General features: G+C 44.0%; 7 protein-coding genes across 7 annotated transcripts in view; 5 read left to right on the top strand and 2 right to left on the bottom strand.

The window, feature by feature from the left end:
- Window positions 1-3607, top strand: part of LOC118384151 (cyclin-dependent kinase 12-like) — a 17919-nt gene extending 14312 nt beyond the window's left edge. The window contains exon 14 of the mRNA XM_052518691.1: window positions 1699-3607. Coding sequence (XP_052374651.1) covers window positions 1699-2123 — 425 coding nt within the window. The 3' untranslated portion in view covers window positions 2124-3607. The remainder of the gene's footprint in view (window positions 1-1698) is intronic.
- A 43985-nt stretch (window positions 3608-47592) lies between these two features.
- On the bottom strand, window positions 47593-52542 carry LOC118384505 (neurogenic differentiation factor 2-like). Its single transcript, XM_035771098.2, has 2 exons — window positions 52388-52542; window positions 47593-50201 (listed from the first exon to the last, which is right to left on the bottom strand). The coding sequence occupies exon 2, from the start codon at window positions 50192-50194 to the stop codon at window positions 49115-49117; it is 1080 nt and encodes a 359-aa protein (XP_035626991.1). The 5' UTR covers window positions 50195-50201; window positions 52388-52542; the 3' UTR covers window positions 47593-49114.
- An 11900-nt stretch (window positions 52543-64442) lies between these two features.
- On the top strand, window positions 64443-93440 carry LOC118384504 (protein phosphatase 1 regulatory subunit 1B-like). The gene is made up of 5 exons (XM_035771097.2): window positions 64443-64906; window positions 89008-89091; window positions 89207-89282; window positions 90325-90462; window positions 91436-93440. The coding sequence occupies exons 1-5, from the start codon at window positions 64793-64795 to the stop codon at window positions 91570-91572; spliced, it is 549 nt and encodes a 182-aa protein (XP_035626990.1). The 5' UTR covers window positions 64443-64792; the 3' UTR covers window positions 91573-93440.
- A 466-nt stretch (window positions 93441-93906) lies between these two features.
- On the top strand, window positions 93907-107782 carry LOC118384502 (stAR-related lipid transfer protein 3-like). Its single transcript, XM_035771096.1, has 14 exons — window positions 93907-94000; window positions 97009-97253; window positions 98671-98748; window positions 98963-99040; window positions 99165-99218; window positions 99786-99903; window positions 100356-100457; window positions 100669-100817; window positions 101135-101197; window positions 102003-102098; window positions 105027-105106; window positions 105279-105383; window positions 105555-105648; window positions 105757-107782. Exons 2-14 carry the CDS (start codon window positions 97035-97037, stop codon window positions 105859-105861), a joined length of 1341 nt encoding a protein of 446 aa, XP_035626989.1. The 5' UTR covers window positions 93907-94000; window positions 97009-97034; the 3' UTR covers window positions 105862-107782.
- Window positions 107783-110410: 2628 nt separating this feature from the next.
- LOC118384782 (melanoregulin-like) lies at window positions 110411-114582 on the top strand. Its single transcript, XM_035771512.2, has 6 exons — window positions 110411-110975; window positions 111103-111196; window positions 112057-112219; window positions 112731-112821; window positions 112977-113140; window positions 113374-114582. The coding sequence occupies exons 2-6, from the start codon at window positions 111105-111107 to the stop codon at window positions 113593-113595; spliced, it is 732 nt and encodes a 243-aa protein (XP_035627405.1). The 5' UTR covers window positions 110411-110975; window positions 111103-111104; the 3' UTR covers window positions 113596-114582.
- Window positions 114583-122267: 7685 nt separating this feature from the next.
- On the top strand, window positions 122268-125433 carry LOC118384501 (telethonin-like). Its single transcript, XM_035771095.2, has 2 exons — window positions 122268-122665; window positions 123006-125433. Exons 1-2 carry the CDS (start codon window positions 122517-122519, stop codon window positions 123394-123396), a joined length of 540 nt encoding a protein of 179 aa, XP_035626988.1. The 5' UTR covers window positions 122268-122516; the 3' UTR covers window positions 123397-125433.
- Window positions 125434-134147: 8714 nt separating this feature from the next.
- Window positions 134148-136693, bottom strand: LOC118384150 (proline-rich protein 29-like). The gene is made up of 7 exons (XM_052518305.1): window positions 136555-136693; window positions 136448-136453; window positions 135754-135881; window positions 134969-135025; window positions 134876-134907; window positions 134691-134761; window positions 134148-134179 (listed from the first exon to the last, which is right to left on the bottom strand). The coding sequence occupies exons 1-7, from the start codon at window positions 136691-136693 to the stop codon at window positions 134148-134150; spliced, it is 465 nt and encodes a 154-aa protein (XP_052374265.1).
- Between the last annotated feature and the right edge of the window lie 7486 nt (window positions 136694-144179).

Raw genomic sequence — 144179 nt, 5'->3', positions numbered from 1 at the left:
TGCTTACCATAAAGCAGTTGTAAATTCCTTTATAAACGAGCTGATAAGATGAAAGATCTTAACTAAATGGCAAATCGGAAGAAAGATTCCACGGTTACTTTAAATATATTTTGAGGAAGATGAGTTTTATGTTGTCTAGACCCACCTCTTCTCAACAACAGTTACACACCCCTACCCACCTTTTGTCTGTCTCACCTGTCTCCCACTTCAAAGGCTACTTTCACCCACTCAGTCACACATAGGTGGAAACATACCATACATGAAGTTGGCAAGTTCTCAAGATGTCTGACCAGGGAGTGGCTTCGGACGGCCCAGGTCACATGGACTGGGCTTTGGGCACAAGGACTTTTGTCATTGGTGTGAATGTAAACTAAGAGAAGGTTTGTAGTTTTACAGCGTTAGAAAGACAATGGTTCACACTGCACTCTTCCCTTTCACTCCTGCCTCTGTCACCCTGTTTTCTTTTCCCTCTTTCTCTCTCATTTCTCCATTTGTTAAAGCAGGTTTCTTGGATTGTTCTTCCTTCCATAAAAATATATTGATTTAAAACCCGTCTGTAGTGTCAACATTTTTATGAAGAAAGTCTAATAAATTATCAAGCAAAAATAAATGTTTTGAACCTTAGACTTCACCTGCATGTCTTTCATTTAACTTTTATTTAAATCGCACATTTTACATTTTATTTTTGTATGTTGTCTTTTACATTAGACCTTGGAAATCATCCAATGCTAGTAAAGCGTTCTCTGTAGACTGTATCTGTAGTCACCCTGCTGTTGTCACTTAAAGCAACAACCATGTTGCCTAGGAAACAACTGTAGCAGCAGTGTTGCCCGGTAGCCATGACAGCAGACTGAGAAGGCATCTCGCTCTGTCTCAGCTTTATGCACCCCCCCAAACTTCAGGTTTGACCCCTCCCTATCCATAATAACCCATGCTCTTATTGTTGTTGAAATATAACTTGAGTGTCTGTCAGGGTTGAACAAACTCTAAGGAGAGAATCCCCCTCTACTATGTAAAGCGCTTTGGGTGTCTTGAAAAGCGCTATATACGTCCGATCGATTATTATTGTTATGAACCCCCCCATGTCCTGCGTCTTTCTTTTGTTGTTCACATACGTGTGTGTGAATAAATGTTATGTTGATTATTTAGGCCGCTATGAGGTATTTTGATATTCCATCTGTCTCTCAACATTACAACTTGTCTGTCAACATTCAAAAATGTTACTTAATTAAGGATTTTATAACATACCAGTCACCAGGAACCAAAATGGGAGAAATAACACAGGTGGCACACCTCCAGACTAATTTAGAGAATGAACATTTATCATAATCACAATTGTGGTATTTAGTAGCAGTATCAACCCATGACAACTACACGTATTACACATCCAATTAAAACAGTAGCCTATTGAAAATATTTGTTGAGTGGTTGGTGAGCGTCCTGGTAGGAATGGTACATGATCTCCCTCTGCTGGCCAAGGTGGGAAATATAGCTGTACGTTGTCTAGACCCCACTCACAAACACTTACCTGGTTCTCTGGGATGTTTCACTAAAGGGAATTGAATAAAAATGTGTCTGTAGTGTAGATGGCACAAATGTCCAGCTGAAATCTCACTAACTTGAGTGCTTTGTGTTTCTTGTAAATATCTTATTGACTGTAAATATCTTATTGACTGTCTTTTCTCTGACTTCCCTCAGACTGTGCAGTCACCAAGCGGAAGCAGCAGATCGGAACAAATCAGGTCCCCCCATCCTCTGAGCGACGTCCCCCTTCTCCGCCTGGCCCTCCACCCTCAGCCCTCCTCCCCCCTGGCCAGCAGCAGCCCAGCTCTGAACCCCAGCCCGGGCCCGGTCAGGACATCAGTCCAGCGGTGGCAGCCGCCCTGCTGCAGCTCATTTCCCAGCAGGACCCAGAGGCTGGGGCCCCCCAGCGCAGCAGTGACCACTCCCCTGCCGTGGGCACCCCTGTCCGGGGACAGCCACCCCCTGCCTGGACGACTGACTCCCCTAAACCATCTCCTGCCAGAGAGCCTCCTACTAGCATGGAATCTGCTGCCTCTGCTATCCCAGCACAGTTCCCCAAGGACCAGGACCTCCGCTTTGCCCACAGGACCGCTCGCTGATCCTGGGTGGGCCTGTTTAGAGACCTGGGTACAGTGGGCCGACCTACAGGGACAGGAGCCAGGGACACCTACAGTACTGATAATGATGATACTATAGACCAGTCTCTAGGTGAGAACAGAAGAGCAGCTCACCTGAGCAGGTTGTGTATATTGGAAGATGTGAGGTAGATGGCTGCGAGATTGTTAGTCTGGAGGAAAGAGCAGGTCGTTGGGTCAGGATGTTATTGTGAAGATGGACGGTGTTTGGCTAAAGGACAAACTTAGCCCCACTCTAGACAGACAGTCTGGGGTTGGGCCGTGGTGAGGTGCTAGACCTGGAGGTGGGACAAACTTCCACACCCTTCAATCACTAACACTGCCCCTCCTGGACCTCATGACTTGTTGAAGAAGTTGGATCCTAACGAGTTCCACACATGGAATGTGATCAGCTGTGATTTCCTTTTGTTTACTTTGCAACTCAAATGATTGTTATGTCTACTGCAGTGCCCTCTAAAGATGAGGCTATCAGTGGGTTTTGGAGTCTGGTGTCCTCACTCCTCTTCATCGGCAGTTGAATGGGTGGGGGTTGGTGTCTGCTATGTATGACACCGGTGGAACAAAGAACAAGTCTGAAATGTAGAGGTGGTTAACTGGGGGTACAGATGGAAAACATTGGGACTGAGAGTTGGTTAACTACTCAGTCTCATCTCGCTAGCTGGCTCCTGACTTTCGACCTTGTGCCTCCTTTGTGACCTTAGCAACCCCTGAATGATCTTTGCCCGCAGGGAAGTGTTGGGTTGTTTCTCATGTTCTGGAAGGCACATTAACAAGAGAAGGCATGGCTCAAAATTCATTAGCATACCTTGTGTCCTTGGCCAAAGGTACTGTAAAATAAGGTATTCGGATCTCAGTCCTATCTCCCCTTGTCTCTCTCGCTCAATCCATGTATGTCAGCCTCGGTTAGCTTTCCCATGTAGAAATTAACGTGTTCATTCTCAAACGTTCTCTCTCTAGTAAACAGGTACATGTGCCTCTAACCCTAGTACTCCCTCTGCTACACACTGACAGAAAACACAAACTCTGACACTGTGTCATTAACTGCTCTACTATACTCACTAGTCAGTCTTTCATTGACCCTCTGGTCACAGCTAGCAAGCCGGTCGCCCAACCCCGTAGCAACTGGACACCTATAGACCTACACACACACACCTCTCCAAAGCTTTCCCTGACGATCTCTGATAGCCTTGTTATCTTTTGCCTCCCTGCCTAACTCTGTGCAGCAAATATGTTTTTGTGTGATTATTTTCTACTTTAAAGACAAAGTTACATGTTAAAAATATGGTCCATGGTTTTGTTTCCTTTGTTTTGGGAAGGGAGAAATTGAGAAGAGATCTGACTTTGGGTTTCATGTGACCATGTGACTGTAAGAGATGATATTTTGTAATATGTTTTCTCGGTTCAATTTATTAAAGGAAATCATGCGACCAGAAAGTTTTAAAATGTTATTTGCTTTATTCTCTTGTCATGTACACCAAACATCAGCTCTGACAAATTGAAAACCCTAGTCATTGGCTACTCCATTACCCGCAGTATTAGACTTAAAACGAATCATCCAGAGATCATACACTGTTTACCAGGGGGCGGGGCTACCGACGTTAAGGATAATCTGAAGATGGGGCTGGCTAAAGCTAAAACTGGCGAGTGTAGAGATATTGTTAACCACGTCGGCACCAACGATGTTAGGATGAAACAGTCCGAGGTCACCAAGCGCAACATAGCTTCAGCGTGTAAATCAGCTAGAAAGATGTCGGCATCGAGTAATTGTCTCTGGCCCCCTCCCAGTTGGGGGGGAGTGATGAGTTCTACAGCAGAGTCTCACAACTCAATCGCTGGTTGAAAACTGTTTTCTGCCCCTCCCAAAATATAGAATTTGTAGATAATTGGCCCTCTTTCTGGGACTCACCCACAAACAGGACCAAGCCTGGCCTGTTGAGTGACGGACTCCATCCTAGCTGGAGGGGTGCTCTCATCTTATCTACCAACATAGATGGCTCTAACTCCTCTAGCCCCACAATGAAATATGGTGCAGGCCAGGCAGTAGGCTGTTAGCCAGCCTGCCAGCTTAGTGGAGTCTGCCACTAGCACAGTCAGTGTAGTCAGCTCAGCTATCCCCATTGAGACTGTGTCTGTGCTTCGACCTAGATTGGGCAAAACTAAACATGGGGGGTTCGCTTTAGCAATCTCACTAGAATAAAGACCTCCATTCCTGCCATTATTGAAAGAGATTGTGATATTTCACATCTCAAAATATGGCTACTTAATGTTAGATCCCTCACTTCAAAGGCAATGAACTAATCACTGATCATAATATTGATGTGATTGGCCTGACTGAAACATGGCTTAAGCCTGATGAATTTACTGTTAAATGAGGCCTCACCTCCTGGTTATACTAGTGACCATGTCCCCCGTGCATCCCGCAAAGGTGGAGGTGTTGCTAACATTTACGATAGCAAATTTCAATTTACAAAAAAAAAAACGTTTTCGTTTTTTTGGAGCTTCTAGTCATGAAGTCTATGCCGCCTACTCAATCACATTTTATAGATACTGTTCACGGGGCTCCTGGGCCATATACAGTGTTCCTCACTGAGTTCCCTGAATTCCTATTGGACCTTGTCATAGCAGATAATATTCTAATTTTTGGTGATTTTAATATTCACATGGAAAAGTCCACAGACCCACTCCAAAAGGCTTTCGGAGCCATCATCGACTCAGTGGGTTTTGTACAACATGTCTCCGGACCTACTCACTGTCACATTCATACGCTGGACCTAGTTTTGTAAATGTTGTGGATCTTAATAATTTTCCTCATAATCCTGGACTATCGGACCACCATTTTATTACATTTGCAATCGCAACAAATAATCTGCTCAGACCCCAACTAAGGAGCATCAAAAGTTGTGCTATAAATTCTAAGACAACCCAAAGATTACTTGATGCCATTCCAGACTCCCTCTGCCTACCCAAGGATGTCAGAGGACAAAAATCAGTTAACCACCTAACTGAGAAACTCCATTTAACCTTGTGCAATACCCTAGATGCAGTTGCACCCCTAAAAACAAAAAACATTTGTCATAAGAAACTTGCTCCCTGGTACACAGAAAATACCCGAGCTCTGAAGCAAGCTTCCAGAAAATTGGAATGGAAATGGCGCCACACCAAACTGGAAGTCTTCCGACCAGCTTGGAAAGACAGTACCGTGCAGGACAGAAGAGCCCTCACTGCTGCTCGATCATCCTATTTTTCCAACTTAATTGAGGAAAATAAGAACAATCAGAAATGTATTTTTGATACTGTCGCAAAGCTAACTTAAAAAGCAGCATTCCCCAAGAGAGGATGGGTTTCACTTCAGCAGTAATAAATTCATGAACTTTGAGGAAAAGATCATGATCATTAGAAAGCAAATTACGGACTCCTCTTTAAATCTGCGTATTCCTCCAAAGCTCAGTTGTCCTGAGTCTGCACAACTCTGCCAGGACCTAGGATCAAGAGAGACTTGTGTTTCAGTACTATATATCTTGATACAATGATGAAAATAATCATGGCCTCTAAACCTTCAAGCTGCATACTGGACCCTATTCCAACTAAACTACTGAAAGAGCTGCTTCCTGTGCTTGGCCCTCCTATGTTGAACATAATAAACGGCTCTCTATCCACCGGATGTGTACCAAACTCGCTAAAAGTGGCAGTAATAAAGCCTCTCTTGAAAAAGCCAAATCTTGACCCAGAAAATATAAAAAACTATCGGCCTATATCAAATCTTCCATTCCTCTCTAAAAATTTTGAAAAAGCTGTTGCACAGCAACTCACTGCCTTCCTGAAGACAAACAATGTATATGAAATGCTTCAGTCTGGTTTTAGACCCCATCATAGCACTGAGACTGCACTTGTGAAGGTGGTAAATGACCTTTTAATGGCGTCAGACCGAGGCTTTGCATCTGTCCTCGTGCTCCTAGACCTTAGTGCTGCTTTTGATACCATCGATCACCACACTCTTTTGGAGAGATTGGAAACCCAAATTGGTCTTCACGGACAAGTTCTGGCCTGGTTTCAGTGTTCGGTGTTCCTCAATGTTCCGTTTTAGGACCACTATTGTTTTCACTATATATTTTACCTCTTGGGGATGTCATTCGAAAACATAATGTAACTTTCACTGCTATGCGGATGACACACAGCTGTACATTTCAATGAAACATGGTGAAACCCCAAAATTGCCCTAGCTAGAAGCATGTGTTTCAGACATAAGGAAGTGGATGGCTGTAAACTTTCTACTTATAAACACTGACAAAACAGAGATGCTTGTTCTAGGTCCCAAGAAACAAAGAGATCTTCTGTTGAATCCGACAATTAATCTTGATGGTTGTACAGTCGTCTCAAATAAAACTGTGAAGGACCTCTGCGTTACTCTGGACCCTGATCTCTCTTTTGACGACTGTTTCAAGGACAGCTTTTTTCCCATCTACGTAACATTGCAAAAATCAGAAACTTTCTGTCCGAAAATTATGCAGAGAAATTAATCCATGATTTTGTTACTTCTACTGCAATGCTCTACTTTCCAGCTACCCAGATAAAGCACTAAATAAACTTCAGTTATTGCTAAATACAGCTGCTAGAATCCTGACTAGAACCCAAAAAATGTATCATATTACTCCAGTGCTAGCCTCCCTACACTGGCTTCCTGTTAAGGCAAGGGCTGATTTCAAGGTTTTACTGCTAATCTACAAAGCATTACATGGGCTTGCTCCTACCTATCTTTCCGATTAGGTCCTGCCGTACATACCTACCACGTACGCTACGGTCACAAGACGCAGGCCTCCTAATTGTCCCTAGAATTTCTAAGCAAACAGCTGGAGGCAGGGCTTTCTCCTATAGAGCTCCATTTATATGGAATGGTCTGCCTACCCATGTGAGAGACGCAGACTCAGTCTCAGTCTTTACTGAAGACTCATCTCTTTAGTGGGTCATATGATTGAGTGTAGTCTGGCCCAGGAGTGTGAAGGTGAACGGAAAGGCTCTGGAGCAACGAACCGCCCTTGCTGTCTCTGCCTGGCCGGTTCCCCTCTCTCCACTGGGATTCTCTGCATCATTGGCTTACTGGTGCTCTTCCATGCCGTCCCTAGGAGGGGTGCGTCACTTGAGTGGGTTGAGTCACTGACGTGGTCTTCCTGTCTAGGTTGGCACACCCTCTTGGGTTGTGCCGTGGCGGAGATCTTTGTGGGCTATACTCGGCCTTATCTCAGGTAAGTTGGTGGTAGAAGATATCCCTCTAGTGGTGTGGGGGCTGTGCTTTGGCAAAGTGGGTGGGGTTATATCCTGCCTGTTTGGCCCTGTCAAGGGGGGGTCATCGGATGGGGCCACAGTGTCTCTTGACCCCTCCTGTCTCAGCCTCCAGTATTTATGCTGCAGTAGTTCATGTGTCGGGGGGCTAGGGTCAGTCTGTTATATCTGGATAACTTCTCCTGTCTTATCCGGTGTCCTGTGTGAATTTAAGTATGCTCTCTCTAATTCTCTCATTTTTTCTCTCTCTCGGAGGACCTGAGCCCTAGGACCGTGCCTCAGGACTACCTGGCATGATGACTCCTTGCTGTCCCCAGTCCACCTGGCCGTGCTGCTGCTCCAGTTTCAACTGTTCTGCCTGCGGCTATGGAACCCTGACCTGTTCACCGGACGTGCTACCTGTCCCAGACCTGCTGTTTTCAACTCTCGAGAGACAGCAGTAGCGGTAGAGATACTCTTAATGATCGGCTATGAAAAGCCAACTGACATTTACCCTTGAGGTGCTGACTTGCTGCACCCTCAACAACTACTGTGATTATTATTATTTGACCATGGTCATTTATGAACATTTGAACATATTGGTCATGTTCTGTTATAATCTCCACCCGACATAGCCAGAAGAGGACTGGCCACCCCTCCTTGCCTGGTTCCTCTCTAGGTTTCTTCCTAGGTTTTGGCCTTTCTAGGGAGTTTTTCCTAGCCACCGTGCTTCTACACCTGCATTGCTTGCTGTTTGGGGTTTTAGGCTGGGTTTTTGTACAGCACTTTGAGATATCAGCTGATGTAAGAAGGGCTATATAAATACATTTGATTTGATTTGATTAGGAACACCTTCCCAATATTGAATTGTAGCCTTTTTGCCCTCAGAACAGCCTCAATTAGTTGTGGCATGGACTCTACAAGGTGTCGAAAGCATTCCACAGGGATGCTGTCCCATGTTGACTCTCATGCTTCCCACAGTTGTGTAGATGTCTTTTGGGTGGTAGGCCATTCTTGATGCATATGGGAAACTCTTGAGTGTGAAAAACCCAGCAGCGTTGCAGTTCTTGAAACAAACCAATGCACCTGGCACAGACTACCATACCCTGTTAAAGGCACTTAAATCTTTTGTCCCTCTGAATGGCACACATACACAATCCATAGCCCGGTTCCTCTCTCGGTTTCTTCCTAGGTTTTGGCCTTTCTAGGGAGTTTTTCCTAGCCACCGTGCTTTTACACCTGCATTGTTTGCTGTTTGGGGTTTTAGGCTGGGTTTCTGTACAGCACTTTGAGATATCAGCTGATGTACGAAGGGCTATATAAATCAATTTGATTTGATTTGATGTCTCAATTGTCTCAAGGCTTAAAAATCCTTTAACCTGGTTCCCCTTCATCTATACTGATTTAAGTGGATTTAACAACAGACATCAAAAAGGTATCATAGGTTTTTACCTGGATTCACCTGGTCAGTCTATATTATATAGACTCTATAGACTCTATATTATATATTATATAGACTCTATAACATGGAAAGAGCAGGTTGTAGTGGAGCAGGTTGAGAGCTTCAAGTTCCTTGGTGTGGAGCAGGTTGAGAGCTTCAAGTTCCTTGGTGTCCACATCACCAACAAACTAGAATGATCCAAACACACCAAGACAGTCGTGAGGAGGGCACGACAAAGCCTATTCCCCCTCAGGAAACCAAAAAGATGTGGCATGGGTCCTCAGATCCTCAAAAGGTTATACAGCTGCAACATCGAGAGCATCCTGACTGGCTGCATCACTGCCTGGTACGGCAACTGCTCGGCCTCCGACCGCAAGGCACTACAGAGGGTTGTGCGTACGGCCCAGTACATCACTGGGGCTAAGCTGCCTGCCATCCAGGACCTCTACACCAGGCGGTGTCAGAGGAAGGCCCTAAACATTGACAAAGACCCCACCCACCCCAGTCATAGACCGTTCTCTCTACTACCGCATGGCAAGCTGTACTGAAGCCCCAAGTCTAGGACCAAAAGGCTTTTCAACAGCTTTTACCGCCAAACCATAAGACTCCTGAACAGATAATCAAATGGTTACCGGACTATTTGCATTGTGTCGTCCCCCCTTTACATTGCTGCTACTCTCTGTTTACCATATATGCATAGTCACTTTAACAATATATTGTTGTACATACTACCTCAATTGGACATTGGCTACCTGCAATATCTGCATTGCGTCCCACCACCCGCCAACCGCTCTTTTACGCTACTGCTACTCTCTGTTCATCATATATGCATAGTCACTTTAACCATACCTACATGTACATACTACCTCAATCAGCCTGACTAACAGGTGTCTGTCTGTATGTAGCCTCGCTACTGTTACTATTCAGTTTTTACAGGTTTTTTCCCCCCTTACTTAACTATTGTTCACCTAATACCTATTTTTTTAATTAAAAATTGCACTGTTGGTTAGGGCCTGTAAGTAAGCATTTTTCTACACCTGTTGTATTCGGCGCACGTGACAAAGAAACTTTGATTTGATGTTAATGTTTTGTATGCTCAGTGTATTTTGCTTGTTAGAATTCAGAATGGCCACTAGGTGGCACATTGAATCATCTTTCTCTCACTCTCTCTCACACATACACACAGGGCCGCTGGAAAACGTGTGGCTACGCATACACATTCACACAGGGACGCTGGAAAACGTGTGAAAAGGCATACTTTACCACAGGACTTCTCAATCAGGTGTGGCGCTACTATTGATTTAGTTTCATAAAATGTATTGCCGCACATTTTTTAAAAGAGGGGCAAATAACCTATTTTTATTTACCGATTTGACAACTCATGCACAACTTCAGTACTAAACATCGAGTGCTGTTGCGGGCTCTGTGCTTGTCTTGATCAATCAGTCACGGAAATTGCAGTTTCGCGCGGACCAGGCACAAATCTCTCCTTTCTCCCGGTATTTATTTAGAAAGCGCGATGAGCAAAAACTCATACATAAATGTAGCAGCATTAGTGATCTGACATGCTTTATTGGATGGAAACGAGACAATTTTTCAGTCTGATCAACTAGGCTACAAACAGCAGCTGTCCCTCTGGCCAAGGTAAACGAAGCGGTAAAGTTGTGCATTTATAGCCCATTTGTTTGTGAGAATGTGAATGGGATCAAATTTGGTTTATACTGATTTTTTTTTTAAAGTAATCATTTCAAAGATATTACTGAGTTACAGTTCATATAAGGAAATGAGTCAATCTCGAGAAATTCACATGGCTGGGCAGGGGTGCAGCCATGGGTGGGTCTTGGAGGGCATAAGCCCAACCACTTGGCAACCAGGCCCAGCCAATCAGAGTGAGTGGTTGGATGCACTGACAAATTCTCTAAAATTATGTTGGAAGCAGCTTGCAGTAGAGAAATGAACATTCAGTTCTCTGTCAATAGCTCGGGTGGACATTCATGCAGTCAGCATGCCAATTGCACGCCCCTTCAACTTGAGACATCTGTGGCATTTTGTTGTGTGCACATTCTCAAGTGGCCTTTTACTGTCCCCAGCACAAGGTGCACCTGTGTAATGATCATGCTGTTTAATCAGCTTCTTATATGCCACACCTGTCAGGTGGATGGATTATCTTGGCAAAGGAGAAATGCTCAATAACATGGATGTAAACAAATTTGTGCATCACATTTTTGAGAAAAGCTTTTTGTGCAAATGAAAAATGTCTGGGATTTTTTTTATTGCAGTTTCCCATGAAACATGGGACCAACACTTTACATGTTGCGTTTATATTTTTGTTCAGTGTATATTCCAATTTGGCAGACTAGGCTAGACTTTTTCAATCCCAAATTATTAACTGGAATTAATCAATAAACGCAATAGCTGACAATACTGTGAGTAATTGTTTTATTAGACCTACAGTTGCATAGGGCAGGACTATGTGATGCAAACCTGCATGATGCAAATTCAGCCCTGTGAGTTTTACTGTCCAATCATGTTGCTTTCTCTGTGTGTCACAGGAGGTTGGTGGCACCTTAATTGGGGAGAACGGGCTCATGGTAATGGCTGGAGCAGAATGTTATCAAACACATGGTTTCCATGTGATGATTCTATTCACTCGGTTTCAGACATCTATTATGAGCCGTCCTCCCCTCAACAGACATACATTTACATTTACATTTAAGTCATTTAGCAGACGCTCTTATCCAGAGCGACTTACAAATTGGTGCATTCACCTTATGACATCCAGTGGAACAGTCACTTTACAATAGTGCATCTAAATCTTAAAGGGGGGGGGTGTTTATTGCTATATTGTAATTATTTTGCCACTATGGCCTATTTATTGCATTTACCACCCTTATCCTACCTCATTTGCACACACTAAATATACTTTTTCTATTGTATTATTTACTGTATGTTTGTTTATTCCATGTTTAACTCTGCTTTGCTTTCTTGGCCAGGTTGCAGTTGCAAAGGTTCTCAACTAGCCTACCTGGTTAAATAAAGGTGAAATAAAAAAACTGCATTAAAACACAAAATCAGATTTCATGGAATACTTGATATGATTAATCATGTAGTTTACAGTACTGTATTGCTAGCAAGCAAACATTTACAGTTGAAGTCGGAAGTTTACATACACTTAGGTTGGAGTCATTAAAACTTGTTTTTCAACCACTCCACAAATTTCTTGGTAACAAATTATAGTTTTGGCAAGTTGGTTAGGACATCTACTTTATGCATGACACAAGTCATTTTCCCAACAATTGTTTACAGACAGAATATTTCACTTAGTTCACTGTATCACAATTCCAGTGGGTCAGAAGTTTACATACACTAAGTTGACTGCGCTTTTGAACAGCTTGGAAAATTCCAGAAAATTATGTGGCTTTAGAAGCTTCTGATAGCCTAATTGGCATCATTTGAGTCAATTGTACCTGTGGATGTATTTCAAGAACTACCTTCAAACTCAGTGCCTCTTTGCTTGACATCATGGGAAATTCAAAAGAAATCAGCCAAGACCTCCAATTTTTTTTTTTTTTTAGGCCTCCACAAGTGGTTTGTCCTTCCAAACGCCTGGAGGTACCGTGTTCATCTGTACAAACAATAGTACGCAAGTATAAACACCATGGGACCACGCAGGAAGGAGATGCGTTCTGTCTCCTAGAGATTAACGTACTTTGGTGCGAAAAGTGTAAATCAATCCCAGAACAACAGCAAAGGACCTTGTGAAGATGCTGGAGGAAACTGGTACAAAAGTATCTATATCCTCAGTAAACAGAGTCCTATATTGACATGACCCGAAAGGCCGCTCAGCAAGGAAGAAGCCACTGCTCCAAAACCGCCATAAAAAAAGCCAGACTACGGTTTGTAACTACACATAGGGACAAAGATCGTACTTTTTGGAGAAATGTCCTCTGGTCTGATGAAACAAAAATAGAACTGTTTGACCATAATGACCATCGTTATGTTTGAAGGAAAAAGGGGGAGGCTTGCAAGCCAAAGAACACCATCCCAATCGTGAAGCACAGGGGTGGCAGCATCATGTCGTGGGGGTGATTTGTTGCAGGAGGGACTGGTGCACTTCACAAAATTGATGACATCATTGGTAGGAAAATTATGTGGATATATTGAAGCAACATCTCAAGACCTCAGTCAGGAATTTAGAGCTTGGTCGCATATGGGTCTTCCAAATGGACAATGACCCCAAGCATCCTTCCAAAGTTGTGGCAAAATGGCTTAAGGACAACAAAGTCAAGGTATTGGAGTGGCCATCACAAAGCCCTGACCTCAATCCTATAGACAATTTGTGGGCAGAACTGAAAAAGTGTGTGTGAGCACTAAGTTACACCAGCTCTGTCAGGGGGAATGGGCCAAAATTCACACAATATATTGTGGGAGGCTTGTGGAAGGCTACCCAAAACGTTTGACCCAAGTTAAACAATCTGAAGGCAATGCTACCAAATACTAATTGAGTGTATGTAAACTTCTGACCCACTGGGAATGTGATTAAAGAAATAAAAGCTTAAATAAATTATTCTCTCAACTATTATTCTGACATTTCACATTCTTAAAATAAAAAGTGGTGATCCTAACTGACCTAAGACAGCGAATTTTTACTCTGATTAAATGTCAGGAATGGTGAAAAACTGAGTTTAAATGTATTTGGCTGAGGTGTATGTAAACTTCCGACTTCAACTGTACATTGCTTTAAATTGAGATATATCCTCTATTTCAGTTGTGATTACTGGGAGTTCGCTCAAGGTGTTATTCTGTTGTCCACTGACAGAATAAGGTGTTGGATATGCCAGGCTAGCTGCAGCTCAGTGTTAGCCTGGAGCTGGGCCGTTACTCATAGTAGGTTGATGTCCATTCGTGTCCACTGACTGTGACCATGGAGCGGCAGGTGAGCTGGACTGTCTCTGTCCTTGCCTTGCCTTGAATGTGCTGTAGGTCTACCCTGTGGAAGAGATAGCAAGGGGTTAGACAAATCCACAACACATTCAACATAAGTATCGATATCTGAATATTAGGCTCATATAGTTCAAATATTGAAGTAGCCAAATGAAATGTTAGCCAACTGAGAAAAGAGAAGATCCATTAAAACAGTTTTGCTTACATATGAGAGCGGAGGAGGACACACCCTGGTCCTGTTCCGTCTCCTTCGCTTATACTGGGGTGTCTTCTCAGTAGGCCTGGTCTTGTTCACTAACACCAGTCCAACAGAGGGTGCTGCCCATCTTTGTCCTAGGGGAATAAGAAACTGAACCTGCGCGCTCTTCCGAATTTAGGTTGACAACCCGTTGGGACCTCCGTAGTCTAGGGAGGGCAATGTTCGGACCCTGAGGGACAGGGATGGGGTTTAGTCTTCTGGGTGGCACTGGAACATTAGGTTGCAAAGACTGTGTTGAAGATGCCGGCTCCGCATATGCCTCCTGTGGGGGCACTGGGGGCATTCACATGAAAAGAGTCGTTAGACAATTCTGAGACACCAAACCCATTTCGGTAGCAATAAAAAACGGTGCGCAAAAACCTTAAACGTTATCCAGCCTAGACCTACCTATATTTTATCCAGACGGTAACACGGTTTATTTGGTTGTAACCAGACTATTTGTCTTTAAAAAAATATTGTTGTCCTGTCCAGCACTTTATGGGCAGCACGGCCATTAGCACATTTTGATGAGGCGGGAATCGTGAGAAACTATGTTATTTACCGTGACAAAGACAACACTTGAATCGTCAAGAGCACATTACATAAGCAATTGACTGGTGCGTCATTTGGATAGGCCAAAACTGTATCTCATAGACTCCCAACGTAAATGCAAAACGGTACATCATGTACGCAATTAATACCTACAGCATGCTATGGATGCTCAGTCATGAGAGGAAGACCAAAGGCCGAAACTGTAATAGATGGTCTGTCATTTTCTTAACTCCACGGCTTAAACATTTGGTTGCAATTCAAAAGTAGCTGGAAATCGTGAAAGTGTGGATGATACCTGGTTAAAGAGTTTGTCTAACTCAGGGAGGAACATAAGGGAAGCCCGGGGGAAGGTCACTCAATACAAGATACTACATACATGAGGTTATATTGGACTCCAACAAGGCTTCATAAAATGGGTTTTGTCGACAATAATCTGTGCTGGAAATGTACATTTGACACAGGGACATCCTTACAGGCTATATAGGAATGCATAGCTACGTTTCTGGAAGGATATTTTGAAACATTTGGGAGAATGGTCAGAATCAACGATCCCGGTTTCACCGATAATATGTCTCTTAGGTGACAACATAATTACCTAAATGTATCAAATAATGAATTTTCACTGATCACTGTTGGTATCATTACAACTTCTAGATTGATCCTTCTACTTTGGAACAGCCATGCCACTCAATGCTGGAAGTGGCATCTTATGAACAAATGCTTGCTGGAATCACTGGTAGAAGTGAAAACGTTAAGAGAATCCGGACACACTTTCTTGGTCATGTCGTTTCTGGGACTGGGAGGTGACAGTCCAGGTTGAATGTTAATAATGTGCTTGTGAACCCATGTTGTATTGTATCTTATGCAATGCTGAAGTAGTATTAGATTGTGAATGCGTGTTATCCTGGAGGGTGTCTGGATGTCATGCTCAATGTTTTTTTATGGCTTTACAATGTGTTTGTTTGATTTTAAAAAAGGACTAAACTAATAGCTTAAATAACCACAATTTGTTTTTGCTGGACATCATTCTAGCCCATGTAGCCTAATGAACAGGAGGAAGTATAGAATGGGGCAAATGTAGAGGTGGGGCTGAACAGTCTAATGGCAGGCTGTGTGTGTTGGTGTTGAGTTCTTCTCTCGCCCTATTTTGCCCACAGACTAGTTCTACATTTGGCACACGTACAGACACGCTTACCCCCTGCCCCACCAGCCAGACACAGGCCCAGCTGAGCCCTCTGGGTGAGTGATCCTTTATGAGTGGTGATGGTGGGGGGCTCACCTGCCCCAAATGCAGAGTGTGTGACTGAGAGGGTTGTGTGTGTGTGTGTGCATATATATGTCTGTTTGTGCGTTCCCATGCGTGTGTGTGTGTCTGTCCTATAGGGGCTTTATATGATAGTGAAAATGCCCGCGGGGAGCTGCCACAGGAGAAGTACTGGACATGCCAGTGCCAAGTCTTAGAGACAAGAGGAATACATTGAGGAGCGGGGGTAGACAAGGTTTTACCATCAATCAGGGAATGCCCATAAAAGTGGCACCCTGCCATTTTGATTCTCATACTCAGTATGGCCCATCCAGACAACCCATACACTATGTCTGTGCTAAGACCCTCCATTTTGATTGTCGTCATCGGTTTCATCCCACAGCTTGTTCCACACGCTTCTTTTTTATATGGTTCTGGAGGAATAAGAAATATTATAAACTGGGTGGTTCGAGCCCTGAATGCTGATTGGCTGACAGCTGTGGTATATCTGACCATACATCCTGGGTATGACAAAACGTGTATTTTTACTGCTCTAATTATGTTGGTAACCAGTTTATAATAGCAATAAAGCACCTCTGAGGTTTGTGGTAAATGGTCAATATACCACGGGTAAAGGCTGTATCCAGGCACTCCACGTTGCATTGTGCATAAGAACAGCCCTTAGCCGTGGGCCATATTGGCCTTATCACTTAATTCTACCACAAGTAATTTTTTTGTACCCATAGAGCAGTAGACCAAGATACTTTTATATGTTTGTCTGGAATATGGTGTGTGTGTGTGTGTGTATTTTTTGTTGTTGCTTATGCTTGTTGTTCCTCCTGAGTGTTTGCTTGTGTCTGGGCCACAGTTTCCTCCTGCGCCCTGCTAGAGTTTGATGTTTAGTTTGATGACTGAGGCTCTTTGATCCAAGGCTGTGTAAATTCAGTGAGCGGAGACAGACTCCTGCGGCCCCAGAGCTAAGACATAGTTATATATACGCACGCACAGATACGCACACACCACTGGAACACAGAGAAGGGAACAGGCATCGCTGCTAAGCAGGTGTCACGTTCAAAGCCCATATAGAGTTGCATGAACAGCAAAATTGCAACATTTTGTTTATTAATGGCTGAACACTTACAGCGAACCACTCCTCTCATGGCTTAACCTATAGCGTTGAGGAGTCCTTACTTCCTTTTTTCCGGGGGAAACGGAAGTTAGGTTGAAAAATACTGTATCCAAAAATACTGTAACCAGAAACATCTGCTTTCTGCCAACGCCGCTAAGGGCGCTCATGGCTAAGACACAGTTATAAACGTTGGAAAACGTCTGAATTATGAATTCAACTCACGTGGTGAAAATGTAGCACAATGTTTAATTAGCTGTCTCTTCTCACCATCTTTGCAACCAAATTGTGTGTCAGTCGTTCCAGTTATGGAATATTCTACATATTTATTGATGGGCTCTTTGAAAACCCTGTTGACTTTATTCCTCCAGTGATATATGTTTTACTGCTGCAGCAGAGTGCTTTATTGCTGTTTTAAACACCAAATACTAATCCTCCTCAGTTTATAGTTCACAGCCAAAATGGTGCCACAGTTTCTTGTTCGCCGTTTCATCACTAATGAGTAACAGCCACAGAAAGACAGTAACAGAATCCCTAGTCGAACCACTAGACAGAGATGAGAGAAACCGATCAGCGTTCACAGTGTTTGAGGGGGGTTAAGACTGGGGTGAGTCAATAGAAAGCTCCATCGACCAAGTAAAGTCACTGCATAATCCCACATTTCCGGTGGATAAAAGTGACCGTTGTCACCCATGGCTCTGCCACTTTCTATTTCTCACTCAGGTCTGCCTCTTTAAGGGAGCAGGGGCTGCTGGGATGGCAGACTGTTGGGGGGTGGCCCTGCAGGACCATTTGTGCTGAAGCTCATTTGCACAGCGACACTTAATTGGCTACAACAATTAATTAATGTGTTGGAAAGTTGGCACAAAAAGTTCATTTAAGAGGGTTTTAATAAGCAATTAGAGGAAAACCAGGAGAGAAAGGGAATTACCAGACTGGAAAAGAGGAGAGATGGAGGGAGGAGGAGAAATAGAGATGGAGGGGAAAACCTGATCACAAAAGGCAGGTGTATGTTTTGATCAAATATATCGGTCAAGTTCAACTCTCTCTCATGACCGAATGTGAAAAGCATAGTTTTCAATACCTAACAAATTATCTGAGGTCATTATTCTCCTTTCTGACAATGTCGTTACTGTTATTAAGTAGACTTAAGCCTCATGCTATATGTAGTGTGTGCTGCACCCTGACCCCTGACCCCAGACCCAACTTGTCCCGGCGCCAGCCAGGCCCAGTGTAAAATATCACATGACTAATGAGAAGAGGTGGTTGGAATCCTGGGGAAGATGTCCTTGGAAGACGAATGCATTTTCAGCAGAATAATTAACTTAATTAACAAATTCACATGCATATTCATCAGCCTATTAATGTCTGCTCCGCGCTGCTTGATGAGCAATGCGGTAATAACCATTTCATTTGCATACTGCGATCACACTACTCTCTCCCGTCCCCAAAAAAGAGAGAGGGAAGGAAATTCAAAAAACGGGTGAAATAGGACGCACTCATGAACACTCATACTGTCGCTCAAACTTACGTACACTTATACTATACACACAGGTACATGTAGTCAGTACCTACAGTACTCACAACCCCACATTCAAATGTTCAGTTTAACTAGAGCTTCTGCTAGTTGTGTATGCAGTGAATAATGTAGTTCCTGCTGTCTATTAAGTTTCAACAGCTGTGAGTATTGGTATTAGGCTCAATAGGAAAGTGAGATGGGGGTCTACCCTCCCCAGCTGTCTCGATCTTCACTCCCTCTCTCTCTTGCTCTTGTTTCCTGTTTGCATCTATCCATGTTATTAATTCATCTCTAACATACTTGTCTTTTATTTATTTATTTGTTGCTTTTTGAAGTTTCTCTCGTCTGCCTGCCAGTCCGTGTTTGTGGGAGAGTGTTTGTGTGGCTGACTGTGTGAGCACTTGTGACAGTTTTTTTTGTGTGCTTGTGAACGTGTGGAACCTTCTCCTTTTTACAGGATGTGTGTGTGTGTGTGTGTGTGTGCTTACGTTCTATCTGTCTCCATTGGTATTCTGAGTGGCACTGATTCTGTATGTGATGTTGTCACTGATGAACTGTTTGTGTGTATTACCTCAGTCTGTACACGCATCATGGGTTTGCATAGATGTCTGTATATTTCTGTTAATGTCTTTGATGGAACTTGTATTTGGTGGTGTTTGTATTTGGAGATTGCATGTCAAAATACAGCTTGTTCTTTATCTGTGAGCTTGAAAGAATGAGTGTGTGTGGTTTAAAATTGAAAGTGTGTGTGTGTGTGTAGATCTGTAAGTAAGTGTCTGTGTTTTTAGTGTGCCAGGGAGAGTGTGTGTGTGTGTATAGATGTGTATGGGTGGGATCTTAAGTAAGTGTCTGTGTTTTAGTGTGTGCCAGGGAGTGTGTGTGTGTGGTGTGCCAGCTTGTGCTCAGACAGCAGCAGTTTGCGGAGCGAGAATAAAAATTGAGGAGTGATGCCAAGTGAGTCCCAGGAGACAAATTCAGGGGATAGAGAGAGAAGAAAGAGGAAATAACACACACACACACACACACACACACACACACACACACACACACACACACACACACGAGACCCAGAGATGTGCTGTGTCGAACATACAAACAATCTAACACACACAATGCACACAGTCACACCAACACCATATAATTGTACTCATTTACAAACAAACGTTTGAATACTTTCATCAATTCATACACCAACACATCAGCACTGAGAAGGCCAAGTACACACAAACACACTTGCAGTCCATCCTTTCTTTTACCATCCCTCTCTCCCACTCTTTGTCAGAGGGTGGTGACACATTGTGTGCAGTGTGACACGGTGAGGTCTGGTTTGACTTCCAACTACTCCCAGCCTTCACACCTCTGCCCCCTACTGGGCTAGCCGCGTCACAGCACCTGACCTTCTTCCCTCCCCCCACTGCCTGCCAACTGTGTCCAATAGAAATTAATGGTAAATAATGTATTGTTTCATTTTGGAGTCTCTTTTATTATAATTAAGAATACAATATGTTTCTTAACGTTTCTATATGAATGTGGATGCTACCATTATTACTGATAATCCTGAATGAATCGTGAATATTGATGCGTGAGAAAGTTACAGATGCACAAATACCAAAATGCTAACCTCTCCTGTTATTGTAATGGTTAGAGGTTAGCATGTCTTAAGGCTATGATATTTGTGCGTCTAACTTTCTCACTTATCATTATCCAAGATTCATTCAGGAATATCCATAATCATGGTAGCATCCACATTAATGTAGAAGTGTTTAGAAACTATTCTATTCTTATTTACAATAAAAGTGACTCCAAAATGACACAATATATTATTTACCATTCATTTCTATTGGGCACAAAATGATCCGAAACACAACCAAAACAAACAGTCACAAGTTTAATCTAGGCATTGCGTGCTATGAATATGGTACTAAATACTTAACTTTTTATTACTTTAATACACAAGTGAATTTGTCCAAATAATTTGTCCCCTAAAATAGGGGTATAACATACAAAAAGTGTTGTAATATCTAAACGCTTCACCCGATATGGATGACAATACCCTCAAATTAAAGCTGCACTTTAACCTCATAGTCATTGTTTGATTTCCAATCCAAACCTTTGGAGTATAGAGCCAAATGAAGAAAAAATGCTTCACTCTCTCAATACTTACGGAGGACATTGTATATCATACATCACCATAACTGTTGCTGCATACTGCTGTGTAAGCTCACCTCGGTCTCCAGTTGTACATGGAACCCAAAAGGTTGCTGAATGGAAACTGGGGCAGGTAGCCTAGTGGTTAGAGTGTTGGACTAGTAACCGGAAGGTTGCAAGATCAAATCCCCGAGCTGACAAGGTAAAAATCTGTCGTACTGCCCCTGAACAAGGCAGTTAACCCACTGTTCCTAGGCCGCCATTGAAAATAAGAGTGTGTTCTTAATAACCTCTTCATACTCTAGGGGCAGTATTTCATTTTTGGATAAAAAGACGTGCCCGTTTTAAGCGCAATATTTTGTCAGAAAAAGATGCTCGACTATGCATGGAATTGATAGCTTTGGAATGAAAACACTCTGACGTTTCCAGAACTGCAAAGATATTCACTGTGAGTGCCCTAGAACAGAAGCTTCAGGCAAAAACAACATGAAACTGCAACCAGGAAATGAACAGGATTTCTGAGGCTCTGTTTTTCATTATCTCCTTATATGGCTGTGAATGCGACAGGAATGAGCCTGCCCTTTCTATCGTTTCCCCAAGGGGTTTGCAGCATTGTGACGTATTTGCAGGCATATCATTGGAAGATTGACCATAAGAGACTACATTTGCCAAGTGTCCACACGGTGTCCTGCGTGGAAATTGGTGCGCAAAACTCAGCTGCTGGTATTTTTCCATGGGATTCTGAGACGAAAGCAACGAACGGCATTTCAATGAAGAGATATGTGACAAAACACCTTGAGGATTGATTCAAACAACATTTGCCATGTTTCGGTCGATATTATGGAGTTAATTCGGAAAAAAGTTTGACGTTTTGGTCACTGAATTTTCGGTTCGTTTCGGTAGCCAAATGTGATGTACAAAACGGAGCGATTTGTCCTACACAAAGAATCGTTCAGGAAAAACTGGACATCTGCTATGTAACAGAGTCTCCTCATTGAAAACATTCAAAGTTCTTCAAAGGTAAATTATTTTATTTGATTGCTTTTCTGGTTTTTGTGAAAATGTTGTGTGCTAAATGCTACGCTAAATGGTATGCTAGCTATCAATACTCTTACACAAATGATTGATTTTCTATGGTTCAAAAGCATATTTTGAAAATCTGAGATGACAGTGTTGCTAAGAAAAGGCTAAGCTTGAGAACAGGCATATTTATTTCATTTAATTTGCGATTTTTAGAAATCTTTAACGTTGCGTTATGGTAATGAGCCTGAGGGTGTAGTCACGATCCCAGATCCGGGATGGCTAAGATCAAGAGGGTTCTTAACATGAAGACTGAACACGAGGATGTGTAAAACAGGAAGACTGAACACAAGGATGTGTAAAACATGAAGACTGAACACGAGGATGTGTAAAACACGAAGACTGAACACGAGGATGTGTAAAACACGAAGACTGAACACGAGGATGTGTAAAACACGAAGACTGAACACGAGGATGTGTAAAACACGAAGACTGAACACGAGGATGTGTAAAACACGAAGACTGAACACGAGGATGTGTAAAACACGAAGACTGAACACGAGGATGTGTAAAACACGAAGACTGAACACGAGGATGTGTAAAACACGAAGACTGAACACGAGGATGTGTAAAACATGAAGACTGAACACGAGGATGTGTAAAACATGAAGACTGAACACGAGGATGTGTAACCGTACAATCAACCATGTTCCTCTTTAAACAAAAAAAGGGTACAGTAGACTGGTATTTGTTTTTTTATTTGTGAAAAGTTTGAGGTGGGGCTTGCCTTGTAGAAAGTATAGTCGTGTATTGTTGTGCATGAGCACCTACAGTTGTGCTGTGGAGTCGACAAGCACTGCCACCTATACAGTGAAAAGGCTAGAATAGTGTATTAACAGCCTCTCTCCCCTATGCCAAATAACTGACTGCAAGGGTGGGAAAAGTTTGGCTGTGCAGGTAGCCTTGTGGTTAGAGTGTTGGGCCAGTAACCAAAAGGTTGCTGGATCTAATCCCTGAGCTGACAAGGTGAAAAAAAAAACTGTCCTTCTGCCCCTGAGCAAGGCAGTTTACCCATTGTTCCCGGGCGCCGAAGACGTGGATGTCGATTACGGCAGCTCACCGCACCTCTGATTCAGAGCTGGGTTAAATGCAGAAGACACATTTCAGTCGAACAAGCCCTTTCCCGGCTTGTTTAAAAGTCAGATGATGTTGAGCTTATTCCAGGCTGAAAGCTTTCATCTAATGGGTCTACAAACTCTGTACTACTAAAGCTGGGGTCAAGATCATCATCAACATCAACAGCAGGATTAGTAGTCAGTGATTTGACTACTTTGTCCCCATCAATACACACTCAAACAAGGTACTATACACCCACACACCTCATATCAATAGATCATGCATTCTAACCTTCACACGCAATACCCATCCCCGTCAGGCACCAACACCATCCCCAACAGACACCCGTCAGGCACCAACACCATCCCCAACAGACACCTGTCAGGCACCAACTCCATCCCCAACAGACACCTGTCAGGCACCAACTCCATCCCCAACAGACACCTGTCAGGCACCAACACCATCCCCTCCTCACTAATACCTCCTTTTCTCCAATTGAGACTTCAAGCCTTGCAACAGAGAAAACAACACTGACCATGTTTATTCCTAGCTCCAGTATATTGATTTTCTCATCATGGAGACATGGAAAGATTTAGTAGATTTTAGTCCGATTTTAGAAAGCGTCTTACGCTAATTACTGGTGCTGAGCTTGATGTTGATTTGATAGGACACTAAATAGAACATATAGTCACATTGACCTCTGCGGTAGGTAGTGAGCTATTTTTCTAACTGTTAGCTAACGTAACCTAACAAAGCTAACTTTAGCTTGCAAAGTTCACATTGCCATATAGCAGCTGACTAATTACTGACTAATTACATTGAAATGCTTTGGAATGTCTAGCCAGCATATTATGAAAGCTAGCTAGCTAGATTTTGGTTAAGCCAAACAAATGTAGTTTGCTAGCTAACGTTAGTTATCCATGTAAAGTTAACTACGTTACCTCAGCTTGACTTATTTTCTGCTGCTCTGATGCCTTCCTCTTTGAAGTGAAGGGGAAAGTCTATGGAATTAGCATCACCTTTCAACATTCAACGACATCAGTTGAGACAGCCCCATCTGTTTTGAAATCCTCTGGCTGACAGTGCTGGCTACAAACACAGACATTTTCTACTGGATACACATCTATGGGGCGGTATGTCCTGAAATCGCTATAAATTCTGGATATTGTGGTATGCTTATAACTAGGAAATGTAAGCTGTCCCGTTTCTGCTGGTGAAATGAAGAAACGCTCGTATTTGCATGTTGTGAGGAAATTCTACATTTTATGACACATATGATATGTTAGTAACATATTAATGGGCATATATAGTGAAATAAAGCAGCAGTGAAATTTCCCTTTAAGCCAATCACAGTCTCACCAATTGCAGTCTGACCGTGGATCACTAGTGGGGTCATCTGTACATATGCTAGCCTGCCCTGTTGCCTTATGGGTAGATGAATGGGCTCAACTCCAGGAGGTGTGGCTCAGCCAACACTCTGAGTCATCACTCTAATATGGCTGAACTCTATGGAGGTGTGTGTGTGCACGTGTGCGCGTGCAGGCATGTGTGTGTTCTTTGTGTCTATCAAAATCTGTATCAGTCTGTCGATGTCTGAGGATGATGCCTTTCCTTCACATGATGTATATGGTTCTGTCATTTGGGTTTGTGCGATGTGCTGATACTATAAACATGTAAGTGCGTGTGTCCTGGCAGGGCAGTGGCTAGCAGGGCCGGAGTGATTGAGATATAGAGCATTAGCTGGTGTCAGGAGTAAATGAGGGGCCAGATCTGTTTTATAATCAGAGCACAAGCAGCGTGTTAGAGGAATTAGGGCGACAGCTGCTGGGAGCTTTTTATTCCTCTCTCTCTCTCAGCCAGAGACAGGCAGAGCCCAGCTCAGGGACCACCTCTTTACTGGAGCCACCTGTCAACACAACAGAGTGTGTATATATGTGTGTGTGTGTGTGTGTGTGTTCCACTCCCATTTGCATGCACACACTCTACTCATACACGTATGGGTGCACACACATATTAGCAGTTAGAAGCTAGCGCATGTGCATGGACGTACACTCACCATGCCGAAAACACACACATACACCGTCTGTTGGTACACTGACCTCCCTCCAGCTCTTACATTAATGACAGTGCAGGTTTGGTGTGTGTGAACCCATTGGTTAGTTTATGTTTTATGTACAGTATGTGTGAAAGGGCCTGGTTCAATTTAAACATGGTAGTGTAGTGCGTGACCTTGCACATGTCGGTTTACTATGCAGATCAGGCCATAATGCAATGTGAAATTAGCTATGGTTTTGTACCGCTCTATGGGGCAGTCTCAGGGCTTTAGAAATTAATTTGATATTGGCATCATCCCTCCTCGTGCCTTGCTGCCCACTCGCTCTTGTGGAAGCTTTTGTCCGTGTCCAATCAGAGGAAGCATGCAGGAATGCCAATGACAGAACGTAGAGATGCAGTGACCGAGAGAGGCGCCTCAAAGTGACCAGGTGGAACTGTAAGGAGGTACAGTGCCTTGCAAAAGTATTCATCCCCCTTGGCGTTTTTCCTATTATGTTGCATTACAACCTGTAATTTAAATAGATTTTTATTTGGATTTCATGTAATGGACATAAGCCATTTTGCCACAACTTTGGAAGTATACTTGGAGTCATTGTCCATTTGGAAGACCCATTTACGACCAAGCTTTAACTTCCTGACTGATGTCTTGAGATGTTGCTTCAATATTTCCACATAATTTCCCCTCATGATGCCATCTATTTGTGAAGTGCACCAGTCCCTCCTGCAACAAATCACCCCCAGAACATGATGCTGCCACTCCCCGTGCTTCACAGTTGGGATGGTGTTCTTTGGCTTGCAAGCCTCCCTCTTTTTCCTCCAAACATAACGAAGGTCATTTTGACCAAAAAGTTATATTTTTGTTTCATCAGACCAGAGGACATTTCTCCAAAAAGTATGATCTTTGTCCCCATGTGCAGTTGCAAACCGTAGTCTGACTTTTTTTAATGGCAGTTTTGGAGCAGTGGCTTCTTCCTTGCTGAGCGGCCTTTCAGGTTATGTCGATATAGGGCTAGTTTTACTGTGGCTATAGATACTTTTTTTTACCTGTTTCTACCAGCATCTTCACAAGGTCCTTTGCTGTTGTTCTGGGATTGAGTTGCACTTTTCGCACTAAAGTACATTCATCTCTAGGAGACAGAACACATCTCCTTACTAAGCGGTATGACGACTGCGTGGTCCCATAGTATTTATACTTGCGTACTATTTGTACAGATGAACATGGTACCTTCAGGCGTTTCGGAAATTGCTCCAAAGGGTGAACCAGACTTGTGGAGGTCTACAATTTTCTTTCTGGGGTCTTGGCTGATTTCTTTAGATTTTTCCCACAATGTCAAGCAAAGAGGCACTGAGTTTGAAGGTAGGCCTTGAAATACATCCACAGGTAAACCTTCAAATTGACTCAAATGATGTCAATTAGCCTATCAGAAGCTTCTAAAGCCATGACATAATTTTCTGCAATTTTCCAAGCTGCTTAAAGGCACAGTCAACTTAATGTAAACTTCTGACCCATTGGAATTGTGATACAGTGAATTATAAGTGAAATAATCTAACTGTAAACAATTGTTGGAAAAATTACTTGTGTCATGCACAAAGTAGATGTCCTAACTGACTTGCCAAAACTATAGTTTAACAAGAAATCTGTGGAGTGGTTGAAAAATAGTTTTAATGACTTCAACCTAATGTAAATTTCCGACTTCAACTGTATGTATTCACCCCCTTTGCTATGAAGCCCCTAAATGTTGTAACCAATTACCTTCAGAAGTCACATAATTAGTTAGATTGCACACAGGTGGACTTTAAGTGTCACATGATCTGTCACATGATCTCAGTATATATATATATATATATATATATATATATATATATATATATATATATATATATACCTGTTCTGAAAGGCCCCAGAGTCTGCAACACCACTAAGCAAGGGGCACCACCAAGCAAGCGGCAGCATTAAGACCAAGGTGCTCTCCAAACATGTCAGGGACAAAGTTCTGGAGAAGTACAGATCAGGGTGTGCATCCCACGGAGCACCATTTAAATCCATTATTAACAAATGGAAAGAATATGACACCACAACAAACCTGCCAAGAGAGGGCCGCCCACCAAAACTCACAGACTAGGCAAGGAGCACATTAATCAGAGAGGCAACAAAGAGACCAAAGATAACCCTGAAGGAGCTGCAAAGATTCACAGCGGAGATTGGAGTATCTGTCCATAGGACCACTTTAAGCCTTACACTCCACAGAGCTGGCGTTAACAGAAGAGTGGCCAGAAGAAAAGCCATTGCTTAAAGAAAACAGATATGTGGGAGACTCCCCAAACATATGGAAGAAGGTACTCCGGTCAGATGAGACTAAAATGTAGCTTTTTGGTCATTAAGGAAAATGCTATGTCTGGCGCAAACCCAACACTTCTCATCAGCCCGAGAACCACATCCCCACAGTGAAGCATGGTGGTGGCGGCATCATCCTGCGGGGATGTTTTTCATCGGCAGGGACTGGGAAACGGGTCAGAATTGAAGGAAGGATGGATGCCGCTAAATATAGGGGAATTCTTGAGGGAAAACCTGTTTCAGTCTTCCAAAGATTTAAGACTGGGACGAAGGTTCACCTTCCAGCAGGACAATGACCCTAAGCATACTGCTAAAGCAACACTCTGGTGGTTTAAGGGGAAACATTTAAATGTCTTGGAATGGCCTTGTCAAAGCCCAGACATCAATCCAATTGGGAATCTGTGGTATGACTTAAAGATCGCTGTATACCAGCGGAACCCATCCAACTTGAAGGAGCTGGAGCAGTTTTGCCTTGAGGAATGGTGGCTCTACAAAGTATTAACTTTGGGAGGAGTGAATAGTTATGCACGCTCAAGTTCTGTTATTTTGTTTTATTTCTTGTTTGTTTCACAATAAAAAATATTTTGCATTTTCAAAGTGGTAGGCATGTTGTGTAAATCAAATGATACAAACCCCCCAAAAAATCTATTTTAATTCCAGGTTGTAAGGCAATGAAGTCGGGAAAAATGCCAAGGGGGGTGAATACTTTCGCAAGCCACTGTAAACCCTTGGCCCCATGCACACAACCTAACATACCCTAATCTCTCTCTCTCTCTCTCTCTCTCTCTCTCTCTCTCTCTCTCTCTCTCTCTCTCTCTCTCTCTCTCTCTCTCTCTCTCTCTCTCTCTCTCTGCCTCTCTCTCTCTCTGCCCTCTCTCTCTCTCTGCCTCTCTCTCTCTCTCTCTGCCTCTCTCTCTCTCTCTCTCTGCCTCTCTCTCTCTCTGCCTCTCTCTCTCTCTCTGCCTCTCTCTCTCTCTCTCTCTCTGCCTCTCTCTCTCTCTCTCTCTCTGCTCTCTCTCTCTCTCTCTGTCTCTGCCTCTCTCTCTCTCTCTGCCTCTCTCTCTCTCTCTCTGCCCTCTCTCTCTCTCTCTGCCTCTCTCTCTCTCTCTGCCTCTCTCTCTCTCTCTGCCTCTCTCTCTCTCTGCCTCTCTCTGCCTCTCTCTCTCTCTGCCTCTCTCTCTCACTGCCTCTCTCTCTCTCTGCCTCTCTCTCTCTCTCTGCATCTCTCTCTCTCTCTGCTCTCTCTCTCTCTCTCTCTGCTCTCTCTCTCTCTGCTCTCTCTCTCTCTCTGCCTCTCTCTCTCTCTGCATCCTCTCTCTCTCTGCCTCTCTCTCTCTCTGCCTCTCTCTCTCTCTCTCTCTCTGCCTCTCTCTCTCTCTCTCTCTCTGCCTCTCTCTCTCTCTCTCTCTCTCTCTCTCTCTCTCTCTCTGCCTCTCTCTCTCTGCCTCTCTCTCTCTGCCTCTCTCTGCCTCCCCTCTCTCTCTCTCTCTGCCTCTCTCTCTCTCTGCTCTCTCTCTCTCTCTGCCTCTCTTTCTCTCTCTGCCTCTCTCTCTCTGCCTCTCTCTCTGCCTCTCTCTCTCTGCTCTCTCTCTCTCTGCCTCTCTCTCTCTCTCTCTCTCTCTCTCTCTGCCTCTCTCTCTCTCTCTCTCTCTGCCTCTCTCTGCCTCTCTCTCTGCTCTCTCTCTCTCTGCCTCTCTCTCTCTCTCTCTCTCTGCCTCTCTCTGCTCTCTCTCTGCCTCTCTCTCTGCTCTCTCTCTCTGCCTCTCTCTCTCTCTTCTCTCTGCCTCTCTCTCTCTCTCTCTGCCTCTCTCTCTCTCTGCCTCTCTCTCTCTCTGCTCTCTGCCTCTCTCTCTGCCTCTCTCTCTGCCTCTCTCTCCTCTCTCTCTCTCTCTCTCTCTCTGCCTCTCTCTCTCTCTGCCTCTCTCTCTCTCTCTCTCTCTCTCTCTCTCTCTGCATCTCTCTCTCTCTCTCTCTCTCTCTGCCTCTCTCTCTCTGCTCTCTGCATCTCTCTCTCTCTCTCTCTCTCTCTCTCTCTCTCTCTCTCTCTCTCTCTCTGCCTCTCTCTCTCTCTCTCTCTGCCCCTCTCCTCTCTCTCTCTGCCTCTCTCTCTCTCTCTCTCTCTCTCTCTCTCTGCCTCTCTCTCTCTCTGCCTCTCTCTCTCTGCCTCTCTCTCTCTCTCTGCCTCTCTCTCTCTCTGCCTCTCTTTCTCTGCCTCTCTTTCTCTGCCTCTGCTCTCTCTCTCTCTCTCTCTGCTCTCTCTCTCTGCCTCTCTCTGCCTCTCTCTCTCTCTGCCTCTCTCTCTCTGCCTTTCTCTGCCTCTCTCTCTCTGCCTCTCTCTCTCTCTGCTCTCTCTCTGCCTCTCTGCCTCTCTCTCTCTGCTCTCTCTCTCTCTCTGCCTCTCTCTCTCTGCCTTTCTCTGCTCTCTCTCTCTGCCTCTCTCTCTGCCTCTCCTCTCTGCCTCTGCCTCTCTCTCTGCTCTCTCTCTGCCTCTCTCTCTCTCTCTCTCTGCCTCTCTCTCCTCTCTCTCTCTCTGCCTCTCTGCCTCTGCTCTCTCTCTGCCTCTCTCTCTCTCTCTCTCTCTCTCTGCCTCTCTCTCTCTGCTCTCTCTCTCTGCCTCTCTCTCTCTGCCTCTCTCTCTCTGCCTCTCTCTCTCTCTCTCTCTCTCTCTCTGCCTCTCTCTCTCTCTCTCTCTCTCTCTCTGCTCTGCCTCTCTCTCTCTCTCTCTGCCTCTCTCTCTCTCTGCCTCTCTCTCTCTCTGCCTCTCTCTCTGCCTCTCTCTCTCTCTCTGCCTCTCTCTATATCTCTGCCTCTCTCTCTCTCTCTCTGCCTCTCTCTTTCCCCACGCCATGTCTCTCTTTTCCACATCCCACACACATGCCCGGCCACACACTCATACATACACACATCTACAATCAGAGGCCTGGAGAGGAGCCAGGTCTGCAGCAGCTCAGGAGTTAAATTATTAACATCAACTGGGAGAGACAAAGAGAGGAGAGAAGCAGGGAGGAGATGAGAGCAGAGGAGGAGTTGCAGGGAGGGAGAAGAAGAGGGGACATATAGGCAGAAGATGAGTGAGAAAAAAAGAGTAAAGAGGATCAATTCATAAAAGGGGTGACAAAAAGAAAAGCGAGAAGAGAAGAGGAGAGAGAGAGAAGGGTGTAGAGAATGTGGGGGATGTTGGTTCTGATCCAGAGAGTTAATGTTGCGATCACTGATGGATAGAGTGCCAGCCGCGAGGCTCCTTACCCACACAAGATGGATGGAAGACCAGCCTCCCTCTCTCTCTCTCTCTCTCTCTCTCTCTCTCTCTCTCTCTCTCTCGGCCCTACCGAATCTAAATAACAGAAAGATCCAGATCACAATCAAAATCCCCATCACAAATCACACTCAACTCCTTCTCGTGGACAGCCCAAATGCAGCATGTGTGTGCATGCTTCATGAAGCTTTGCAAAATGGAGTCATGTATGCGGCCTGTTTCACCTGTTTTAATATGTATGGGGTACAATATAAAAGTGTGTGAATGTGTGTTTGTGCGTGTGAGAGACTGTGTAAGAAAGAGAGAGTGTAAGCTTGAGAATTTTGTGCGTGCGTGCCCCCGCAGCACCCCTCATTTCTGGCGGGGGCATCAGGGGTGAAGTGATCTGTGCGAAAGCCTCCTGTTCTGCTGTAGCGCGGGGCTAAGGCAGAGGGGAATTGTGGGTAGCTGTCTGCGGGGGGGGCAGCAGATGGCATGCCACACTGTGAGGGCCGTCGGCTGGCATCCAGAGGAGGGGGAAGGGGGCACAGGGATTGGAGGGGCACTGCTTCCAAAGTGCCAGCAGGCATCAGGAGAGAGGGAAAGAGAGACCAAGAGAGAGAGGGGCGAGAGCATTGGTGGGAGATGGAGTGACAGACAGACAGAGATTGAGCGGGAAGCGGGTGACAGCAGCAGGAAGCTGAACCCTGAAATGAGGGATTTACTAGAGCTTCAGTGGAGGTTTCAGGGCTAATTGCCTCCACTGAAGGAGAACAGAACGACAGATCTGATCTGCCTGGAATCCAAGCTCACTAGTGACTTTTGACCTTCTCAGCTCCGTACAGATAGTCAGGTGTCTTAAACCCTCACAGAACAAGTGATTTACATACGCACATAACAGATTGGGAGAGAGGAGGGGTGATGGTGGGTGCTCTGGCATAGGATTGATATAGGACTGCCATTAAGGGGGCACGAGGTTGGCGTGTGTGTAGCATAGGGATGGCATGCGGAGGGTATGGATTTGACACTGGGTCTGTTTGGCAGAGGTCTGGTGTTGAGGTGGCATAAGATTTGCCCAGAGTTGGCACTGTGTGTGTGTGTGTGTGTGTGTGTGTGTGTGTGTGTGTGTGTGTGTGTGTGTGTGTGTGTGTGTGTGTGTGAACATGGCAGGAACTCTCCCTGTCACAGTCACTCAGGAGACAGCACACAAAGCAGCTGAATATTTTATGGTTAAAACTTTGCCCGTAATTTCACATACAGATGTGAACTCACGTACACACACATCTATCGTTGCGTCTCTCACCCACTCTAGCTCACACACACACACACACAAATAGGCTTACACACTACCGCACTTATGTGTTAAACAGTTGATTTAGGCACAGAAATTAGATAATCAGTCAATACATAGAAAATAACTCCAGTTTCTGGTCTGTCTGTCTGTCTGTCAATGGGGTTGTGGACTCTGTTACAGAGGTGATCCCAGTGTCGTGGCGTTGAATGGTACTGTTTGTATTCTCTTGGTGTGTCTGAGAGCACTACAGGTTACCTGGTGTTATTGTTGAAAATGAGTCTGTCTACCTCTCATTAAAGGACCGGTAGCAGGACGCAGAACACACACACACACACACACACACACTTAAATAACCAGCTCCTACTTCCGAGCTCAGCAGAACAGATGTTGAGGAATTTAAGATGCAAACTGCAACTGGGACTCTCCCTCCCTCTCCACCATCTCTCCCCACCCCACGTCTCACACATACATACATGCACAACATTATCATACATACCTAACACAGAAAGCACACCGATGTACACTGTCCGTCTCTCATATACACAAGCATGCACGCGTGCACACACACACACACCCCTCATCTCCCTCCAGACTGGCCCTGCTCGTGGGGGCACCATGTGGCACTCCATTCCTCCCTGGCACCATGCTCCCACTCTTCCAGCTTTGCATTGTCCTCTGCCGACTGGAGAGCAGGCACCCAGATCACGCCTTCTCTATTCCATTATTATTTTCCTCCCTCTCTCTCTCTCTTTCCCCTTCTCTATTTTTCTCTCGTTTCCCTTTCCCTTACTGAGATGGATGGCGGTGGCAAGCTTTTGGTCTCTGAATTGTAAAAAGTTCAGATAAAAATCTGTGCGTTACTATGTGCTATTGGGGAATCCTATTTCCCATGACGATGCCGGTAGCTCATTGTTTTCTTTTGTTTTCTACTTTCCCAAATGGCCAAAATGAATCTCTGTACTTCCTCACATAATTGATATGCATGTCTCCATTAGGACAATTCAATACTAACATTATAGCAATATTTACTTTATTGTGAGCTGACATACTCAACTGATTCATTAGGGTCTGCATAAAAAAAAAGAAATTTAATTTAATTTAAAAATAATTAAAAAAAAAAAAAGAAAGTTATTTTATGCTGTTTTATGCTGTTTGAGGAAAGGAGCAAAAATAGAAAGGTTTTGGTTGTTCGGTCATCATCAATGTGTATGCCTACTCAACTGACATAGGGCCAAATCACATTGAATCACAACTTGAAATGCACTCACTCACGTAACCTGAATTTATGTGCAAATATCCCACCGACATTAATGTTCTGTAGGACAATACAATTCTTCAGCCCATGGTGCTGGCTTGGGTCAAAGAAACCAGGACCAGTCTGAAAGAGCAAGAGAACGCAATGGAGAGAAACTGACAATAAAACACCAAAGTTCCCATGATAGTAATGCATTGAGGATGAAGGCTGTTGGTTCCCTGCTACCCTGGAGAGTAAAGGGAACATGCTCTATCCCATCACAGATGTCGCTGTGCAGAGAGGGTCCATGGGGCTCGGGGTAGTTTAGCTAGTTTAGCTCTCTGTGTCTGGGTGAGAATTAGCCAGCCTTACTGCTTCGCCTTGCTCTCTAATCTCTTAATCTGGCCTTCTGAAGAAGAGAAGGGCTGCAGGGAGATGTGGAGACGAGGATTGACACCCCGTCATTCTCTCAACCCATTTCTATTTCCTGTCCTGGCTGGCAGTAGAGACACAATGACGGGAGAAAAGTTAACGGAGAGAGTGGGGAGGGAAGTTCCAGGTTGTGAGTTGTGCCCTGTTTTGATTTACAGAGAGAAAGTGGGAGGTGTGTGGGTGGTGTGAGAAGAGTGCAAGAGGGAGCATGAATTAAGTGGTGCCTTGCTTGTGTGAATGATGGATGCTAATGTCTTCTTTAATATTACCCCAACACACATTAGGTGTATTAACATGGAACGATGGTCCTTGGATTCTTGGAGCTTGCCACTGAAGTCTTAACCCTTTTAATCTAATCAATTTAATCCTTTAATCTAGTAATGTGATCAGGTAAGGAATATATACAGTATATATGTATATTATATTTAGGGCTGTGACGATACTAGTATCGCATTTGTTTTTTCCATGGCAAAAATAAAAACATGAAGCAGACCAAACCCTTCGGTACTTTAAAAACCTGCTGGAGACTAGAGCTGCCGCTTTCAAGGAGCAGGACACTAATCCAGACGCTTATAAGAAATCCCGCTACAACCTCTGACTCCGACACTGTGGCAGAGCTTGCAAACTATCACGGATTACAAAGGGAAACCCAGCTGCGAGCTGCCCAGTGATGCGAGCCTGCCAGACAAGCTAAATGCCTTCTATAATCGCTTCAAGGCAAGCAACACTGAACCATGCATGAGAACACCAGATGTTCCGGACGACTGTGTGATCTCGCTCTTCATAGCCGATGTGAGTAAGACCTTAAAAAAGGTTAACATTCACAAGGCCAGGCGGATTTCCAGGACATGCACTCAGAGAATGTGCTGACCAGCTGGCAAGTGTCTTCACTGACATTTTCAACATCTTACTGACCCATTCCGTAATACCTACATGTTTCCAGCAAACCACCACAGTCCCTGTGCCCAACAATGTCAAGGTAACCTGTCTAAATGACTATTACCCCGTAGCACTCACATCACACTCACTGTAGCTATGAAATGTTTTGAAAGATTGGTCATGGCTCACATCAACACCATCATCCCAGACACCCTGGACTCACTAGAATTCGCATACCACCCCAACAGTTCCAAAGATGATGCAATCTCTATTGCACTCAACAATGCCCTCTCCCACCTGGACAAGATGAACACTTACACTGCATTTGGAAAGTATTCAGACCCCTTTTCCACATTTTGTTACGTTACAGCCTTATTCTAAAATTGATTAAATAAATACAAATCCTCATCATTCAACACACAATAACCCATAATCAAAGTAAAAACAGGTTTTTAGAAATGTTTGCAAATTTATTAAAAATACCTTATGCAGACCCTTTGCTATGAGACTCGAAATTGAGCTGCATCCTGTTTCCATTGCTCATCCTTGAAATGTTTCTACAACTTGATTGGAGTCCACCTGTAGTAAATTCAATTGATTGGACATGATCTGGAAAGGCACACACTTGTCCATATAAGATCCCACAGTTGACAGTGCATGTCAGAACCAAAACCAAGCCATGAGTTCGAAGGAATAGTCTGTAGAGCTCCGAGACAAGATTGTGTCGAGACACAGATCTGGGGAAGGGTACCCAAAAATGTCTACAGCATTGAAGGTCCCCAAGAATACAGTGGCCTACATTATTCTTAAGTGAAAAAGTTTGAAAACAGCAAGACTCTTCCTAGAGCTGGCCGCCCGGCCAAACTGAGCAATCAGGAGGAGAAGAGCCTTGGTCAGGGAGGTGACCAAGAACCTGATGGTCACGCTGACAGAGCTAGAGAGTTCCTCTGTGGAGATGGGAGAACCTTCCAGAAGGACAACCATCTCTGCAGCATTCCACCGATCAGGCCTTTATGGTAGAGTGGCCCGATGGAAGTCACTCCTTAGTAAAAGGCACATGACAGCCCGCTTGGAGTTTGCCAAAAGGCATCTAAAGGACTCTCAGGCCAAAAGAAACTAGATTATCTGGGCTGATGAACCCAAGATTTAACTCTTTGGCCTGAATGCCAAGCGTCACGTCTGGAGGAAACCTAGCACAATTCCTACTGTGAAGCATGGTGGTTGGTGGTATCATGCTGTGTGGATGTTTATCAGTGGCAGGGACAGGGAGACTAGTCAGGATCGAGGGAAAGATGAATGGAGCAAAGTTTAGAGAGATCCTTATTGAAAACTGGTTACAGAGTGCTCAGGACCTCAGACTGGGGTGAAGGTTCACCTTCCAACAGGACAACGACCCTAAGCACACAACCAAGACAATGCAGGAGATGCTTCGGGGCAAGTATCTGAATGTCCTTGAGTGGCACAGCCAGAGCCCGGACTTGAACCCAATCAAACAGACCTGAAAATAGCTGTGCAGCAACGCTCCCCATCAGACCTCACAAAGCTTGTGAGGATCTGAGAAGAAGAATGGGAGAAACTACCCAAATACAGATGTGCTATGCTTGTAGCGTCATACACAAGAAGACTTGAGGCTGTAATTGCTGCCAAAGGTGCTTCAACAAAGTACTGAGTAAAGGGTCTGAATGCTTATGTAAATGCTGTATTTTTTTATTTTCTATAAATTTGCAAACATTTCTCAACCTGTTTTTGCTTTGTCATTATAGGGTATTGTGTGTAGATTGATAAGGGGGGGAAATGTAATCCATTTTAGAATCAGGCTGTAACGTAGCAAAATGTAGAACATGTCAAGGGGTCTGAATACTTTCCGAATGCACTGTATGTGAGAATGCTGTTCAGCTCACCATTCAAAAGCATAAGGTCATCACTAAGCTCTGGGGCTGAACACCTCTGCCTGCAACTGGATCCTGGACTTCTTGACAGTCCGCACCCAGGTGGTGAGGGAAGGCAACAACACATCCGCCACACAGACCCTCAACACGGGGACCCCTCAGGGGTACGTGCTTAGTACCCTCATGTACTCCCTGTTCACCTACGTGTGGCCACGCATGACTCCAACACCATTGTTAAGTTTGCTGACGACACCACGTGGTTAGCCTGATTACCGGCGACGATGAGACAGCCTATAGGAAGGTGGTCAGTGGCCTGGCAGTGTGATGCCAGGACAACAACTTCTCCCTCGATGTCAGCAAGACAAATGAGCTGATCGTGGACTACAGCAAATGGAGGGCCAAACACGCCCCATTCCACATTGGCGGGGTTGAAGTGAAACGGGTCGAGAGCTTCAAGTTCCCCGGTGTCAACATCACTAAGGGATTTTCATCGTCCACACACACCAACACAGTTGTGAAGAAGGCACGACAACGCCTCCCTGCCATCCAGGACCTCTATACAAGGTGGTGTCAGAGGAGGACCTTAAAATGGTCAAATACTTTAGCCACCCAAGTCATAGGCTGTTCTCGCTTCTACCGCACAGTAAGCGGTACCGATGCACCAAGTCTGGAACCAAAAGGACCCTGAACAGCATCGGTTCCCAAGCAATAAGACTGCTTAATTGTTAGTCCAGTTACAGTTGAAGTCGGAAGTTTACATACACTTAGGTTGGAGTCATTAAAACTCGTTGTTCAACCACTCCACAAATGTCTTGTTAACAAACTATAGTTTTTGCAAGTCGGTTAGGACATCTACTTTGTGCATGACACAAGTCATTTTTCCAACATATGTTTACAGACAGATTATTTCACTTATAATTCACTGTATCACAATTCCAGTGGGTCAGAAGTGTACATACACTAATTTGACTGTCTTTAAAAAGCTTGGAAAATTCCAGAAAATGTCATGGCTTTAAAAGCTTCTGATAGACTAATTGACATAATTTGAGTCAATTGGAGGTGTACCTGTGGATGTATTTCAAGGCCTACCTTCAAACTCAGTGCATCTTTGCTTGACATCATGGGAAAATCAAAAGAAATCAGCCAAGACCTCAGAAAAAGAATTGTAGACCTCCACAAGTCTGGTTCATCTTTGGGAGCAATTTCCAAACGCCTGAAGGTACCGCATTCATCTGTACAAACAATAGTATGCAAGTATAAACACCATGGGACCACACAGCCCTCATACCGCTCAGGAAGGAGACGCGTTCTGTATCCTAGAGATAAATGTACTTTGGTGCGAAAAGTGCAACTCAATCCCAGAACAACAGCAAAGGACCTTGTGAAGATGCTGGAGGAAACAGGTACAAACGTATCTATGTCTACAGTAAACCGAGTCCTATATCGACCTGAAAGGCCGCTCAGCAAGGAAGAAGCCACTGCTCCAAAACCGCCACAAAAAAAATCATGACTACGGTTTACAACTACACACGGGTACAAAGATTGTACTTTTTGGAGAAATGTCCTCTGGTCTGATTAAACAAAAATAGAATTGTTTGGCCATAATGACCATTGTTATGTTTGAAGGAAAAAGGGAGAGGCTTGCAAGCAGAAGAACACCATCCCACCCGTGAAGGACAGGGGTGGCAACATCATACTGTGGGGGTGCTTTGCTGCAGGAGGGACTGGTGCACTTTACAAAATAGATGACATCGTGAGGTAGGAAAATTATGTGGATATATTGAAGCAACATCTCAAGACATCAGTCAGGAAGTTTAAAGCATGGTCACAAATGGGTCTTCCAAATGGACAATGACCCCAAGCATACTTCCAAAGTTGTGTCAAAATGGCTTAAGGACAACAAAGTCAAGGTAGTGGAGTGGCCATAGCAAAGCCCTGACCTCAATCCTATAGAAAATGTGTGGGCAGAACTGAAAAAAGAGTGCGGGCAAGGAGGCCTACAAACCTGACTCAGTTACACCAGCTCATTCAGTAGGAATGGGCCAAAATTCACCCCACTTATTGTGGAAAGCTTGTGGAAGGCTACCCAAAACGTTTGACCCAAGTTAAACAATTTTCATGCAATGCTACTAAATACCAATTGATTGTATGTAAACTTCTAACCCACTGGGAATGTGATGAAAGAAATAAGCTGAAATAAATAATTCTCTCTACTATTATTCTGACATTTCACATTCTTAAAATAAAGTGGTGATCCTAACTGACCTAAGACAGGGATTTTTTTTAGTAGGATTAAGTGTCAGGAATTGTGAAAGACTGACTTTAAATGTATGTGGCTTGGATGTATGTATACTTCCGACTTCAACTGTAGCTATTTGGTTAACTATATAACTGTCTGCATTGACCCTTTTTGCACTAACCCGTTTGACTAATCACATATGCTGCTGCTACAGTTTCCTACCATGTGATGTGACTCTGGATGACAACATGTTTGTTTCCAACTTCATGGCTGTTTTCCTAAAGAAGTTAAATCTGCTTCCTGTTTTGTTTCATAGCCACAATACTAACGAGTATCGCGATACTGGTATTGTCCCAACCCTAATTATTGTCCTTTAAGGGACCTGTATCATAACCCTTCTTCTTCTTCTTCTTCATCCTCCTCTCTCATGTTGTCTCTCTCTCCCTCTCTCTGTTCCTCCTTCTCTCAGACACATGCGACATATTGAGTGCCTGCAGCGAGATTCTTCCCCTTGAGCGACATTCCAGAGCAGGCCATCCCATGGGGGGAGGAGAGTAGGACTGGACAGGGGGGGCCAGAGGCTCCTTAGAGTAGATGGAGCCTGAGTGGAGGGAGAGATCCCCATTGATGTACCCCATCATTACACACACACATACACGTGAGTACATGCACGTACACATACACAGGCACACACACACACACCGTCAGTGAGTGTGTTCTGGACCAATCTAGGGAGAAATGTCCCAACTCCCACATTGTTTGTCTGGTGTGGTTGGTGCTAGCATCAGCCTCAGTCATGCCAAGCAGGCCTCTCTCCAGTCCCCCAGTCTGCAGAGGGGACATCAATTCAAACAGCTCCTATCCACCTATAGGAAAGGCCTGTAGCTGGAAGAAGCAGGTAGTAGAGGCCCAGTTCATTGTCGTGTCTGTCTCTGTTGAGCATCAGTCACATGCAAATGAGTGTGAATGATCATATGAAATCAAATCAAGAACACAAGCTATAGTTTAGTCTTTTCCGTCCTTTGTCCTGTTTTAGTTCACCCTGGCCTGTTTTCACCACAAACTGTAATGTATGTCCTGACACATCACATCATACTGCTCATATGGGAGTGTGTTAGGGTGAGTTCTGGATTCGTCAGACTCTGTTCCTTGCTTAATTCAATTAGAACAGGGACTTTGAGTGCGCGATGCAATGCTTATCCCTGTTTGTGTGTGTGCATTTTCGTCACATTATCTTATAATTTCTCTCGTTCTTTCCCTTCGTCCTTGCCTCTTTCTTCATTCTTTCTGTCTGCCACTAAATATTTAATTTGCTGTGCAGTAGAGGCAGGCTGCTACATTAACCAGAGGTGCCAATTGAGCTCTCTGCTTGTGGCTCGCTGTATAAAAATAAACACACTCTACTTGTAATGAACAGATGTCACAGAATTTAAACGTGCACTCACCCCATCCTCTCCCTCTTCCTCCCCCCTTCCTTCCTTCCTGCACATGCACACACAGCATACATACAGATGCACTAGTGCAATCACACACTCACACACACAGCGCAACTCGGTGGCCATATTCACATGAACACTCTGAAACACACACACACGTACGCACACACATACATTGACATGCATATGTAGAGCACACACACCTATTCCCATGTGCACTTTACTTGGCACAAGACTTCGTATCAGTCTGCCAGCTATGTCTCCTCTCTCTCTCTCTCTCTCTCTCTCTCTCTCTCTCAGAAGGTAACACAGCATATGGGCCTGTTGTTAAGTTATTGCATCTGCACTGTTTTCCTGTAGTCCTCCCATCTCTCTCCCAAAGCCAGCCAGCCATCCCAGAATCCCTAGCGACAGCATGGCTCCCATGTCTGTGCCGAGGGGAAGGGTTGTGTGTGTGTTTCCCTACCCCCTGTTGTTCCCACCCTTTTCCCAGGGTGTGTGTGCCAACTCTCCATGTTTCCTGGCTGATAAGAGTAAGGAGAGACGATGGAGAGACTTGCTACGTACCTGGAGACTCCCGGCTGCCAAGGCTGGGCATGGCTTCCTCTCTCTCTGGGGATCAGCCTTCAGACTGCTCAAAGCAAACCTTCACGACCTGTCTGTATTCAGAGAGCTGAGACGTCGGTATTAGTCCAGTAATACATGGAACATTAATTACACGGTTTTTATATTATTGTTAGTGACCTACATGTAACTGAAAACTAAGGAGTGAAGACGTGGTAGAGGAGGAGAGTTGAGATGGTAGAGCTGAGGAGAGGAGTGGAAAGGACAGGTGGTGAAGGGTAGGAGAGGATAGGAAAGGAAAGGGAGGAGAAGAGAGGAGGAGAAGACAGGAGATGAAAGGAGAGGTGCTGGAGGACAGGAGGGATGGAGAAAAAGAGAAAAGGAAGATTGTGGAGAGGTCGTCAGGGGGGTGATCAGTGAGGTGGATGGGATGCTGTCTGACAGGTCCAGCTGGGAGACTGCCCGCCCCCCCAGTACTGCAAACTGGTCAATATGGAGGCCAATTACTGCTACCCATGTGACCAAGGCATCATCCAACCTTATCACACACACACACACACAAGCACGCAAGAGCACACTCACACACAATCCTATAACACATGCCATCTGTGCAGACCAGCAACAACCCACAGCTACCCCCTCTGATCCAACAGTGTCCCCATGCACACTCCTACTTAACCTCCTAAACATGGTTCAACCACGCCCATCCCAGGGAGGGTCTCACTGGTGAGCAGCCAGAACATAGCTACACTGCCCTCGACAGAGATGACTGACAGTTGTCAGATAGAAGCATCCATCTGCAGAGAGTAAACAATAAACTATAGTTACCAAGCCATTGTCCCCTATAGGCCTCGCCCTCCCTGGTGTCTTCCCAATCTCCACCCCTGCCTGCATTGTCCCCAAAACCTCTAAACCTATGTGGCAAGTGGCAACCCCCCTAAGGTTCCAAACCTACCTGGCACCCCTCCTAATCTCCACCCCTGTCTGTCACCCACCCTGCTACCCTTCCTGTTGTCCCCCTCGTTCCTCCACTGGCATTCAGTCCAACAGTAGCAGATTCTCCATTTAGCTTCTGCCTCATCTGCCCCCGTCGCCCCGTGCCCCACCGCCCCACCGCCGTGCCCCATTGTGCGATAACAAACAGATGTTGTGGAATTTCCACTGAATCGCCTGCCAGTGACAGCCTTGCCTCCTTGTCTGGCGTACAGTCTGGCACTGGGGCTGAGCAGTGCGTGCATGGGGCTGGCTGTGGCGGATTGTGTGCATGCTTGTATTCACTATGTGAGAGGCAAGATATTTAAAGTAAGCTGTGTGTGTGTGTGTGTGTGTGTGTGTGTGTGTGTGTGTGTGTGTGTGTGTGTGTGTGTGTGTGTGTGTGTGTGTGTGTGTGTGTGTGTGTGTGTGTGTGTGTGTGTGTGTGTGTGTGTGTGTGTGTGTGTGTGTGTGTGTGTGTGTGTGTTTGTGTTTCCACTGGCACTAGATATGACCTGATGTTGATTTCCTTTACTTACCTTCAGCATCATGGTCTCTTCTAAAAAAAAGCCCTATCCTGTAGCTTTTATGATAATGACATAAAACAATCATGTATTTGTATTTTATTGATACACAGTATTATACGTAGGCCAATAGGTTCTTAAATGTTTCCTGTTTAATTTGCTTTTCTAATATTTAGACTTGTTAATTGGAATTCACACCAGTTAAGGATACTTGTGACATTTTGATAATCACACTATATTGCCTGTTATGTCGGACAAACACTTTTCTTTGATATATTCCACCAAGTTTAGCGAGAAAAGAGTGGGCACACACGATAATTTAAACAGCGAGATGTATTCACTCACTTTGCAGAGGGCACGTGAATACTGTGTGTTCGGTTTGTGAAGTTCGTAGCCTTCAATACGATCTCTATTCCATTTCTGTTGCAGTGACTCCCTCAATCTCTCAGAGCTGAGGATTGTGCTGCTGGTGGTCAACAATAAACACCATCCTGGGCAGAGAGGAGTTACTGTAAGGCCACAGTTTACTTTGGCCTAAAATATTTTCATACATATTTTTTAAATAAATCAATGTTTAGAAAGAATATGAATTGACGTGTGGGAACCATCCTATCACCTGTGCGAGCTCGTGGATAGCCTAGGCACTCGCCCAGATCGGGAGCTCTCTCCATTGTGCAGAAGTGTAGCCTACTGCCACTCTGTACAGGGTGTCGGTATCCGTCGTGGTTCGGGCAGAAATAAGGGAATGATTGTAAATGCAAAGTTTTAGCCAGATAACACATTCGTTAACAATCCCAAAATGTAAATTCCTGCTATGTCAATTGATCAAAAAACAGCATGAAAACATTTTCACCAGAGAATTTCTTCAGCACTTACTCGGTGTGTGTGTGTGTTTTGAAGTCAGAATAAGAACTTTCTTTTTAAACGTGCTGGATAATGAACAGATGCCGTGAAATTAGGAAAGAAATACAGACTCCTCCCAGCAGCGCCACTTTGGCCGGAAAACTGGCACAAGGCAGCGGCGAGGCGCGCGGGTGTCCTCTCCAGAGCTCGTGCTGGTGCCGGGGAACATTAAGGAACTTGGCACACGCAGCTCTGCATGACTGCCAACTTCCGCCTCTGGAAAGCGCGCACCTCACGCCGGACGGGGGAATATTTTGATAGATGCGCTCTCCAACTGGCTCGAGCCTGCTCCACCGCCTGCACTGACTCAATAAACGCACCAGCACACTTCGGTTTTTGCTGATTTGCCTAAAAACGCATTTTAAAGAATAGACTACGCCTATAGCATTATCATATGCTATTTAACCTTTTTATGCAATACATCATGCAGTAGTACTCAACTTTCTGCACACAACTGTTTTATTCAGTTTGTCAAGATAGCCAAAATCGTTCCGGTAATTGTATTATCCTAAAGTGAGTGAAGGCACAATTTAGTCACATCACAGTCACGTGTAAGGGAATGCATCAATGACCAGGAAGCCTAGACTTTGGTTTATTTCACGTCCTCTCGCGCACTGTCATCGCAGAATGAAACGCGCGAGTGAATTGTGCTCAGTGTTTGGTTTGAAACGAGAGAAAGGAATAGACAAGCCTAAAAAAATAGCCTCGATGATTTTAGACACATATACTTTATAAGCAAACTCAAGTAATACTGAGATAAATGCACTGGATTGAGCCTAGGCTACATCAGAATAATTCCCATTTCATGCACCTGAAGATCTCCTGCGTGCAAAATAGCCTGCTTTTGGGATTAAGTAAAGTTGTCTATTTGTTTAGGCTGATATCCGATATGTAGTTATGTTCGTTTTTATATTTGTATTTCGTCTATTGGTGTAAAATGTAGCTAAACTTTGAATTTAGATTGCTGTCCAAATGTCACACCAGTTTAGTCTAGCCTAATGCAAATGGATAACAATAAAACTGGGGCTACAAAATTACTTTTGTCCATATATATGTTGTTTTATTTATTATATTTTTAACAAGGCTGTTCTCAATTTATACTTTCGGCTTTGCTGGCCTACATTGCTGCCGGTCATCATCACTCCACGGCCCAAGTCCAGCTCCCTTTCTTCTGTGAGCAGGAGTGTTCTCAGCTAATCGCACCCTGGACATTTTGAGGAGCATATGGGACCGGGGGCAGCGCTCCAAACCAAGCCGGGTGGCATCGTTTCATGCACAAGGGACGCGCGAGGGCAACTGCTGCCCCTTGCATTGTGCGTCTAGAAGGCTTGCCTCAAAATCACACGTGTGTGTTCAAAAATAACACAAATGAATGTCATTCTTTTTTACATTTTTCTTCAGGTTATCATGGCATTGAATAAGCGTCATGAAGAGTTCAAGAGTTGCGATGACAATATTAGACCGCCCGAGCTGCCTGACAATGATCGTATTTGGGACTAGGCTTGTTGTCTCTTAAATGACATTTTATATTCTCATTTCGATATTTACTTTACAGCACATGTCAATGTGTTTTTAATTATCGTTGATAGTCAGGAAGTAATCCCCTCCGTGAATTTAGTCGATGTCTTATATGCTCCATTACATTTTGAGAGATAGTTGGCTATTATCTAGTGATGAATTAAAATTAGTGTGAATTAAAATATATATATATATATTTAGGAATATGAATGTTTTACTGTTGTTAATGTGCTTATGCTAAAACTGAAACGTATAAATATTTGAGTGCAGTCATCAATACCAAAAGCATTAGACAGTGCGGGAGGCCATTCAACTAGTTGATAGTCAATTTTGAAAAGCATGTTTGCACATTCAAAGACACGTTCATTCAGTGCATTTTACTCAAAATCCCAAAATGTATCTCATAAGAATGCACCATATACATTTTTTAAGGTGTAAAATCAAATAAGGTTAGTGTAGAGATTCATTAAAAACAAATCATTTCAGTTGAAACAATAAGCCTACTGTATTTTCTGACAAACAAAAATCGACGAAAAAAGTTTTGCATCAAGGGAATACAATCTCAATTTAAGGGATTTATTGGCATGGGAAACATATGTTAACATTGCCAAAGCAAGTGAACTAAATAATAAACAAAAGTGAAATAAACAATTCAAATGAACAGTAAACATTACACTCACAAATGTTCAAAAATTAAAAAAACACATTTCAAATGTCACATTATCGGCAAATAGTTCAATTACAAAAGGGAAAATATATAAACATAAATATGGGTGGTATTTACAATGGTGTTTGTTCTTGACTGGTTGCCATTTTCTCGTGACAACAGGTCAAATGTTGCTGCCGTGATGGCACAATGTGGTATTTCACCCAGTAGATATGGGAGTTTATCAAAATTAGGCATGTTTTCTAATTCTTTGTGGGTCTGTGTAATCTGAGCGATAAATGTGTCTCTAATATGGTCATACATTTGGCAGGAGGTTAGGAAGTGCAGCTCAGTTTCCACCTTATTTTGTGGGCAGTGTGCACATAGCCTGTCTTCTCTTGAGAACCAGGGATGCCTACAGCAGCTCTTTTCAATAGTCTTTACATAGTCAAAGCTTTTCTTAAGTTTGGGTCAGTCTAGTTTACTCTGTTTTTTTTTTGTTAATTATATTGTCATAATTATATTTTTGTTTTCTCGTGATTTGGTTGGGTCTAATTGTGTTGCTGTCCTGGGGCTCTGTGGGGTCTGTTTGTGTTTGTGAACAGAGCCCCAGGACCAGCTTGCTTAGGGGATTCTTCTCCAGGTTCATCTCTCTGTAGGTGATGGCTTTGTTATGGAAGGTTTGGGAATCGCTTCCTTTTACGTGGTTGTAGAATTTAAAGGCTCTTTTCTGTATTTTGATAATTAGCGGGTTCTACTAATTCTACTCTGCATGCATTATTTGATGTTTTACGTTGTACATGGAGGATATTTTTGCAGAGTTCTCTCTCAATTCAACGGGCTTTATTGGCATGGCAAACATATGTTAACATTGTCAAAGCAAGTGAAATAGATAATAAACAAAAGTGAAATAAACAGTATAAAATGAACAGTAAACATTGCACTCACAAAAGTCCCTCTCTATCTCTTTCTCTTTCGGTGTGTGAAAGTTATGGATGTTATGATGTCCTGCTTAGTCCATCCGGGTAGGCTATCTGTGGAGAAATAAAGGTGGGGTTGAAGAAATGCGCTGTGGCAAATACATGACTTTCTTTTACTTTTTCCCAAAACATTCCAATATGGAGTACATGGGCTGTATTAAGGTCCTCGGCTGCCCGAAGTATTTCAGCCTCTTTCCAATGCCGTGTTTTGATTACAAATTATATCCTTTACTAGTTTGGAATCCCGTATGTTTCGTGCTTTTTTGGGCCACAATTTTCGATAATTTAATGTCAATGAATAGGGCGTTAGTCTCCTGTATTTCTTCCGCCTTTCAAAAATAATATAATATACATATACACCGCCCATTTGCCTCTATACCGTGCATTGTGACTCTTGTGTCCGTTTGAGTCAAGTTTCCCTTTGATGCCAAGAATATTCTGGCATGCGCTCTAAGGGAGCAGGCTGCTGCTTGTATGCACAAACGCAAAAGAAGCCCGAAAAACACACAAACGCATGATCTAGAGCCGGGATGGGCACCATTGATCATCAGACTGCATAACTGCAAAGATTTGTCTTGGAAAATATGTAGAATTGCCGCAAACTTGCGTTAAAATGGCAACATTTTCTCTACCCCCCTGGCAAAATGTGTAAAATTTCAGGAAATGAACTGTAAAACGTAAAGTTGTTCTCTTCGCTGTAAAGTCGGGGGCTAAAATGTATTGCTCGCAAGGTGGGAGGGCCCCCCAAAAGACTTGAACCGGCTCTGACTGCATCTGGGTATGCAGACCCGCGAGCCACTGCGGCCCCTCATGATGAGTTCCTATGTTTTGTGACCCCACCCACATCAAAGTTGCACACCCCTGATCTAGAAGTTAGTTGTCATAGCAGTCCCTCCCTTTAAAGGAATTTGTTAGGCTTATAACGGTTCCCATATCATTTGACCATCCTCGAAATCCCCGAAAGCTTCAGACAGGCCCTTTGGTAACTGTTAGGGATTTTGGCTCGCCTGCAGATCCGGAGGCCGTTTCCCAATCTGTCCAGATCCTGCTGTTCAACTCATTAGAGTCCATTGCAGGGCTTCTTTGTTGACACATTTGTCTTTGTAGTATGTTCGTTGTGTTCTGGAAAGATGGTGTTGGCCTGTTGATTAGATCCTATAATGCCCGTTCTTTCCTCCATGCCTAATCATTAGGAATGCTAGCATCTCCCACAGTGGAAGTCTTTCGAAAATGGTTTCGAACTCATTCTGCAACTCTTTTTGTGGGCTTTATTGAATAATGGGATTTACAGCAACTTATTGATATGTCTGCCATATTAAACTACTGGATATAGCCGGCCGAACCTGTTAGAGTCACATGTCAAGTGATGCTAGTTCTTGTAATCGGTCAACGCACTTACCGAAAGCATGAGCGATATGGGATGTTAAATAGTAAAACCCATTCTTTTCCAGGCCACACTGCGTCATCTTTTCATAGAGCCTTTCCAATGATAAGAATAATCACAGGAAGAATATAATACAGTCCTTACGTAGTTGATTATTATGCTGATAATTTAACCTGCTAGCCAGAATATACTTGTTTTACACTATGTAATGGATCAAATTCAACGAGAAAAGATCACGTTTACAGAACTTGGATATAGGTTTAAAATGAAATGTTTAAAATGAAATGATGTAGCCAAGTTCATGTATTATCATTTTATTTTACCACACATTGTTTAAATACAAAGTTTCAACTTTCACTTTCAATGAAAAATGCAACACATGTTGACGACTCTGGGGACCCTTAGTGGAAATATTTGCATTGATTAGTTATTATAGGCAAAATTATGCATTAAATAAAACTGTTTGTAAATAATAATAACAATAATAGTAATAATCATGTTATTTCAGTGCAATATATCGACCTTCTGATATAACTATTTCGAAATTGAGTGCTAAATCCTGGCCCTTACACTTTTAGAAATAGTCCTATTCAACAAGTCAATGTGCTCGATTGATTTAGAAAGTTACTTGACTTGCCATATTTGTTCCTGTGGCATGACATGAAATATTGTGTTTAGCATATATTAATGTCGCCCTGTCCCATTTTCCGTCCAGTCACTGACAGGATTGTAGATGTATAAAGGCCAGTAGATGTATAAAGGCAAAGGCTATTGGCTTACATTAAACCATTTTCGAATGCATTTTAATGCAATCTAAAATCTAGTGCAAACTTGCAAATCCATTAAAGGTAGCCTCATCTAATGAACGTAAACACCATCGAATCGTTTACATTAGAAGGACTTGACCAGCCGGAACCGGTAGCATGAGCCCATATCTGCTTCTTTAGAATCGTTAATTTAAAATGTTGGCTTTAGCCTTATAGGCCTACTCTGCCAAGTAGTGTTTGCTTTTCCTTTGCTTTTCCTTATCCATTGGTGGTATTCTAGGGATCGACAATTGTATTCTCTGTGTCATTATGGTGACTTGAATCCATGTCCCTCAATAGCAAAAATAGACGTCAAGCAATTCCCCACCGTGTGTGTTATGGTAAGTCAGAATAGGGGCTGAGAAGCAATGAAAGTATATTGTTGAGAAGATTTAAATGAATGATTTAATGTACACTATTTTAGATGTAGCCTATAGTTGGTCCTTGTATACTCGTTTGGCGTAGGCTATTTCTTGCATAGATGTGAAATGTGTTTAATGTTCTGACATAGCTGTTGCCAATTGCCGACATTTAAAAAATATATATCTTCCTATCTCTGCGACATGCTTGCTTTTAAGTGCACTGCTTGCTTCTTAATTGAATCCTCTATTTTCATACTAGGCTATTATTTCCAAATTAGTTACAGCATCATCGGTTGTTACAATGTTATAAACGTGACTATGCGGTTGCATTTGAACTCTGTTCATCTAGCAATTTCAATAATAACCCACCCATACGTCAATCACCGTCAAATCTGTACACATTCCATTTCAAATGCAACATTTTCACAGCATCCCATCGTCACAGAATAGAAACAAAATAAATACAATTATATAAAAGGACATAGAAAAACAATAAATAAAACGCTGTTTCCGCAATGATCAGTGTCTGGTGTCATAGTCCTTTGAGACTAAGTATTAGGGTAGGGGCTGGGGGGTGACCGTGCACGCTCCTTGCCAAAGGTGGGAAACTAATTGATTGTTGATTGCAAGAAGACTCTCCCACGCATGGCAATATTACTGCCGTTTCAGTTGTGGAAAAACGCATTGAGTTCATCGTATACGGGGACGGGGGCCCTTTCGTGGTGCAGGTGCATGTCGTGGTAAGGCGATACGTTTTCAGAGTGGATGCTGCTCCGCACACCTGAAGAACCGTATATGTGGCCAGCAGTGGGGCGAGAGCCGGCCAGGCCGGAGTAATGCATAGAGTAATGATAGCCTTTCTCGGCTACCTCGGGGGACGTAGTGCCCTGGTGCTTCAGAGAAAAGTTGCCATTGATGCACACGGGAGGGGAGATGGGCCCCTCATACTCTGGGCTGTTGTATTCTGGAGATCCACTGCCACCGTACAGTGAATCGTAGGCTGAGCAGTACCCTTGTGTCCGTAAGGGATGCGAGCTGGAACCAGACTGATACTGAGGGCTGGAGAGACGGGAGCACTGGTAGGGGTAAGGATGCATGGAGAAGGAGTTGGAGCTGGGATAGCGTCCCCCCTCCGGACACTGCTCCGTTAGGAAGTTTCGGGAGTTGAGCTGCAGACAACCCGCAACCAGGTTGGTCGTGGGTTGGGACAATCCTTTACACAGCGTCTGCACGTAGGACACAATATCAGGCTTCTTCCCGGAGCGCAGGATCTCAGAGAGGGCCCAGATATAGTTCTTGGCCAAACGGAGAGTCTCGATTTTGGAGAGCTTTTGCGTTTTGGAGTAACAGGGCACGACTTTGCGCAGATTGTCGAGCGCAGAGTTCAGATCGTGCATGCGCGTCCTCTCCCGTGAGTTTGCCTTCTGACGACGCAACTTGGAGCGCTCGATACGGGCAGGTGTCATTTTACGCTTCTTAGGGCCCCGTTTTTTGGGCCCGTCCCCCTCTGCACCGTCCTCTCCTTCGTCCTCATCCGCCTCGTCGTCGTCCTCGTCTTCACCGCCGATCTCAGAATGTGCCCGGCTGCTTCTCAGGTCCGGGACATCCATGTCGTCATCGCCCACGCGGCAGTGATCTTCATCATCCTTGGTCTTCGAGTCCTCGCTCTCGCTGTCCTCTGCCCAGGCCGAATACTTATGCATGTCGGGAAGCAGCGACGGGTCACTGAACAGCCTAGTCAACATTGCGGCACTGAAAGAAATAAAGGACGTTGTGTGAGGACATTTCAAATCAGAAAAGGGCTAAAGGTAAAAATAAGAATGTAATGAAATGCATTCAATAACAATGGGATAATACTAAAATGTGGATTAATATCTCTTCATGATAAAGGCAGAGGACATGAATAGCCTAATACGACTGAAATTATACGTGCTGGGAGGAACTAAAACAGCATGCCATCGGAAACATTTCAGTGAACACCCGAGTCTATCGCCCAACCGGTCCCCTATTTAATTCCCTGCTGTCGTCCATGTGCTCCCCTTGCCCTCGCGCAGCGGGTCTCAACAGCAGAGGCCACATTACAGACCCGTGTGGCGCGCTGTGAAGCAACTTGCAACCCTACTTTCACCCCCGACGCCCACATACTTATGGCTACATTCCAGCACTATTCCACCGCACTACCCACCTCCACAAAAAGCATGGCAGGAGGATATGTACAGTGTCTCTACCTCGGTGTTGATCATCGTGTCAGAAGATAACAAAATATTGTGTGTGGATATCGGAGATGATTTGAATTAAATCATCGTATTTTTTTGTCAAATGTGACATTGAGATGACTTTTACCACACCTGCAGAGCCGCTGTTGTCTTATCACGCTCAACCTTATATCCTACCAGAGAGCCCTATAAGGATAACATGGGTTAATATTATCCACAAAGATCCATTTTGATTGCCAATAAATCATTCTAATAATAATAATATTAATAATAATGTACATTGTTATTATGACACTCAATAACGATTTAATGTGTAAATATCTTACCCAAACGCCAATTAGAATATCATCCAAATATTCTAATCCAAAAATGCGAAGTTGATTGAGCCAGGCCTTTTTGAAAATGGCATCAATTATCACCAATGATCAATTATTATTTGAATGTAAATAGCCAGTGTGAAGATATGATAGATGGACAGTTTAAACCATCTCAAACCAGTAACATAATTGTCACTGTAAATCTCTTGTATCTCTGGTAGGCTGGAGAACTGTGGTTGGGCTACGTGATGTTGTGTGGACCCAAAGTCAACCAGGAGGAATACGGTGCTAATTATCTAGAGGGTGTGCCAGAGGCAAAATCTCGTTTGGAAATTTCAGGCTCAGGAGATTTGCTCATTTAAAAAAAAAAAAAAAAAAAAAAAACGTTTAATTAACAGACCATGTAGACTACCTTACCAGAAAAATATTTCACACATAATTCAGTATGCACGACTGAGCGATTCTAAACCACTTTTAGTTGGAAAGGTTTGCAATTACAGATGGAAATTGCTTGTATCCTTTTAACAGTCGTTAAATATATATCAAAAATGCATTTCAGAAAACAGATTTGTATTTTCTTTAAGTTGCAACAAGAATCTCCTCTTGCATGGCCTGTGCTTGCGTGATTTAGGGGAGATATCGATGTATTTGGAATGTAAAAGGTTGTGCTGTTAGAATAATTATGGATGATAAAACTACACAAATAAATAATGTCCGTATTAGCCTACTGTACATTCACTTTCAATAACGCCCCACCCACCCTTTCCTTTTCTCCAAGATGAACACTCAGATAAAATCATCGATAAATCTTCTCTCAGCCATAAGATGCAGAAATAATTAGCTGACGGTGAAGAATAATTCTGCCTCTCCTCTCTCTACCTATGTATCTCTCTTTCTCTTCATCTCTCTGTTTCCATGAGTCCATGGAAACAGGTTTTATTTTGTATTTTTCACTAATCAAATGAATTCCTTATACTGTCTGACTATAGAAATGAATTAAATTCAGGAGGAAGATTGTTGCAATTTTTTCGATTGTCCGCAGAGATAGAAGGTAAACTAGAGCTTGTCTTTGTGTATTGCTGTTTTCTGAACAAAATAAGCATGGAATACTATATTGCACTCCTAGCCTATAATTAACACACAGAATGGAGGTCCGCGCTGTTAAAAGTTGAAGGACAAATGGAGCATAACATCGTGCCAAACGAAGAACCAGAGCAACACCATAATCCAAATGTTCAAAAATGGCATATCGCTGAGTGAACTCAAAACAGACGTTTACAGGAGGCACAAACATCCACCAAAAAACGGTCACGAATTAACCTTGCATTATTAATCTCTATTTATTAAATTAATTACTTTCCATATTGGGAAGGTCACTCGTCGATTTGTTTACACTCCAACTTACCTCAGCGGGAGCTCTTGAAGGGGTGGAAAGCGCGTGAGTTCAGACCATCTTCTGGGACCGCGAGCAAACGCTCCTATAGGTGCGGCAGGGTGCTTTCAGTGTGCTATCCGCGCGCGCGCTCTGAGACTGTGGCATCGCTACCAGGCAGGGTTACATACCAGCTATGATGCCAGGCCATATGGTTGGCACGTCACTGGCAAGAACCGTCACATGAGAGCCGGTGATTGACATGCGCCCGCATTCGGAGAGATTGTCTTCCCGAGGGAAGAGGGCCCCGCCATCTGTCACTGCGCTCGCGCTCACACAGCCAGAAAAAGAGAGAAACTGAGACGGAGGCAATACGAGTGAAAGAGAGGAAACAGAAAAGTGGGCGAACAAAAATGTTTGTTGTAGACAACGGATATTATTAGTGTATTTGCCTTTATTTTTTATTTTTGTACATTTAACCTAAGGGTTAAGTTAAACGATAGCATGCATAAAACAACGGGGCTCAAGGAGAGGGGGTTGGGGTGCATTTGCAGACCTCGGAACAGAAGGCGATATTGTTCATCTATTTATTTACCTAATTGAATGGCACTATAGTGATCTATTCAGGGGGGAAAATAATCCAAACAAATAGCATTGCGCGAAGACTCTACTGGCAGAATGATAAATGACACACATCTTCAATAAAGACAGACAGACAAATATAGGCTATTGAGACCCTATTGATTTTTTTGTTATTTATAGGTGCTCGTGAGACGAGATCGGAGATTAGACGTGAGCAAGGGTAGGAGGGATGACGAGGTTGTTTGAGCGCTGGTGCTTTCAGAGTGAGACGCTGAGGGTGGCCTGGGGGGCGAGCGAGCTCCAGTCCTCCTGCACAGCAATAACGACGGGGCCCAGGTGTGCGAACCCACCAGGGACAGGATAAGGGCGGGGATCGGTGAGGGAGGGGGCCAGGGGTTGGTTGGAGCTGGCATCTGTGCGGTTGCCCAGAGTGGGAGGAGCGTTGGCAAACTAACCAAATCAATGGCGTTATAAATAAGAGAGGTGCAAGCCTGCGAATTCCTGCTTTTCTCTTCCCCACTTCTTGTGTCATTGGTATCTCTGAGTTATCTCTATTCCAAGTTCCAACTCCAATATCTCACCATTAGGCAGGCATTAGTGAATTTAATCTGGAAAACGAGCTCTGTGACCATCAGGTCCAAGTTGGCATGCATGTGTCTGTCCATTGGCACAGCAATGACACACCATTGAGAGGTGGGAAAAGGGACATTTTGAAGCAAGAAAATAGCACCATGGGTTCATGTCCTTGGACCAGGTTCTCCTCCAACTCCCCAGAGATCCCAGTTAGACACCCACCAGGGGAGGGTCACCTGTGGGGTCAGCAGTAGTGTGGCAACAGCTGTGGCTACAGAGGTCATGATTCTGCACGTTCGATAATGTGTCCCATCCAGTCCCTGACGGGCTGAGAGAGAGGATGGCATCCTGGCACCACTCCAAAGGTGGGGGATGGAAGGCATCACGTCATCACGCCCTGCTGCCAGCCAAATCGGTGCCCTACCTCAGCAGCACGAGTGAGGCAGGAATGGAGGGCGCTGGGCACGGGTTGCCTTACCCGTGCATTTCAACAAGTCCCAATCGTCCTTCAAATCACCTTGCCAAAAGAAATGGCAAATGTCAACAGCATCGTTTTAGCCAATGACAGGCTAAAGGAGACAACAAAATATGGCGGCTGTAAACTGGTATTAGAATACTGGGAAGAGTTTATGCAAAATAATGTGTTCGTGTGTATGGATTTTGTCAGATCAAATCAAATCGAATTTTATTGGTCACATACACATGGTTAGCAGATGTTATTGCGAGTGTAGTTAAATGCTTGTGCTTGTGGTTCCGACATTGCAGCAATATCTAAAATGTAATCTAACAATTCCACAACAACTACCTAATGCACACAAATCTAAGTAAAGGAATGGAATAAGAATATATACATATAAATATTTGGATGAGCAATGACAGAGTGGCATAGGCAAGATGCAATAGATGGTATAAAATACAGTATATACATATGAGATGAGTAATGCAAGATATGTAAATATTATTAAAGTGGCATTATTAAAGTGACTAGTGATCGATTTATTAAAGTGGCCAATGATTTCAAGTCTGTATGTAGGCAGCAGCCTCTCTGTGTTAGTGATGGCTGTTTAACAGTCTGATGGTCTTGAGATATTGGCTTTTTTTCAGTCTCTCTGTCCCAGTTTTGATGCACCTGTACTGACCTCGCCTTCTGGATGGTAGCGGGGTGAACAGGCAGTGGCTCGGGTGGTTGTCGTCCTTGATGGTCTTTTTGGCCTTCCTGTAACATTGGGTGCATAGGTGTCCTGGAGGGCAGGTAGTTTGTCCCCGGTGATGCTTTATGCAGACCACACCTCCCTCTGGAGAGAGCCTTGTGGTTGTGGGTGGTGCTGTTGCCGTATCAGGCAGTGATACAGCCCGACAGGATGCTCTTAATTGTGCATCTGTAAAAGTTTGTGAGGGTTTTAGGTGACAAGCCAAATTTCTTCAGCCTCTTGAGGTTGAAGACAGCGCCTTCTTCACCACACTGTCTGTGTAGGTGGACCATGTCAGTTTGTCCATGATGTGTACTCTGAGGAACTTAAAAGTTTCCACCTTCTCCACTGCTGTCTCATCGATGAGGATAGGGGGGTGCTCCCTCTGCTGTTTCCTGAAGTCCACGATCTTCTCCTTTTGCTTTGTTGATGTTGAGTGAGAGATTGTTTTCCTGACACCACCTCCTCCCTGTAGGCTGTCTCGTCGTTGTTGGTGATCAAGCCTATTACTGTTGTGTTGTCTACAAACTTGATGATTGAGTTTGAGGTGTTCATGGCCACGCAGCCATGGGTGAACAGGGGGTACAGGAGGGGGCTGAGCACACACCCTTGTGGGGCCACAGTGTTGTGGATCAGCGAAGTGGAGATGTTGTTTCCTACCTTCACCACCTGGGGGTGGCCCATTAGGAAGTCCAGGACCCAATTGCAGAGGGCGTGGTTGAGACCCAGGGCCTCAAGCTTAATGATGAGCTTGGAGGGTACTCTGGTGTTGAATGCTGAGCTATGAACAGCATTCTTACATAGGTATTCCTCTTGTCCAGATAGGATAGGGCAGTGTGCAGTGTGATGGCGATTGCATCGTCTGTGGACCTATTGGGGCGGTAAGAAAATTGATGTTGGTCTAGGGTGACAGGTAGGGTGGAGGTGATATGATCCTTGACTTGTATCTCAAAGCACTTCATGATGATAGAAGTGAGTACTACAAGGCGATAGTCCTTTAGTCCAGTTACCTTTGCCTTCCTGGGTACAGGAACAATGGTGGCTATCTTGAACTGGGGGACAGCAGACTGGGATAGGGAGAGATTGAATATGTGCGTAAACACACCAGCCAGCTGATCTGCGCATGCTCTGAGAACGCAGCTAGGGATTCCGCCTGGGCCGGCTGCCTTGCGAGGGTTAACACGTTTAAATGTTTTACTCACGTTGGCCACGGAGAAGGAGAGCCCACAGTCCTTGGTAGCGGGCCGCGTCAGTGTCCTCAAAGCGGGCAAAGAAGGTGTTTAGTTTGTCTGGAAGCAAGACGTCGGTGTCCACGACGTGGTTGGTTTTCCTTTTGTAGTCCGTGATTGTCTGTAGACCCTGCCACATACGTCTTGTGTCTGAGCCGTTGAATTGCAACTCCACTTTGTCTCTGTACTGACATTTCCCTTGTTTGATTGCCTTACAGAGGGAATAACTACACTGTTTGTATTCGGCCATATTCCCAGTCACCTTTCCAATGTTAAATGCAGTGGTGTGAGCTTATGAACCACCTGGGTGTTATCATTGTCTGTTGACGACCACCCAATATATACTATAATTTAGAGACACTTCAATGGGTGTTTGCTCTATAAAGGTATGGTCCTTTAGGTGTAGTCCTTTAGGTGCAACACTCACATGTACTTCAACACTGTGACTCTCATTGGCTGCATTGTATTGGTTTGTCAGATTATCTACCACAGGGGTGTCAAAGTCTTTTCGCCACACCCCTGTACCTGTCAACTCCCAGCGTCCCACACTACCACGATACTGACCAGATTACACGTATTTCACTTTTCTGTCTGTGATGCAACTCCTACACTTCAACTTCCACTCACTCACTCACTCACTCACTCACTCACTCACTCACTCACTCACTCACTCACTCACTCACTCACTCACTCACTCACTCACTCACTCACTCACACACACACACACACACACACACACACACACACACACACACACACACACACACACACACACACACACACACACACACACACACACCCTCCCCCGCCAGACTCCCAGACCCCATCTGCACTCTCCTCTCTCCAGACTCCTAATTGCATATGCACAAATGCAAATGCCTATTAATTAATTACTTGACTAATTAGTGCAGTGGTATTAGAGAGCGATAAATCAAGTGGAGATGGGGCCGAGGATGAAGGGGCAGGAGGAGGTCTGTGTGCAGCCAGCATCCACAATGAACACACACCAGGGGGAGTGCTGCTACTGCTCATCTGTGTGTATGTGCGCGCTTGTGTGTGTGTGTGTGTGTTTCTGTGTGCCCATAAGAGTGTGTGTGCACTGGAGCTTCCTAAAAATCATTAAAAGACTGAGGAAGTGAAGAGAAAAGAGCGAGTTTATGAATACAGAGTTTGTGGTTCAGCTCATGTATCAGTTTTGACGCTAATGATAATGTAGCCTAGTTGAGAGGCATACAACAAACCTGGCAGCCCTGGCAGCTCTGTCTGTGTTTGTGTGTTTGTAGGTCTGCCAGGACACATCATAGGTGCCCATAGAGATCTCCAGTCTGAAATATTCATCCCTGTGCGCTCACCGCTCACCAAGACAGTGTGGTCCTAATTGCAGCATCAGACAGCTCCACCTCTCTCTCTCTGTGCTGCCTGGCTCTGGCTGCCGTGGATACCAGCCGTATTTGTCTGTGTGTGGGTCCATGTGTGTCTGTATGGAGGTGGCGAAAGGTACTCACATTATGTTGTGCTTTGCTTACCTGTCTGTCTGTCTGTCTGTCTGTCTGTCTGTCTGTCTGTCTGTCTGTCTGTCTGTCTGTCTGTCTGTCTGTCTGTCTGTCTGTCTTTCTTCATCAGTTCCTGTGCCAGACCATGCCTGGAAAGCTGAACCATCTTATGGGATTTCTGCCTTTTAATTATAGTAACGATAGAGGATTAATTGTGGCAGTGGAAACAAGGGCCCATAGATTATTGATGATATGTGTGAGGGGCTTGGGGATGTAGAGGGAGGGAGGGAGAAAGAGAGAGATATAAAGAGAGAGAATGGGTTAGAGAAAAAGAAGAGAGAGAGAGTGAGAAGGAGAGGGAGAGAGAGGTATGTAGAGAGGGAGAGAGAGAGAGAGAGAAAAAGAGAAGGAGAGAGAGAGGGACAGAAAGAGGGAGAGAGCGCTAAATAAATCACTGCCTTAGTCACAGCCACCTCCTCTCCTCTGTCATAATGTCCACCGCCTGCTACAGTACCATGTCTTGATGTCAGTGTCGGGGGTTTATTCAAATGATCAAATATGAGGCAAAAGCGACATCTGTAGGATATTAAGTGACACTGCATCCTGGCATGGTTTCTGTTTGTTTCATTGCTGCATCTCCTTTTGTACCAGTAGATGGTGGACTTTGGACACAAAGTGTTCCTGCCGTGGATCTTTTCATCACTTCTTCCCCCTGCATCGTCTGTAATCCACCTTTCACAGTGGACCTGGTCCATGTCAACATGTGCTTTGTGATTCTCCCTTTTTCCCTATTCTGTTCCTCTCGCTCTCCCTCTTTCTCCGTCTCCCAGGGATTATCCCATCATTCGGTTGTGCCTGTTGTCCTAACACATTCCAGATGGATATTGGTCCAGGCCAGAGCGCTCACTTTCTCAGTATGTTCAGTGTCTGGCTTTGTCATCATAATAGTCCTTATGGTACAATAATCTCTTTCTCTCTCTCTCTCTCTCGCTCTGCCTCTCTCTCTCCCTCTCGCTCTGCCTCTCTCTCTCTGTTTCTCTCGCTCTGCCTCTCTCTCTCTGTCTCTCGCTCTCTCTCTCTCTCTCTCTCTCTCGCACTCTCTGTCTCTCTCTCTGTCTCTCTCTCGCACTCTCTGTCTCTCTCTGTCTCTCTCTCTCTCTCGCTCTGTCTCTCTCGCTCTGTCTCTCTCTCTCGCTCTCTCTCTCTCCGTCTCAATTTCTCTAGCTATCTCTGTCTCTCTTACTTTCGCTCTCTCTTTCAATTAAATTCAATTCAAGGGGCTTTATTGGCATGGGAAACATGTTAACATTGCCAAAGCAAGTTAGCGTAGCCTAGTGGTTAGAGCGTTGGACTAGTAACCGGAAGGTTGCGAGTTCAAACCCCCGAGCTGACAAGGTACAAATCTGTCGTTCTGCCCCTGAACAGGCAGTTAACCCACTGTTGCCAGGCCGTCATTGAAAATAAGAATATGTTCTTAACTGACTTGCCTGGTTAAATAAAGGTAAAAAAAAAAAGTTAAAAAAAAGGAGATAATATACAAAAGTGAAAAAAAAGAACAGTAAACATTACACTCACAGATGTTCCAAAAGAATAAAGACATTACAAATGTCATATTATGTATATATACAGTGTTGTAACGATGAGGAAATGGTTAAAGTACAAAAGGGAAAATAAATAAACATAAATATGGGTTGTATTTACAAAGGTGTTTGTTCTTCACTGGTTGCCCTTGTGGCAACAGGTCACAAATCTTGCTGGTGTGAGTATTCGGCACCCTTGAACTTTGCGACCTTTTGCCACATTTCAGGCTTCAAACATAAAGATATAAAACTGTATTTTTTTGTGAAGAATCAACAACAAGTGGGACACAATCATGAAGTGGAACGACATTTATTGGATATTTCAAACTTTTTTAACAAATCAAAAACTGAAAAATTGGGCGTGCAAAATTATTCAGCCCCTTTACTTTCAGTGCAGCAAACTCTCTCCAGAAGTTCAGTGAGGATCTCTGAATGATCCAATGTTGACCTAAATGACTAATGATGATAAATACAATCCACCTGTGTGTAATCAAGTCTCCGTATAAATGCACCTGCACTGTGATAGTCTCAGATGTCCGTTAAAAGAGCAGAGAGCATCATGAAGAACAAGGAACACACCAGGCAGGTCCGAGATACTGTTGTGAAGAAGTTTAAAGCCGGATTTGGATACAAAAAGATTTCCCAAGCTTTAAACATCCCAAGGAGCACTGTGCAAGCGATAATATTGAAATGGAAGGAGTATCAGACCACTGCAAATCTACCAAGACCTGGCCGTCCCTCTAAACTTTCACCTCATACAAGGAGAAGACTGATCAGAGATGCAGCCAAGAGGCCCATGATCACTCTGGATGAACTGCAGAGATCTACAGCTGAGGTGGGAGACTCTGTCCATAGGACAACAATCAGTCGTATATTGCACACATCTGGCCTTTATGGAAGAGTGGCAAGAAGAAAGCCATTTCTTAAAGATATCCATAAAAAGTGTCATTTAAAGTTTGCCACAAGTCACCTGGGAGACACACCAAACATGTGGAAGAAGGTGCTCTGGTCAGATGAAACCAAAATTGAACTTTTTGGCAACAATGCAAAACGTTATGTTTGACGTAAAAGCAACACAGCTCATCACCCTGAACTCACCATCCCCACTGTCAAACATGATGGTGGCAGCATCATGGTTTGGGCCTGCTTTTCTTCAGTAGGGACAGGGAAGATGGTTAAAATTGATGGGAAGATGGATGGAGCCAAATACAGGACCATTCTGGAAGAAAACCGGATGGAGTCTGCAAAAGACCTGAGACTGGGACGGAGATTTGTCTTCCAACAAGACAATGATCCAAAACATAAAGCAAAATCTACAATGGAATGGTTCAAAAATAAACATATCCAGGTGTTAGAATGGCCAAGTCAAAGTCCAGACCTGAATCCAACCGAGAATCTGTGGAAAGAACTGAAAACTGCTGTTCACAAATGCTCTCCATCCAACCTCACTGAGCTCGAGCTGTTTTGCAAGGAGGAATGGGAAAAAATTTCAGTCTCTCGATGTGCAAAACTGATAGAGACATACCCCAAGCGACTTACAGCTGTAATCGCAGCAAAAGGTGGCGCTACAAAGTATTAACTTAAGGGGGCTGAATAATTTTGCACGCCCAATATTTCCGTTTTTGATTTGTTAAAAAAGTTTGAAATATCCAATAAATGTCGTTCCACTTCATGATTGTGTCCCACTTGTTGTTGATTCTTCACAAAAAAATACAGTTTTATATCATTAGGTTTGAAGCCTGAAATGTGGCAAAAGGTCGCAAAGTTCAAGGGGGCCGAATACTTTTGCAAGGCACTGTATGGGAGTTTATCAAAATCGGATTTGTCTCTCTCTCTCACTCTCGCTTTATCTCTCTCTCTCTCTCTCTCTCTCTCTCTCTCTCTCTCTCTCTCTCTCTCTCTCTCTCTCTCTCTCATGCTCTCTCTCTCACTCAATTTTTTAAATTCAATTGGTTTTATTGGCATGACGTAACAATGTACATATAACCAAAGCTTACTTTGGATATTTACAATATGAAAATAAGAAGAATCAAAGGTGTCAACGGGACAACATTAAACAAGGGTCAAAATAACCATAAATAACCAAAATAACAATAAGCATACAGTAGAGGACATGTGCAGGTTGATTGGTCTGTCAGACACTGTCCCTCATCTTATGGCAGGCAGCAATCTAGTGCGCTGCCAACCCACAGCTTTCTGTGTCCTCCCCCAACAGGACGGGTAGCCTACTCTCAACAGAGAGGTCTTTGGAACCTTGAAACAAGTGTTTCAAATTTGGGGAAATTACACTCTAGTAGTTTTATATTGATATATTTTTGACATTTTGTCAGGAAATGCAGCACTGTCTCAGGTTCTGCTGCTGTGCAGTGGTTGCACAGCCTTTCCTCTACATGGAGCCAGGTTTTCCTGTGTCTACCCTTCTCAATGGCAAGGCTGTGCTCACTGAGCCTGTACTTGAGGTTTTGATTAGCAACCATGGTCAAATAGTTAGCCACGGTGTATTGTCAATTTAGGGCCAGATAGCACTGCATTTTGCTTTGTGTTTGTGTTTCCCAATAAGCAATGTAGGTTTGTTTTGATTGTGTTGTAATTTGTTTTATTCTGATTGATGTTCTGGTCCTGAGGCTTCAGAGCGTTAGAACAGGTTTGTGAACTCAGCCCCAGGACCAGCTGGATGAGGGGACTCTTTTCTTTGCTCTTTTCTTTACTCAGCTCTTGGTATTGCAGGGCTTGGTAATGATATGAGAGGGGGTCACTGTATTTTAGATGTTTCCAAAACTTAATTGCTCTTTTTTGAGTTTTTATTATTAGTGGATATTGGCCTAATTCTGCCCTGCATGCATTGTTTGTAGTTTTCCTCTGGACATATAGGAGAATCTTACAGAACTCTGCATGCAGGGTTTAAATGGGCTGTTTGTTCCATTTGGTGAAATCTTGTTTTGCAAGTAGAAGCCACATCTCGCTGCCATAAAGTGCAATTGGTTCAATGACACATTCAAATAGTTTTAGCCAAATTTTAATAGGTATTTCAATTTGAATTGCTTTCTCTCTCAGTTCATTCACTGCCTCATTAAGGTGTCCAGTTGAGCTTATTTTTAAACCTAAGTCATTGTAGTGTGTGCAGTACTCTATATATTTTGTACCAATTGAGAACTTTGGTCTAATTCCCTGAGATCTGAGACCTTTCTCTCTCACTCTCTATCGCTCTCTCTCTCTCCCTGTCTCTCGTTCTCTCTCGTTCTCTCTCGTTCTCTCTCTCTCTCTCTCTCTCTCTCTCTCGCTCTCTCTCTCTCTCTCTCTCTCGTTCTCTCTCTCGTTCTCTCGTTCTCTCGTTCTGTCTGTCTGTCTTCTGTCTGTCTGTCTGTCTGTCTGTCTGTCTGTCTGTCTGTCTGTCTGTCTGTCTGTCTGTCTGTCTGTCTGTCTGTCTGTCTGTCTGTCTGTCTGTCTGTCTGTCTGTCTCACTCTCTCACTCTCACTCTCACTCTCTCACTCTCTCACTCTCTCACTCACTCTCTCACTCTCTCACTCTCTCTCTCTCTCTCTCACTCATCTCTCTGTCTCACACTCTCTCTCCATCTCACTCTCTCCAGTTCTCTCTCTCCCTCTCACACTCTTCCTCTCCCCTTCTTTCTCTCTCCCCTTCTTTCTCTCTCCCCTCTCACTCCCTCTCTCTAGCTCTCCCCTCTCACTCCCTCTCTCTAGCTCTCCCCTTCTCTCTCACTCCCTCTCTCTAGCTCTCCCCTTGTCCGTCCGTCCGTCCGTCCGCCCGTCCGCCCGTCTGTCAGTCTGTGATCTCATAGTGGTGCTTGTACTCAATTGTCACCATATCACATACCATGATGGTGTGTGTGTGTGTGTTTTTACTTGCACGCATGACCGTATGCATATTCATCTGGTTTCCACAGTGCCATCCCTGTACTGACAGACAGGCCAGTAGATAGTGCCTGAACAATGGTCTGTCTCATCCTCAGTCCAGGAGCAAGGCAGGAGATACACAGGTGGATTTGAACTAGCTGCCTCACCTGTCCAGTGCTACCTTCCCAAACCCTATAACGACCACATGACCAGAATCATTGTATGATGTGAACACGTAGTTAGTATTTGCCAGCTGTGATGCGTCAGCGATGTAGGTAATGTAGGTGGAGAGCAGAGGGATGAGTTTAAGTGAGGACTGATAAACACTCTCTTTCTGTGTGACCTGTTATGAATTACGAGAACACCTGCCGTCCTGGGACAAAGCCTCTCTGTGATCCTTAGAAATGAATGATTTCACATTTTTACTTTGCTGTTGACGTCCAAACCCCAGGTGTTTCAGCTTATTACCGACAGAACACTTGGCTGGCGCTCATGAGGAATTAGGGTGGGGCAGGATTTGGACCAGACTGAGTGGGGCTGTGGATTATAGTTTCAATGGTCTATTACCTTTCCATAGCTTTGCCACCTCCATGTACGCAGGTATCTACGTTTCTTTACATCGTATGATCTTCTCTGTTAACAGGACCAGCCACAGAGGTTCTATAGTTGACTATTACGTCATTATATGGGACCAGCTCTCAAACCTCCACTCTTCTTAGTCTGAGCTCATTGAGCCAGAGCAGAGCTGAGCTGAGCTGAGCATGGCTGAACTTGCCTCTGGAGGGGCTGTAATAACTCTGGGGAGAAGCCCTGTCAACCCCTGCCCTATTGGCTGTCACATGGACAGAGATGCCCCATTTTAGGAGAGGTTAGAGTTACATATATGTCCAGTCTGTCATAGGAGATGCAGTCTTCTCTCTCTCTGTGTGTGTTTATGTGTGTGTTTATGTGTGTGCCCTGCAGCTACCAGAGTCAATTCCAGGAGTTCATTAGATGAGTACCCAGCATGCCACGAGTCACCATCAGATATTCACAGCACCACTGTTCACTCAATTAGCCAGCCAATCATAGCACATGCCTCTCTGCCTCCATGCCTGATGCTGATTCCTCTGCATCTGTCATTATTTATTCCTTGTTTTGCTCGGTCACCTCTCTTGTTCATCCTTTCTTTCTTCCTTTCCACTCTCTATATCCCGTTGTGTCTCTATTTCTCCCTGTTTGCCCCCCTGCTCTCTCTTCTCCTCCCCTCTCTCCCTCTGAGAGCACAAATCTCTCATTCACAAACAGAGGCCAAAAGAGGCTCAGCTGATGGGATGAGATTATCTTTTTTTTCTGATTACAAATCAACGTCAGCTTAAATATATACAAAAACACAACTCCCCTTCCTCCGGTCCATCCCTCCCCTCTCTCTTCCCTCCCTCACTCTAGCTTCCTCCGCCCCTCCCTGCCTCTGTCCCACGCCCTCTCTCTCTCTCTCTCTCTCTCTCTCTCTCTCTCTCTCTCTCTCTCTCTCTCTCTCTCTCTCTCTCTCTGCCAGCTGTAAGGACGTGTCTCAATTACTCGTTGCACAGGTTATGAGCGAGGGAAAGAGAGGGAGGAGAGATAAACACACACCACCTAGAACGTCAAACAAGAGTAAGTGTCAGACAGAAACAGGCAGAGAGGAAGAAGGGAGGGAACAGGGGAGATAAAGGATAGGAGAAATAGCTGACCGTGAGTGAAAGAGGAGAGCGACAAAGATAAACAAAGAGAGCTTTTGAAGGGAGACAGTGGGAGAGAGGTGTGTGTATATATATAAATAGAGAGTGAGAGGTGGACCCAGCAGAAGCAGGACTGCTGTACAGTGTGTTGTGTTGGGACCTTCCTCCAGGGAGCCTAGTGGAGCAGAGCTTGGTGCCCGGTGAGAGAGAGACCCCCCTGGGACACAGACACAGCCATGGATCCCTCTGCGTCGGATGAGGTTGGAGACGAGTGCAAGGAGAGCAGGAAGATCCACTTTGCTGTGCAGTCCTCGGCACCCACCCAACTGGACCCCCGGCAAGTAGAGATGGTAAGTGAGAGAATTGGTTTGACCTGGGTAGAACAGTGTCTGTGTGTGTACAGTCAGTATGTGTTTAGCTTGTCCTCAGTTAACCTACGCGTGTGAGTGTGTGTGTTCATCGTGTTCCGTGCCATATTGGACCGTCAGTCTTAACTGCGTTGTGACTTCTCTTTTTTTTTTTGTATCTTGATCTGTGGCCTGATCCTCTCTTGTCTTCTTCTGCCTCATGGTTGAGAATAAAGTGTATTCATATCTCCTTCTCGGCTGTTTCTCATACTTTTTTCTTCGGCTGAATTAACTACGTGTCCCGTTGTCGCTGAATGTTATCACTCTGGCCAGTTAAACCGTATAAAAGTCAACCATGGTTTGTGATATCGTTGTAGTCACAGAACTATAGTTAATGATTATACAAGTGACTAATATTTGTCTTGGTCTGACAGATTTTTCGTTTGGACTGCTAGTTCTTCTCACGTCACTTCTTCTATTCACTGCTCAGTTTGTAGAGTCTGTTTCCCTGGTTCTTTTCTGCCGTTTGCCTGTCGTCATAAAAGATGGAACGGAACAATTCTGGTTCTTCTCCTTGGCCCTGCAGCCTGTCGACGGTGTGTTACATTTTAGTCCAGGAGAAAGTGGGTCAAAGTAGGAGTTGGTTGGTGTTGTGTGAGATCCAGGCCAGTGGCTCAGCCTCAAAAGATGCAGAGAGAGTGAGAGTGAGAGTGAGAGGAAGACAAGAACGCTATACGATGAAGGAGTGCAGAGAAAAAGGCACAACCTGTTTTCTCTCACTTTCACCTGTCTGGTGTCAGATCCCTGAGCTGCTGTCCCTGTTACAGAGCTCTATCTCACATCAGCTAATAGTTTGGCAGGGCACCGTCAACGACTGCAGCACTCAAACATCTTGGGATGTGAACCCATGACCCTCTCCTCTCCCTGTCCAACTGCCTTCTCTGCTTCAGCTCTGAAACCCTCTCTCTCTCTCTTAGAGAAGTGTTAAATCCCTATAGTCTGTTAGTCAACGGTTTTTATGATTTTTTCTGTTGATGGCTCTCTTTCTTCAGAGGAACTGTTGCTCAATCTCCACTTACATCAGATGTTGTGATAGATTATTTCTCTCAGCCTGCAGCTGCAGGCAGGCTGACCCTGGCCTTTGCCTTTGGCCAGAGCCTCCTGTGGGGGCAGCTGGCTGGCTTGCCCCCCCCACCCTCCATGGGGCATCGTGTCTGGCTGGTGCCCCCATCCGGAGAGCAGAGGCTGGGGTCATCTGGTTCAGATAGTTTGCAGTGAAGTCCACAGTAACATTCACATCTAAAGAGAGGTGCAGGTTAAATGGTGCTGACTGTACTCTACTCTGGGAGGGGTTCCATGAAGGGACTGCTGTCTGTGAGTTGTGTTTGTTTGTGTGTGTGTGCATGCGCATGTGTGTGCGTGTGTGTGCGTGTGTGTGCGTGTGTGTGCGTGTGTGTGCGTGTGTGTGTGTGTGTGTGTGTGTGTGTGTGTGTGTGTGTGTGTGTGTGTGTGTGTGTGTGTGTGTGTGTGTGTGTGTGTGTGTGTGTGTGATTTGATTTAAGTACCCATGTGTACGAGCTAACTTGTGTGTTTGTGGGCGAGTGTAGAGGTGTGTGTAGTTCTATACCACACAAACATACTGTCACAGGAACGACAAAAGGGAGTTTGGAGAGAGTGGAGGATGTTTCACAGCTGTGTGTGTGTGTGTGTGTGTGTGTGTGTGTGTGTGTGTGTGTGTGTGTGTGTGTGTGTGTGTGTGTGTGTGTGTGTGTGTGTGTGTGTGTGTGTGTGTGTGTGTGTATTACTGAAGATACAATCTAGCAGTGGTTAGTTTTGGGGCTCCAGGGACAATGGGGTGGGCATAGTTAATGAGACCCTCATTATCCCACAGCATTAAACACATCCACGCATGTATACAAACACACTCAAGGCCAGTGTTTGCTAAAGGGGTTTGATACACAAATCACTTCAATTATGTTTTAATGACAGCTATCAACTCTAACTACGTAGACTGCAGTACAGTTAGTATACTAAACTAGCAGAGGCCCACAGGAGTCATTTACCCTGAAGCACAGCTAACATGATTTTTACAAGCAGCACGGTCAGCCGGTTGCATACTACCGCAGGGTTGTTTCCATGACGACAGACCGCACAGCGACTTTCCACAGCCTCCCTCACAGATCACCTCTGAAAGGTCACTGTTTTAATGGAGGAATGTCTCTGTGTGGTTGGGTCGTTTGCATAGGCGTTAGCTTGCACATATGTAAATGTAGGAGTGGGTCCAGGATCCTGATTTCTGCCCTGGGGCGTTTTAATGTGAGAGCGGCTCCCATAGGGGACACCTAGTGTGCCCTGGACCTGACTCAGACACACAGAGAGAGAGCGAAAGAGAGAGAAAGAGCACAGAAACATGCCCCACGGTAAGGTGACCAAATTTTGGATATGAAAACCGGGTACATATTCTGTTGTAGCTAGCTGTGCGAAAAAAAATATAAAAACATGGAACTATATTTAATACATTTTCACTATAGTCCTTTCAAATACTTGTAGTAATTTTAACACAGAGATGGATTACCCATCCTAGACTATCTAGTAGTTTTCAAGTGTGGTTCAGTGGTTAAAATGTATCACTGATCAAATGTTTGGCTGAACATTCTCATAAAGGGGCTATGGCGAAGCCACGGGAGCAAACAAGTTTGGTACAGGGACAGACAACATTTTTACATGCAAATCTGATTGGATACAGTGTTGAATTATTGAAATATCAGACTCAATTTAACTCCAGAGTTGCTTTTTTCTTTCTGAGGGCCAATCGGGGACATTTCTGGGGACAGCTCTGGTTTGGGACAGCTCACTAAAATCGGGGACTGTCCCAAGAAATCGGGGACGTCTGGTCGCCCTACCCCATGGCCTCATTCACACTTAACACTCAGACCAACTAGACAAGACCCCAGCACGTCCACTGGCTTGGTACACGTGTAGGCTATGACCACTCAAAAATCTGTTTTAGGGAAACTTCATGCAGATAAGATTTGTGTTTCTTGACAGTCGTTTCAACATTAGATGTGTTCATCCATGCTCTAAGATTTTCCCAAATGAAATATATACGATTTTAATAGGGAAAAATGTAATGCAACTCCTGTGTCACAAAAGTCATTGTGGTGGCCTACAGTACTGGATCAACAGCACATGGCAGCGTGTGTTTAACCTCCGTATTCCCCCATGTCATGCTCTGGGAGGGACTGGTGTGGGGGAATGTTCACAATGGACACAGATTAGGGTCATCGTTCAGACTGAGGCTCCAGTTGATTCACTCACAGTGAGCCGGCCCGCCCCATCCGTCTATGGACTAAACACACAACACGAGCCATACTCTCCATACTAATCCCAATGTCAATCCACCTCTGATCCTATGGATTGATAGGGAAACTCAGGGGACCAAGGGTATCAAAGTACACACCAAAGAGCAACAACCGCCCGGTCACCTATTTTAGGTCCAATCGAAATGAATCCAGCAGATGGGATAGAGAGCATCTGTTGGGGTGGAAGGGTGAAAATCCTCACCCCATCTCACTCTCCGGAGTTACGTGCCCTTCCTCTGGCTGGGCATCACACAGCAACCTTTGGTTCAGTGAGTGTTTGTGTGGTAACACTGGATCTGATGGACTGTCAATATGCACTCTGAACCAGAGCTTCTCAGTGGAGGGCCCAGAGCACAGAGCATTCTGAGTTGGTAAGACATCATGGTCATTTATAGGCTGCATGTGTGCGTCATGTCACCGGAGTGGGTTCTAATCCAGAGGTGATTCGTTGATGCAGTTTATCTGCCAATGGGATGTTTCTAACGATGACTATTCCAGTCAATTAAAATAGTAGTGAAATATGTTATGCTCATTAGTTATACCTCATTCACAACCAAAGGCGGTGCTCCCCCCTCTGTGACATCATCACCAGAGCTCTTGTTGATGAGTGTCTTGTTATCAATAACAGCATCAGTGGAATTGATTGGGCTGGGGGTAATCAAAGCACTATGGATGGCCAATTGTGTGACACATTACAAAGTAACAGCTATTATTAATTATATACTATGGTCCCACAGTAACAACAACACAAATATAGAAAACAATGGCTTAATCATGCCCATACCAATAAGGCCTTCATTTATTTTTTTACTTACACCATTTTGTTTTGTTGCGTTAATTTGAAGCATGTGTCCGTATGTCTACCTTAAAGAGCAACTGCCCCCCTAAAAAACAACTTCTCATTTAGATATTAGCCTATGTGGCGTCGATATGAGTCAGAAACCGTTATTCTACTGTCAAAATTGGCCACGCTACAAAGTGTAAATAGGATCATTTTGGTCATCAAGTCAGTCTTGTCCAAAATTGAGTTTTATGAGACTTGTGGTCTTGACTGCATCGTAACGTACATGAAGGTTGGGTTTGTTTCAATCCTGCCCACAGCTGGCAGCACACAAGTAATCATCAATTCGGAGTGTAGCTTTAGGTGACCCGATCGTGGTAAATTTGGGTTAACTTTGGATATCACTATGGGGCTAGATATGGACCATTGGTAAATTACACAATGTACATGCAACAATATATTAAATTCCAACAGCTCAAAATTTCAATGACTTAAAACCTCAAACGAACTATAAATTGTAGAAATTCTTATACAAGTTTGGATAGCATTTCATGACAAAACTGAAAGGTTTGCAACATAAAAATGTCTCATTTTCATTGTGTAATTTATCGACGGTCCCTAACTAGACCCGGAGATAGGCTATCCAAAGTCAAACCAATTTTGCCACGATTGCACACCAGCCGACTGAAGCTAATTGACTAAATTATCTGTCTAACTCTTCCAACCTGAGAACACACACACAAGACAGTTCAGTCATGGCACCGAGCATTTCTTAATTAACCAAATCTAAAGTGAGGCCTAATCAAAGTGCAGTTGTCCTTTAAATAGATCAGGAGGAAGTGGCTATGCTACTCCCCTCCACAGTGACCAGGTAATTTGGTTGTATTGTGGTTGTGTCTGTTGTTACAACTGTCAAGTGTTCCTCAGCATGCGTGTGTTTACTATCCAGCACGTGCGCGCAGGTATTTGTGCAAGCTTGTATGGGGTTTCGCGTGCACACTGCTGTGAGCAGGGTTGGGTAGGTTACTTTCTAAATGTAATCCATTACAGTTCCTAGTTATCTGTCCAAAATTGTAATCAGTAACATTAATTTTGGATTACCCAAACTCAGTAACGTAATCTGATTACTTTAAGATTACTTTTAGATTACTTTCCCTTTAAGAGGCATTCGAAGAAGACAAAAAGGATCCATCAAACGCATTATTTTGGTGTGTCATCATAGTGGTCTCTGACTTGTGGTCACGCTCGCTCAGGTAGAACAAACTTGTGCCATTTTTCAGTGCTGAATCAGTTATCAGTTACTCCCCAACCCTGGCTGTGAGGTTGTACATTTGCATATCTAGATACAATCTTATTCTATTAGGAAATTGAATCCCATACTAGTACTGCTCCTCTTTTTAATTGAAACGCATTGATAGACTTTTAATAAACTCAGACTGATTGACATTCTGTTGTCCTTTACATGCTTCCTATGATCAATGTTTTCCATGTGGCTTCTCTCTCTCATTATTTAACTGTAGTCAATATGAATGCTTCTCTCTTGTGTAGTATAGAAGACCTATTCCTTTTGTGTGACTGGATGCACTCATACTTGCGTGTGTGCCTGTCCTCTGTGAGTCTGCAGGTGTTGTATAAACAGGTAAAGCACAAATATTGAAAGTAGGCAGAGTGATTTGTGGTGTGATGACACTGTACACAGTCATCAAAAGATCAACCAGAGAGCACTTCAAGAGCATGAGGGCTTATTATGATGTAACATGTCTCGTGTGTGTTTGTGTGTGTGTGTGTGTGTGTGTGTGTGTGTGTGTGTGTGCTGTTAAAATGCCACCACCCAACCCTGTGTTATGATAAACGAGTTCCCTGTTGCTTGTTGGATTTGGGTACACACATATTCAACACTGCAACAGCGTACTCCATAAATCACACCTAGCACGGCCTAAATGTCAACTCCATAGGAATTAACATTATATCCTGTGAAATGATGACCCAATGCCTCTGAATATAATTTCAGTAAAATGCATTAATTTACATATTCTCAGGCCTTATTCTAAACATGCACATCCACATAGTAGGTTGTCTTGTGCACTCTTGTACTACCCATCCACTCCAGTCAGCCAGTCAGTCAGCCTGTGAGCTAAAGGCTCTCAGCAGTGCACCCTGCTGCTGTGACAATAACAGCAGTACCATTTCCGTTGAGGGGAGAGAGAGAAGAAGGATTATGATCTTACAGCTCTGTTGCAAACAACAGTGGTGGGGGTTCTGGATCTATCATGCTAGCTGATCCTACCAGGAGTCGATCAGAGGGTTGGGTCAGTACCAGGACCAATAACTGCCTACAATGGGTCTGGGTTTACAGTGGCAAGAAAAAGTATGTGAACCCTTTGGAAATACCTGGATTTCTGTAAAAAATGGTCATACAATTTGATCTGATCTTCATCTAGGTCACAACAATAGACGAAACACAGTCTGCTTAAACAAATAACACATAAGCAATTATACGTTTTCTTATCTTCATTGAACACACCGTGTAAACACTCACAGTGCAGGGTGGGAAAAGTATGTGAACCCTTGGATTTAATAACTGGTTGACCCTCTTTTGGCAGCAATAACCTCAACCAAAAGTTTTCTGTAGTTGTGGATCAGACCTGCACAACGGTCAGGAGGAATTTTGGACCATTCCGCTTTACAAAACTGTTTCAGTTCAGCAATATTCTTGGGATGTCTGGTGTGAACTGCTCTCTTGAAGTCATGCCACAGCTTCTCAATCGGGTTGAGGTCAGGACTGACTGGGCTATTCCAGAAGGTGTATTTTCTTCTGTTAAAGCCATTCTGTTGTTGATTTACATCTGTGTTTTGGGTCGTTGTCCTGTGGCATCACCCAACTTCTGTTGAGCTTCAATTGGCGGACAGATAGCCTAACATTCTCCTGCAAAATGTCTTGATAAACTTGGGAATTCATTTTCCTGCCCATGGTAGCAAGCTGTCCAGGCCCTGAGGCAGCAAAGCAGCCACAAACAATGATGCTCCCTCCACCATACTTTACAGTGGGGATGAGGTTTTGATGTTGGTGTGCTGTGCCTTTTTCTCTCCACACATAGTGTTGTGTGTTCCTTCCAAACAGCTCAACTGTATTTTCATCTGTCCACAGAATATTTTGATGATGGGTACTGGGGTAGGTGTGACATCATACTGCCAGTAGCTATAATTACTTCCTGTCTCTTCTGATGTTTGCTGGTTACTCATCGAATCCCAGTGAATGGTGCCTGATGTCACAGTGTCACAGTATAATATATGGTGATGAGTGTGAGTGGATCTGACAGAGGTGTGACATGATAGAGCTCCCGAGTGGCGCAGCTGTCTAAGGCACTGCATTTCAGTGCAAGATGCGTCATTACAGTCCCTGGTTTGAATTCAGGCTGTATCACATCCGGCCGTGATTGGGAGTCCCATAGGGCGGCGCACAATTGGCAGAGTGTCGCCCGGGTAGGCCGTCATTGTCAATAAGAATTTTTTCTTAACTGACTTGCCTAGTTAACTACAGGTTAAATGAAAAATTACAAATAAAATAGAGCTGTGTAGCTACTGTACTGTATATGATTCTTAGATGTTAGAGAAGCTAGAGAGAAAAGGGCCGAGGTTCCTATAGGTAGGTGTGTTAAGGTTTAAGAAGAGGTACATGGAGACAGTATGGGGATGCTGGTGTTTTGTTTTATTTATTAGGATCCCCATTAGCCGACATCAATGGCGACAGCTAGTCTTACTGGGGTCCGACACATAACGAAAAATACATTACAGACAAAATACTTTAAAATGTATAAACATTTAAAAACATGAAACATTAATAGCATCAAACACATCAAAGATGTGGTTTCCATGTGGTTGATACCATTCCATTGACTCCATTCCAGCCATTATTATGAGCCGTCCTCCCCTCAGCAGCCTCCACTGACATATATGTCAGTACATACACAGGTCGGTCACATGGGGGAGAGGCGTTGTGCAGTGAGGTGTTGCTTTATTTGTTTTTTGAAACCAGGTTTGCTGTTCACTTGCACTATTTAAGATGGGAGTTCCATGCACTCGTGGCTCTGAATGATACTGTACATTTCCTTGAATTAGTTCTGGACCTGGGGACTGTGAAAAGACCCCTGGTGGCATGTCTGGTGGGGTAAGTGTGTCACGCCTGCTCCCACTCCCTCTCTCTGGTGCTCGAGGGCGCCAGGCTACCCTTCTTTACACGCACCTGTCACCATCATTACGCCCAGCAGCACTCATTGGACTCGCCTGGGCTCCTTCACATTGTTGATTACCCTCTGTATATCTGTCTGTTCCTCGGTGGTGTTCCCTGTGTCCGCATGAATTGTTCTTATGTGTTCCTGTCCAGACGCTCTTCCTGTTCCGTTTCATGTCCATCAACTATTAAACCTTCACTCGCTGTACCTGCTTCTCATGTCCTGCGTCGTTCCTTACAGAAGGCAGACACCACTACAAGAAGCATCAGGGAGTTTTTTTAGGGTTTTGTTTTGTTGGTGATGTCGGACCCGGGGGCTGCCGCCGATGGAACCTGGGGTGCCTAAGCTGGCTCGGCGGGCTGTCACGCCCGAGCTGGCTCTTAAGGTTTTCCTCGGTGGTGTTCCCTGTGTCCGCATTAATTGTTGTTCTGTGTTCCTCTCCAGACGCTCTTCCTGTTCCGTTTCATGTCTGTCAGCTAATAAACCTTCACTCGCTGTACCTGCTTCTCATCTCCTGTGTCGATCCTTACAAAGTGTGTGTGTCAGTGCTGTGTGTAAGTTGACTATGTAAACCATTTGGAATTTCCAACACATTGTTTCTTATGAAAACAAGAAGTGAGGCAGTCTTTCCTCAACTCTTAGCTAAGAGAGATTGGCATGCATAGTATTAATATTAGCCCTCTGACTACAACGAAGAGCAAGACGTGCCGCTCTGGCTATAGGGATGCTTTGACCCCCTATTTCAGTTTGTTTACACAAAGTTCCAACCTGCAATCTTCTATCCACATGCAGCCCGCATGTGCTGTACCTCTCTTCCTTCAAACACGACGATCATCAATGTCTCTTGTGTTTCAGTTCTTTTTAGTTCATAAGCTCATAATACCAGCAGCATTCTGTTCAAGTGGGGAGAGACATGTTCTTTATTTCTCTGTTATATTTTGTTATCTGTCACCAAAATAATTTCATTACTTTTCGGTCTGTGCTGAGTTTCCAAACCACGTCAGCACCACCAGGCTTTTGATTTAAACCTTTGATGGTTTTGTTCTTGACAGAAGTGTTGCCGCGTTGCTAATGCCTCTTAATAGAAAAATAATCGCGGTGCACAAAGGGAAGGATTACATTTCACTTTATTGTGTCATTTCCTTTAGCACTTAGCGCGACCTAAAGGTCCAACCATTTAATTTGTCTGGGCTCTCCCAGGGCCTGACACGGAGAGGAAGGGTGACACCACTGAAGATTTGAATAGAGTGAGTCCTGCTGCCTTAGAGTTCAGGCAGACACAGAGCTGTGATAGCAGAGGGTGAATGAGGCTTTGCAGCTATGTGCTCTTAATCAGAGATGAGCAGAGATGAAGGGGTTAAAGAGAGAGAGGGGGACAGAGATGGAAGTGTGGATTAGAGAGAGAGAGACAGAGATAGAGAGAGAGAGAAAATAGTAGCAGATGGGATATTGACCTGCTTGTGGGAGAGAGAGATTTGAATGAGTTGTGTTTGACAGTGTTAGGTTGGATGGCTGGTTAGTCACTCCTCAGTCGTGAGTGCGTGCCTGGTTGCACACGTAAGTATACTTTTAATTGCACAAAAGTTGCCATGCACATATGCAAACACTATTCCCGGTCACTGTAGCCCATGCGTGTCTGTGTGAGGCCGGGCATCCTAATTGTATAGTATATCAATCACTTGTAAATCTATATGCGTTTGAGTTGAATTATGGCCCAATCATTACAGGGAGAGAGACAAGGATGGAATGCCATTTTATGGGACCAAAGTGCTGTGTCCACCTCTATATCTGGGATCTGCCACACACTGGGCTAATGAGATGGGCTAATGTAATGAAGTAGTACCTACCATATACCTGGAGGACAGCCCCCTAGTGTTGACAGGGGAGTATAACATGGTTGGGTGTCTCTCATTGGGTTGTGTTGGCATTGCAGGTGCTGGGTGGATATAGTGTCGCCCTTTAGAGATGGTTGGCTGGTATGATGTAGTAGAGCTCTGCTTAGTTTTAGCAGCATTAGCTAGAGAGAGCCTCTCTCTCGCCTACACATGGTCCACTGGGGGTCCTCAGATCTAGTTTAGGCTGTTCTACTGCTGTCTTTTAATAGGCTGGCCTATCTACGAGGACCGCCTCTGGAGAGCAAACCCACATCAGCCAGATCTGCACCCCACTCAGCAATGCAAGGGGTGCTAACCCTCACACTCTCTCTTTTTCTATACACACACACACACACACACACACACACACACACATACAGTACCAGTCAAAAGTTTGGACACACCTACTCATTCAAAGGTTTTTATTTATTTTGACTATTTTCTACATTGCAGAATAATAGTGAAGAAACTATGAAATACCAGATATGGAATCATGTAGTAACCAGAAAAGTGTAAAACAGATTCTTCAAAGTAGCCACCCTTTGCCTTGATGACAGATTTGCACATTTGGCATTCTCTCAACCAGCTTCACCTGGAATGCTTTTCCAACTGTCTTGAAGGAGGTCCCACATATGCTGAGCACTTGTTGGCTGCTTTTCCTTCATTTACATTTACATTTAAGTCATTTAGCAGACGCTCTTATCCAGAGCGACTTACAAATTGGTGCATACACCTTAAGACATCCAGTGGAACAGCCACTTTACAATAGTGCATCTAAATCTTTTTAGGGGGGGTGAGAAGGATTACTTACCCTATCCTAGGTATTCCTTGAAGAGGTGGGGTTTCAGGTGTCTCCGGAAGGTGGTGATTGACTCCGCTGTCCTGGCGTCGTGAGGGAGTTTGTTCCACCATTGGGGGGCCAGAGCAGCGAACAGTTTTGACTGGGCTGAGCGGGAACTGTACTTCCTCAGTGGTAGGGAGGCGAGCAGGCCAGAGGTGGATGAACGCAGTGCCCTTGTTTGGGTGTAGGGCCTGATCAGAGCCTGGAGGTACTGAGGTGCCGTTCCCCTCACAGCTCCGTAGGCAAGCACCATGGTCTTGTAGCGGATGCGAGCTTCAACTGGAAGCCAGTGGAGAGAGCGGAGGAGCGGGGTGATGTGGGAGAACTTGGGAAGGTTGAACACCAGATGGGCTGCGGCGTTCTGGATGAGTTGTAGGGGTTTAATGGCACAGGCAGGGAGCCCAGCCAACAGCGAGTTGCAGTAATCCAGACGGGAGATGACAAGTGCCTGGATTAGGACCTGCGCCGCTTCCTGTGTGAGGCAGGGTCGTACTCTGCGGATGTTGTAGAGCATGAACCTACAGGAACGGGCCACCGCCTTGATGTTAGTTGAGAACGACAGGGTGTTGTCCAGGATCACGCCAAGGTTCTTAGCGCTCTGGGAGGAGGACACAATGGAGTTGTCAACCGTGATGGCGAGATCATGGAACGGGCAGTCCTTCCCCGGGAGGAAGAGCAGCTCCGTCTTGCCGAGGTTCAGCTTGAGGTGGTGATCCGTCATCCACACTGATATGTCTGCCAGACATGCAGAGATGCGATTCGCCACCTGGTCATCAGAAGGGGAAAGGAGAAGATTAATTGTGTGTCGTCTGCATAGCAATGATAGACCATGTGAGAGACCATGTGCTAAAGGTTATGACAGAGCCAAGTGACTTGGTGTATAGCGAGAATAGGAGAGGGCCTAGAACAGAGCCCTGGGGGACACCAGTGGTGAGAGCGTGTGGTGAGGAGACAGATTCTCACCACGCCACCTGGTAGGAGCGACCTGTCAGGTAGGACGCAATCCAAGCGTGGGCCGCGCCGGAGATGCCCAACTCGGAGAGGGTGGAGAGGAGGATCTGATGGTTCACAGTATCGAAGGCAGCCGATAGGTCTAGAAGGATGAGAGCAGAGGAGAGAGAGTTAGCTTTAGCGGTGCGGAGCGCCTCCGTAATACAGAGAAGAGCAGTCTCAGTTGAATGACTAGTCTTGAAACCTGACTGATTTGGATCAAGAAGGTCATTCTGAGAGAGATAGCGGGAGAGCTGGCCAAGGACGGCACGTTCAAGAGTTTGAGAGAAAAGAAAGAAGGGATACTGGTCTGTAGTTGTTGACATCGGAGGGATCGAGTGTAGGTTTTTTCAGAAGGGGTGCAACTCTCGCTCTCTTGAAGACGGAAGGGACGTAGCCAGCGGTCAGGGATGAGTTGATGAGGTAAGGGAGAAGGTCTCCGGAAATGGTCTGGAGAAGAGAGGAGGGGATAGGGTCAAGCGGGCAGGTTGTTGGGCGGCCGGCCGTCACAAGACGCGAGATTCCATCTGGAGAGAGAGGGGAGAAAGAGGTCAGAGCACAGGGTAGGGCAGTGTGAGCAGAACCAGCGGTGTCGTTTGACTTAGCAAACGAGGATCGGATGTCGTCGACCTTCTTTTCAAAATGGTTGACGAAGTCATCTGCAGAGAGGGGGGATTCAGGAGGGAGGAGAAGGTGGCAAAGAGCTTCCTAGGGTTAGAGGCAGAAGCTTGGAATTTAGAGTGGTCGAAAGTGGCTTTAGCAGCAGAGACAGAAGAGGAAAATGTAGAGAGGGAGCGAAAGGATGCCAGGTCCGCAGAGAGGCGAGTTTTCCTCCATTTCCGCTCGGCTGCCCGGAGCCCTGTTCTGTTCTGTTCTGTTCATCAGGCTTGGTATTCTTAGATCCGGGGCGATAAGTGAGTGTGAAGTTGAATCTTCCAAAAAAAAAACAATGCCCACCTGGCCTGCCGAGAGTTCAGACGATTGGCGGTCTGGATGTAGACTAGATTTTTGTGATCCGTCCACACAATGAAGGGAATGACCGAACCCTCTAACCAGTGACGCCACTCCTCAAGAGCCAGCTTAACAACCAGGAGTTCCCGGTTACCCATGTCAATTTCTCTGCAGGTGAGAGCTTGCGGGACAAGAAGGCACAAGGAGGGAGCTTCTGACAAACTGGAGTTCTGGGTAAGGATTGGAGCAGAAGTGAAGCGGTGCTTGAGTTCCAAGAACGCTGCCTCTGCCTCAGGGGACCAGTGGAACCCGGTGAGAGGAGCTGCCAAATGCCTGTAGTCACAGATGAATAGTCTATAAAAATTGTCAAACCCCAGGAAACGCTGTAACTGCTTCAGATTACCAGGTACAGGCCACTCTGTGACTGCCCTAACCTTGGCAGGGTCCATTCATAGCTGTCTTTGAGCAATAATGTAACCCAAGAAGGACAGAGGAAACATGAAACTCACATTTCTCCGACCTTAACAGCTTATTCTCCAACATCCTTTGGAGAACGTGTTGCTTGTGAGCCTCAAGGTCCTTCGAAAGAATAAGAATGTCATCCACAAAGACAGAACACCCAATGACATCTTTCAGGACATCATTAACAAGGCTCTGAAAAAGAGCAGGGGCGTTAGTGAGACCAAAAGGCATGACCAAATACTCAAAATCTCCAAGTGGTGTGTTGAATGCCGGTTTCCACTTATCCCCTTCACTGATGCGGACAAGGTGGTAGGCATTCCGGAGGTCAAGTTTAGTAAACACTGTGGCCCCATGGAGGTGGCAAATCAGCACTGATGAGTGGCAAGGGATACTGTTCAACCCATGGAAGTCTATGCATGGCCTCAGTGATCTATCCTTTTTCTTGACAAAAAAAAACACAGCACCCACTGGAGAGGAAGGCCGGATATGTCCGACAGCCAGGGAGTCCTGGATGTATTCTTCCATGGTTTCTTGCTCAGGGCGTAAAGGTTATACAACCTGCTACTAGGGAGGGGAGCTCCAGGCTTAAGCTGGATAGCACAGTCGTATGGCTGATGAGGCGGCATAGATGGTGCTTACTGAGTACAGGAGCTAGACCGTGATATTCTGGAGGAACAGAAGACAGGTCTGGGGATTCTGGAATGGACTGGGGTGCAGACAAAGCAGGAGGAAGGGCAGAATGTAGACCATTAGAATGACAAAATGCACGCCAAGTAGTTAGCCTTCCGGTGGACCAGTCAATCTGTGGGTTGTGTAGCTTTAACCATGGATGGCCCAGAGGTGAGTGAGAACAGTCGATTATGTGATAACTGATATTTTCCTGGTGATTTCCAGAGAGACGCAGGATAACAGGAACAGTAGTTTTCCATTGAGAGCGTTGGCATCCAGAGGTGAAGTGAGCGAAACAGTGTCCAGACCCAACTGATTAACCTCTCTGGGATATGTGGGACGGTAGCGTCCCACTTGGCCAAAACCCAGAGAAAATGCAGAGCACCAAATTCAAATAAATTCCTATAAAAATCAAAACTTTCATGAAATCACACATGTAAGATACCAAATTAAAGCTACACGTGTTGTGAATCCAGCCAATATGTCAGATATCAAAAAGGCTTTTCGGCGAAAGCAAATGGTGCTATTATCTGAGGATAGCACCTCCATAAACAAAAGAGAAAACATTTCAACCCTGCATGCGCGACACAAAACGCAGAAATAAAAATATAAATCATGCCTTACCTTTGACGAGCTTCTTCTGTTGGCACTCCAATATGTCCCATAAACATCACAAATGTTCCTTTTGTTCGATTAATTCCCTCCATATATATCCAAAATGTCCATTTATTTGGCGCGTTTGATCCAGAAAAACACCGGTTCCAACTTGTGCAACGTGACTACAAAATATTCCAAAAGTTACCTGTAAACTTTGCCAAAACATTTCAAACTACTTTTGTAATACAACTTTAGGTATTTTTTAAAATTAAATAATCAATCAAATTGAAGACGGGATGATCTATGTTCAATACAGGAAGAAAACAAACTGAGGCATGCTTTCTGGTCATGCGCCTCTATGAAACAGTACACATGAAGTGACCCTCGTTCAAGATGGCCGTACTTCTTCATTACACAAAGGAATAACCTCAACCAATTTCTAAAGACTGGTGACATCCAGTGGAACTGGTAGGAACTGCAAGCAAGTCCCTTAGAAATCCAGATTCCAAATGAAAGCCTATTGAAAAGAGGGTGACCGCAAAAAAAAAATCTGAATGGTTTGTCCTCTGGGTTTTCCCTGCTACATAAGTTATGTTATACTCACAGACATGATTCAAACAGTTTTAGAAACTTCCGAGTGTTTTCTATCCAAATCTACTAATAACATGCATATCTTATCTTTTGGGGATGAGTAGCTGGCAGTTGAATTTGGGTATGCTTTTCATCCAAAATTCCAAATGCTGCCCCCCATCCTAGAGAAGTTAACAACCCCTCGGTCCAGAAAGCTCTCGTAGGCACCGGAATCGATGAATGCAGGCAGTGGAAAAGCCTGGCTCTGCCACACCACATTGGCCTCAAGCAGGTGTCTGGGAAATGGGCAGGTGATTTGGCTCAATAGTATATCCCCCACTACTGCTGAGCCCCCTCTTTTGCTGGACACAGGGAACGAGTGGAGACCCGGTGACCAACCTGGCCACAATATAGACAGCTCCTAGTACTGATACGCCACTGCCTATCGTCTGGAGATTGATGGGTCCGGCCGAGCTGCATGGGTTCAGGATTAGAACCTGCCTGGAGATGTGATGCAGTTGGAGAAAGTGAGCAAGGCACTGAAGCAGATGTTATGGGACATCCAACCCTACCTCCCCTCTCCCTCCAATGCTCATGGAGACGGTTGTCAATACAGATAGTGAGAGAAATTAGTTTGTCAAGTCCATCAGGGTCCTCTCTGGACACTAACTCATCCTTGAGGGTCTCAGTGAGTTCGTTCCGGAATGCTCCCTGAAGGGCCTCGTCATTCCAGACGCTCTCTGCAGCGAGGGTGCGGAACTCGCATGTAATTTCAGCCACACTCTGGGAGCCTTGACAAAGGGACATAAGTTGTTTAGCAGCATCCTTTCCACAGACCTTCCTCATCTCATCTGTGAATCCACTGTAGGAGAAGCAGATAAGTGACTCTCTCCCACACCACAGTGGCCCAGGAAAATGCTGCTCCCTAAAGGCAGCCAATTAAAAAAATACATCGTTGCTCGTTCACTAGCATAAGAGTAGGGCTGTTGCTCAAATACTAGTGAACATTGCACAAGAAATGCTCTGCAAGCGCCAAGATTACCATCACTCATGAGTCAGAAAAGCCTCCCAGGACGGAAAAAAGGGACTTGACACTGTTTGTGAGCTCTGGGCGGAGGTTCGGACCTGTAGGTCAGACAGGCTCTGTGAAAACTCCTTGATGTTCTCCAGCAGGGTTTTCAGGGCAAGGTCATGTTGCTCAGAAGGGTGCCTTGACCAACAAGAAATAGTAGTGGAGTCTGCTGGGTTCATCTCTTGGCCAGATCGTACTGTTAAGCAGAGCGACACAGGGGAACCCAAGAGCAGACCCAGATGAGGAAACAGAGATGAATTAACCAAAATATTTATTGTTGCACAGGGAGATATGGAGTGCAGATCCGGGTTAGCTCGGATGAGTTGCAGAAAAAACAGATGTGGAGACTGAGGTTGGAGTTGGCTGAGTAGAACAGGGTAAACAGGTCCTGAAGGGAATCCAAGGTTGTGATGGTGAGTAAAATCCAGAGCAAGGTAGTTGGGTGGTGAGATGTGGAACAGGAGCCAGAGCAGTAACTGCAATGAGAGGATAAACGGTGTCAGGCAGGGAAACAGACACAGCAGAGTAACAGGATCTTGAGTAATAATAACTGGCTAGAATCATGAAATGACTGAGCAGAGTTTACAATCTGGCAGAGTGGAAGTGGCAGGACAGTATTTGTAGAGGTCTTGATTATGGAACGGGTTACAGCTGGTAGGGATCTGCTCTGACTCTAGCCCACCTGTCTCCAACCACATAATCACACAGAGAGGGAGAGAGAGAGAGTGGACAGGGGGAGTAACTGCAGGTCAAGAAGACACCGGATGAACACCAGAGGGAGTAGCAGGAGCAGATGTGACACATCCAAGGGGGAGGTGTGAAAGTCGCATAAATCAAAGTAGGTTCAAAACACTTTATTTTTCCATTCACCATCACTACAGCTCTACACACACACACACACACACACACACACACACACACACACACACACACACACACACACACACACACACACACACACACACACACACACACACACACACACACACACACACACACACACACACACACACTGCTGCTGAGGGGAGGGTGGCTTATAATAATGGCTAGAATGGAGTCAATGGAGTGGTATCAACCACATGGAAACCATATGTTTGACTTGGTTGATACCATTCCATTGACTCCACTCCAGCTATTATTATGAGCCGTCCTCCCCTCAGCAGCCTCCACTGATGCACACACACACACACACCTACCCTAGATCAGCATGTATCTGACCCACATTCTGTTAAAATAAGGTCTCCTTTTCATTTAACCTTAGTTTAACCAGGTGAGTCAGTCAAGCACCTTCTTATTGATAATGACGGCCTGGCTCTCTTGAAGCTTAAGAGCTGTAATATTCCCCCTGTGCTTGTAGGCTCTGTGGGGGACAGAGAGTCCCGTGGGGACACATACCGGCTGTAGCCCCACCTGTGGAGCCCAAGAGTGGCCCTGTGACAGCTCATCATCAGCCCATGTCTGTGTACCAAATGGCACCCTATTCTAAAATAGTGGACTACCTTTGACCAGGACCCACTCTGGTGCACTAAATATGGAAAAGGGTGCCATTTGGGATGCATTCCTGCTCTGCATAGCTGCTGAGAGGCCAGAAACAGTGGGACTGATACTTAAGGATACTGAACAATGGCTGCAACTGAGGAGAGTTGGAGAGGGGGGAGAGGGGTGGGGGTGTAAAGTATAACAGGAGTAATCTCACATGCTGTGCCCCAGTATAAAAGCATAAGTGTGAAGGTCACAGATGATCTTAAGTAACTACTGAAGTGGGGTGATTGAAAGACTGGAAAATTACAAGTGGCTGTGTGTTATGTCATCTGGCCTTTCCCACCGTCATCTGCCCTGCTGCCACCGTCACCCAGCCGGATGTGTGCGTGTATGAGAAATGCCAGCTGTGTGTCTGTGTGTTTGACCCGTATACAGTGCATATTATTCTTTGGAAATGGCATGTGTGCATAATCACTGTGCATTGATGCCTGTCACAATCGCTGTCACTCACCCTGACCCCTCTATGCGTTTATAGCTGAATATACTCACCTTCTCTATAATCGATGGTGACCTTTTCCTGGAAGCAACTTGACGCCATTCATTGGTCCATTACAGGAAGTCATTAATCACTCTAGCAGCCCTAGTATTAATCACTCTAGCAGTCCTAGTAGTCTACAGGTAGTAGTGACGGTAAAGAGGTTTAGGGTTAAACGTCACCGTCTCTTCATTAACACGGGAAGGCCAGTTGTGATGTCAGTAAGAGCTGAGTCACTCTCACACACACTCTGAGGGTCCACACACACACACACACACACACACACACACACACACACACACACACACACACACACACACATACTGTATAAATCATTTTATTATACCATAATGACCTCAATTATCCAGCAACACCCTTTCAGCTCTAGGGCAAAAACACATACGCTTGCTCTATCCCCCTGTCTCTCTCATTCTCTCTCTCTCTCTCTCTCTCTCTCTCTCTCTTCTCTCTCTCTCTCTCTCTCTCTCTCTCTCTCTCTCTCTCTCTCTCTCTCTCTCTCTCTCTGTCTCTCTGTCTCTCTCTCTCTCTCTCTCTTTCTCTCTCTCTCTCTCTCTCTCTCTCTCTCTCTCTCTCTCTCTCTCTCTCTCTCTCTCTCTCTCTCTCTCTCTCTCTCTGTGTGTGTATGCCGCTTGCCTTTACCTTTTTGGGCTCCCTTGACATTTGTTATTTTAATTTATCTTGCTCTGTCTACATCACTGTTCTTTTGTCTCTCCTCTCTCTTCCTCTAAAGAACAGCGACATCTCAGAGCTCACACCAGAGCCCTAGGAAGATACCTGGATTGGTACTATGAGAGTCACACCAGAGCCCTAGGAAGATACCTGGATTGGTACTATGAGAGTCACACCAGAGCCCTAGGAAGATACCTGGATTGGTACTATGAGAGTCACACCAGCGTCCTCTACATACTTGTATTGGTACTATGTATAAGACCACGAAGCATCCCAGTATTGTAGCTGGGACATGGGCCTGGTTAGCATCTGGTCTGCTGTGCTCTGTCTTACCCACTCTTCCACCACTACCTCAGGCAGGCGGGCAGGCAAGGAGGTTGGTTTTACCCGACAGAGATATCAGGTATGAGCCAGGCTGACCAGCAGCAGCAGCAGCCACAGCAACAACCAGGGCCTCTCACCATGTCAGTGGAGAGAGATGGAGACGTAGGGGGTCACACATTAAGGGGGCCCTGCTGGGATGTCTCCCACTGAGGGAGTGGAGAGACGGCATTCAAGCTGAGTGCCATAATGAGATTACAGAACCCGGTGCGCACAGCACGGTGATGTGGGGAAAGGGGAGAGAGATGGGTGAGAGACAAAGAGGAAAACGATAGGAGAGAGAGGAGGAGGTTGAGAGAGAAGGTTGTAAAGAAACAGAGGGGGGGGGTTGAGGATAATGTCATGTCACTGTCAAGGAATGAAGAATGATATGTGGGGTGAACAGGATAAAGGGAGGAGAGGATGAGGTGGAATTGGAAGTGGGGGATGAGAGAGAGTGAGAGTGAGGGATAGAGGGGAAGTGAGGATACATATACAGAACCTTCATGATGAGATTATGATGTGTTGTGTGGCCCACCAAGCCTGTGCTTTGGCAACAGTGACCTGCTTGCTTCGACGCAGACCCAGGATGTTTACCAAATGGAACCCTATTCCCTCTATAGTGTGCTACTTTTGACCAGAGTTTTGAGCAGGGCACATGTGGCTCTGGTCAAACGTAGTGCTCTACTGTATGTAGGGAATAGGGTGGCATTTGGGATGAAGTCCCTGTATGCCCTGGTTAACCAGCGTAATGAGTTCAACAGGATCAAACACGAACACATCCAGAGAGCAACTTCATCGAAAATAGAGAAGTGCTACTGAACAGAGAGGAGCAAAAGTTCAGGCCAAGGTTGACTGGTCTAGAGAGAACCCGCTGGTTACAAATGGGTGAAATCAACATTGTTTCTGTCACGTTCTGACCTTAGTTCCTTTGTTTTTGTCTTTTGTTTTAGTATGGTCAGGGTGTGAGTTGGGTGGGTTTTCTATGTTAGTTTGTCTATGATTTTCTATTTCTGTATTGTGACCTGTTGTCTACGTGGAAAATACATTGGATTTGAAAAAAGTCGTCAGCGTAAACTGTTGTGTTGAAGGTGAAATTTCAACCACAGGATTATGTGGTCATGGTAAATATGTTTAATTTACACCTTTGAAACAACGTCATTTTCGACGTAATATGCACTATAAGATAGAAAGCAGTAGTCCGGGCAGCACCTCCTACTGGAGAGCACCTTAGAGGCTGCTGTCCTATGTTCATGGACTTGAAATCACTGGCCACTTTAACCAACACTAACCAACACTAGTCACTTAAATAATGTTTACATATTTTGCATTACTCATCTTATATGTATTCTATACTTTTCTACTGTATCTTAGTCTATGCCGCTCTGACGTTGCTCGTCCAAATATTTATACATTCTTAATTCCATTTTTACTTTAGATTGGTGTGTATTGTTGTGAAACTGTTAGATATTACTGCACTGTTGGAGCTAGAAACACAAGAATTTCGCTACATCCGCAATAACATCTGCACGTGACCAATAACATCTGCACGTGACCAATAACATTGGATTTGATTTGATCTACAGCTATCTCGTAGTTCTCCCATCCAGAGTTTTAACCAAGCCCAACACTGCTTAGCTTTAATATTTGTCACTGTCTATTACCAATGTGCTAGTAATAAATATGTTAGATTCACTTCTCCATTCAACCAAAAATAAAAGTTAAAGAATAAAGATTAAGTCAAATCAAACTGTATTTCGATTTTTGGTTGAAATGAAAAAGGGAATTCAACATATCAATTGTTAATTCGTTTGTAAGACAAGCTGGAATTAAAGCCAGGCTCAGTGGCACCGATGGGGCTATCCATGCAGAAGATACATCTCCTTAAAAAGTTTATATTTGGTTGCATTGTCTACCAAACACCATTCAACATTACTTTTGTAAGACAGCAAATAGCCTAATGTGAAGGCTATCTTACCAACTAATGTGACAATATTTCTTCAACCTTAAAATGAGTGGCCATATTTTGAGGTTACTGTAACAATAAATGTCTTCTTATGTAATCATAGAAAGCGTGTATGTTCAGGTTTGCAGGTCTGTGGAAATCTTCACAACTGCTATAATAATCTGCATAGACTCTCAAACAGCAATGATCCCTTGCACCATGTCCTCTCAACTAACTGCAATCCAGGGCATTTGGTCATGTTGTTAGATCAAACACAGTGATAACACATTCATTTGTTGTGGAAATAAACAAAACATCTAACATTGTATTCCCATTTGAATTTGAATGTGCTTTTAAATGGTTGAAAGCGCAGTGATCACAAATATAAGTGACAACTAAACCAAATATAAGACATTGATCGTTTCATTGGAATTTGGTTGTACCTTTTGGGGCCGGGGACCCCTTTTGTGTTAGCAAATTCATCAGAGACCCGTTCGTAATTAGAACACAACTGGAATGCGTTAACAACAGCCTACACAAGGTTTTACTATGACGTCTGCAGTACATGGCTGGATGAACCAAGTCCCGGGCCCAGGGAAAGAACATTTCAAATGTTCAGCAGTTTTCAATCTAATTTCCTGTCATTCTACACATGTTGTCATGGGACAGATGTTTTTTTTTTTTTACTGTTGCAGCTCTAAAGCTAACATCCTGCAATTCAATACAGAGAGACAACTTTGCAGTTTTAAATTACAGTGCATTTATGTCAAATAAAAACAATTTGGGGGGAGGGGGATAGTATTGAATAGAAAAATGTACAAATGGTGGAGTACCGTGGATACCAATAACACTGTGAGTCTCCCAGGCCTATGTTGCCCAGTATTAAGAACGTACATTGTAAGCATTTCACTGTTAGTCTACACCTGTTGTTTACGAAGCACGTGACAAATACAATTTGATTTGATTTGATTGAATTGATTCATCATTTTACATTGTGTTGTTTTACATATGTTTAACATATTCCACAGATCCTTGGCCAAAAGTCATTTAATCTGTTGTTAGTAATATTCCCCCCCAAAAATTAGGTTAAAAAAAAAACCTCTGTTTTAGATGTTTAAAAATAATATTGATAACACATTGAAAATTCAACAAACCTTTGGCTGTCTTTTTGAGTGGGTGAAAATAGGTTGGAATCTCATTAATCAACGTATTAAATATTACCCAATTGTGTGCCCAGTGAGGAGACTTGTCATGAACTTCTCTGTTTGACTTTCCAGGCTTCCATCCTTATAGTCGTGCACTATTCATCTGACCTGAATGCATGTAGCCAAAACAACTTACCACAGCTAGTTTGCAAACTGTTTTCTGCTTGATCTATTTAGACTGTGGGAGACTGTGTTCGCGAGTCAATGCACTGTGAGTGTTGTTGCCAAACCTTCACAGTGGGGTTCTACCTGGAATTAAAACTACAGAACAGAAGGCCCTGTTCTCCTTGACCCTCTCTCTGCATTCCTTCCATGGTCAAATTAATGAACCTTGTACTGTAGCTTAAGAATGTCAGTGTTGACAGAATGAGAGAGCCGTCTGCAGCGTACTGTGAGCACCCAGTTAGAGTGGGTAGCAGGTTACCCATTGGGACAGAGAGTGTACATATAGTCATTTTAGGGAAGTCATTTAAGAACACATTCTTATTTACAATGACAGCCTACTGGGAACAGTGGTTTAACTACCTTGTTCAGGGGCAGAACAACAGAGTTTTACTTTGTCAGCTCAGAGATTCGATCCAGCAACCTTTCGGTTACTGGCCCAACACTCTAACCACTAGGCTGTCTGCCGCCTCAGGAAGCCTAAGGGGAGTGAGCTCCAGTCTGCCTGCCACTGGTCTAGAGAGGCTGGAGAGAGGAGGGGCAAGAGGTGGGCAAAGAGGGGGAGAGAGGAGGGCAGTAATACCTACTATAGGGCCCTCACTGGAAACATTTTTTATCAATAAGTCGCAGGTTTTATTTCTACATATTTTTATTTGCAGATATGCAAACGTGAATTTATGCTCACAATAGTTGTTTGCTTGAGTGACATAGTTTTGCATCAAACTACTGTTCTGCAGTGAATAGCCACAGGCACATGCATATTGATTGGCAAACTATGTTTATCAACCATGTACTAAGTACAATGTATGTAATGACTAAAGTAGAGTTCAGAGTGATACTGATTACTGATACTGATTTCCCCCGGGGGGGTTGCTCTGTTAAGTGGGCTAAATCAGGGTCACACAGAGAGTTTCTATATATATATATATATATATGAGTTTAAATGTGAGTTTGCATCCCAATATTACACTTTACAAACATCACAGAAGACTGAAATATAACAAAACCATTTGACATAGAAACACAGGAGTTTTTGTTGAAAAAAACCCTGTTTTTTTATGAAATTATGAAAATACTAATAACATTGCACCCATGAGGCCACTAGAGATCGCTTTGGTCAATCGACTGCAGAAAAGGGATCTATGTGATGATCTCTTGTTGACCCCTAAACTCTGACCCCTGGCCTACCCCAACAGTACTCAGACTTGACTCCTTGCCTGGAGTCAAATTAGGAGAACAGGACACATTACAAGCGCTGATGAGATGGCTTACACCCAAAAAAAACAAAGACCCGATTCTCTTCTTCTCTCTTGTGCGTGTCTAGATCCGGCGTCGGCGGCCTACACCTGCAACACTGTTCAGAGTGGCAGACCAGTGTTCCCCTGAGGATGATCAGTCCACCCATCAGGTAACAGAGCACCCCTAGTGCCTCAGAGGATAACTGCATGTCACCCTATAGTCATGTGAATGGTTGCGTTATTTCAAAACTGTAGGCTACATTCAACTTGTTCTTCCTTCCACAGTGGATTGTAGGAGAGAATGGGGTACTCAAGCCCAAGCGAGTCAACCCAAATGTGTATCAGCCACCATCCCTGAAAGGTAAGAGTATAACTGACTGAGTAAGTAGTGTATGCATGTCCTCTGTGTGGTGAATTCTCCTTGTGTTGATACTGTGTTTACCTTGCTTTACTGTTCTGTTGCCTCCTGATTATGTTCTTTGTGAAATGGGGGCAGTGGGGTAAGATACACGTGACAAAATAATTAATACAAGTCATGTCAATCAGTTGGAGTATCTTTATAAGAGTAGGTACTATACTGTATACACGTGCAAGAGGGATTTCTTCTATGGAACTATATACACATGTTTTGCTTCTATGCACATATATATAGAGAGAGAGAGACAGCTGTGAGTCACTGAGTGTGAGTCTGTGCAGCTCTGGATCATCCAGGATTACCAAAGGAGCATATAGACAGACAGACAGACAGACAGACAGACAGACAGACAGACAGACAGACAGACAGACAGACAGACAGACAGACAGACCGAGCGAGTACTAAATGTTGCTTCATACTTGTTGTTTCACGCCGAGACATAATTCTATTTGGAGGCTTGTCAGTAGATGTTAATTAAAGAATTAAAGGGGGATTACTATATGCGTGTAGAGTGTTATTATAATAACCCAGTCTGTGTTCCTGTATCAGTATTCGATTCTCCATTAGCTGAGAGAGAGAGAGACACCCCAAGGTGACTTAGACCGAGTGGGATTAAGACAGAGCAGGATGAGTCAACATTTTTTAGAGAGCAAAAGAACAGAGGACCAGACACGAGAAATGAAAGGATAAAAACAAATGCAGGAAAGAGTAAAGACGTGTATATATAGGACACACATGTATTATACCAGTCCATTACTACAAAACATGAAAGTGCTGGCTATTCTGCCTTTAAATGTGTCTGTATGTCTGTCTGTCTTGCTGGGTGATTGGCTGGCTGCTTATCTGTCTGTCTGGCATGCATCTGAAAGCCCATATGACGCATGGTAACGTTGACAGTGTTGAAGCCTGGTAAACCCAAAACAACCTATCCCTCTCTCCCTTTGTCCCTGTGTGTGTTCCGGTGTATCATGTGTATGTGTGCGTCCAGCCGTTCAGAAGATGGCTGAGGCACACATGCAGAACCTGGGTGTCTACCCCCCCTTGGAAGACCCCTTTGAGGGGGAGGAGTACGACGACTACCCCTGTCATGAGGAGAGGGAGGAGAGATTCCCCACCAAAGCTGCTGGTGAGATAGGGATTTCATACACTGTCAACTAGTAACACACTATATACACTCACTCATATAATCACATTGATGCTTTGACCAATGGTGTAACCGGCTTACATGTTTAGCTGTGTGTATAGCCATTGTTATTCAGGGCCCACTTTTAAGTCAAATGGGATGAACGTTGCACTATGCCATGTTCAAAACAGCAGGGCCTCAGATAAACTCTCCTCTGCGACAAGTAGCAGTGGTATTATATTAGCACATATTTGCATCACTCCACCAAATCTATCAGAGAGCACAGCAGACCTCCCTGTGCCAGTCAGGGGGCCAGAGATGCTTAGCCACGGCTAACAGTCTATCTGCTTTCTCTTTGGCATCAGTACTGATGCTGGGCTACCAGCCCAGATGGCAGAGCTTCCAAGTGAAATCCCTCCTGTAGCATCGTTAAACGCTGTTTCATTGGATATTACTGTCATCGTTTTTCTGTAAATCTGTCGTTTTGAAAGCAAAACACGGCTGCAGAGTGGCTGTAGTGTCACACATCACTAGACAGGGATTCTTAAAGATACATTGAAGTAGGGTGTGATTATCCTCACTAGAGCAATTGCCTAATTAGGCCTGCATACACATGCACATTTATACAGAAGACACTTTCATATGTACTGGTATGATTCAGACCTTTATACCATGTTCCACACACATGTATTTCTACACACACACTCACAGGAGGCACATGTCTGACCATTAAATGACAGGTAGAACCAGATTACCATAGACTGGTTTGGGAGTAGAGTTATTATGATGTCCCATAAATGGAGTAACCTCTTTTCCCTAGTGCTGTTTGTTTACCTTCCCTGCATGTCTTTTCTGAAACATCAAAACCCACAAATCTAAGTAGTCATCAAGCTTACTTGTGTAAAAGGTTAGTGGTTTGATTTGAAGGAGACCAGTGTGTGCTGCTGTTCTTTGACATCACCTCTTGTCTCCTTAGACCCCCAAGCGACCAGCACCACAGATCAATCAGAGAAGCCGGATGAAGAGGAGGAAGAGAAAGAGAAAGAAGAGGAAAAGACGGAAGAAAAGACAGAGGAGAAGGCAAAGAAAGTGCGCAAAAGTGTAAAGTTTTAACACTAAACAAACAAAAATGAAGGGAGAGATGGATGGTTGCAGATGTGTGAATGATTGAGTGAATGAATGAGTGGTTTAATGTGTGAACTTGTGAGTGAGAAAGAGAGCTTCTAAGTTTGAATGGTGCATTTTCAAATTAAATGAATGAATGACTGAATGAATGTAGGCACTGTTAGCAAATCTGTGAGCAAAAAATCTGTACATTATTCTAGAAGGGGAGAAGGAGAGGGAGAGGGAGAGGGGGGAGAGAGAGTGTGTAATAGATATTGCCCTTGTGAAGAGGTGAGGAGTGGCTCAGTGGATAGGGCAAGGTCACCAACGTAACTGTGACCTTGAGGTCCCGCACTGCAACGCTAGTCTTCTCTTCCATGTCAGGGGAACCATTCATTCACTTCTTAATTTCTAGCTTTGCTCTTTAATGTTACAGAGCAATGGAATAATGGCTAGAAATAATAACTACACATGACACTCAAAATAACTGTAAACGGACAAATGCTGATGAACAGCTTCAGTATAGAGGACACACACACACACACACACACACACACACACACACACACACACACACACACACACACACACACACACACACACACACACACACACACACACACACACACACACACACACACACACACACACAGAGGAGATATCATTAGTCTCTGACTATCATCTCTGACTATCGGTCCAGACTATATTCTAAAGCTGCTCCATTACTGTGCAGATATGATAATACAGACTCCTAAATCACAAAGACCTGTATTATGTGTATCAAATTTCACTCTGGCCTAGATTGGATATCTCTGCAGCCTAATCATATTGAGATCTTGTTCTTGGAAGAAGTGAGCAGCTGCTGCCATCTTGTGGCAAGATAGGAGATGTAGAATAACCAGAGAGTATATATCGACATGGATTTACATACAATAAACTGTGCACGGCATAGGCCTTCAGATAATATGCATCTATATAATTGAAATGATCTAGATTTGTAATGCATTTGACACATTTATTTGTGATGCATTTGAAGTTATTTTTGGTGCCCATCGAAGCTATTTGCGTCAATGATGTACTCTGGGTGTATGTGAGGATGCCATGCTTTTGTAAAAGTAGTCCAATTTAGTTTTTTTGTGAGATAAAAACATGTATTCATTTTGTATACAGAATCAGATTCTTATTGTTTGTTTGTTTAAATAATTTCCTGTGTAAAGACCTATTAATCAACTTAGCTGTATATGGTCTCTCTCTGTTGAATAATTGTCACAATGTTTAGTAACCTTTCAGTCATGACTTGGATAACTGTGTTTTTCATATTCTCATGAAAAACAATACAGACAATACAATACATCGTGACTCTCTTTCTCTCTCTCTCTTCCTGCTGAAATGGAATGACACATTTGAATATAAAAATATTCACCCTCAGAATGTCATTATCATCATATACTCATTGATAATGTCAGCCTAATAAACAGTTGTCTTTATTTCCATCACATCTGTTCTCCAACTGCAGGATTGCTTGAGTCAGCGGAATACATGTGTTGTAGTGTCTCAGTTGAATGTCTCAATCTGTACCAACTGTTAATATATAGTAGTTGTTTTGATTCTCTTTTTGTTGGACAAAGTGTTGAGACATATGGCACCTACTCCCTCCATTGTCTGGCTGGAGTGAGAGCATACTTTCCTTCTCCAAGTCTATCTATCCTCTATGGTCAATAGACGAGTGCCATGGCAAGAATGAACTCTAATCGCACTATTCTTCTTTATTCCACTTTTTGTTTTCATTCTTTTTTCTGTACTTGTTAAAGATGTAGACATTTCAATGTGAGCAACAATAACACTATCTAAATAAACACATTTTTTCTGATTTGAAATTACTTTGTGTGTGTGTTCTGGTGTGTGGAACTAATCTTAAAATCCTAAAACTTTGAAAATATACTTTATAAAATAATATATATGACCGCACAAAATGATTGCCACAAGATGGTCAGTATTTCACACCCTATGATGGAATGAATGAACATGACCCACATTCCAGAAGGAATTCTGATACTTGGAAGTCTGTATGTTTGCTTCTCAGATGGTATGTTCTTCAAGTGGAGTATGTCAGAAAACACACTCATGGAAAACAAAACTGGCAAAGTCAACTGACAAATAAAAAATAGGCTTCCTAGAAAGTATGCTAATTAATTTCTTTGGACTGATAAGTTATTGCAACAATAGACAAATATAATGGTAGGTCCTTTAATATTGCATTTGTAGCTTAAGTAGCCTAATGCTACTGTCAGATGAAAAACAAATAGCTAACATTGTACCACCATAGACATTAAAACCAGATTGCCACAAATCTACACCGGAAGTGAGATAGTGACCCGTTTCATGTAGAAGGTATTCCCGGAAGATACGTTTCGTCGATGATGATGTACTAAATCAGGTGAGTTAAAGGCTCAGGACTACAGTTGTTCCTTTTTTAAATTCAAACCAATTTCGTGTGGTCATTGTTCAGATGTGAAAGTCGTATCCTATTTATTTATGTTTAATTGTAATATATTCATGGGGTGTATAACGGGGTGTATACTGTGGCTGTGTTGTTAGCTAGCTAATGGTAATGCTAAAGACAGCGCTAGCACTGTTGTTTGCTCCACTTGAAATTGGTTTGAATTTAAAAAAGGAACAACTGTAGTCCTGAGCCTATATCAATTAAATATCACCCCCAGGATTATGTACTAATTCTACATGTGTGTACGTAAACGGAACCTGCATGTATTGCTAAGCCAGTTGTAGCTGCCAGTTTCAGTTTAGCTGTCAGCTAGCTGGTTAGCTAACTAGCTATCTACGGTAGCTAGTTAGCTATATAACATTACCTAGTTATTGTACAGTTTTAGTACCATTTATATTTCAGTGATTTATGTCGACTGGTTTTGATATGACTGTCTGAGCATAACTCATTCAAGTTGGTCACTTATGTAATTTGGCTGGTGGTACACAGGCCAGATCTCAGGCTTAAGTTGCTTGTCTGTAGGAGGGTAATTTAGCCTAATGTGTTGTGTTTAGTCTTCAACTGATGAATTCCATGTTAATCAATAGTGTAAATAGGCCTACTCAGAATCAGATAAATCAACAGCTTTTATTGTTATCTCTAACAGTCGATTGTTCAAAGTAACTTGTTTACTTTATTAGGGGGTGGGACCTGCCATCACAGTGAATATCAACTCTTGTCTTATGACAAAATCTATCATCTTTACGCTTTCTGTGCATGTATGCCTTTTTAAAAAACTGAAAACACTGTGTTGTTACGTTTTCCTTGTGCGGTATTGACATTTTAATTCAGTCACTTTTTGACAGCACTTTTTGTACATGAATGCCAAAACATCAAAGAGATAAATAAAGGTGCTCAAAGTTGACCCACTTTTGCATACCCCACCATACTATGAGACATCCATATCTTCATCACTGGAAAAGGAAACTGTTCAGATTGATACAATTTAAAAGCTTACAAACAGGGTATTGGGAAATTCAGAAGATCATCGGGCAATAATTCGGTATGATCTTCTGTCTAGAATAGAATATCATCATTGATGCTGACCAAATCAAAATGTTACTGGTCGCTTATACACATAATTAGCAGATGTTATTGTGGGTGTAGCGAAATGTGTGTGTTCCTGGCTCCAACAGTGCTGTAATATCTAACAGTACAAGCTAACCTAAGAGTAAAAGAATGGAATTAAGAAATATAGACATATTAGAACAGGCCATGTCTGAGTCTGGAGTATAAATAAGTGTGTGTGTGAGAGATGTATAAGCAGTATGTGGATAGAAAATGTAATATATTTGAAGAAAACATAAGATACAATAATATATGCACAGCAATAGTTGAATAAGATGGCCTTTACTAGAATACAGTACAGTGCATTTGGAAAGTATTCAGACCCCTTGACTATTTCCACCTTTTGTTACAGCCTTATTCTAAAATGGATTAAATTCATTTTTCCCTTCATCAATCTACAAACAATACTCTATAATGACAAAGAGAAAACAGGTTTTTAGATTTTTTTGCAAATGTATTTAAGTAGAAATACTACTTAAATACTATTTTCATAATTATTCAGACCCTTTGCTATGAGCCTTGAAATTGAGCTCATGTGCATCTTGCTTCCATTGATCATCCTTGACATGTTTCTACAACTTGATTGGAGTCCACTGGACATCCCTTCAAATGAGTGATTCAGCTATTTCAGCCATACCATTTGCTGACAGGTGTATAAAATGTAGCACAAAGCCACACAATCTCCGTAGACAAACATTGACAATAGAGTGGCCTTATTGAAGAGCTCGGTGACTTTCAACGTGACACTGTCATAGGATACCACCTTTCCAACAAGTCAGTTTGTCAAATTTCTGCCCTCGTAGAGCTGCCTCGGTCAGCTATAAGTGCTGTTAGTGTGAAGTGGAAACGTCTAGGAGCAACAACGGCTCAGCCGCGAAGTGGTGGGCCACACAAACTCACAGAACGGGACCGCCGAGTGCTGAAGTACGTAAAATCGTCTGTCCTTGGTTGCAACACTCGCTACCGAGTTCCAAACTGCCTTTTGGAAAGCAAGGTTGGCACAATAACTGTTTGACGGGAACTTCATAAAATGTGTTTCCATAGCCGAGCAGCTGCACACAAGCCTAAGATCACCATGTGCAATACCAAGCGTTGTCTGGAATGGTGTAATGCTCGCAACTGGACTCTGGAGCAGTGGAAACACGTTCTCAGGAGTGATGAATCATGCTTCACCATCTCGCAGTCTGACTGACAAATCTGGTTTTGGCAGATGCCAGGATGCGTAGTGCCAACTGTAAAGTTTGGTGGATGAGGAATAATGGTCTGAGGCTGCTTTTTATGGTTTGTGCAAGGCCCCAATGACATGGCCACAGTTTGGGGAAGTCCCTTTCCTGTTTCAGCATGACATTGCCCCCGTACACAAAGCGAGGTCCATACAGAAATGGTTTGTCGAGATCGGTGTGGAAGACTGGCCTGGCCTGTACAGAGCCCTGACCGCAACCCCATGAATTGTAACGTCGACTGCGAGCCAGGCCTAATCGCCCAACCTCACTGATGCTCTTGTGGCCGAATGGAAGAATGTCCCATCAGCAATGATCCAACATCTGGTGGAAAGTCTTCCCAGATATACTGTTATAGCAGCAAAGGGGGACCAGCTCTATATTAATGCCCATGATTTTGTAATGAGATGTTCAACAAGCAGGTGTCCTCATACTTTTGACCACGTAGTGCATGATAATATTTTCCTCTTCTTATATCCCTAAACACTGGGCCAGTTTCCCAGACACAGATACTCCATTCAATTAGCTTTTTAGTCCAGGATTAGGCTTAATCCACTCCTGAGAGATCAGCTCACTGGCCACACCTCACCATTACTCCCCCTCTCTCTGTCCCAGGTGGATTGGCCCCTTTCTCAGTAGGAATGCCGGGCGGAGTGGACTATGGGGAGTTTGGGGGGAGCCTTCCTGCCATCGCCTCTCTGAATGCGTCCTACTCCACCACTGTATCCCTCCCCTCCCCCCACTACCTGGTGGTGCCACCTGGGGAGAAGAAGGTCATCTCGGACGTCCGTCGCACCTTTTGCCTCTTTGTCACCTTTGACCTCCTCTTCATCTCCCTGCTGTGGATCATCGAGCTCAATGTGAGTTCACTCGTTGTCAATCTATTTCTAATCTTTTTTTATTTAGTCTAACCTTTATTTAACTAGGCAAGTCAGTTAAGAACAACCTGGACAACGCTGGGCCAATTGTGCGCTGCCCTATGGGACTCCCAATCACGGCCGGTTGTGATACAGCCTGGAATTGAACCATGGTCTGTAGTGATGCCTCTAACACTGAGATGCAGAGCCTTAGACTGCTGCACCACTTGGGAGCCTGTTTTATTGTTGCTTTCTCTCATGTGTCTCACATGTTGTTCTCTGCCCCTTGTTTTTGACTTTTTCTCAGTATCACTCTCCATCCTTATTTTCACTGTTCTATATTATGCCAATTGTATATATTCTGTGTGTGTGAACCACAGGGTATACACTGAGTATACCAAACATTGAGAACCCCTTCCTCTACAAGGTGTTGAAAGCGACCACAGGGATGCTGGCCTTCCCTTTCCCGTGTTCACTGTCAAGTTGGCGGGATCCTTTGGGTAGTGGACCATTCTTGATACACACGGGTAAAAAAAACACAGCAGTGTTGCAGTTCTTTTCTTGTGTTTTTTGTTGTTGAATTTTACCCCCTTTTCTCTCCCCAATTTCATGGTATCCAGTTGTTAGTAGCTACTATCTTGTCTCATCGCTACAACTCCCGTACGGGCTCGGGAGAGATGAAGGTTGAAAGCCATGCGTCCTCCGATACCAAACCCAACCAAGCCGCACTGCTTCTTAACACAGCGCGCGTCCAACCCGGAAGCCAGCCGCACCAATGTGTCGGAGGAAACACCGTACACCTGGCAATCTTGGTGAGCGTGCACTGCACCCGGCCCCCCACAGGAGTCGCTGGAGTCTCTGGTGGCACAGCTGGCGCTGCAGTACAGCGCCCTTAACCACTGCGCCACCCGGGAGGCCCCCAGTGTTGCAGTTCTTGACACAAACCGGTACGCCTGGCACCTACTACCATACCCTGTTCAGAGGCATTCACCCTTTAAAAAGCATACATACACAATCCATGTCTCAATGCTTAAAAATCCTTCTTTAACCTTTCTCTTCTTCTTCATCTAAACTGATTTGAAGAGGATTTAACAAGTGACATCAACAAGGGATTATAGCTTTCACCTGGTCGGTCTGTCATGGAAAGAGCAGGTGTTCTTAATGTTTTATATACTCAGTGTATTGCTCTTATCTCTTTACCACTTCCTTAAAAATGTGAACAAGATTGTTAGTCAGATGCCCAGCAGAGCTGTTAACAGTTTATTTAGGTTATTTTCTCTCTGTGTGTGTCAGTTACTTTCTCTCATTATGTCAGCGGTCCCCTAATGATGATGGTATGTATGTGTGTATGCAATAGAAAGAGCTTGCCTCTGGCTGCATGTTTTACATATGGTTCTACTCTTGCTTTGTCCCACTGCAGATCGATAACTCCATTTGGCAGAGCCTTGAGCTGGAGGTTGCCAAGTACAACTTTCAGTCCTCCTTCTTTGACATCTTTGTGAGTGTAAATGATCAAACTATAATTGTAATGGGTCAGACAGTCGTACGTTTGAATGAACTGAACGTACTGTCACGGTTATTCACCTGCCGATGCTTGCCTTTATTGAAATCAAAGTCGTCATGGCCAGCTCTCCCGATCACATACGGGAATAACTTTTTAGTTTGACTGTTTTCTGGTTTGTCTTTCTTTTTTTTTTTCTTCTCCACCATAGCTCCTTGCCTTGTTTCGTTTCCTGTGTCTCCAGTTGGGCTATGCTGCTCTGCGTCTGAGGCACTGGTGGGTCATTGCGGTAAGAGCGCTCCTTGAGACGGACCGACGGACTGGTACCTAAATGGACTGATGGTCATATGTGGTGGGCTGACTGCTCTCACCCAATACCAGCTGTTGTTTTTAACAGTGTTTCATTCTCATAGATCACCACTCTAGTGACCAGCTCCTTCCTTGTAGTCAAAGTCATTCTCTCCAATGTGAGTGCCTCCCCCTCTCCTCTTACCAGAAACAGTTTGGACTGAGCTCCACACTTGTTTGTGTTCAAAGCCACATCACATTTTCACTTCTCTATTCAATTAGAACATTAATATATTGTCAGTTTGTCTGCAGTTGACCTTTACTGTGTACTCAGCATGGTGGGGATTATACATTCAAATCTATTCTAATCTGAGTTAAGCCTTTCTGCTGCCCTCTGTGTTTACGCGCCGTGTCGACAGCCTGAAGCCACACTCCCCTACAATCTCTTCGCCATTTATTTATAACGAAGGGGAAGGAGACATAATGTTGCTGTTGTCAAGATACTGCTCAGCATAATTTCTCAGAAATGGCACAAGTAGTAGTTTTTATTCAAATGGGATATGGCTGTCCACACAAGTGTGTTGTAGAGTCCCAAATGCCACCCTTTCCTCTATAGTGTACTACTTTTGACTAGATCCTTATGGACCCTGGTCAAAAGTAGTGAACTAAATAGGGATTAGGGTGCCATTTGGGATGTAGCCTATATATACCACTTGTCTCAGACTGACATGTCATTCCTCACACAGCTGCTATCCCAGAATGCCTTTGGCTATGTGTTACCCATCACCTCCTTTGTGGTGGCGTGGCTGGAGACATGGTTCCTGGACTTCAAGGTGCTCTCCATAGAGGCTGGTGATGAGAGAGGTGAGTCAGAGTGATGGATACATTTGAATGGGTCAGTGGAAACTCCTGGACATGTTTGTTCAGTCATTTTGCCAGAAAGCACATGCATATGCAAAAGAAGAGGACTGGCCACCCCTCATAGCCTGGTTCCCTCTCTAGGTTTCTTCCTAGGTTTTGGCCTTTTTAGGGAGTTTTTCCTAGCCATTGTGCTTCTACACCTGCATTGGTTGCTGTTTTGGGCTGGGTTTCTGTACAGCACTTTAAGATATCAGCTGATGTAAGAAGGGCTTTATAAATACATTTGATTTGAAGAAGGTTTGTGCCCTCAGGAAATCCCCTCAGAAGGAGGAAGTGGGTTGTAGTAGACAGACCCAAGTAGGGAAGGAATGATGCATTGGATAATGGAATGGACAAAGAGGAGAGGAAGATATATAGTCTTTTACGTCTCCCTTTATGGTCTCTATCTCCCTCAGCCTACCTAGCAGCAGTGAACGCAGCATCGGAGCGAGCTTCCATGATCTACCCACGCGCTGTGTCTGAAGGACAGTTCTACTCTCCACCTGAATCCCTCGCAGGTACCACACTACATCTCCCTTTCTCTCTCCCTTATAATTCTCAATGTCTTTCTCAATCTTCCATGTCTCACTTTCTCTTTGTTTCACCTTTACGCTGTCTCTTCCCTAACTGTAATCTCCATTCTACGTGTGTGTGTGTGTGTGTGTGTGTGTGTGTGTGTGTGTGTGTGTGTGTGTGTGTGTGTGTGTTCTATTATATTATGTTGGCCAGGGTCTGAGGAGGACCTGGATGAGGAGGGGCTGGGTCGCAGGGCAGTCTCCCCCCAGGAAAAGGAGCTGGTGTGGCAGGGTAAAGAGGCCATGGCCGTGGTGGAACAGATCCTGGCCCAGGAGGAGAACTGGAAGTTTGAGAAGAACAATGTGAGTGGCTAGTTCAGGGGCGTCAAACTCATTCCATGAAGGGCTGAGTGTCTGCTGGTTTCTGTTATTTCCTTTCAATTTGTATCCAGTTAAGACCTAGACAATCAGGTGAGGGGAGTTCCTAACTAATCAGTGACCTTTACAAGGGAGGAGCAGACACCTGGCCCTCCATGGAATGAGTGACACCTGTGCGCCAGTTGCTTCTAGTTAGCTATTTGTTGTTGTACGCTGTTAGTTTGTGGGTTGGACACAAGATGGTTTAATAGTGACAGATTTACTGGATGTTGCTAATATGTTGTTGTTTCTCCTTTTGTCAGGACGCGGGGGATTCTGTGTACACACTGGAGATCCCCTTCCATGGAAAGACCTTCATTCTCAAGGTACATGGTCATCACTTTATTTCTGTGTATGGCCTTTGCTTTCATAACGTGTGGCTTGTCTGGTGTAAGTATTTGGCACATTGGGCTATATGCCTTCGGAAAGTATTCACACCCCTTGACTTTTTCCACATTTTGTTACAGCCTTATTCTAGAATGGATTAAATACATATTTTTCCTCAGCAATCTGCACACAATACCCCATAATGACAAAGCGAAAACAGGTTGTTCGACATTTTTTTAAATATATAAGAAATACATAAACATGAGACTTGAAGTTGAGCTCCGGTGCATCCAGTTTCCATTGATCATCCTTGATGTTTCTACAACTTGTTTGGAGTCCACCTGTGGTAAATTCTAGATGCGCAGTGGTCTAAGGCACTGCATGTCAGTGCTAGAGACGTCACTACACTGGTTCGAATCCAGGCTCTATCACAACCGGCCGTGATTGGGAGTCCCATAGGGCGGCGCACAATTGCCCCAGCGTCGTCCAGGTTTGGGCGGTGTAGGCCATCATTGTAAATAAGAATTTGTTCTTTAACTGACTTGCCTAGTTAAATAAAGGATACAATTCAATTGATTGGACATGATTTGGAAAGGCACACACTTTGACAGTTGACAGTGCATGATGAGGGGAATAAATGATTGAATCCATTTTAGAATAAGGCTGTAATGTAACAAAATGTGGAAAACCGAGGGGTTTCTATACTTTCCGACGGCACTGTATATCGTATATTCAAGGTCTTCCTAGACTGTTTGATAGGTTTTGTATTTATAGCTATGCGTTTGTGTGTGTTGTCTGTCCCAGGCCTTCATGCAGTGTCCAGCAGAGCTGGTGTACCAGGAGGTGATCTTACAGCCAGAGAAGATGGCCCAGTGGAACAAAACTGTTTCTGGTTGCCAGGTAACCTGCACTATCCTGTCTCCTCTTTTTCTCATGACCAGTCATCAGACAAACAGGCTATGCCTAGTACAGTGGACCTACTGTGAAAACCAATTTGTTATGATTCGGATAAGTTGTTGTGGCCCGTATGATGGTGATGTAGAGGTTAACCTAGGCCCTGTGTGTCCCCAGGCTCTCTCATTTGTTGTCTTCTGCAACCGTAAAAGCCTTGGTTTCATGCATGTTAACATCAGAAGCCTCCTCCCCAAGTTTGCTTTATTCACTGCTTTAGCACACTCTGCCAACCCTGATTTCCTAGCCGTGTCTGAATCCTGGCTTAGGAAGGGCACCAAAAATTCTGAAATTTCCATCCCCAATGACATTTTCCATCAAGACAGAACTGCTAGAGGGGGCGAAATTGCAATCTACTGTAGAGAGAGCCTGCAGAGTTCTGTCATACTATCCAGGTCTATGTCCAAACAGTTCGAGCTTCTACTTTTAAAGATCCATCTCTCCAGAAATGAGTCCCTCACTGTTGCCACTTCTTATAGACCCCCCTCAGCTCCCTGCTGTGCCCTGGACACCATATGTGAATTGATTGCCCTCCCCCCATCTATTGTCAGAGTTCATACTGCTAGGTGACCTAAATTGGGATATGCTTAACACCCTGGTCGTCCTACAATCTAAGCTAGATGCCCTCAATCTCACACAAATTATCAAGGAACCTACCAGGTACAACCCCAAATCTGTAAACATGGGCACCCTCATAGATATCATCCTGACCAACTTGCCCTCTAAATACACCTCTGCTGTTTTCAACCAGGATTTCAGCTGTCTTTGCCTGTATCCGTTATCGGTCCGTGGTCAAATGACCACCCCTCATCACTGTTAGACGCTCCCTAAAAGACTTCTGTGAGCAGGCCTTCCTAAACGACCTAGCCCGGGTATCCTGATTGTTCTTTAAAAGTGCTTTCCTCACCATCTTAAATAAGCATGCCCCTTTCAAAAAATGTAGAGCTTAGAACAGATATAGCCCTTGGTTCACTTCAGACTTAACTGACCTTGACCAGCACAAAAACACCCTGTGGCGTACTGCACTAACTTCGAATTGTCCCCGTGATATGCAACTGTTCAGGGAAGTCAGGAACCAAAACACACAGTCAGTTAGGAAAGCTAAGGCTAGCTTTTTCAAACAGAAATTTGCATCCTGTAGCACTAATTCCGAAAGTTTTGGGACACTGTAAAGTCCATGGAGAATAAGAGTACCTCCTCCCAGCTGCCCACTGCACTGAGACTAGAACACACGGTCACCACTGATAAATCCACGATAACCAAGAATTTCAATAAGCATTTCTCTACAGCTGGCCATGCTTTCCACCTGGCTACCCCGACCAACAGCTCTGCTAAAGTCTTCGAAAGCCAAGTGAACAAACAGATCACCGACCATTTCGAATCCCACCGTACCTTCTCCGCTATGCAATCTGGTTTCTGAGCTAGTCACAGGTGCACCTCAGCCACGCTCAAGGTCCTAAACGATATCATAACCGCCATCGATAAAAGACAGTAAGTACTGTGCTGCCGTCTTCATCGACCTGGCCAAGGCTTTAGACTCTGTCAATCACCGTATTCTTATCGGCAGACTCAACAGCCTTGGTTTCTTTAATGACTGCCTCGCCTGGTTCACTAACTTCTTCTCAGAGTTCAGTGTGTCAAATCGGAGGGCCTGGGCCGGCACTTTTCTCTGTACATATCAATGATGTTGCTCTTGCTGCGGGTGATTTCTTTAATCCACTTCTACGCTGATGATACCATTCTGTATACATCTGGCCCTTCTTTGGACACTGTGTTAACAAACCTCCAAACGAGCTTCAACGCCATACAACACTCCTTCCGCGGCCTCCAACTGCTTTTAAATGCTAGTAAAATGAAATGCATGCTCTTCAACCGATCGCTTCCGGCCCGCTCGCCTGGCAAGCATCACTACTCTGGACGGTTCTGACTTAGAATATGTGAACAACTATAAATACCTAGGTGTCTGACTAGACTGTAAACTATCCTTTCAGACTCATATTAAGCATCTCCAATCCAAAATGAAATCTAGAATCTGCTTCCTATTTCATAACAAAGCCACCTTCACTCATGCTGCCAAACACCCTCGTAAACCGGACTATTTTACCAATCCTTGACTTCGTCGATGTCATTTAGAAAATAGCCTCCATCACTACTCAGCAAATTGGATGCAGTCTATCACAGTGCCATCTGTTTTGTCACCAAAGCCACATATACTACCCACCACTGTGACCTGTATGCTCTCGTTGGCTGTTCCTCGCTACATATTTGATGCCAAACCCACTGGCTCCAAGTCATCTGTAAGTCTTTGCTAGGTAAAGTATCTCAGCTCACTGGTCACCATAGCAACACCCATCCGTTGCACGCGCTCCAGCTTTCACTGGTCATCCCCAAAGCCAACACCTCATTGGCTGCCTTCCATTTCCAGTGCTTACCGATCACTGCAGCTGTACACAGCCCATCTGTATATAGCCCATCCAACCAACTACCTACCTCATCCGCATATTTGTTTTTGTTTTTCTGCTCTTTTGCACACCAGTATTTCTACTTGCACATCCTTATCTGCACATCTATCGCTCCAGTGTTAATTGCTCATTTGTAATTACTTCGCCATTATGGCCTATTTATTGCCTTACCTCCTTACTTAATTTGCACACACTGTATACAGATTTTTCTATTGTGTTATTCACTGTATGTTTGTTTATCCCATATGTGACTCTGTTGTTTTTGTCACACTGCTTTGCTTTATCTTGGCCAGGTCGCAGTTGTAAATGAGAACTTGTTCTCAACTGGCCTACCTGGTTAAATAAATAATTAAAGGTGAGAGAGAAAAAAGAAATGATGCCAAAGGCTGACATTGCTTTCACTTTGTTCCTTTAGATCCTCCAGAGGGTGGATGACAACACCCTGGTGTCGTACGATATTTCTTCCGGAGCAGCAGGGGGGGTAGTGTCTGCCAGGTAACTCAACACAACATGGACTACCTCGAATATGGAGTCACCCTTTTCCCTATGTGGTGCACTTTGGGTCAGAAGTAGTACATTCTATAGGGTGCCATTTTCTATAGGGTGCCAATCCTCGTTTTGTCCATGTTTTGAATGTAAAAGTAGTTCATGCCCTTGTATCCCTTAGGGACTTTGTGAATGTGAGGCGGGTGGAACGCAAACGAGACTGCTACATCTCTGCTGGCATGGCAACCGACCATGGCGCCAAGCCTCCACACAGTCGCTATGTCAGGTCTGGCCTTGCCTCTAGACAGCCTCATTTAACTGGGAACAATACTGAAAGCGGATCAAGTCAACCAAACCATTCATGCTAATTAGCTGATATGTGATACTACCATCCCTACCCCCTCTCTCTCTTCTCCTCTCCTCCCTACCATCCATCCCTCTCCTCTCTCTTCCCTAGAGGTGAGAATGGTCCAGGAGGGTTTGTGGTCCTGAAGTCCAGCAGTAACCCCTCGGTTTGTACCTTTATCTGGGTGCTCAACACAGACCTCAAGGTAAGAACAGCCTGTTGAGGATGGTTTGTGTGTGCTTGTTGCTTTGATGTATTGTCAGAGGGCTGGAGAAGCAGTTTAACTTTCATGTCTGATCTTGTTTTGTCTCAGGGTCGACTTCCCCGCTACCTTATCCACCAGAGTCTGGCTGCCACCATGTTTGAGTTTATGGCCCATCTACGCCAGCGCATCGCTGACCTACGGTCCACTCGCTAGATGCCCTCTCACTTTCTTCCTGTAGGGAAGCTGATGCCTACAACCCACAGCGCCACCGCAGGTTTGGTGGTGTCACTGCAGATTTTTAGGAACACCTACATTTGGAAGTGCACCTGAGATTATGGTGGATATCAAACTTACTTATACTAGAGGAAAGTCAACAGCATAGCGAATGGGAGACTGCTGTGTCTTTTAGATGTGAGGAGGTCTGGGGCTGTCAGAGGAGATGTTCCTCCCCTCCCATGGACTCCATGTTGTTTTTAAACATAGTCACACACATTTCTATGTAACTTTTCTGCTGTTTCTCTCACTGGGACGCTAGTGCTGGATGCATCTCCCTCCAGCCAAGAAGTCGTAACAGTATTGAAAGTGCAATGGAGGTCGGATTAGGACGATGCTTGACGAGACTTGATGAAGGTGGACGTCTTTTTGACTGCGTAGGTTTTTTCCTCTCTCACTGGAAGAGAACTGGTGCAATGACTGTGGGTTTGCTGCATCAGACCGCTAACTCTGAGCCTTATTCTGCCGCACATTTATTTTAGCCATAGACTGTCTGTTTTGCTTTTTTCTTGTTATTTACACTGTCTTCACTGTCATTCTCTTGTAACCGGGGAAACCGCTACACATGACCACATTATGAACAAATATTGAGCTGTTGGAACACGATGAACCCACAACGTGTCCCTTTTTGTCCTCGTTGACCCTCACTGCATTGGAAGCTAACTGTCGGAGTGCTGTGGTCCTCCAGCCAGTAGGGGGCGACACCACCGCCACTCATCTACTAACAACAGGAGACCACCTACTTAATGGAGCTCAAGATGGGTGGTTGTGATTTACCGGTCGCTCATGGGTTCATAAAGAGTTTGATACTCTACTCGTCTGTGCCAAGCCTTTAGTGGCCTTTTTAGCTAGAGGGAATCCATCTGCCCTTAATGATGGTTGATCTAAGTTGTAACTGTATTGGTAAATGTATCGCAGCCTTCTGAAATAAGCCTTTACTGCAGACATACTATAGATAGAGAAGTGTCAGTAAATTTAATTATGTGATTATTTATGTTAAACATTTTATCATTGTGGTGGATGCAATATTGAAATTGACTATAATTGGAGTTCTGATTCTCTACTGTCTGTATGTAATAAAAATATGCCAGCTCCTCGATGGCAAAGCAAGCTGCTTCGCATATCACACCCTTCAGCCATCAGCCTGCTGTGTGCATGTTGATGCAGTGCTGAATGTCTGGTATGTCAGGTCATTGAACATTACACGTGTGAGAACTCATGTTCCCCTCTCATGCATTGCAGTCCTGTAAAAAATAAATAATAATAATAATAATTGGAACTTGTTCTGTTTTTAGCTCCACTCTATTTTAGGGCCCTAGTTAACAGGCTTAGCTACATCATGATTGTATCAGAACAGAAACAAAACATGTTGAACAAAGAAACAATGTTACATTTTTTTTTACGGGCTGTCTGAAAGTGAAAATAAGGTCTTTGATTTCCATGAAGAAGAAAAAGAAAGTCTGAAGTTAATTTGAACAGTTTGCCATCTGTGTGAGTGGGAGTTTCACACTTAAGTCAGTTCTGTAAATCCCTTAACTAATAATTGGGCTGAGAAAGCAGTTGGTTGGTTTGGTGCCTTTGTCACAGTGACAGAAATGGGCATAGTGTCACTGTGACCACACTATTCTTTCACTGTTAGGACTTGTCTATTAATAAAATATCACTTGTTTGCTAAAGGTAATTTCTTTTTCAGTTTTATATGTTTTAATTTCTGTGATTGTTATAATGTTTTGAAATCATACGAACTGCAGATAATTTACAAAAATGTGTCAATTTAAAATTGTCAGTATCCTGTTAACATTTTTTAAAACAGAAGATTAGCCCGCATCGAATCTCTAATAAAATGTTGAAATGAGTTATTGATGAAACGTCCTGACTCCCATTTCTCAGCCTTTCCAGTAAACCCCCTCAACCCTGTAACACAAACTGTCCAAGATGCCTGGGTGAGTAGGTTATCCTGTAGGCCTACATAGAAAGGCCCAATTTTACAAAATGTACACTTGTGATGTTAGGAGTGACTTCACTTAAAAGGAAGACTTCATAGGGAAGGTGTCTGGGGTCAAAGCAGGTGATTTTAAACCACTGTGTGTTTGTTAATTGGGTTGATGCAGGCAAAATACAGGGTTTTGTCCATTAGGTGCCAAACTGAACAAAGAGGACTAGAACATGGAGAGACTGCCTGGACTTGTCCACAGCAACCTTTGGTTTGCTAGACGTTCACGTTATATGGCCGACCAACCACACTACTTTCATTTTTTGGCTTAAGTAACCTTGGGTGTTATGTAACCATACCAAACGTGACATGTCATACTGATATGAGCATCCCGTATTTTCGTTTACTATGTTACGCCTAGTCTGAGACCTGGATGTCCAATAAGAAACACTTGTTTTAAAAAGTTTCCCTAATGAACATGGTCACACTCCATTTCTCAGTCTCTCTTTCTCACCATGTCTACAATTTGAATGGTTCTCTGTGCGCTCATGCTTGAGGCTGAGGTGTTGTATATCATGATTATAACACTGACTAAAGTTGGCCTCACATGAAAGTCACCCTGTCATGGGAGCTGTCCATTAACTTCTTACGGCTGAAATCCCATTAACGGGATTGATTTGACAACAGCCAGTGAAAGTGCAGGGCGCCAAATTCAAACAACAGAAATCTCATAATTAAAATTCCTCAAACATACAAGTATTATACACCATTTTAAAGAAACGTGTTAATCCCACCACAGTGTCCGATTTCAAAAAGGCTTTACGACGAAAGCATACCATGCGATTTATTTTAGGTCAGCGCCTAGTCACAAAAAAACCAGCCATTTTCCAGCCAATGAGAGGAGTCACAAAAAGCTGAAATAGAGAGAAAATGAATCACTAACCTTTGATGATCTTCATCAGATGGCACTCATAGGACATCATGTTACACAATACATTTATGTTTTGTTCGATAAAGTTCATATTTATATCCAACAATCTCAAACTACATTGGCGCGTTATGTTCAGTAATGTTTTGCCTCCAAAACATCCGGTGATTTTGCAGAGAGCCACATCAATTTACAGGAATACTCATCATAAATGTTGATGAAAGATACAAGTGTTATGCATAGAATTAAAGATATACTTCTCCTTAATACAACCGCTGTGTCAGATTTCAAAAAAGCTTTATGGAAAAAGCACACCATGCAATAATCTGAGTACAGCGCTCAGCCACCATACAGATACCCGCCATGTTGTGGAGTCAACAAAAGTCAGAAATATTCTAAATATTCACTTACCTTTGATCTTCATTGGAATGCACTCCCAGGAATCCCAGTTCCACAATAAATGTTTGTTTTGTTCGATAAAGTCCATTTATGTCCAAATACCTCCTTTTTGTTTGCGCGTTTAGTCCAGTGATCCAAATGCACAAGGCGCGAGCACTAGGTCCAGACGAAAAGTCAAAGTTCTATTGCAGCTCGAAGAAACATGTCAAACGATGTATAGAGTCAATCTTTAGGATGTTTTTATCCTAAATCTTCAATAATGTTTCAACCGGACAATTCCAGTTGAACATTGCACATGACTAAACTAAAGGCTTTCTGCCAGACCCCTGACTCAAACCGCTCTTATTTGCTCCCCCTTCATAGTAGAAACCTGAAACAACGTTCTAAAGACTGTTGACATCTAGTGGAGGCCTTAGGAAGTGCAATTTGACCAAATTTACACTGTGTATTGGATAGGCAATCAGTTGGAAAAGTACAAACCTCAGATTTCCCACTTCCTGGTTGGATTTTTCTCAGGTTTTCACCTGCCATATGAGTTCTGTTATACTCACAGATTTTCTATCCAAATCTACTAATAACATGCATATCTTAGCTTCTGGGCCTGAGTAGCAGGCAGTTTACTCTGGGCACACTTTTTATCCGAACGTGGAAATAGCGCCTCCCAGCCATAAGAAGTTAACAGTTCCACTTCAATCTGCTATATTGTCCTTTTTTGCCTTTTGGAGTGTGGTAGATATAATTTTGTGAACCATGCGTACCTTTGGTCTAGAATAAAAAGAGGTCCATTCTGCATGGATAGAATCTAGTCTTTTTATAATAGGGGCATTGAATATCTTGTTTACTGATGAAATGGTTCTCTGATATATTTGCTATTTTACCATTTCCACTATGTGTAGAATACATCCAGATTGTTGGCCTAGGGGCGATGACATCTTACAACAAATATTTTATTTAGAAGAAGTACATTCCCTAAACAAAAGCTTGTTTTGTTTGAAATATGTAGCCTAGGCTTCTTTCATCTGTGGAGTGTGTGGTTTTAAGTGTATATGATTGGATGAATAAAGTAGATAAGAGTGGGGGTACAGGAGCTAGGGCCTTGCTATTGCTGCTGGGGGGCAGAGGATCGTTCAGCTCACATGACTGGGCTGTGACTGAGTTGGGTCTTGTGTGGATCTGTGGTGATGAGTAAGAGGGGAGAGGCTACTCAGTACTTTCTTTGTGGCGAGACATTCCCCGGGTCATCCTCTCTTCCAGCTTCTCTGATCCAGGAGGAAAGTCTCTGGGCCAGGATTTGGAGACCCTAGCTAGCTACCTCTTCTGTACCTCAGACATCAGGACCTGGGATGAGAAGAGGATTCCTCACCATTGGAGCCCATAGATCTGTAACTTTTGTGTCTGGAAACTAGTTGAAAATGACCTGTTCACTCTTGACTCTCTTTAGAATGGTTTCTGTCTGACCGAGATATTTTTATTGAAACTAATTTTGTCAGTGTGGAGGCAGGGTATCAACAGCGTGAGAATCTTGGGTGTTCCAACAGCTCTGTGAGTGCTTGACAAACTTTTTCTCTTTACTCCTGTGGATATTGTTTTGGAGTCAAACTCGGAGGGTGTGACCAAGGTTCCAGGTCCGAGCCCTCATTCTACACCACTGGGTCACCTATCCTCAGCAGCCACAACAGGGAACTGGGAGACAGAAAGGTGGATATAGTGTGTTGGGCCAACTACACCGGTGGAGAGGACCTTTTTTTTTACCCCTTCTTACCTGTCCTGTACCTGGATAGGACTTGGAAAACGGTACCGTATGCCACCTCTTGTTTTAAAGATGTTAACCATATCTGGACACTAGACCTTATCTGGGCCTCAAACTGCTCTCACACTATCTTCTCCGACTGCTCTACTACCCTCTCTGTCTCTCCATCAGAGATGGGGGCTGCCTTCAAGAGGTTCTGTGCTCTGTTCTGTTGCTGCTGCTGCTGTAGCGATGATGAAAGTGAGGAGAAGGAGCCTTTAATCAGGTATGCAATCCATGACACAGTGACATACACACTTATCGCCATGACACTGACATTCACACTTATCGCCATGACATTCACACTTATCGCCATGACAGCCTATGACACACTGACCTACACACGTCGCCATGACACACTCACATTCACACTTATCGCCATGACACACTCACATTCACACTTATCGCCATCACATTCACACTTATCGCCATGACATTCACACTTATCGCCATGACATTCACACTTATCGCCATGACATTCACACTTATCGCCATGACATTCACACTTATCGCCATGACAGCCCATGACATACGCACTTATCACCATGACAACCTGACACACTTCCACCACAGGAGGCTGCTGAGGGGAGGACGGCTCATAGTAATGTCTGGAACGGAGTAAATGGAATGGCATCAAACACGTGTTTTGATGTATTTGATATCATTCCACCTATTCCGCTCCTGCCATTACCATGAGACCTTACTCCCCAATTAAGGGGACACCAACCTCCTGTGACTTACACACACTTATCGCGGCACACAATATGATGCTTAAAAAAACAGTCACAATTCCTCGTGATTTCTCACCCTCCTTATGTCTCTCCACACCAGTCCATAGATTTGAGAGAGATGTCATGCTCTCTATCCACAGCCCCCAGATTTAGTCACACTAGTGTAATACACAGGTGTGGAACCAACCAACAAACAAAGATCCTCTCTATATCTATTGAATTGATAACAGCTTCACAGTCATCCTGATGTTCCCCTGATAGACCACGTGTGTGTGTGTGTGTGTGTGTGTGTGTGTGTGTGTGTGTGTGTGTGTGTGTGTGTGTGTGTGTGTGTGTGTGTGTCTATTTGTTTCAGTCCTGACACTTTGGAGTACTTCGACCGCGAGGCAAAGAAGCGAAGGGAACAGGAACAGAACCTATGGAGTGAGCCAGGCGACCCGAGCCACTCCGAGAGAGACGATGACCGGATCCTGTACAACCTCATCCAGAACAGGAACCAGACCCGCAGGGGCTCGCTGGTACCAGAGGGGGGACCCAGGGGACACTTACTGTATGACAACAGAGCGTTTGGGTTCCTAAGAGGGGGAACAACCCACTAGGCACACACTGGTTGAATCAACATTGTTTCAATGTAATTTCAATGAAACTACATTGAATCAACATGGAATAGACGTTGAATTGACGTCTGTGACCAATGGGAGGTGGACAAAATGAGATATCTTGGGAACAGAGAGGCAGCGTGAAGTTATGCTAGATTGTCTGCTCTGTCTACACGGTTTTTGTAGGGCAGCATACAACACTTTACCTCCATCAGCCAGTAGATGGTGCATTTTATGCGCTCTAGTATAATGTAGGCCTACATTATCCAACTGGGTACCATGCCTGTCCTCTGTTGTCTCCTGTTTGTTGGGTGAATGTGCTGCTATCTCACGTTAGGCTTACCTTAGTTGATAGACCTGTGTTTGTGGTGATGGTTGTGTACTAGGTTAATATGGTTTGTATGTAACCCTGCACCCTTTCCCTCTGTAGGCGCACCGGCGTCTGAGTGTGGACATTGAGGGTATGAGAGATCTGCGTCGGGAGGTCAGGGACAAGTGGAAGATGATCCTGGAGAATTTAGGTGAGCGAGAACAAATGGAAGGTTAAAATGAGGGTGAGCGAGAACCAATGGAAGGTTAAATGGAGGATGAGGGAGAACAAATGGAAGGGTAAAGTGAGAGAAAGACAAAATGAATGAAATCTTATCTCAGCAACTGTGAACTCTCATTGGCTCAGGGTTCATGGCGGAGGCGGAGTCTCTGCTGACGGTGTCTGCCAGTGCGTCGTATGACCGTATGAAGAACGCCTCGGCGTCACGCACACTACTGCACACGCTCCACTCTGAGACATCTATCTTCAACACCCGGGAGGCCCCACCTGAGAGATACCTCTTCATCCTGGTGAGAACAGAATCTAACAGATTCATTCATTTTGTTTCATGGTTATAATGTCTTCCACTTCACTTCTTTCTCCAAATCACTTCCTGTTTGATGATGATGACTCTTATGTCTCCCCTCTTCCTCTGTTTACTCTTTCTTCCTTCCCTCTTTGGGTCTTTTCTCTTTTTCCGTCACTCTTTGTTTTTTACCCTCCATCTTCCTCTGTCTTCCCCTCCTCTCTCCTTTTCACATAGGATCGTCTCATATACCTGGATGCTGCTGAGGACTTCTTGGCGAAGGCTAGACGCTTCTACCCCAAGCGTGATACTGATGATGAAGATGAGGACAACCCATTAGCTGTCAACCTGCCGTTGCTACTGGCCAGAGTGAACCGCACCATGAACGGAGAAGGAAGCGATGATGAGGACGAGAGGCTGGATGAGGAAGATGGAAACGGAAGAGAGGACAACTTCTAGACAGAACAGGAGCTGCAATGACCTCAAACAGTAGACAGGGGGCAGAACTTAGTTTATGTTGCAGAGTTGGGAGTATGCAGTACTAGGATGTCTGATTCTGAATGTACTTTGTTGAAAATACTCTCCCAATTTGCACTAACGCTAGGGGCTCTATTCAATCTGTGTTGCTGAAGTGTTACAAATTGTGCAATAGAATTGTAAAGGTCATTTTTGATTGAACAGACATATGCAGTGTTTACTGTGAAAGCAGTCTAACACGGGAACATTGCCTTTACATTTCAATCACTCTGTAACGCTGCACTTCCGCGATTCAAATTGAGTCGAGCCCGAGGTTTAACAAAAATATACAGCTTTCCTTTCTCATCAGAAACGTGATCCAATTTGATTCTGGTTTTCTTATTTTTCTGTTTAGGCATACTTAGCTGGGTCTCGGGTATATCAGGGAGAGTTTTGGAGGTCATCACCCTGCCATTTTTTTTTTAATCCATCCAGACCGTGTTAGTTACCCAACTCCCTGGGCTGTTCATTATTGGTCTCCGCCAGGGAACACAGTGGACACAGTTAAACACTGCACTGAAACCCGTAGGGCACAGCTGTCCTGTTCCACATCAGCACTTTGTCTCATGATTATCAGCACTTGTTTTAATCGAGTCACAAGACAGTCTTTTAAAACCAGTAGTTGAGATTACCTTGGAATAAATGTGTCGTAAACAAATTCAATCATTTTTGAGTTGTCAATTTCCTCACGGACCATGCTTATCAAGAGGTACTAGTGTGTTTTAGTTCGTGAAGTTTACAGAGATGAGTTTAGTAACAAAATGACTCAACTTTGAGTCGGTGTGTGGGTCTGTATGAACAACGGAGGTCACTTTAAGTACATGTCAAGATTGTGAGAGCGTTTGGGATGTTTCCGTGAGTTGAAGGGGATGCAGCATGTGTCTTATGTTCTATTGTAAAGTTGATATGGAAAATAAAGTGGCAACCTGATACTGCAGACCAAGTTTGTTTGTTTGTTCGTTTGGCAAGGTTAATGTGTCCACGGGGAGCTCTAAACTCCCAGTCACATGTCGACATTGTGTGGTCACAGCTCCAACACTGTGGCTCAGCCATGCCTGCTGTGAGCCACGCCCCACACAGATGGCCTCTGACCTGGCCTGTCCTGGGCGTGCTCATCCCTCTGGGTTCACAGGGGTGTGTGGATGAGGATGTTGATGTTTTGATGGTCAGCTGTCTGTAATGTTACGTGAGAATGACACTGGTGAGGGTACATCTCTCAACACGGCAGCAGCCTGTTTCTTAGAACATAGACGGTGGATTCATGCCCATAGGGGGAACCAAGCCACACACTCCCTCAGATGTGTCCTGTTTTTACATTTTTCAGATGTTAAATTAATTACTCAACTTCATTTTTAAGCCCATGTTTTATAATTATAAAAAATATATATTTTGTGGAGGTGGCACACTGACTGGACAAGGCAAAGTGCACCCCCCCTCCCCCTCTATTCCTCCTAGTAAGTGGTTCCTTCCAAGGTGCACAGAGCAAAGAGGAGCCTAGACAAGATGCTAGATACTCTAGTCTAATAGTTGCAGTATCGTCAGTGGACAAGAGAAAGTGTGGAGTGACACTGGATTTTAGCTGCCAGTGATGGGCAGGAGGTATGTTTGTGAATTAATTTGATTAAGCTGTGTAGCCTATTGATTCCTTCTTGATGAAAAAATAAACTAATGTTTTGCTGTTTCTCTGTAATACTTATTTTGATAACTCTTTTGTTGTTGATAATTTTCCTGCACAGCAGTAAATGCAAAGTTTTCAGTTTTAAAAAGTTAAATCTCCACTTTGAAATTTCAGACTTGATTTGCCCTAACGAAAAATGATTCAACCCCAACGAAAATGGCCATTAATTACAATCCACATAATTTACATTTCCTGTTGCTCAGGAATATATTCCTGCTGTAGAAAACTGGTTCAAATTAAGGTCCTACATCCGTAGCCACCTATCAATTGTATGAAGTTGGAAATTCATAGACAGAGCTATTACATGCAAAGATTGACAGACATTTAGATTGTTCTTTAAAAAAATAATAATGACAAATAGATACACAATTGACTAAAATGTATTTAATTATTGGCTTATGACACTATATACCAGTGTGCCAGTTGTACATAACTCCTAAGGCATAAAGATTCTTAAAGAATCAATGTCCATCGTTCATTTAAATGACAATTGAACAGGTAAAGAGGTACACACATACAGTTCAAGTCAGAAGTTTACATACACTGAGGTTGGAGTCATTAAAACTCATTTTTCAACCACTCCACACATTTCTTGTTAACAAACTATAGTTTTGGCAAGTTGGTGAGGACATCTACTTTGTGCATGACACAAGTCATTTTTCCAACAATTGTTTACTGACAGATTATTTAACTGAAAATTCACTGTATCACAATTTCAGTGGGTCAGAAGTTCACATACACTAAATTGACTGTGCCTTTAAACAGCTTGGAAAATTCAAGAAAATTATGTCATGGCTTGAGAAGCTTCTGATAAGCTAATTGACATAATTTGAGTCAATTGGAGGTGGACCTGTGGATGTATTTCAAGGCCTACCTTCAAACTCAGTGCCTCTTTGCTTGACATCATGGGAAAATCAAACGACATCAGCCAAGACAGAAAAAAACATGTAAACTTCCTCCAGTCTGGTTCATCTTTGGGAGCAATTTCCAAATGCCTGAAGGTACAATGTTCATCTGAACAAACAATAGTATGCAAGTATAAACACCATGGGACCACACAGTCGTCATACCGCTCAGGAAGGAGACGCGTTCTGTCTCCTAGAGATGAACGTACTTTGGTGCGAAAAGTGCAAATCAATCCCAGAACAACAGCAAAGGACCTTGTGAAGATGCTGGTGGAAACAGGTACAAAAGTATCTATATCCACAGTAAAACGAGTCCTACATCGACATAACCTGAAAGGCCACTCAGCAAGGAAGAAGCCACTGCTCCAAAACCGCCATAAAAAAACAGACTACGGTTTGCAACTGGTGGTGGCAGCATCATGTTGTGGGGGTGTTTTGCTGCAGCAGGGACTGGTGCACTTCACAAAATAGTTGGCATCATGAGGCAAGAAAATCATGTGAATATATTGAAGCAACATTTTTTATATTTTTTTATTTTACCTTTATTTAACTAGGCAAGTCAGTTAAGAACAAATACTTATTTTCAATGACGGCCTAGGAACGGGTGGGTTAACTGCCTGTTCAGGGGCAGGACGACAGCTGACACCTTGTCAGCTCAGGGGTTTGAACTTGCAACCTTGCGGTTACTAGTCCAACGCTCTAACCACTAGGCTACTCTGCCGCCCCAACATCTCAAGACATCAGTCAGGAAGTCTAAAGCTTGGTTGCAAATGAGTCTTCCAAATGGACAATGACCCCAAGCATACTTCCAAAGTTGTGGCAAAATGACTTAAAGACAACAAAGTCAAGGTATTAGAGTGGCCATCACCAAGCCCTGACCTCAATCTTATAGAATATTTGTGGGCAGAACTGAAAAAGTTTGTGCGAGCAAGGAGGCCTACGAACCTGACTCAGTTGCACCAGCTCTGTCAGGAGGAATGGGCCAAAATTCACCCAACTTATTGTGGGATGTTTGTGGAAGGCTACCAGAAACGTTTGACCCAAGTTAAACAATTTAAAGGCAATGCCTTCTGACCCACAGGAAATGTGATGAAATAAAAGCTGAAAAAAATCACTCTTTACTATTATTCTGACATTTCACAAGGTGCATGTAAACTTACGACTTCAACTGTATTCAAAAGCTGTTTCGTGTGTTTGAAACATGCAATATTCTCCAACCACCCCCATCACATACTTTGTGCCCCCTCTAAAAAGGATGGATGCATTATGAACATGCACACACACACAATCATTATCCCTCCCTCTGTCTGATCTTGGTTTTAACATATCTCTCTCTCTCTCTGTCTCTCTCTGTGTCTCTCTCTGTCTCTCTCTCTCTCTCTCTCTCTCTCTCTCTCTCTCTCTCAGTTCATTTAAGTGTCACTTCCCAGCAGCTGAGGCTGATTGTATAGTTATGTAACAGAGAGAGCATTCCCTGGCACTGTGGAGGGGGACGGAATGATCAGCCTGGCAGGATCACCTTATCATTGCTCACCCTTAGGGAACTTCTACAGCGAAGGCCTCATTAGAATAGTGGCGTCACAATGAATCCATGAACAGAGCAACTTTGAGTACCCATGCGGGTCCCTATCACACCCACTGTCAGGCAGCTGCGTCCCCGCCAGACATGTGACTTGTGTTGTTGTTGTTGTGTGCTTAAAGAACCCATGCAGCCATTTGTATTTCAATATCTAAGCATTTCCGGGTTACAATTAAGTAACTTGCTGTGATTGTTTTCAATTAAAATGGTAAAAAATAAACAAGAAAAGCTTCTTAGCAAAAAGCTATTTCTCAAGCAATAATTTTGCTAGCATTGTCTGGGAGTGAGGAGACGACAACTGAAAACTAGCACAAACCCCAGAGGTGCCTAATTGCTATTACAGTGGGGCAAAAAAGTATTTAGTCAGCCACCAATTGTGCAAGTTCTCCCACTTAAAAAGATGAGAGAGGCCTGTAATTTTCATCATAGGTACACTTCAACTATGACAGACAAAATGAGAAAAAACAATCCAGATTTTTTTTTAAATGAATTTATTTGCAAATTATGGTGGAAAATAAGTATTTGGTCACTTACAAAACAAGCAAGATTTCTGGCTCTAACAGACCTGCAACTTCTTCTTTAAGAGGCTACTCTGTCCTCCACTCGTTACCTGTATTAATGGCACCTGTTTGAACTTGTTATCAGTATCAAAGACACCTGTCCACAACCTCAAACAGTCACACTCCAAACTCCACTATGACCAAGACCAAAGAGCTGTCAAAGGACAATTATAGACATGCACCAGGCTGGGAAGACTGAATCTGCAATAGGTAAGCAGCTTTGTTTGAAGAAATCAACTGTGGGAGCAATTATTAGGAAATGGAAGACCACTGATAATCTGATAATGACCACTGATAATCTCCCTCGAACTGGGGCTCCACGCAAGATCTCGTGGGGTCAAAATGATCACAAGAACGGTGAGCAAAAATCCCAGAACAACACTGGGGGACCTAGTGAATGACCTGCAGAGAGCTGGGACCAAAGTAACAAAGCCTACCATCAGTAACACACTACGCCGCCATGGACTCAAATCCTGCAGTGCCAGACATGTCCCCCTGCTTAAGCCAGTACATGTCTAGGCCCGTCTGAAGTTTGCTAGAGAGCATTTGGATGATCCAGAAGAAGATTGGGAGAATGTCATATGGTCAGATGAAACCAAAATATAACTTTTTGATAAAAACTCAACTCTTCATGTTTGGAGGACAAAGAATGCTGAGTTGCATCCAAAGAACACCATACCTACTGTGCATGGGGGTGGAAACATCATGCTTTGGGGCTGTTTTTCTGCAATGGGACCAGGACGACTGATCCGTGTAAAGGAAAGAATGAAGATAAACTTTTGTTATTGACCAAATACTTATTTTCCACCATCATTTGCAAATAAATTCATAAAAAATCCTACAATGTGATTTTCTGGATTTCTTTTCTCATTTTGTCTCTCATAGTTGAAGTGTACCTATGATGAAAATTACAGGCCTCTCTCATCTTTGTAAGTGGGAGAACTTGCACAATTGGTGGCTGAATAAAAACTTTTTTGCCCCACTGTATTTGTGAACATAGCACCAAAGCGATACAAAAGCTGTAACACTGACTCATATGACAGTCACTAATGTACTGTATGTGCGAGGTGAGTGAGTGTCAAAAAAAGACTGATTGACTTATCAAATGTGAAAATGTATTTAGTTCTGTTTTTTGAAGAGGAGAATGATCTCACTGCAGAAGTATGCCTCGAGACTTACTAGGTTTCTGCAATTGGAATCCTGAACTGAAGTGATATTTTATGGTTACCATGGTTGCATAACACATTGTGTGTGTGTGTGTGTGTGTGTGTGTGTGTGTGTGCAAGCATGCGTCTGCGATGTGATATCTTACATATGTTGTGTCATTACGGTACATGTCTTAGACGTGAGAACAGGAATGATTACTGTACTTAGGGGACATTTTTATGAGGTTTTATTAGAGGACAGTTAAACTAAATGAAGTACATGAGAATATTAATTGAAACTAATAAGTCATAGCTAATATATAACCTAAAGTTGAGCGAGAGGAACAAATCTAATACTTTATAATTGTTTGTATTATCCGATAACTATGCAGCTGTGTAAAATATTGTAGATTGAAGAATAGATTAATATTCAGTTTCAATATTAATTTCAAAGCAACCGATACATGCGTAACTTTAAATGTATTCTTGCTATGCAGGTGTTATATATTGGATGACATCAGTGACTGATGCGGAAGAGTTAGTCATTGACAGAGTGGCTGGTAGTGACACCGAGGGTACATTACATGTGTGCGTGTGTGTGTGCATGTGTATTTTGTGTGTGTGTGTGTTTTGTGTGCGTACGTGTGTTTTGTGTGTGTGTGTGAGAGAGAGAGAAAAAATCTTTAAGACTGTAACCTGAGAGACTCTTGGCTGGAGTGGGTCTCTGTCATCAGACTAATAAATCAAAGTTAGAAGTCACAGTCCTTGACAGACGAAACACGGCTACAACACAGCTAATAAGCCCGATAACAGATTCACAATGTTTTCCAGTCAAATAAAAATGACTTGTGTTTTACTGACCGTATTTTATACAAGAAAATAGTTGGTCACTTGGTCAATGCCTTGGCCTGGTATCTGTTCCGTAGCACGTATAGCTTTGCTTTATCCAAAACAGACTGACCACCTGCCTACAGAACATCACCTTTGATCTTGAGTCTCTAAAAGGGACTGTTACCCCAAATATAGCCAGGCCGTACATGCCAGGGCACTCCAGAGTTCCTGAAAGAGACAATCTTAAACTCAGCAGTTTCACACTGCTAGATATCAAGATAACTGTCCGTTTCAAAATGTGTATGTATGTTTATATACAGTATATGTACATGTCCACTGAGTTACCAAACATTAGGAACACTTTTATATTATTGAGTTGCCTTTCGCCCTCAGAACAGCCTCGATTCGTCGGGGCACGGACTCCACAAGGTGTCGAAAGCGTTCCACAGGGATGTTGGCCCATGTTGACTCTAATGCTTCCCACAGTTGTGTCACGTTGGCTGGATGTCATTTGTGTGGCAGACCATTCTTGATACACACGGAAAACTGTTGAGCTTGAAAAGCTAAGCAGTGTCGCAGTTCTTGACACAAACCGGTGCACCTGTCACCTACTACCATACCCCGTTCAAAGGTGCTTACATTCACCCTCCGACTGGCACATACACAATCAATGTCTCAAGGTTTAAAAATCCTTCTTTAACCTGTCCCCCCCCTTCATCTACACTGATTGAAGTGGATTTAACAGGTGACATCAATAAGGGATCATAGCTTTCATCTGGATTCACCTGGTCAGTCTGTGTCATGGAAAGAGTTCTTCATGTTGTGTATGCTCAATCTATGTATTCTCTCTTGGGGCAATAGAGTTTCCCCTCAGCACCCATCAGTATTAGCATGAGCTGATCTCTTTCCACATTAGTGTTCTGCCACTGGTCGCTATATGTACATCAAGACCTGAGCTCTATTCAGGTGCCAGCTCTCAGAAGTCCCCCCCTGTGTGCTCGTGTGTGTTTACATGTCTCTGAACACTGGGTCTGATAGTGCTCTTATGAGGGAATCGTGCTACTTCGTTTGATAACCAGATGTCCCTCAATTTAGCATGTTAGGTCGAGGTGATTATAAAGGGGATTGGGGGTATAATTTGGGTATCAGGGGATTCTGAGTACAATTACCGGTAACCCACCCACTCCCATTTCTTTACCGCACTCTCTTTCTCTCTCCCCCAGCCACCTCCCTCTCTCTTTCTCTCTCCCCCAGCCACCTCCCTCTCTCTTTCTCTCTCCCCCAGAAACCTCCCTCTCTCTTTCTCTCTCCCCCAGCCACCTCCCTCTCTCTTTCTCTCTCCCCCAGCCACCTCCCTCTCTCTTTCTCTCTCCCCCAGCCACCTCCCTCTCTCTTTCTCTCTCCCCCAGCCACCTCCCTCTCTCTTTCTCTCTCCCCCAGCCACCTCCCTCTCTCTTTCTCTCTCCCCCAGCCACCTCCCTCTCTCTTTCTCTCTCCCCCAGCCACCTCCCTCTCTCTTTCTCTCTCCCCCAGCCACCTCCCTCTCTCTTTCTCTCTCCCCCAGCCACCTCCCTCTCTCTTTCTCTCTCCCCCAGCCACCTCCCTCTCTCTTTCTCTCTCCCCCAGAAACCTCCCTCTCTCTTTCTCTCTCCCCCAGCCACCTCCCTCTCTCTTCCTCTCTCCCCCAGCCACCTCCCTCTCTCTTTCTCTCTCCCCCAGCCACCTCCCTCTCTCTTTCTCTCTCCCCCAGCCACCTCCCTCTCTCTTTCTCAACAGCTGCCCTGAGTGAGTCAGTTCTAACTCCCGGGACAAAGTCAGAGACGGGCCGCTCTTGGTGTCAGGTGTCAGCACACACTAGCTGTGGAGTGACAACATGGCTTAGAAATAGCAGCAGTGCTTCTATAAAGGAGATAGACGGGCATGGTCCCAGACACAAACATCAGAGACCACCAGACCATCACCATCACCACAGAGGCAAGAGAGAGGAGAGAGCTGCCTGAACCGTCACAGATTACCTTGGCTAGCAACTACAGACAGACAGATAGTCCAGAGAGAAGAACACCGAACACAGAGATACCAAGACAGACAGAGAGAGGAGTCTGAGAAACTAACGGAGGTGATAAATCCGAGATAAGGACAGAACTTCACCCACACAGAACCGTGATAATGCAGGTGTGTACCGTTATTGAGAAGCGTGCTGGGGCCGTGGTGGGGGCTGAGCTGGCCTGCAGCGTACGGGAGGAGAACCAGGCTCAGAGGGAGAGCTACAAAGCTGACTGGAACAGTGTTAACATGAAGACCCGGGCCATGGACAGGTGAGACACAGCATGGACAAACTGTATTCATTTCTTCTGGTAGATGTAACATATTGAACACCATTAAGTCATTTCTTCTTCTATAAAATCGTCGATATCAATAAAGCTAGACGTCCTCCTATATTACCTTGTGAGTCACCATACTCAAGACTAGACTACTGTATCATTTATCTTAGTTATAATAACTGTCAGGCTAATCTATCAGCTGACTGTAAAATGCAATGATTTTCATTTTGCTGGTAGGATTCTCAGCTTGATACTGAGAGAGATTAGAGTTTGAAAATCACTGAGCAATGTCCAACTGTTCATTCCTAACTGTGTCGGTCTCATCTCTCCACAGGCAGACAATGAACATGAACGATGACTCTCGTCGGGAGACCTACACTCGTCAGTGGGAGGCTCGCTCTCTGGCCCAGGCCTGTCCCTCTGGGGTGTACAGAGTGGGCACCGTGGAGAGGGGTGTGAGGGAGCACCAGCTCCTGCCCAAGAGGAACACCCTGCCCCTGCCCATCTTCACCCCTGCACAGCTGGGCATCCGGCTGGGTCGCGGAGCACCACACACCCAGGAGGACCTCCATCCCTTCCCCATCCCCGACGGTGTCTGCCCTGGCAAGAGGGCCGTGGTCGAGATCACACAGGACCTGCCCCCCGCCAAGCCACTCAGGATGGAGTTCGCCAAGGCGCCCAAAGCACTGGGCCGCTCCGTGTCACAGGAGGTCCAGAGAGGGTGAAGGAAGAGGAGAGGAAGAGGAAGAATGGATGTTAGGGAGAAAGGTTCCTTGTGGGGCTCAGCCCATCAGATAACAGCATGGAGGGATGTATATAGATTTATTCCTAGTGACATTTATTCCATCCCTATTCCCTAGTAGAGCCGCCACACAGTGCATACCTTTCCTGTTTCATTACTGTAGGTATTGCATGTCCAATGTCGTACTGTTTGTTATACAAGGTATTATTCGCTTAGAGATCTGATGGCCAATCTTTTGGTTGACAGAAAGGCAGACAAATGCTGGTCCTTCTGTAGCTCAGTTGGTAGAGCATGGCGCTTGTAACGCCAGGGTAGTGGGTTCGATCCCCGGGACCACCCATACGTAGAATGTATGCACACATGACTGTAAGTCGCTTTGGATAAAAGCGTCTGCTAAATGGCATATATTATTATATTATATTATGCTCTGTTCTTTCAGCTGTGTCATCAACTAATCTCCCTGCTGACTGGAAAAGACCAGACTGTCCTTGTCACGTCTACACACTGAATGATCTGCCCCTCTGCCCCCCTGCCTGGCTAAAGCCAGCTGTGGATAAGCCACACAGCATTGTATGGCATTCTGACCGCATTGTGTGCAGTGGTACATTCTACCCCACTTGTCATGTTATGGCAATGACACCTCACAGTATTGAGACAGCAGGACGTTTTATATGCTCAACCAAAGTGTGTATGAGGATGTATTTATTGCTGCGTTCATGTGGAATGACCACGCACAGATGAGGGAGGTGAAGGAAGGGAAATATGAAGATATCAAAGACGCTTCAAAAGGGACAGAGTGGGAGAGAGCAGAAAATAATTGGAACTGTAGAGAGGAAATTAAGAAGAAAGTGGGCAGGGGAGGGAGGGGTGGGCTCAACATACCTTGGCATCCATCCCTCTTCTTTTGTAAGAATGGAGAGCTGGTGAGCCTCCAGACCTTCAGAAGTCCTTGACACACTAATCCTGGGTGAGAGGACAGAACGGTACAACACGATCCCACACTGGGAAACCAGACAAAGGAGCCCCCCGGGCACAGACGTCGATTCAACATCTATTCCACGTCGGTTCAATGTCATTTCATTGAAATGACGTGGAAACAACGTTGATTCAACCAGTGTGTGACCAGTGGGAGGTGTGTGTGAGCTGACAATTCATGACTCAAGTCATTGATATAGACTGACTACCTGTATGATCAAGACTTATTGTCTATATTTTAACAAAGTGTAATTTGACCGTGTATGAGCTGATCGGCCCACCTAGCTGTGTGTTAATGTTGACATCTGATGTATCTGGTAGAGTTAGTGAACAGATGTGTCTCTACTGTTGTTGAGGAAAGTGGGGTAAGTTGAGCCATTTCTTACATTCAGCATCACTCTGTCAAGGGAAATATAGGATTCTTTCTAACAAAGATATCTACATGTATTTCAGGATGTTGTGTATCCCTGGAAATAAACAGAATTAATGTAAACATTATAGTTTTGAAAGCATAGTTTGTCTCTTGGCACAACTTAGTTGAGCTGGGGGCCGGGTAAGTTAAGTTAAGCCGTCTACAAATTTCTGTACTGAATGAAATATTACCACTATCTGTTTCCCAAATACAATTCAACACCATCACAATCACTTTTTTGTCTTGTAATAATTTTAAGCATCTTTTAACACTTGCAATTGGCTCAATTTACCCCATTGGCCATTGGCTCAACTTAACCCAAGGCAAACATTTTGACAATATCAGCCCACACAGTTACAAGGATGCACTTTCATGCTAGGTTTAGGACCTCATGTTGAAGCTTATACAGACCCCACATTATGTATAGAACAATCTTTCATAGACTCCATGAAATGATGACCTCTTCCTAAATATTTAGTCAAATGATTAATTTTGTGTATGGTTTCCAAGAAACAGCTAACCCCTTTGGCTCAACTTATCCCCCTCTCCACCACTATCTGTTTTCATGTGTTGTGTTAAAAATGTTTTTAGAATTATTTTTGTATAATAAAATCTGAAGTGCTTTTCACTTTTCTTCTGTGTGTTGACCTGTCTTAATAAAAAAAGTTTTACATTTCCTGAAAGTTCCCCTGCAACAGGGTGATACAATTGGTGCCTAACAACTTACCGTAAAGATGGAAACTTGTAGACTGACTGAGCTGGACATCTCTCATCTCTTTCTCTTGACTTTTTCCACATTTTTGTTACGTTACAGCGTCATAGTAAAATGTATTAAATTGTTCCCCCTCCTCATCAATCTACACACAATACCCCATAATGAAAAAGCAAGAACATGTTTTTAGAATTATTTTAGAAATATTACATTTACATTACATAAGTATTAAGACCCTTTATTCAGTACTTTGTTGAAGCCCCTTTGGCAGTGATTACAGCCTTTAGTCTTCTTGGGAATGATGTTACAAGCTTAGCATACATGTATTCAGAGACTTGTCCCGAAGTCATTACTGCATTGTCTTGGCTGTGTGCTTAGAGTCGTTGTACTGTTGGAAGGTGAACCTTCACCCCAGTCTGAGGTCCTGAGAGCTCTGGAGCAGGTTTTCATGAAGAATCTCTCTGTACTTTGCTCCGTTTATCTTTCCCTCGATCCTGACTCGTCTCCCAGTCCCTGCCTCTGAAAAACACCCTCACAGCATGATGCTGCCACCACCATGCTTCACCGTAGGGAGGGTGCCAGGTTTCCTCCAGACGTGACGCTTGGCATTCAGGTCAAAGAGTTCAATTTTGGTTTCATCAGACCGGAGAATCTTGTTTCTCATGGTCTGAGAGTCCTTTAGATACTTTTTGGCAAACTTCAAGCGGGCTGTCATGTGCCTTTTACTGAGAAGTGGCTTCCGTCTGGCCACTCTACCATAAAGGCCTGATTGGTGGAGTGCTGCAGAGATGGTTGTCCTTCTAGAAGGTTCTCCCATCTCCACAGAGGAACTCTCTAGCTCTGTCAGAGTGACCATCGGGTTCTTGGTCACCTCCCTGACTAAGGCCCTTCTCCCCCGATTGCTCAGTTTGGCCTGGTGGCCAGCTCTAGGAAGAGTCTCGGTGGCTCTAAACTTCTTCCATTTAAGAATGATGGAGGCCACTGTCTTCCTGAGGACCTTTAATGCTGCAGAAACTTTTTTGTAACATTCCCCAGATCTGTGCCTCAACATAATCCTGTCTCGGAGCTTTACGGACAATTCCTTCGACTTCATGACTTGGTTTTTGCTCTAACATACACTGTCAACTGTGGGACCTTATATAGACAGGTGTGTACTTTTCCAAATCATGTCCAGTCAATAGAATATACTACAGGTGGACTCTAATCAAGTTGTAGAAACATCTCAAGGATGCTCAATGGAAACAGGATGCACCTGAGCTCAATTTCAAGTCTCATAGCAAAGGGTCTGAATACTTATGTAAAGAAGGTATTTCTGTTTTTTATTTGTCCCTGTCATCTCTCTTTATTGTGTTTCCCCCAGTAGGCTAATATCTCTACCGGCTCTCTGCCCAGGACACACTGTTCCAGTCTCGACCCACAAACTGTGACCTCTATATTACTTTCTTTCCCCTGTCCCTTCATGTTTACTCTCCTTCCAACTCACAATTTCTCCAACTGGGATTGTTAATTTTCTCCCACTTTCTTTCTTTTGGTCTTTCTCGCCATCTGTCCCTCTCTCTATCCTTTTTTTCAGCCCACCCCTTGTCTCTCTGTTATGGGGTCTAGTATGGCTCTGTGTAGGGGTCTAGGTATTATTAGCAGGGTAAACATTGCTATCACTGGAGCGACAGAGCCAGAGAGACAGCCGTATCTGCCTGTTCTTCTCCTCTGAGCTCTTAATCCCTCACTTTTTAATCAGAGCTTTGGTTCATCTGGTCTGCTTCCTTTCCCCCATATCTAGAATATTACCCCCCTCTACCACCCCGCTAAACCCTATCTGCCACAGCCACACCCCAAACAGGCCGAGACTGAATCCACCATAGACGCTGCCAAGTCATGAAACTCCCCTCCAGTAGCCAAGGAATGTCAGTTGACACGGAGAGTGAAGTTCATGTGGAAAATCTCAACACAACACAGACTCCCCAAAGTCTCAGTCCATCAGATAGCCCTCATCTCATATCTCCTACTCCATCCACTAAGTGTACATGCATTCTAGCACAGATATCAATATTGTGTAACTCTAACTTGATTGAATTGATCCATCCATCCATTTTGTGAATTACCAGTATGTGCTGTATCGTCTGCCATTTCAAGACCGACCCCATATTTCCTTGTATTTTTCATCACCTTCAGGGTTCATGGAGTCAGTTTGCTTTTGATCTCCTGCCTTCTAACCCCCCTGTGGACTCATCACATTACATTTAAACCCCAGGGGGTCATGGGAGGTCATACTGTGGTGAAGTACGGTAGAATGAAGAGTCACTGTGAACGCCTGTCCAAACATGTGTTCTATTCTCTTCTGACCTATCAATAGGCTCTTAAAAGCACTTATGTCACACCCTGATCTATTTCACCTGTCTTGTGCTTGTCTCCACCCCCATTTGTCCCTAATATATCCTGTGTATTTATTGTGTACCTGCGCTTTCTTTTGGACTTTTGCCAGTTCGTCTTGTCCAGTCATGTCCTACCAGTGTTTTTCCCCCAATTTTTGAGTTTCCATAGTTGCTGTTTTCTAGTCCTCCCGGTTTTTCCAACATCTTCGGACTACTAAACAACTATTGATTTCGAACAATGGAGATACCACAAGTCGAAAAGAAAACATGAGCTGCCTCCAATATTGCAGCACCATTTCAACTTCATCTTCTAATCCCCTATGCTTAGTCTAATATAGTGACAGCTAAAATATACCAAAAAAACGATTTAGTTCAATCAACGTAAGCTAAATATGATGTGGCTGTCCATGGCTCTGATTTCTGTGTGTGCATGCAAGTAGAAAAACACGTTGACTGACCCTACTTGTAATAATAATAATAATATATGCCATTTAGCAGACGCTTTTATCCAAAGCGACTTACAGTCATGTGTGCATACATTCTACGTATGGGTGGTCCCGGGAATCGAACCCACTACCCTGGTGTTACAAGTGCCATGCTCTACCAACTGAGCTACAGAAGGACCACTAGAGAAACGCCAATGCCATCCTCCTCTTTCATGTTTCCTAAATAGTCTGACTGTCATACAGTACACACTTTTAGTTTTTATTGTCATAGGCTACCTGTCTAAAATGCTTGCTTGCTAGCCTAACTTCCTTTCATAGACAACGATGCGCAAGGCCATCTAGATAACATTAGCATACTACATCTAGCTACATGTTGAACTTCCATCCTCTCAGGCCGGGGGCACAATGTATGAATTTATGGTTGGATCAGAATCGCCATTATAATCATTGGCCAGTATGGAGAATTAAGTAAAATCACAAGTCCAAATTCCTATCTCCATCCATGGCTGATTTAGGAAAGGTCGATTTTAGCTAGCTAGCTAAACACCGGAGGACATTGACATAGAGAGAAGCAACAAATCATGTTTTTTTTCTGTCAATGACGTTTAGTTCCTGATGTGATGTGATTGGTGTGATCCAAACTGGCTTCCCTTGACACTTTTTGGGGGGTGAGTCAGGACCATCTTTTTCTTCTTCTTTGGTATCATGGTATTTGCACATTCTGTTTGTGCATGCCGCCACTTACTGTGTGTTCAATCGCATTCCATTTGTGATACAAAAATAAAAAGGAAGGGGGAAAAAATAGAAAATTGCACAACCAACCAACCCTACACATATACCACTATTTCATACAAGTTAAAAACCTCAGAACCTCTTATAACTCTTCTGCAGTAAAATCTCATACACCCAGGTACTTCCCTGCAGCTGCCACCTACACTCATTAAAAACCCACTGCCCCATTCCACTTCTTTGACCCGATCTGCTCCTGAACCATACCAACAGCCTGGGAGGACGGGACACCACCACTCAACACCCCCTGTAACTCTTCTGACGTCAGATCTCGTATACCCAAATACTTCTCTGCAGCTGCCACCACAACATCTATTTTCTGTGATTTACTTCCCTCACCCTTGACCCATCCTCCTCTACTTTCTTCACTGCCACAGCATACGACACCTTCTGCGCTACTCTGATTCTGGCCACTTCAACCTGCCTCTATCGCACCAGACACTTTCGATCCCCAGCAAGAAACATAAACAAATATCAGAAGTCCACTACAGATTACCTTCACTGATTCAACTGCACCCAACTCCTTTCTCAACCACCCTGAAACCACAAATGGAACCGTCAAAAGGCAAGGATCCACTTTCTCCAAAAATGTCACTCCTACTGGACCAGATTCTTCTTTTTCTATTGATGCCAGGCTCGGGTTCCGAGCTCTTCACCACACCTTCCACCTCACTTAACTTGCCCTCATTCACTTCCATTTTACCTCCAGAACTCGGGTCTGGCTCACGGCTCACTCTGTTTGCACTTGACACCAAGCTTCTTCGAAACCCCATGTCCATGTTTAGCGCCATCTTCCTCAGATTCAAATTCAACATCTGCTTTCTTCAACTTCTTCATCCTCTTTCTCAGCCTTCATTCCTCCTCAGAAACTCACCTTTATGTCTCCCTGTTCCAAAATTCCTGGTCCATGATTCCTCCTACAACGGTTTACAAATATTTGATAATGTTATCAATGTTGCCTCTGTTGCGTCAGGACAGCTGAGCTCACTCAGTTTATCTCAACACTGATTGGCTATTATTATTATTTTTAAATATCAAGGGAGGCAAAATGCTTTCTAGCTTCCCTTGCTACGGGCAACAACCATGTCATACTCTTTTTGAACAAACAGCATCAGATAGATGAGCTACACATACAGTGCCTTGCGAAAGTATTCTTTTTGAATCAAACATAAAGATATAAAACAAGAATGGGACACAATCATGAAGTGGAGCGACATTTATTGGATATTTCAAACTTTTTTTTTAACAAATAAGTTAATAAAAACTGAAAAATTTGCACATCGAGAGACTGAAATTTTTCCCATTCCTCCTTGCAAAACAGCTCGAGCTCAGTGAGGTTGGATGGAGAGCATTTGTGAACAGCAGTTTTAATTTCTTTCCACAGATTCTCGATTGGATTCAGGTCTGGACTTTGACTTGGCCATTCTAACACCTGGATATGTTTATTTTTGAACCATTCCATTGTAGATTTTGCTTTATGTTTTGGATCATTGTCTTGTTGGGAGACAAATCTCCGTCCCAGTCTCAGGTCTTTTGCAGACTCCATCAGGTTTTCTTACAGAATGGTCCTGTATTTGGCTCCATCCATCTTCCCATCAATTTTAACCATCTTCCCTGTCCCTGCTGAAGAAAAGCAGGCCCAAACCATGATGCTGCCACCACCATGTTTGACAGTGGGGATGGTTTGTTCAGGGTGATGAGCTGTGTTGCTTTTACGTTTTGCATTGTTGCCAAAAAGTTCAATTTTGGTTTCATCTGACCAGAGCACCTTCTTCCACATGTTTGGTGTGTCTCCCAGGTGGCTTGTGGCAAACTTTAAATGACACTTTTTATGGATATCTTTAAGAAATGGCTTTCTTCTTGCCACTCTTCCATAAAGGCCAGATTTGTGCAATATACGACTGATTGTTGTCCTATGGACAGAGTCTCCCACCTCAGCTGTAGATCTCTGCAGTTCATCCAGAGTGATCATGGGCCTCTTGGCTGCATCTCTGATCAGTCTTCTCCTTGTATGAGCTGAAAGTTTAGAGGGACGGCCAGGTCTTGGTAGATTTGCAGTGGTCTGATACTCCTTCCATTTCAATATTATCACTTGCACAGTGCTCCTTGGGATGTTTAAAGCTTGGGAAATCTTTTTGTATCCAAATCCGGCTTTAAACTTCTTCACAACAGTATCCCGGACCTGCCTGGTGTGTTCCTTGTTCTTCATGATGCTCTCTGCGCTTTTAACGGACCTCTGAGACTATCACAGTGCAGGTGCATTTATACGGAGACTTGATTACACACAGGTGGATTGTATTTATCATCATTAGTCATTTAGGTCAACATTGGATCATTCAGAGATCCTCACTGAACTTCTGGAGAGAGTTTGCTGCACTGAAAGTAAAGGGGCTGAATAATTTTGCATGCCCAATTTTTCAGTTTTTGATTTGTTAAACAAGTTTGAAATATCCAATACATGTCGTTCCACTTCATGATTGTGTCCCACTTGTTGTTGATTCTTCACAAAAAAATACAGTTTTATATCTTTATGTTTGAAGCCTGAAATGTGGCAAAAGGTCGCAAAGTTCAAGGGGGCCGAATACTTTCGCAAGGCACTGTACTTGAGATAAAGGGGCTCTGTTTTGTTTGCTCTCTCCACTGAGAAATATGTTTTATTTAACTAGGCAAGTCGGTTAAAAACAAATTCTTATTTACAATGACGGCCTAGTGGGTTAACTGCCTTGTTCAGGGGCAAAATGACAGATTTTTACCTTGTCAGCTCAGGGATTCAATCTAGCAACCTTTCAGTTTCAGCCCAACACTCTAACCACTAGGCTATCTGCTGCCCCAAAACTCAGTGTCTTGCTAATTTTTTCTTGTTACATTTTTGGGGGAAGCACAGGGGCCCTCTCAGATTTGTCCTGTTGAATAAAAAATGTATAATTTGTTGTTCATTTTGCTGTTGTTTCTCTGTGCCCCCTAGCAATTTGATGAAGTTTGCTTTAACTAGCCCAGATAGTTATGAGGTTGGGAGATTAGGAACCTAACTACCAAAAAGGCAATTCAGGCTATTAAGTTAGAGTAGCTAGCTTGTCTAACTGTCTCAGCTGGCATGCCGGTTGATAAACTTGAGAAAAGCAAGCAATAACGAAATGTACTGAATAAGTCACATTCCTTTCCAGATTTTAGTAGAGATGCAGAGAACCATATTTAGTTTCTTTAAAAAGAATAACAACTAGACTGGAGGATACAGACAGCTCAAGGAGTATGCTTGGATATGCAGAAAAATATACAGATTTTTGACAATGGCAGTAGAATGCCACCTTTCCAACAAGTCAGTATGCAAATTTTGGCCGTGCTAGAGCTACCCCGGTCAATTGTAATGTGCTGGTATTGTGAAGTGGAAATATCTAGGAGCAACAACGGCTCAGCCACAGAATGGGACCACTGAAGGTAGAGGGTGGAGCTGGGGCTGGGAATAGCTAAATGAGCTGAGAGCTGACATGGTCATGGTACTGAAGCGTGTAGAGCGTAGAAATTGTTTGTCCTCAGTTGCAACACTCACTATTGAGTTCCAAACTGCCTCTGGAAGCAACGTCAGCACAGGAAGAACTGTTCATTGAGAGCTTCACGAAATGGGTTTCCATGGTCGAGCAGCCGCACACAAGCCTAAGATCACCATACGCAATGCCAAGCGTTTGCTGGAGTGGTGTAAAGCGCGCCGCCATTCCTGTTTCAGCATGACAATGCCCCCGTGCACAAAGCGAGGTCCGTACAGAAATGGTTTGTCGAGATCGGCGTGGAAGAATTTGACTGGCATGCACAGAGCCCTGACCTCAACCCCACTGAATACCTTTGGAATGAATTGGAATGCTGACTGCGAGACAGGCCTAATCACCCAACATCAGTGCCCGACCTCACAAATGCTCTTGTGGCTGAATGGAAGTAAGTCCCTGCAGCAATGTTCCAACAGAAAGCCTTCCCAGAAGAGTGGAGGCTGATATAGATGCAAAGGGGGGACCAACATCATATTAATGCTCATGATTTTGGAATGAGATGTTCAACGAGCAGATGTCCACATACTTTTAGTCATGTAGTGTATATATGAACTTGTTAGATACTCACTGAAATAACACGTGACATGCTGATAGACATGGATATAAACGAGCGGCTCAACATTTATTGTCATGAATCTTGCCCTGGAGGCAAAACTGAGCGATTTCCGCTAGATGAGCCAGTTGCAAAGTAAAAATTGGCTATATCATAAACATGTACGGTATAAATACAAAAATATGTTTTTTGGTCTTATTTTAAGGTTAGGCATTAGGGTCAGCAGTGTGGTTAATGTTAAGGTTCGGGTTAGAATTAACATTGGATTTTATGACCTTGCGGCTGTATTAGCTAGTGACCTCTCTGCAGCGTTGCCTCCAGGTCAAGATTCATGACAATAAATGCCAACCTGCTGTGAACTAACTCACACGCTCATAGAAAAGCGCCCTCTGACTTTGTCATGACAAAGATGATGCTGCCTCCTGCTGGGTGTTTTATGTAATGGATGTAGGAATAAGGCCCAAAACTGCTATAATATTGGATAAAATATGCCATTTAGCAGACATATATCCAAACCGACTTACAGTCATACCCTTTATGTATGGATGGTGTCAGGATCCAAACCCACAACCCTAGTGTTAAAAGTGCCATGCTCTCTCTACCAACTGAGCATCAGTACAAGTCTGGAAGTGAGCTTAAAAACATTGAACAATGCTGAACAATGACGATCTTGGCCTTTTCTTTACTTGAAATAACATGTAAAGGAACAACAATCTAAAAAGACCCACATTAAAAGGTGTAGAAAAAAACTGAAATGCGGTGAGCATTCTACGACTTCTGCAAGATACACAAACATGATATCATGAATATCTACTATGAAGAACAAAACTGCCGTGCCTCTGAAATGTATTTCTCTTTACTAGGAGTTTAGAAGGACTCTATCTTATAATAATAAGGCTAATGATGAGTGGATGCTGTAGATTTCTGCTCTTGATGTCACTGTCTTCTCTCCGTAGCCTCATAGTAATCTACACATTCACGAGACGAAGAGAGACATGGAAAGCATCTGATGAACACGTTCTTCACAAGTGTTTAGTATAATCAGCCTCATTATAACTCACAGTATCGCAATCAGCAGCACTGTCAGCACCCTCATCAGCATCATTATGATCCTCCACCAACCAGCATCACAGAACTCTCACATCATCTAACAGAGGGTGCTAATGGGATGTTAGATCCATAGAATTAGGAATTAGTAGTAGTAGTAATTTAATAAAACATCTATGGTTAGATCCTACATGTTAGAAGAATGTTACGCGACCCCGTACATGCCCAATAAGGCCTTTGAGACTTCCCATCCCCCAGAACAACGTTCTGTATGTACAGTACCACAGATTATTGAGTCATTATATTTCTATGGTAACTCCCTCCCATTGTTTTATCCGGTGTTCTGCTATGGACACCCATGTGTTAATGTTAGTGCTGCGATATGTGTTATACAGACATACAGCAGAGATGTACAGTGTTCCAGTTGTGTACCTGTTGCTGGAGGGACGTCAGCCCCCACAGTCCTGGTAGCTCTGGGTGGGGGAGGAGGTGGGACCGCCCTCCTGGATGACATCACATATGCATATCATTGTTATCTCTGGCCCACATTGTTTCACAACAGTCTATGTACGTGTGGGTACAGTAGGGGTTTTGAATGGGGTTGTGTTGGGATTCACCTGATGGTGTCTCTGTGTGGGTAGGGTGCTAGCTCTAGGGGTTCAGCAGTGTTGTGGTAGACCAGGCTAGGGTGAGGCTGGGGTGGAGGCAACCAGGTTGGGTAAGCCAGGTAGGCTGGTAGTCTGGTAATGGTACACCTCTGGATCCTCCTCCTCCGGCAGTATGTAACCCTTATTTAACTAGGCAAGTCAGTTAAGAACAAATTCTTATTTACAATCACGGCCTACCCAGCCAAACCCTCCCCTAACCTGGACGACGCTGAGCCAATTGTGCACCGCCCTATGGGACTTCCGATCATGGCCAGTTGTGATACAGCCCGGGATCAAACCAGGGTTTGACGCATCTAGCACTGAGATGCTGTGCCTTAGAACGCTGCACCACTCGGGAGCTGTAAAATCCCTTGGGGAGAGCTGGCCTGGAGGGGAGGATAAAAACAGCCTATTCAGAGACAGCATGTGTCAAATGGCACCATATTCCCTAGTAGTTCACTATATAGTGAATAGGGTGCCATTTGGGGCTCATCCTCACTCTCCACTGGAATGGGTTGGATGACATACTGCTTATGGAGCCTCAACACAACCACTAAACTGACTAGGAGCAGTGTGACCCAAAACAGACTCCAAAAATAACTTTTAGGTGCATTAGCTAATGTGAGGAGCCACTCTGACCTCGGTCTGTTTACTTTTCCAGATTGTCATATCAGATTAAGTATGTCTCTACCTACTGAAACACATGTTTTCAGATGAATAATGTAAGATGAGTGTGCTGCACACGGACAGGCGGGATGATAAGTTGGCACATGTGACTAACAGTAAATGTACTTCAGGGGTGGAGGGTGGGGTTGGGGCTGGGGCTGGGAATAGCCAAATGACTGAACCTCAGAGGTAGACGGAGGGTGGAGCTGGGGCTGGGAATAGCCAAATGAGCTGAGGGCTGACATGGTCATGTTGTTCATGATGACCTGGTGCATCTGGGCATTCTGGATCATCATCAGCTCCACCAGGTCTGAAGTATAGCAGAGAACAACGTTATACACACACACACACACACACACCTGCATGGAAGCTAAATTCTTCTATATGCCTGTTGTGCTGTCCTTTATCATTTAAGTGACAATCAACCCATTTCAACCCACATGGTGTCCAATCACAAGTTATAAATCAGATCTACCATCCTAAATGTTTTATCACCTCCATTCCTCAATCTCTGTCTGACATCCTTCCAACAGGAAGGAAAATACACATTTTGCCCGCTGGCTGCTTGACAGGGTACTCTGGCGACAGCCTGGTGCAACATTTAGCAAAATGACACTATATTATACAACTCTGTCAAAACGGGGGGATTCCGAACTACTCATTGAATAATATCAGAAATAATGCCAATACTGAAATGACCCTCAATATAAGTGAGTTGAAAGTAAAAGGAGCAGAAAGGTCCGTCAGAGCAAACAATCACTGCCCTGGCCTGAGTGACCAACAGACAGACAAGGATGAAGCTAGAGGTGGAGAAGGAGTGCCATAAAGAACATGACTGTAATTATAGATGGTTGAGCTCTGGCCCTTAGGTCCAACTGGCACCTGCAGTGACATTCACAAACACAGAAATCAATCCACACAGAGAACGAGTGAGGCGGGCTCTGTCTGAAAAGGCATCTTGACAGCCTGCCTGCCATACACACCCTGCTTGACATGTGCTGGCCCGGTGGAAGGAGTGGGAGATGACGTGGCAGCAGGGAGCTGCTGTAGGATGGTGGTGGGCTGCTGGGAAGCCTGGGAAGGAGACACGAGCCTGTAATGAGGATCTCTTCCTGGAGGCATATAGCCAGGGAGAATATCTATCTCCCATATCTAATACTGCCATGGATGAACTACTGTTGAGAGGCAGGCAATATCAGCCCACTCACTCAACACAGTTAACAGTAGCAATGCGTGATAAAACATCCAATTAAAAACTATAAAAGTAGTGAGCCTGAGATATGCATCAAGAAGATAGGACTCATCAAGCTATTAAGACAATACTCAAATCGCAGCTGTTGTAGGCTAAAGATGCCTCCCTTGATGATGCTGAGCGTGATGTCAATGGCATGTAGAGAGCCAACTTTCTCTGTAAATGAGTGTGGGTGTTCAATATCACATAGAATTACAGCTTCTATGATATGCCAAGTATACAGATCAACTGTATTTTTTGCTATATAAAAAAATCCATGTTGGCCACGCTTACAGGCTGATGATTTATCTGCACATTCTGTGTGTCCTGGTTCCACTGCTGAAACTGTGGGTAAGTATCATCTGTCCATGCCATTGAGTTTCATATGTCGGTAAAAATAGAGCTGTAAATAGTAACTGAAGATAAACCTTGTTTTGATGCAACCCAGGCTTGGAGTATACGCACTAGTTGGGCTGCCAAGGCGTCAAAAGCGCAAACAACAATAGCGAGAAATATGCGCAGGTCGTTGAGCACATATAAGCTGGTGCATCACTGTAATGATTATGCTGCTATGACATATTTAAACTAGGACTAATTAGTCAGTCTCTCTATCACATGTATTTTCTTACCATTTAGGCCTATCTGGTGTAACTGACTTTTTAAAAGTTTCTTAAAGAGCAAATGAGGTGGTCACACTTGAATTGATTTTGACAGTTGTGGCACAAAGGTAGCCTTCTTCCATGCAGCTAAGTGAGTGAATTCCTAAAAGTAGCCTATAATTGGGATTTCCCGCCCCTAGACAATGAGCCTGGCAAGTCCATATGGTCGCATGCATCAACGTTGACGGAAGGGGCTGGGAACAGGTGGGCCGCCGCCACGTAGGTCTCTCACTCTAAATTGAGTGGGCTAAGTATTGGACACCTGGGATAGGCCTGGACCAGCTCGCTTTCACTTCACAGACCACTAATTACGGCTTCAATTTGATGAGTTTTTCACTCCGACTCCCGCTATCTCCGCTCTCCTCCTCAGTGTCTCTCTCTCCACTCCTTCCCTTCCCCTATATGCTGTCACTGTTTCCCACGCGGATCCCATCCGCCCCCCACCGCAGCATTTCAAACGGTGTAATTAATCAATGTGTGCGCCATCTCGGAATGATCGCCTCTATTTTTAAAAAGCCCAGTCACCAGGGCCATTTCTAGCATTTTTGGGGCCCTATGTGGGATGTGATTGTGGGGCCCCACTACCTCGTGGACAAACCATTTTAGTGGCCCCGCTCTTGGCAGAGGAGAGGAATAATCGCAGCTTTAAATGGAATATCCTCCAATTCTCCAAAAATGTGCCATGAGGCATAAAGAAATTATTGCAGTTCTACAGATTTTGTTATGGGATGGAGAGAAAATGTTGCCATTTTAAAGCTAATTTCCTGTCATTCTGAGTGATAGAGACTAATAAAATCAACGGGGGCCCCCTGGAGGTCAGGGCCCCTGGACACCAGGGTTGGGCTCAATTCAAATTGAAGGAAGTCACGACACTTTTGAAATAAATATCTTCTACTTTGAGTTTATTGAGAAGTTGTGAGAATAAATCAATCTTTTTAGATGATTGAATTGTGATTTTAGTTTACTTCCTAAATTGACTGCTGGGCATGTGTCTTGTGATTCGGCCATGACTACTACAAGGTTAACATCGCTAGAAACGTACCTTGCGATCTATAAAACATTAGCTGACATGGGCTAACTGAGTGACTGTCAACAACTGACAGAGTAAAACTGTTGATGGGTCTTTCTATAAACTGGGGTACCAGTGAGCATTTCTTGTAGTGGACAAGTGTTTGGAGCTGTTACAACGTCATTAATTACAATTCCCTTCTTTTTTCAAGTGACCACGTTAAGATATAAATGGGGAACATAGATACATTCAATAGAATTAATGAGTTGAATAAAAACCGATGTTTAAAACCCTTTCTCATGCTTGGAGTCTTTACAGATTTGGAGAAAATCTGGGTGACATAAAAAAAAAAAACATTGACCTTGATCCTGTGAAATTCCTGGATATTGCTGTCAGACTCATTTTTTTGTAATGATGTCTCAAAAGTGTACTGTAACCTTTTAGCATTTCGTATCTTGCAATCTTATGGTGTGAAAACAGTTTTATGGACACACATATTCAAAATAATGTATGTGATTGCAAAAATTATGCTTCAAACAGAAATAGTATCTTTAATATGATTAATAAAACAAAAATAGACACTGTCATTAAGGAGGTTCTTTAATAATTATGAATAATAGTTTTTTAATGTGCTTTTGCAGCCTGGTCTCATAGACTCGACGTAATCTAGTAAATGTAAATCCAGGACACTCAAATTAGCATGATACACTACATGGCCAAAAGTACGTGGACACTCCTTGAAATGAGTGGATTCAGCTATTTCAGCCACACCTGTCGCTGGCAGGTGTATAGAATCGAGCACACAGCCATGTATTTGTAACTGTAGTTGCTGTTAACTATAAGTGCTGTTATGTTTGCAACACTCACTACCAAGTTCCAAACTGCCTCTGGAAGCAACGTCAGCACAAGAACTGTTCATCGGGAGCTTCATGAAGTGGGTTTCCATGGCCGAGCAGCCACACACAAGCCTAAGCTCACCATGCGCAATGCCAAATGTTAGCTGAAGCAGTGTAAAGCTCGCTACCATTGGACTCCAGAGCAGTGGAAACACATTCTGTGGAGTGATGAATAACGCTTCGCCATCTGGCAGTCCGACGGACGAATCTGGATGTGGCAGATGCCAGTAGAACGCTACCTGCCCCCATGCATAGTGGCAACTGTAAAGTTTGGTGAAAGAGGATTAATGGTCTGGGTCTGTTTTTCAAGGTTCAGGCTAGGCCCCTTAGTTCCAGTAAAGGGAAATGTTAACGCTACAGCATACAATGACATTCTAGATGATTCTGTGCTTCCAACTTTGTGGCAACAGTTTAGGGGAGGCCCTTTCTTGTTTCAGCATGACAATGCTCCCGCTTACAAAGCAAGGTCCATACAGGTTTGTCGAGATTGGTGTGAAATAACATGACTGGCCTGCATAGGGCCCTGACCTCAACCCCATCAAACGCCTTTGGGATGAATTGGAATGCTGACTGCGAGCCAGGACTAATCGCCCAACATTGCCTGACCTCACTAATGGTCTTGTGGCTGAATGGAAGCAAGTCCCCGCAGCAATGTTCCAACATCTAGTGGAAAACCTTCCCAGAAGAGGGGCTGTTATAGCAGAAAAATGGGGGACCAATTCTATATTAATACCCATTATTTTGGAATGAGAAGTTCAACGATTAGGTGTCCACATTCTTTTGGTCATGCAGTGTATTACATTACGTTCTGGAATGGTTATGTTGCGGTGGATGGGTAGGCGTATAACACAAATGTCTCGCAACCCAAAGGTAGCGAGTTCAAATCTCATCATGTACAAATGTATAACATATTATATGTTTTGCAAATTCATAACATATAATACGAATTGTAATTCGTAACATATACTAAATGGGTTGTCTTGGATTTACGTACAGAATAATACGAAATGCTCTGAGACCAGGTTTGCGTTTGATTTCTGAATGACATCAAGTGATAAAGAGCTTATGTGATACTGCACTCAATTTAAAAACAGCCAAAGTGAATGAATCAATATTGATCTGGAGGATTGACAGAACATTTTGGTGTCTATGTTGTTAAACGTTCAAGGTAATTTGCCTATTTCATTGACAACATTAAAGCAAGATTCCTGAGGTAAGATTAAGGTCTATGTACATTTTGATCCTTGTTTTCTAAGGAGTAATGGGGAGCATGAAAAAATAGCATGCAATTTGTTTTTGCATCTAAAATCCAAAAAATGACTTGATAATTCATTGATAAAATGTGGGTGGGGTTAAATATGGAATACCTTGTCAAGTGCACAGCCAACACTTCCTGTTCATAGATTCTATGAATCTATGAATTAATTGATTAATAGCTGCTCATACTATGCAACAGTGCCAAGATAACGTAAGGTCAATTTCTGCATAAGATTTAGTGTGTATTAACTTATTAATGAACTGCTGTTACTGTTAATGGTTCGCTGACTGATATATCCAAGTTACTCAACTAACCATTGCTAATCTTATTAAATTATGGCATACAGAGCAGAGCCCCAGCTGTTTTGAGCCCCCACTGTTGAGCAATTAAAAAATATATATATATTGGTTGTATATTGGTTTCATGCGTTTCACTCTAGCTCAGTGCTTTCTGTGGTGGTGGGGCAGCCAGCGGAAAATACGAAGAGTAGGGGTTGGTAATGTTCTCTAGTTTTGCTGTGATTGGCTCAGTGTTCTGTCACTCATGGGGACACTAACTCACCTCAAAATCTACGGAGAGAGCTCGGAAATTCAAGCCCATTGGGTGCTGCCATAGATTCACATTAGAAGTGCCCCTCCAAGAAGGCTCAAGGTCATTGGCCACAGTAAAAATGACGTCGAATGACATTATACCTACCGTAGCTTTGATTGGACTGATCATGTCAAGATCATACTTCAAAATCTTAGCTAGTAAGCTAGACAAGCAGTCATCATCATGATCCAAGTCGATATTCTACTGGCAAATCCTTTTCAATCCTTGTCATATGAAGAGAGATTATAGATAAAAAAAAGTATCAGTGCTCATCCTTCATTGCACATAAACATTACACAACATGTTGGAAATCGCAAAATCAACAATGAATGGTTTGGAAGGAATCAGTGGCTAACTGCAAGCGTAGAAAAGCAATCACTAGGCTGCTATTCAGAGGAGTGGGTGTGTGGTCTACGTCTGGGTTTAAGGGTCTCTTTTCCAAGCTTAAAAAGATAAACATTCACATGCAACACCGTGGGCCAGAAAAGGTTGAATACATTGGCCATGCTGTCAATACAGCAGGACTTGTGCTGCGTTCAAGACAACTGGGAGCTCGGCCAAAAATGACCTCCGACTGGGAAAATACATTTTGAACGGTCATCCGACCTGAAGATCACTGACTTCATGATTCAACCTTGTTTTTTTCAGAGTTCCCAGTCTCCTTGAAAGCACCATAAATCCAGAGTTTGATGACAAAGATTGTTGACAGGAAGGACCGCCGCACCACCTTCCTGTTCAAGTGAGCACAGCACAACAAGGTGAGTCCAAAAATGTATTCTATGCTGCTGCATAAATGATGTAATATGCCCGGGAGATATGAATACTGTAGCTAAGAAAATAATACTAAGTGTATGTTGTGTAGTAAGCTATTAGTAGCCCATGGTCCCTTTCCCCCTCATAACTATAGCCCGTGTAGACTATAGCCTGTTTTAGAAACATGTAATCATCGAATATTGTGAAAGCTTTCATTGTCTGCTTATGTGCCCACTTTATTTATCTTGGTGTACAGGGAGAATATTGTAGAAACAGCTCGTGTTCTGAATTCTGTTGCTGTACATTTCAAAAGTGCTGAACAAATAGTTATATTGACTACGACCATCTTAGCTCACTCATTAATGTCTTAATCGAAATTATGGATTGCTTCTTATCCGCTCATGGTTCCCTTATGCCGTAGTTTGTACATCTCAACTATCAGTAGAAACCACATTTGCTTGAGCAAGTCAGCCATATCAGCTATGTTTTTAAAAGGCAGCAAATGAGGCTGAATGACCTGCCTGACAAGGATCAGCTGATAGCCAGGTGTAGCAGTGGTAAGGATTCACTTCATGGTGCTGAAAAGAAAGCTCTGCTGTTGGGACAGCTTTATCCAGGCCCTAACAATTTGTGGGCACCGTTTGTCACAGTTATAGTGAAATTAATGTATTGTTTAGTGTTGTGTTGTGTTGTGTAGTGTAGTGGCTTTGCTTGCATGCATCTAAAAAACATTTTGTGAGTTTGCCCCCCCAAGATTTGCATGCTGAAATTGCAACTGGTTAGTGGTTGCACATCTAACTAGCTGGAATAGTAGTGAATTGTAGACATGTAAATATACCCTTTCACTGTTTACAGCAGGGCTCCAGTTCACTGTTTACAGCAGGTCTCCAGTTCACTGTTTACAGCAGGTCTCCCGCTACCCAGACCAGCCTGATCAGCCTGATAGGGTGCTGTGTGTGTGTCCCTTTTACACCAGTGCAAATCTGTGTGTGTATAGCAATGGAATGAAACATCCAACCAATGCCTCAAGTGTTGTACTGTATGTCCACCATACACCTGAAGGGTTGTGGGGTCCTGTCCAGAAACAACCCCTAGCCCCTACCCCTTACCCCTAGTGGATATCTGATAGAATTGGACAGGTTTAAGCCATACCGCCAACATTCCACAAAGCATATCAGAGGGTAAGATGGAGCTCTCACCATGTCACCACCCATCAATCCCTCTCAGATCTCCACAAGTGTCTAGACTCTGGGCAGTAGGGGCTAGGGGTTGTTTCTGGACAGGCCATGGGTATTAGGGTAGCTCAGTCAGCCAGGCACTGTAAAAAAAGGTATAGCTGTCAAATACTTGCTTCCTCTGTCCTCAGTTGCATTTCCTTGATTCGTTACATCCTCTCACCTCGTCTCCTTCTCAAAAACTATTGGATGAAAAGGTCAGAGGTCCCTCCCAATTCACCTTCTTATCTAATGGGTTTTGAGAAGGAGGTGAGGAGAGAGGATGTGAGGAATGAAGGAAATGCAATTGAGATTCTCCCCTTGTTTCCTCCATTCCTCACCTCCCTCTCAAAGCACATTGGGGGAGTGGAGGACAGGTTCCTCCCCTCAGGCTCTAATGCACAAAGGCAAGGAATGGAGGAAACAAGGACAGAGGAAGCAAGAATATGATGTATAGATTTCACACACACGCACACGCACACACACGCACACACACACACACACACACACACACACACACACACACACACACACACACACACACACACACACACACACACACACACACACACACAGACACACACACACACACACACACACACACACACACACACACACACACACACACACACACACACACACACACACACACACACACACACACACACACACACACACACACACACACACACACACACACACACACACACACTGCTTGAAGAGTTTTACAGATTATAATTATTTCATTATTGGTTATTATTATTATCAATTATTTTGTTGATAGAACCCATTGTATTATATTATTCAGTATTCAATTATTATATAAACTATTAAAAAATATATAGAGAGGCTGTTGTTTATCTTTTTCATTCTTCTGGAAGGTTCAGCATGGCTATAAATGATAGAGAATCTTACTAAAGCTAGTGGCATTTTAAAATTACTTGTAGATGTGTTGTTGTTGCTAGGAGTTACGGTCTCATTGTGCCTATCTAGACTC

This window comes from Oncorhynchus keta, chromosome 5 (genome assembly GCF_023373465.1).
Source record: "Oncorhynchus keta strain PuntledgeMale-10-30-2019 chromosome 5, Oket_V2, whole genome shotgun sequence".
NCBI classification, from domain to species: domain Eukaryota; kingdom Metazoa; phylum Chordata; class Actinopteri; order Salmoniformes; family Salmonidae; genus Oncorhynchus; species Oncorhynchus keta.
This window is presented reverse-complemented; position numbering and strand designations above follow the sequence as displayed.

Bases quoted from the DNA above. Each gene is read 5' to 3' on its own strand.
- LOC118384504 (XM_035771097.2), top strand. From the start codon at position 64,793: ATGGATCCCTCTGCGTCGGATGAGGTTGGAGACGAGTGCAAGGAGAGC. The intron at 64,907-89,007 runs GTAAGTGAGAGA...GTGCGTGTCTAG, and splicing joins ACCCCCGGCAAGTAGAGATG to ATCCGGCGTCGGCGGCCTAC. The intron at 89,283-90,324 runs GTAAGAGTATAA...GTGTGCGTCCAG, and splicing joins TCAGCCACCATCCCTGAAAG to CCGTTCAGAAGATGGCTGAG.
- LOC118384150 (XM_052518305.1), bottom strand. From the start codon at position 136,693: ATGCCTCCAGGAAGAGATCCTCATTACAGGCTCGTGTCTCCTTCCCAG. The intron at 135,026-135,753 runs GTTCAGTCATTT...CTGCCGGAGGAG, and splicing joins ACCCTCCGTCTACCTCTGAG to GAGGATCCAGAGGTGTACCA. The intron at 134,180-134,690 runs GTACACAACTGG...GTGAATGTGTAG, and splicing joins TGACGTCCCTCCAGCAACAG to ATTACTATGAGGCTACGGAG.
- LOC118384782 (XM_035771512.2), top strand. From the start codon at position 111,105: ATGGGGGCTGCCTTCAAGAGGTTCTGTGCTCTGTTCTGTTGCTGCTGC. The intron at 111,197-112,056 runs GTATGCAATCCA...TATTTGTTTCAG, and splicing joins GAGAAGGAGCCTTTAATCAG to TCCTGACACTTTGGAGTACT. The intron at 112,822-112,976 runs GTGAGCGAGAAC...TCATTGGCTCAG, and splicing joins GATGATCCTGGAGAATTTAG to GGTTCATGGCGGAGGCGGAG.
- LOC118384502 (XM_035771096.1), top strand. From the start codon at position 97,035: ATGCCGGGCGGAGTGGACTATGGGGAGTTTGGGGGGAGCCTTCCTGCC. The intron at 99,219-99,785 runs GTGAGTGCCTCC...TTCCTCACACAG, and splicing joins TCAAAGTCATTCTCTCCAAT to CTGCTATCCCAGAATGCCTT. The intron at 100,458-100,668 runs GTACCACACTAC...TATGTTGGCCAG, and splicing joins TCCACCTGAATCCCTCGCAG to GGTCTGAGGAGGACCTGGAT.
- LOC118384501 (XM_035771095.2), top strand. From the start codon at position 122,517: ATGCAGGTGTGTACCGTTATTGAGAAGCGTGCTGGGGCCGTGGTGGGG. The intron at 122,666-123,005 runs GTGAGACACAGC...ATCTCTCCACAG, and splicing joins AAGACCCGGGCCATGGACAG to GCAGACAATGAACATGAACG.
- LOC118384505 (XM_035771098.2), bottom strand. From the start codon at position 50,194: ATGTTGACTAGGCTGTTCAGTGACCCGTCGCTGCTTCCCGACATGCAT.